The following is a 121,896-nucleotide window of genomic DNA, read 5'->3' as shown; positions in this document are numbered from 1 at the left end:
TTCTCGCGGAATAGCCAGGCTGATTCTTTGTGTAAAAAATGACCCTGTCCCTTCTGCAACCAAATGATCCCTCATTAGGTGGCAGAAGAATCAATCAAAATCAAAGATAAAGTAAACGCCTTAAGTAAATGACGACCGCATAGTGTTATGGCAGAATTGATATTACAAAATAACAGGCGCTCATACATTTCGATAGTATACCTAATATAAAACTGATTTCATAGTATAAAACTGATTATGCATGGATATACCGAAAGCGCAGGAGAGAAGCTTTTATAACTAAAAGCTTCTTCTAATAAATAACTGAACGAAACCGTTCTGTTCCACTATGACACTTCATTGGAATGTTTCTTAATACCTGTGTAAGCTCCTTTGTTAAGCGTGTTGCAAATCTAAATTTACCTTCTTTGCTATATGTAGAAATATAGTACTTAAAAAGCAGGCTATAGAAATGTACATGCTTGCTTGTAAATGTATTCGTATGTAGAAACTCTCTACTATGTAATAATAAGTTTTGTGCTTAACATAAGGTTTATTATTTGACACAAATGTGCTCAATAGTAAAATTATTCCGAGCATTAACTCAAAGGAAACATAGTTCAGTAAAATATAAAGCGGGATAGGCATAATTAAACTTCCATTTAAAGGTGACACAAATATTTGAATTTGAATTGTTTCTGTTCTCAGATAAATAGGTACAATTGTCGTTTATATTCCTTTGCTATAATTACTTCATCACGATAAGGTATTTGTTAATCTTTATATTATTACGTGAACCAAAAACCTTGTAACCATTTTTATGAAAATTGTGTGGACGGACCAGTATGAATTTTCACAAACTTACAGTTTATAAGAGAATGATGCAGAACACTAATGTTATTACCTATATATACCAAGTATTCGATACATATATATATATATATATATATATATATACTCTTTTTTAATCATTCTTTGGATTATAAATTATTTGAATAAAAATAGGCAAATTGCCAATAGTGTCTGTGTCATGTACGCACTGGTATGCAGATTATGTCCCTATCCCTATCGTACTAAAATTATGAATTTCAATGTAAGTTTGTTTGATACGCTTTCACGCAAAAACTATTTAATCGAGCCTGACTGTGGTTGGAGATACAGAACGGAACTCCTCAGCGGACAGCAGCAAACCCCTCATTTAAGGCTTAGCGACACTGAATACTTTAATTTTATTAGATCTACAACTAAATTTAATGCCACATCAAAAAACAAAATCCAAAGCAGACGAAGTCGCGGGTAACAGCTATTAAAATTATAAAAATCTTAGTACGAGTTATAAAAACTTAAGGATAGGCTTTGTAAGAGTTATAAAAAGCCTACTCTTACGTTTTTATAATCCGTACTGTATTAATATAACTCATTTTATATCATCTGCATACTTTGTGCATACCGCTGAGTCTTTCATAGTAGAAGTCTTTGACAATAGAGCCTTAATACTGTTTAAACTTATTATTTAAATTAATTATGGTCGAACTATGACTACTGCGGGACCATTAGTTATAATAATGGTTTGATTGAAAACCTCACAGTTACTATGTTTGTGGTATCTGTGAGGAAATACGCATAAGTAGATCCTTATAAGAACCACAACAACAACATAACAACAAGGAGTAGATCGTAGATAGGCTGATTATGATGGTGAAAACTTATATTAGTATCTATGTCTTTGGAATTATGGAAAAAAAAAGTAAAATATGTTTGAAAACATTTTATTAAAACACTTAAAATCACCATTTTTTTTAAGTACACTTGACAAAATACTCTACGCGGCGTACGGTGTACACCGTAAAATATATAATATGGCAATACTTTGTAAAACGATTACATAAATATCTATATTATGTACAGACTTACAACTAAATATCATATTATATACAATTTCGAAAATATAAAAAAATTATATCATATAATACATCCTCATCCTAGCTGTAAAGATTATATTTTACTCAATGACGAATAAAATAAAGTGACGATGCAAACTAACATCTAATAATTATCTGACGTAAGAATTTATAGTATTTTTTAAGAAAAGGTGACAAAGAACGCAACGCTGCGCGCTTTTCCAAGGTGACAAACGGTTTAATTTTACGACTTCATTCTCACATCTCACTTCATCTTTACACCTAGAATAGGTACGTAGGTGTACTCTCATATCCTTACTGGCACAAAAGGTAAAGCTCTATTAGAATTCTATAGTTTCTATAGAGTTCACTATTAGCAATACAACAGTCATTATACAGCTGTAATAGGAATTCCTACTGTTTACCCTTCCTGCCAGTAGTTTATGTAATATATTTTTTTATTTAAACGTACGTATTTAAGGCACCAGTTTAGCACCAAATTTCTTTCATTTTTAATTCGTTCTATTGTTCCCCGTATTACCTAACTTAGGTAACACTTATCAACTTGCGATAACAATATTTTTTTAGCTCTGTCTAAATAAATATACCTATGTATGAAACCGTAGAATAATAAAACAGAACAACTGAACACTACTACTGAGATATGGTGATAACAAAAAAAATTACCCCGCTAAGTTTGTTGTTGGGTCTTCTTAGAACAAGGCGCACTTGGAACCCTCGTAGCTTTAGGTTTAAGTTGGCGAACGAAGTTATCACCATCCCCTTACATGTAAAACTTATATGTATAAACGCTTTATAAGTGCCTGCGATAGGCCTACATGAATAAAGAATAATGACTTATTGTGCCTTAACGCAAAGTGCACCAAACCTTGGTGTTAGTTTTCATATAAACCAAAGTCACATTCACGTTAGCGTAAGTTAGTAAGTCATTCTTTATGCGGATCTAAATGTCATTGTTTGACAACTCTATACAGACAGACTTGACAGATTTATTTAACTCCAAAGTTAAGTCTGTTGATCTTGATAATGGTCGACGCAAACAATATCGACTCAACACCGACTCAGCTTAAATTGAATCATTGAAAAATGAGCTCTATGTAACGTGAAATTAAGTATTTCTTATATCGTATTAACTTTTCAATATTCTTCGCCAGTAGTATACGACGAATGAACCACGTTTTACAACGCATTTTGCAACGCAACGAATTTTAGTCGACTTTGTGTTGAGTCGATATGGTATGCGATGGCCATTTGGTACACTAGAGGACACTGGGCTATTAAATGTTATAAATCACTGATACGAAACGTCCGTGTTAGCGTTAACCTGTCATTTTGAATGGCAAAACATTTTGATTTTAATCTTAACTGTACTATAGAAAGATTAGCATTTGCACTGCACTGATTGTGTCCACTAATACAATCAGTATCAGAGTCAGATAATAAACATTCAAAGTTAGGTAATAGGGGGTAAAGTTTCAGGTTTTCGTTCCGATATTGCGAAAGCTTACATGGATAAAGTCGCCTTCGACCTCAAAATTATAGAGTATAAATACTAAAAATAAATTAAAAACTGACCCAACGAATTTATGCTTGTTTCAGTAAAGAAAATAGTCACGACTTAATTACTCAAGATTTTCTTTTTTACAAAATCTTTAGTAATTGGTTGCGAAATAAAAACAGCTAGGAAACCTCACAAAGTCTTTTGAAATCTTGTTTTTTTTTACAATTAACTGGAAACTAAAACCTTTCTGTTTTTCCTTTTGTTTCCGCCTTACAACCTTTGTACTATTAAAAAATATTTACGTCGGCATCGGAAGATTTTTTTGAAAAACGAATGACTTTGATTTTAACTTAACTCTTCTCTTGCTTCTATATTCTGTAGAATTGATACTACCTCTTTCTATATATCGAAAATTACATAGAGCTATCGTAATTAAACTTAGCTTCATAGGCAAGCTTTCACTATCGTGACGAGGACTAAAACGTCGTATGTACACTGGTGTAACAAATATATAAATATAATATTAGCTACATACAATTTGTTATTAAGTTTCACGTAATATCACAATACATTTTATTTAATACAATATCAATTTATATTTTATTATTAAGGAGAATGCTCACTGTCCGTACAAAATAAACACAGCCCCACCCGTAAGGGACATATCTCAGTTATGTTGCTATTTTAAGTAAATAAATAAATAAATAAATAAATATACTACGACAATACACACATCGCCATCTAGCCCCAAAGTAAGCGCAGCTTGTGTTATGGGTACTAAGATGACTGATGAATATTTTTATGAATTATATAAACATAAATACTTAGAAAATACATATAAACACCCAGACACTGAAAAACACTTAATGCTCATCACACAAACATTTTCCAGTTGTGGGAATCGAACCCACGGCCTTGGACTCAGAAAGCAGGGTCGCTGCCCACTGCGCCAGTCGGCCGACAAAGTGTAACACAAATAGCTTACCTATAAACAGATTGCTTTGTATTTTTCTTCATTTTATCCACTTCCATTAGAAAAACCATCCAATTGAGATTGTTTTAGTATCAGGTTCTGATGATGGCGCTGAAGGTGAAGTCTTAATTAGGTGCATACCTATTTTTATACTTTATGAGCTAAGGCTTATTAAAATAAGTCGAAGCAAAATTAAGTTTATTTTCTAATCATTGATATTAAACATAAAAATTGCATATTTTTGTTGTACTTAAATTAGCAAAAAAACTGACCTAGTTGAGATGACTCCCTGTCGTGTCGGGTCTGGGTCTCAAATGAACAGTCTCCTTTGAAAACCACATCGAAAACAATTTTGTCTATTCTTATCGGCAGATAAGTAAATATAATGCTTTCTACAATTTCCGTTAAATTAAAGTTTTTTTTTTATCGACTTTATTTGTAATATTAAGACTTTATTTAATCAAAAGTGTCATAGAATTGTAAACCCCTATTGCGTGTATACAAACAACGTTATATGACAACGCATTGATAAATTAAATGTAATTAAAAGTCTATAGTGTGAGTTATCAAATAACTATTTGAAACAGTTAGTAGATTAGACCGGAATAGAGTTAACTTTGACACTTTCCAACAGTCACTTACAAATAACTTAAAACTTTTAAGACTAGGTGCCTATCGGTTTTAAAAGTCGAAATAATGATATGATTAGAAAATTAATCATAAAGATGTTTATCTACCTTCATTTCGCGTATAAAGTTTTGATATAGAATAGATTGAATATATCAAACATTTTAAGGCGTCGCATGTAAGTTGATATAACAAGGAATAAGTTATCTGCCGATAATAATACATAAATACGTTTAAAAAACAACACTTATTAAATGTATCACACTAGATTAATAACGTTACATAATATTTTATCTATTATTTTCAATACTGTTAAAATATTCATCACATTTTATTAAATTGTTTGCGTCCGAAAAAATGCAAATGCATATAAAGTTTTGAAGTCATTAGGAAGAATTATTTTACTTAAAACAATACAAACTTAACTATATGTACAATATGTATTTATTTTTAATAATTACTTAGAATACGAACTGAAATATCAAAACATTATAATTTTTGTAGTTCGGCAAAAGATTTCATAGTGCAGTAAGAACATAAAAAAATTGCAGATCTTTTTCAACAGTACATACAAATTAATTGATTTCGATTTGATTTTCAGTTTAGAAATAAGCGTCGACAAAATGTTAAGGAACTTTAATCTAAATTACTTATATAGATAAAAAAGACATCTATAAAAACTTGTGATGTAATCGTTATTGGTACTATCTACAGAAACACGTAAGGCACTGATTAAAAATTCTTAAAGTAGATATTTATTCTAACGAATAATACTGGGTAAGGGCATCATTCTGGCTCAGCGTTTCCTTTCCACGCAACACCTCTCTTTTGTGCTCTTTCTTAATACACTTCTCTACTATCTACAAGGGAATTCAGTCTATATTTGCAACCACTTTTCACTCTACTTTAATACTATCGGTTTATACATAAGGATTCTACGTATTTTGGGTCCATTTCGTCTATTTCCCTCCCCTTTGTTTCAGGAACGAAAAGAACGACAAATAGGAGACAAAGAACAGAAATTCCAGCATATAACCAGAATAGACCATACAACCCAATGTGATCTTGAAAATCTGCAGCAGTTTTGACATTAACGAATCCACAGAGGTGACTAAAACTCGTTGCTAGTGCACTTCCAGTACTTCTGTACTCCAATGGAAATAGTTCTCCGATCAGCAGAGATGATATAGGACTGATACCAAGGGAAAAGGCTATCGTGAACGTCAAAACGCAAAGTAATGGTATCCAGTCATATGATCCTGGCTCAACGTGCGTTAAATCCGTAGAATTCCTGAAGACGTCCTCATAATATGCATAAGAACCGAAACCGGCTAAAGCTATTGACATCATCACACCACTTATCATGAGCAAAGGCAGCCTCCCAACATGATCTATTAACATTCCAGACAAACATGAGGCGAGCAGCTGGACCACGCTTGTAGCGATCGCTCCCCCATGCGGATTCATCATTCTAAAAGTTTTCTTGAACATTGGCACAGCGTAGAAGTTAAAAACGTGCGCTCCAGTAAATCTTTGGAAGAACATGAGCCCGCAAGTGATGAGCACTGGTCGAGTTAGCCTTTTGGAAAGAAGAGCTTTGAACTTTCCAGTTTGTCCATCGTTGTAATGTTTGCTTGCTAGAATATTCGTTCTAATCGTTGCCAGTTCTTGGCGGATGTCTGCGTCGGGACCTCGAAGCCATTGAAGGGAATCGGCAGCTTCTTCTTCTTTTCCGCGAAGCAGAAGAGAAGAAGGCGTTTCAGGGATAAATAGAAGAGCTAGGAACAGTAAGACGGGAGCGGCAGCGACCACTAATGCGAGCTGATGCCAGTTTAAGTAAGCTCCTAGTGAAAAAGAGATGAGGATACCAATTTGGCTTAAGATCTTCAATACGGAGCTGAGGCAACCTCGGATTTCTGGTACTGCTATTTCTGTGACGTAAACCTGTGAACAAGAGAAAATCCCAATTAATGATGGTTGAGTGTGCACGTTGTTACACAAATGTCATATAGCAAATGATAATTTGCAAGTAAACTAATTTAAACTCTGGTTGCAAGCCAAAATTCTATTAAAAGAAATACTACACTACTGCCAAAGAAGAAATTTGGTATTTTGGAGCAGTTTTTTAATTCGTCAAGATTTTTGCTTTAGGTTATCATTTTGTTTTTATGAATAAAAAATAAATAATTGAAGAGGCTGATACAGTTTGATACATAAATCTTTATTCACCATGTCGAACCCGAAACTAATTTTATCGTTAATTTAAAAATACCGAAATATTGTATCTCTAGCTAATACTAACTGGCCGGTATGGAGCTTCGTATCCCATGTTGATTTTGTTTTATGTAACTAATGGCCGTTTTTACTACTTTACTTACAATGAACAAGGCAATGCCTAAATAAGTAACGCCTAATGCAAGGTAGATACCTAGGCCTACACATCCACATACATATATCCACCATTAACCAATAGGTGATAACTATTGGTAAACGTATCTAAACGTAGCTATGTAACCCACTCCCAGTTTATTTTGACATTTAATTAAGGTTGTTTTTTTAATTTTATAATAATTTTGCAAATTTGAAATAAATCGGTCTCCATGAACCAAATTGACACACTTTTTACAATATTTAGGCATCACACAGAATGTGATGCCTAAACTGACTGTATTGTTAACTAACATCTTGATATTGTAAAAACATTCTTGCAAATAAATGATTTTTATTATTATATTATTATTATCAAAGGTTTTCAATATTAATATTAAGTAGAGGATTCAACGAGACATTACCGATTTGCTTCTCGTTTGGCTTTCATGAGCAATGGTATTTTGTAAGTAAATAGTTATTTAGTTAAGATTGTTCTTATATAAAAGAAAAATCACAAGCAAGTTCATAAGGGTTAATAATTTTCTATCGCCTTATAAGTGGAATAACTTTTGCAATGTTTAATGGAATTCAAAAGATGAATTTGAAATTTTTGTCATATTACCCATAGTGCCCACGACCAATTACTCCAAAATCCATATCATGCAACAGACTGCTACAACGGCACAGGTTACGAAAGCAGCTAAAGGGCGTTATAAGTCACGTGAAGTGAACAAAGCAACGTTAGAGTACTGAATATGTATGGAGTGAAAGCGAATGACTTCACCTATTCAATGTTATTGTTTTTTTGTTTAAAAACTCTCCACTTAGTTAGTTAGTTATCTACTTAATTATTTTGACTTGAAGGAATAAAGAGTTATTTGCTATACTGCGATGTACCCTTTATTTATTATAAAGTCAACATCTCCTGAGGATTTTAAACTAAGATTTTCGAGGCAAATCAACCACCCCGGTACGTACCCGTCGAACTATATTTAAGAAATCTCCTGAGGATGCTCCGGGTTCGGAGCGAAACGTGCGCAGAGGGAACATTGCCGAAGATTTGTTTGGTGTTCAATATAAAGATTGAAAAAGATAAATTACACTACACAGATTCTCCTTGGATTGGAGATCAAACTCGGGGCCCCCGAAAGAAAGGCCGAAGTGTTAACCTGTCGACACTGTCGATGTTCACAATAGTATGTACTTGTTTTCGTCTCGACTAAATAAAATAACTTTTAATATAATTCAAACGGTACCAGTGCCGCTAATACTTATGATAATTTATTCGTTTTGTTCTGTCATGTCGTATAAATCTTGTTTCACACATAGGTGTCCATAAATCGTCACATTACTTAATGCATAGTAAAGACGAGTGCAAGTTTCTTGCCGACTCCTTCATGTAGTTTATGACTGTAGATTTAAAAGGCTATTTACCTCCTACTCTATTTAGCGGTGCGGTACGATGCCGCGTACAAGTTGTGTGTGTGTGTGTTTGTATGTGAGTGTGTGTGTGTGTGTGTGTTTGTGAGTGCATGTGTTTGTGTGTGTGTGTCTAGTATTTGTTAATTAATTTAAGTTTATTTTTTAGTTTGTATATAACTGTCATATCCCTAAAAGGTTAGCCCGCTATCATCTTTGACTTCACCATCGCCTTACCAGGTGAGATTGCATATAAGGGTAACTTGTAGCGTAATAAAATAGATTGAAAAAAAACCGCTATATCAGACGAGTTTTGTATCCAAGAGTGAGAGATACTGGTGATTTTGATGATATGGCTTGAAATAAAATAAATATGAAACTGATCACAAAAAAATGGATATACCTTCCTACAAAAGTGAAAGCCTTCGTATTCAGTAGGTAATTATTTTATCTATTACTATAGCTGGTTGCGACCTGCAGTAATCTGCATTAAGCGATGAGTAGTGCACAACTGGGGCACCAGTTTGCCATTGCGATTGTGTTTTATTGGCCGATCAATGGCAAAAAATAATTTAAAAAAACGTTTAATGCAAAAAAGTTCATGTTCAACAACATAATAATTTGAAAATATTCAAAAGAATAAATGTACGGTCTTCCATATATTGTTTATTGTGAAAAAAACTAATCGTGCGAAAAGTGAACACGACTTTAATCGGAACTCACGATTCACATTTCTTGGGGAAATCTATTATAAAGTGGTTTTGCAGGTTTTTTTAATTAAATTTGTTTTCACTTATACTTTTTATGTTATTAACCGCCAAATTATTATTAAACCAGACTATATCTGAACCAAATTAACACTCAAACAAAATCACATCTAAATACACAAAATAGTCATAAATTAAGATTACCCAAGACTAGAACTAAGTATGGCAGTAAAACTATACAGGTTGAGGGAGCACTACTATACAATAGTCTACCTAAACAGATTTTTCTGCGAGAAATCTTTTAATCATTTAAAAATAAACTTTAAAAAGCATTGTTTAAGTTTTTTATAAACGCGCTATCTTTTTTTTTACTGCTAAAGTTTAAGCTGCTAGTTTTGTATCACACTAACTAGATAATATATTACCACTCCTTTATGTTAATTTTTAATTTCTCATTTAGTTGAAACTGTTTCGTTTGAGAATAAATGTCTTTAAGCCAAAATTAGAAATTTGCCTGATTTGAGACTGATGATACTTATTGAACCCCAAAAAAGTGGTGGATCCTTACTATAAGGAACGCAGTACCCGGCAAAGCCCTGAACTTAATTTCTTACAAGGGTTCTAAGAAAACAGTACGCCACGATGAAGTAATTTCTATCTGCCGCACGAATGTATGAATAGGCGAAATGGCGCAAAAACTCGCGAGATATGGTGTTACTGTTACGGCGCGAGGGTCTTACACTCTTAGTACGAGGTCACGAAGCTCGCAAGTATCGATAGTTATTAACTCAACCAAATCAGATCAGGATGAGAAAACCAGGAGGCCACGAACAAAGGCCAAAGTCAAGAAATTGTGATTAAGAAAATGTTACTGTAATGGAAAATGTTTGTGTGAAGAGCATGAATGTTTTAGTGTCTTGGTGTTTATTTGGTGTGTATCTCTATGTATTTATGTAAATTATTCATAAAAATATTCATCAGTCATCTTAGTACCCATAACACACTACTTTGGGGCTAGATGGCGATGTGTGTATTGTCGTAGTATATTTATTTATTTATTTAATGAGGAATCTTATCCGAGTGCAATGATTATTTCTTCGTTTGTGAGTTTTACCGTACCGGTTGACTATTTATGAGAATTTGATTAAGAAGCAGACAGAATTACTTTGTAAACAATATTCTTTTTAACCTGTTTAATAAACTATAATTGGCTGCTTCCGAAACACAAACAAGCTACAATAGACAGCTCGCAATCATTGAATTAACTATTAGTGGTTAGCACTACCATTTGTTATTATTTTTGAAATCCTGTAAGTTAGTATCTAAAGGCTATAACGTGTTTGTGTTGTTGTGAATGTTTTTAAAGTTGTCAACTTAATTTTTTTTTCGCAACGCTTCTGCTAGATGAATAAGCAACTTCTAGTTTTAAAGCATTAGGCATTAGGTTCGTTTTGGTCTGACATTCAAATGTTTTGATATAACAATAGTATCGACAACGATGAGAAGTTTAATCTCATACTAAGGTAACCGTTCTCTATATAATCCATGTGACACACGGGTGTAGCCATCCGTTCTATTTATCCCCACATGTAAAAAAAAACTGGGTTATGTGGAGAAATGCCACTGAGTGGACTACCTCCATGAAATGAAGCTACTGCTCAGGTTTAATTGATGGTGATCATAATCATGATTTTTATAATGCCAATCTCACGTCGTCTTTAAAGACGTACCAATTCTTTATTTGAAAAAATATGGTGTAAACTGTAAATATATCAATCCACTCGTCAAAATATCTGTATAAATCTTATTTACAATTTACTAGCCCGCGACTTCGTCTGCGTTCGATTTTGTTATTCGATGTGGCATTAAATTTAGTTATAGTTTTAAAAAAAATTAAACTATTCAGTATCGCTTAGCCCTAAATGAGGGGTTTGCTTCTGTCCGTTAAGGAGTTCTGTCCTTTATCTCCAACCACAGTTTGTGCAAAATTAAACACATATTATAACCTCTATAGTACAAAAATAATTATTTAAATCGGATATAATTTGTCGGAATTATGGTGTAAAATCGTCAAACACTTTCATCCCCTCTCCCAAAGGAACCGAGCATAATTTAGGGATAAAATTATTTATTACTTGTAACACTTCCAAGAATATGTCTACAAAGTTTCATGAGGATCGGTTAAGTAAAAATCTAAAATCTTATTTTCAATTTTGCCTTTAAAACATACATATAAAGTTATATAATTTTGTCCAAACTCTGCGACCGTGTATATGGATTTGTTTTTTAACGTTTTACCATGTTCATACAGTTTCTAATTACCATTCCCTGTCAATAGTAATGTATGTGTGAATGTGTTATTTCTCACATCTCCATAACGCCATAAAGCCAAGCTATTGACTGCTCTTCGATGTTTTTCCAGGATTCCCAAGATTATAGTGTTTTAATAGAGATAAAATAACATAGTAAAATAATATAGTTATATATTATGTTTATATATTGGTGTAATGTTTATATCTTATTTATTGCACAACCTACCTCTTTTCTATGTTTTCTTCTTTTACGCCTTTGGTTGGCTTGGAAAAATCGCTATGTAGCGATAAAGCAACCAAATTATACTCTCTTGCTCTATGTTTATATCACTGTCTTTTTTCTTTGGTGTACAATAAAAGTGTGTTCATTCATTCATTCATTCATATAAATAATTAATTTAAAAAAACCCCGATTCTCAATATAATGTACTAGTAGGATAATGTACCTAAAATTATCCTACTAGTCTAGCCCTTTCATTTGACACCCATATTGGAAATAGAGTTGTGAAAAAAATTATTTCGCCATTTTGTTGTAGACGCCATCTTGGATTTTCAATTTGTCAAAGTTTATGGAGCTCTACTAGAAGAGCACTATAAGTATTACAGTTCAATGTACCTAAGAAACCGATTAAAGGCATAAATCCCATAAACTGGAATACCCCTTCAAGATGTTTGCGCTACATTCATAAACAGCAACAAAACTGTACCGTGCACTTTTATACGTTCGTAAAAGCACTGCCTATCATTCTTTCTTTGACTAGTATTGGATTTTTGAAATATTACAACATATGCCTTATTTACGGTAATACTACACTTACTGGTAACATAAATACTCTCTAGGTACCCGGGTTTAAATATCCCTTCATTTTGGTAAAAGTCTTGTTCTCCATTAAACTAGAGTCTAGTTTAAATGAAGTATAATAATACACTAGTTGACCCGTGCAACTTTGTCTGCAACAAATCGGTTATTACCAGAAAACGTGAACAAAATGATAATTTCTAAAAATGAATACTAGCTAGATCGAGATATCACACCCTGTATACTAAATTTCATGAAAATCGTTGGAGCCGATTCCGAGATTCCAATTATGTATATATATACAAGAATTGCTCGTTTAAAAATATAAGATAAATCAAATAAATTAAAACGAAATGTCTTTCAAAAGGTGTTCAAAACACAAAAAACACGAGACAGTAATACACAGTATTGTAGAGCAAAAGAGTAGTATAAAGGTGTCTCACTCATTGTTCACTCAGATATTATACGACGTGTAAATGAAAACCGAAATAATACTTCACAGGCTTTAGAGGTACATTATGTACTGTCTCTAAGACTTATCTGTGAAACCGAAAAAATAATAGTTTTTGAGTAAACCACTTTTACTGATAGAAATCAGGTACATCTAACAAAAATCACATACAATTTTTATTTTATTTATTTGCTTCACGCCACTCCGGTCACTTTATTAAGTACGCGTCTCGTAGCGTAGGTACTTTGCGCGTGTCGGTCTTTTATGTTCAATCACTTAGAATATTTTGAATTCGTTTGTACGGATAGATATGCTTTTTTTGAATTATTATTTTTTCAGGGTAATTCCTTAAATAATAATAATAATACGCGAACGATATTAACAGAGTAAAATAAAAAAATCCCCGGATTAAGTAATTCTGTATTTTATTCCATCGGCGTAACAATATAATTACAATAAAATAAAAATTAAAAATAACTACAATATACTAACTAGATGCAAAAAAAAACCCGGTGTTTCGTAATTTTAACACAGCTATTGACGCAAGCGGGTCTAAAGGGAGTGAACATAAGTAAATTCAAAGTACAACCAGACCTGTCAAATGCCAATTTAAATGAACAATAATTTTCATAGTAACAACAAACTGGCTCATTTAATACCGGGTTGGTTAAAATAATGTTAAAGTACGACTAACCGGTAGGTATATGTCAAAACATAGACATGTGCAACAAACCAACAATTTAATTTGTATAAAATTGTAAAGGTACCTTAATGTAACGTAAATATTAACAAGCTAAAAAGGTCTCGAACACCTGTGACCTAATTTTAAGGCCAACTCTTAAAAACATAATTATTATTGTTTGGCACATTACCTACATCAGCCTTAAGCATATTTAACTCTCTCTCTGGCGCAGTTGTCAGCGCTGCGGTTTGAAAATTTATAATTGTTACTGGTTTGGTAGGATGGTCGTGCTTAGGCCGTGGCAAGTGACCCTACCGACAAGGACGTGTCGCTAAGCAATTCAGTATTACGGTGCGATGTCGCTTAGAAATCGATTAGGGGTATGACTCCAGTCCCTGGTTAGCCTGCTACCATCTTAGACTGCATGATCAACGACCATCAAGTGGAAATGATGATGATGATTTCCACTTGTACGCTAATGGTCGGGGAATAGATAGAGCTGTGGGAAACGATACAATGTTATCCCTTCCCGGGGAGAAAAATAAAACCATACCTGCGTGATCATGGTGATGCAGCAGACAAGCATCCCTCCACAGAATGAGGTGACGGAGATCATGTCGACGCTGGTGGACAGTGCGGTGGCCAGCCAAGCCAGCGTGTAGGGCAGGGCGGTCGCCAGCAGGATCGTTCGGCGTCCCAGACGCATCGCCAAGCCTCCGAGGATGCCGCCGATCAGAGCCCCTGCAAGCAATTGATATATTTGTTATAGTTATAACTGACCGGAAAATCCCACCTTGCACACATTTTTCATTCGACCGCCTTTTTGGTTTCGCGATTCATGAACGAACTATCTTCAACGTTGATCCAAAATGTAAATATTAAAAACATTAAGCGTAAACTCAAAGAACACTTTTTAGCGAAGTTAGTTGGCTGACTCTTTTGTATCTCGTATAGTTTATATTCATTTGTTTTGGTAGTTACTACTATTAAAATTTACAGGCTTACTTAGTTCCTATCGTTTTACAATGTAGCAGTATGTCTGTCTCACAGCTGGTTTTATTATTTTAATTAACACCTAAGGTAATCGTTGCAGATAGGCACCGAGGACAAACCTCTGCGGTTTTTTCGGTGCTTTTGTACAAATGTAATTGTTTTATTTGATAAATAAATAAAAAAAAAACAAAAACTTAGATGCCATGTCAATACCATCGCCTAGAAATTGAGCAACACTCGCAGGGCATGCAAGAAACATTGCAAAATGCTCCAAAAATAAATACTGCCCTGTGTCCATCAGACTGAGGCGTTAAGTTTCAGACCGGAATACAACTTTTCGTGAACTCATGATCGACACTCATATTAAATACTAGCTGATGTCCGCGACTTCGTCTCCGTTTGATTTTGTTTTTTGATGTGGCATTAACTTAGTTGTAGTCCTAAAAAATTAGGGGTTTGCTGCTGTCCGCTGAGGAGTTCTGTCCTCTATCTCCAACCACAGTTTGTTGGGTGTTCAAAGTTTCACGAGGATCGGTTAAGTAGTTTTTGCGTGAAAGCGTAACAAACAAACTTACATTGACATTTATAATATTAGTAGGGATTGTACTTAATAAATTCTTGTTTCATGTAAGTGACGTGTGTTTACGTCGGTAGTACTTCCTCGGACGAGCACTGTCACAAATAATTTACCTAACTTTACTTTACCTTTTATTAAAATTATAAATAAACGTGCCATAACGTCGGAATATTTAAACAGTATTATGCCACATATTAATAAGTCTCCTGAGAAAGTGGTTGTCCAAATATTAAATTCCTAGGTCCACCTGTTAAGCTGTAGTCTGTCAGGCAGGCAGTCATAAATAAATAAATAAATATACTACGACAATGCACACATCGCCATCGAGCCCCAAAGTAAGCGTAGCTTGTATTATGGGTACTAAGATGACTGTTGAATATTTTTATGAATAGTATACATAAATACTGACTCTGAAAAACATGCATGCTCATCACACAAACATTTTCCAGTTGCGGGAATCGAACCCACAGCTTTGGACTCCGAAAGCAGGGTCGCTGCCCACTGCGACAATCGGCCGTCATAGTTATAGTATTTTTTAGAGGTTTGAAAAGCAGAAAATCAACGAAATATTCGCTATTATTCCAATTATCTTACACCCAACCATTGGCTAAAATATTGAACGTAAATATTTACTAGATCACTCATTCGTATCATAATATTTGCAAACAAACAGACACCCGTGTTTACCCGATCGCAGCCAAATTTCTCGTATCGACACACAGGGCGCCACTGGTGGTTTATTACAGGAGTAAATAAAGTGGTGTGTTCGAATGAATGTTTATGTCGCAGGGTAACGGTAAAACCTGGATATAGATATTTCGAAATTCGACGATATTTCTGGAGAGAAAATTAATAATTATAAATTTTATCAGGTCTGGGCTTCGGCCGCGGCTAGTTACCACCTGGCCATAGAAAGTGTGAAATCAACGCCCATAAACAGAAAAAACTTCACAGGGAATGTACGGAACATTATCATCATACCAACCTATTACCGGCCCACTACAGGGTACGGGTCTCCTCCCACAGTGAGAAGGGCTTCACCACACTGGCCAAGCGCGGATTGGTGGAATCCATTCACCTTTGAGAACATTATGGAGAACTATTAAGCATGCAAGTTTCCACACAATGTTTCCCTTCCCCGTTGAAGCAAGTGATATTTCAATTGCTAAAAATACATAACTAAGAAAATTTAGAGGTGCGTTCGAACTCGCTCTCTCGGACGTGAAGTCATACTCCCACCCACTGGGTTATCACCGCTTATTGCACGCTTAATGCACGGATAATGTCATACAAAAATGCCGCCTCGTGTCTGTCAATCTGAGGCGTAGGTGCTATTAAACCTCAATTGCTGTTGTATACCAGCAACCACGCGCTTCAGATCGAAAGGCAGCATTGCTGCTTGACGGCAGAAATAAGCATGAAGGTAGATATGTTTTACTTCTCCGGACGAGGTATACCACAAAACGCTCTACTGTTATTGTGAAAGAGATTTAGCTACTTTTCAATACTGTGGCCAATATTTGCTATAGATTGTATACTGTGGCCAATATTTGGCATAGAATGTGCACTGCCCAATATATGTATCGGGGCCAAGTCTGGTGCCGGAGATTAAACTCGGTCTCATCAAAACGCAGGCCTGACTTTAGATTTAACCTCTCCACTATCACCGCGTTTGTCTAACTAAACCGTTGGTATATTTACTAAGTTTTGTAGCACAATTAAGTCAATTTATATTTTAATTAATAATAGCTGTTGCCCGCGATCTAGTGGTACTACCGCGTGCCACTACCGTGGTTATTATGGTTTTTAAAGAATCCCGTGGGAACCATTTGTCTTTAATGATGTACGAAGCCGAAAGCCTTGCTCATGTGTAAAAGGAAGATAGTACTCGCTTCTTTTTATTAAGACATTGTGTCACATCTTTAATTAGGTTAAAGCAAGCTAGAGAAGTAAAGCACCTTTTTCTAAAATCAAAACGTTCTTTGCATAAAATGTCATGTGTAGATATTAAATTTAAGATTCTTGATAGCATTGCTTTTTCAAATATTTAATCAAATACGGGACCTAATGTTACTGGTCTATAATTAGTTAGTAACTCTAATTATTCTCAATTTTGTCTCCTTTTTATAAAGAGGCCTTACTAATGAAATTATTTGTTTACTTGGAAAACAGCCGTGCACGTTCGGTACATTCGTGATATAGCTTAAGATGTCCGATATATATGGAGCTACTCTTTTAAGTTAAGGTCTAAATAAGGACAAAAAATAAACGCATTTTTGCTTTTATAATTAGTATGAATTACAATTCTAGCCTTTTAATTAATGTCCAAATTTTATCATATCCCAGCAACATTTGAAACGCCACTTCGCTTTTGAAACGGGACGCAGACAAAAATAAACGCACGACAGTGTATTTGTGTATATTCTCGTTTTATAGTTCGTGAACAATTTTTAGGCATGTATCGCGTCTTGAAGTAGTCTAGTCGGTGGAATGTGGGTAGATGAAAAGGATGTGCGTAAAACAGTAGCGAGTTTTATTTTGCATATTTGTGCGGATAATTTATGAGGGTTTCGTTGATTTCCCTTGCGAATTTTTGAGCGCTGTGGTCTTATACGTGGGAGGTTCACGGTTCGATCCTCGATATAGCCAATTAAGCATTTTTAAATGCTAAATTATCTCCAGTCTGGGCTCGTGTACGATTTCGACCGCTGCTGGTTACAACCGGACCGACAGAGACATTATCATATCAACTCATTACTGGCCTACTACAGGGCACGGGTCTCCTCCCACAACGAGAAGGGCCAAGGCCGTAGTCCATCGCGGTGGGCCAGTGCAGATTGGTGGGCAGAAACATGACATCAAGCAATTCAGCGTTCTGGTGTGATGCCGCTTAGCAACCGATTTTATTTGAACATAGCCACTGCCATATGCCTAACAGGTAACCCCCAGTACTGCATCGTCACTTATTTAAGATTGCAGTCGAGAACTAACCTGTAGCAGAATCTTATCTGCAATAATTTAAACATTAAAAGTAAGAATAAACTTACAGTGCAATATACTAGGTTACATGAAATTCATAATTCGTTTAAAGGAAATTGCATACAATTCTATAATAAACTACCAATTGACATCTTGGAGATGTCTCTTAAAAAGTTCAAAGTTCGTATTAAACGTAAGCTTATAGAAAAGTCCTATTATAGTATAAAGGACTACGTAATCGATAAAAAAGCTTGGTTGTAAATTATTGCTCTAACCAGGTTGCTCTTCTAATAATTTAAAATGACATTGTGAGATGGTGATAACAAAAAAAAAACACCCGGCTAAGTTTGTTGTGGGCTTCTTCTTAGACCAGGACGGGTTTGGAACCTGCTTTAGTTTTAAGTTTACGAATGTGGTTATCGCCATCATCTCACTACCGTGTAATTCTTATGTACGCATCAAAAGTGCCACCTATGGGCCTACTTGAATAAAGATATTTTTAACTTTGAATATAAAAACATACTAAATAAACAATATCAGTTTCTTTTTTGCATGCAATGAAACACGTCATACAAATTGCTGTCCTGTTAAACCTAATGAGCCTTATATTATACCGGTAACCACGCCCTACGCGCTATGGAGCTATGTTGGGAGTCTCTTTTCAGGATAAAATTCACAACGACGAAATCCGTAGCATAACCAAGGTCACCGACAAATCAAAGGATAAACTGCTGAAGTGGCAGTGGGTGGGTCATGTCTGTCGTAGTACCGATGGCCGTTGGGATAGACATGTTCTGGAGTGGAGACCGCGTATCGGTAAGCGCAGTGTGGGATGACCTCCAGGACAGATGACCTTAAAAATGTGGCTGGAAGCGGCCGGATGAGAAAACCGGAAGACCGTGTGTAGTGGCGCGCTTTTGGAAATGCCTATTTTTAGAAGTGGACGCTTGAGGGCTGTTGATGACGATGATGATAAAAACCACGCCCTTAAGGCCTAATTCACGGAATAAATAAGCTGCCCCGGACGAGCTCTGTCACAGAGAGCATTACTACTACTAAAAGACGTACCGGAAATCGATCATAAATAGACCAGATGCGAAAAGCTTCGCGAATGATTTCTGGATAATTGACTAAAATAGTGGATTCTAAATAAAAAATATATGTCTACTGATATCTACCACCTTATCTGTTATTTTTATCTGTCATCTAATGCCGGTTCAGTAAATGATCAAAGTATTTTCAATTTACTTTACGTTTTGTTCAAATCAAATTATTTCCTGCGTCTATTTACTGATTTAAAACTTCCCCAATTCAGCCTTGATTTCGGACAGAATATTTGAGCTACATATAGAACACACGTGAAGACCAAATACTCTTAGTAACGGCGCTAAAGTCTTAAATTATTAACAGAATGCGTTCATCCGTTGTATTTTATTTTTCAATTTGTTTTCAAAGATGTTTATTTAAAGAAAATACTCCAGTTACCGAAGTATCTCAGAACTGACTCATTGCCCACAACAGTTATATCGGAATGCGATCGATCAGGGTAACAGATTGGATTCCAAATTTAAACGATCGTAAATCGCTTCATTTATATTTATTTGGATCTTTATGGATTCTCACTGGCCGCAGCGTTACTATGGATTTACTGAGTACCGTTTGTATTCAATTAGTCAAATCAGCGGTGATTAACGCCCGAAGTTCAATCTAATCCAAAATCTTCAGGTAACAAATTGAATTAAGTTGTATTTCTACAGGGAAGAGTAGGTTATGGATCAAATAGCCTATGACAATCCACTGCTGTACTAAATGCCATTCCGCACTGGAAGCTTTGCCTATAATCACCACGCTGGGTAGACGGGATGGTGATCACAGTAGATGGTAGTATCATACATGCTCTCCGTTTTTGGTGGTAACAAGGTGGGGTGTTGAAAACTTTATTCTGATCTGCCGTCACCACACGGCACAGACGGATAGCAGTACGAATTTCAATCTGCTATGTAAAGATTTAGAATTATTTAGATTGATTATTAATTTCGTAACGAGATCTTGGATACGATGGCAAAATATTGTTAAGGATTCGTGTTTTCTGACAAAAAGTTCTCAGTTTCAGCCCGGAGTTATGGAATTTTTAATTTCCAGCCCCGCGGTTTGTATAGCATGTCAAACAGTCCGCGGCATTCCTGGTTGTTGCTACAAATATGTAAAAATTGGTTAAACTCGCCAACCCATAGTGGAGAAGCGTGAAGGGTCGGTGCCCTAAATCTCTCTTTCCTATGAAATAGTTGATATCCCAAGAAGTGGTACGAGTACATTAATATATACAACACACTTAGTCGTTCTTTATCTGTGAAGCTTAGGTTAGTTTCGGTGGTATTCAAAGTGTGATTCTATTGTATCTAAACTCAAAAAGGTATAGTAACGTAATTTCCGCACCGACTATAACTCAAACAACATCTTTAAAGTGACTATCGTTGTCGCCCAATCTATCGCACTATCGGTCGTGCTAACCTATAAAAAAGGACTGCTGTTCTAAGGCATATCGTTCAAGCGACTATAGTTTTGGCGACTATCGAGCAAGTTGTACGGCTAGCATAAATCTCAGTTTCAATCGTACTTTTTTTGTTTTGTTACGCCGGTGGTTACGAAAATAAGGCGGGTCGGTAGTACTGATTTATACGTTTCGCGAATCCCCCGAGAGGGGAAATGAAGGATTTAAAACAAAGGTTTGGGTTATTTATACGGGACCACCTTGAAATTGTTTAAAATCTTAAATTCTTGTTAAAACTTAACGCGTAAGTTTAAGGTGTGATTTTGTTTTATTTATTTATTTGCACACTACAAGTCAAAAAATACAGATAGGAGCAGTATACGAAAGGCGGTTTTATGGCTTAGTAGCGAACCCTGACTGGCAACTTTAGGATCAGGAAAGCATGAGGACAACATACTGCAGATTGTGCATAGATAAATTAATACATACATAGTACGAATAACTACATACGTACCACCACCACACAACCACTTAGAGAGTTGATGTTCGGATGGACAGTAGCTGTTAAAGAGATTTAAAGGGTCTAAAGGGAACAGTGAACAGTTGGGGGCGATCGCGTAGCTTGCCAACACGTTTAGCATGGATATTAAATATTAACAAGAGATTCTTTCTCCACGGCGAAAGGACAAAATGAAAAATCTTCTGTTACAGTTATATCCACTCTCCGAATATGGACGCAAATACATACACGTGTATTATTATTTGCCGTCCATCAGTATGCTAGCAAATAGTTATAATATATATGTTTTATAAAACTCGAGTTTCAACTCGAAAAGCGATTGGTGGTATTTGAAATAAAGGGAAGGAAAGGAAAGAATATACCCAATAATTCTTAGATACCGCTCACTATTGCGTTGTTCTGAAAGCGGTTTTTTTAGACATTTTTATGAAAAGGTAATGCGATGAGGATATTCCAATTTATATTAAGAGAGCAACCAGTTTTTTCTTTCGGTTCTACATGTTTTAAGAAGAAAGTTTCGCAGTACGATAAGTATTTTATGTCAATCATATGAGCAGTGCGGTCTGATCCCGTGTACACACCACATTATATGTATACATCTCATTTCGGACGGCATTCCTAAACAAAACACTCTACACATTTCGTAAGTTTTTGTGTAAATGTTAGAATTTCATTTGAAGCAATTACCGCCGCTACAAAGGGTCATGTACTCACGTAATGGACACGTCTATATAACGTTCAATGTTTAGCGTGTTTTTATTTAGATAGCAGAGAAAGTTGACATTTTGAATTTTTATAATTTTGTAGCGGCCGCGTTATCAATGAATATTTTGGCCTTCCCGTCCGCCATTTCTTTTATACAGGGTAACTTTCGAACCTTAGCACATAGGCTTCCCCGATCCTGTAATAATGTACGGTTCGCATGGGATAGATTTGATTTGTTTTGCACAGAGTAAGAGATCGACATGTTTTGCGTAGTGATTGTTCAGAATATCACAGGCATTAACATCTAAATTTCCACGTTAAAGAAGTCGTGAGTAGCATTGAAATTAAACTCTTTTCCATTTTCGATTTCCGCCACGGTATAATATACTGAGAGAAAGTGCACTCTTTTCCCTCACTTTCATAGTCTTATTGGGACAATACAAGACCGGAATGAGATAAGACGCAGGACCAAAAAATACCTGAAACCTAAAATTATAAACGTAAAAGTTTGTGAGGATTTATGGATAAAAGAATGCTAGTCATCCCGCCAAAAATATTTTATATCTTAAACTAATAATCATAATATTATCTTTGTGTGACAAAAATAAAAAAGGTAGGTAGGTATATTAAAAATGTTTAAATAAAAAGCAGGCGTTACTTTGCGGAATTCCATGATATATATTGAAAATTAAGCTTAATTTGCTATACTCTGCGAAAAGCAGGAAAATATGTAGGGTGTAATTTATAATTTCCTCAATCTTTATACTTCATATCCAATAGATTTTCGGCAATGTACCCTCTACGCACGTTCGCTCAAAAACCGGAGCATCCTAAGGAGATGTTGACTTTAAATGAATAAGGGGCTGGGCAGCTTTTGGTAAACTGCGTCAAGTCTTCGATTCGCCGATACCCGAATGCCTAATGACGAAAGTGTTTAACGAGTGTGCCCTGCCTGTAATGAATGTGGAGCCGAGACGTGAACACTGACAGTCGACCTGATCCACAAATTTATAGTCGCGCAACGCGCTATGGAGCGAGCTATGTTGGGAGTCTCTCTTCGGGATAGAATTTGCAACAACGAAGTCCGTTGAAGAACCAAGGTCACCGACATAGCTCAAAGGATCAGCAAGTTAACAGATGCCGCTGGACAGATGACCTTAAAAAGGTGGCTGGAAGCGGCTGGATGAGAGAGGCGGAGGACCGTGTGTGGTGGCGCGCTCTTGGAAAGGCCTATGTTCAGCAGTGGACACTTGTAGGCTGTTGATGTTGATGATGACATGAATTACAGGCAGATGTGGCTTAACACCCACGTTTAAGGTTGATGGACACAGGGCACGTCACGTTGCAGGACGTGTTCCTTGCATGCCCTGCGAAATGTTGCCCTATTTATGATTTCCCACTTGGCATCGATAAACATATCACAGAGTAAGTAAGGATATCATTTTGTACACATAAACACATAAATTTAAACATATTTGAGATATAATATTACTAAGTTAATGCTCAGTAAGTTCGTATCAAACTTAATTTACATAATTGTTAAAGACTTAGATACTGTCACTGCAACTTTGTATGCTAATATCTTTATAGCCGTTCAGCATCGTTGCTAATAAAGCGTACAATATAATACCTTCTTGATTACTAACGGGAGAGTACACGTTCGATCTTTATTTTTTATTAAAATTAAAGAAAATTCAAACTTCGTTTATTTTAAGTGGCCCTAGTTTATAAGCACTTTTGACACGTCAAGTCAGTATGTATGTAGTGACTCTACTTTATAACTAGTTTTTTGCGATCAAGATTAAAATACTAGCTGTTCCCCGCAGTTTTACTCGCATTTACTATGGATCGTAACGCAATATTAGGGTCACGTGATAGCTTAATCATAGACGTAAAGTCTCTTTCTGTACGTATTTCATTTTATCACTGTCTCCCAAGCTCATACAAATAACATTATGTAAAAAGCACGGCATAATTGCGTAATAATTGTTTTCATTTTTATTCTACGAACTGCGCCCGGCGTGGTTAACAAGTCGTATGCTAGCTTTGCTAGGACGGACGTTAAACGTTAAACGGTAAACAAACCTTTCCAAACAATTACAAAAAGTATTCCGTGTAACTTTCCGTCCTTTCAACTAACTCTATACCAAAAATTAAGTCAATTGATTACTTAGTTAGGTCGTGAAGGAAGGACAAACAAACAAACTCAATTTTCCTTTTTTCGTTGTATGCCTGACAATGACGATTGCAAATCACCTTTAATTTGTTCGTCATAAATGCTCATTTGAAATTTGTAAGTTATGGGTATATATATATATATATCCACGATTTTTTTAAGATTCATTTCATCGATCATTTAGTCATCTTAGCTCTTAGGCCGGAATAGGATAAAAAGTATTAAAATATAACATTCATAAAAAAAAATTATCCGCGGTATGAAGTTCGCCGGGACAGCTAGTTATAGATATAAGAGTTTTCTAATGGTGAATACTCTATGGTTGTCATAGATTGCCCAATGTATCAGGCCCTTAAGATAGTCACGCTAAATAAAAGGGGATCGCAAACATGCGAGTTTACAGTCAATTCCGCTGAACTAACATGTGGGAATATGTAATGCTAATATCGTAAAGTTCACTATTTGTTGCCAGCTTCTGAGAAACCCATAAATCTTGTATAAGGTTGAACGGTATAAGTTATTATTCAGTATCCTATAACTCAGTAAATTATGGAGAACTCTCAGGCATGCAGGTTTCCTCAAGATATTTTTCATCCCCTCTATCGGAATTTGCTACCGGGGATCGAAATTGGTCCCCTTGAAACTGAATCCGACGCGACGTCGTAACCTCTAGGCTATCTATGACCGGTGCTTTCACTCTATACTTATAATGTGGCAGGTCTGGTAGCGGATGGTAGCCTAAACCAACCAGACCTGAGAAAATTATGAAATTATAAAATTTCCTTGCTCGTGCGGCAAGGGAAATTTTAGCTAGCATGTGCTGGAGATAATTATATCCCCGGGGAAAGAATAAAAAATTATCTTCTCCCTCAGCTTTATCAACTTTCCGGGCATTGGCGCACAAGTGGAAATAATATCCAAATAATATATGTTTCATAACAAACGGGGGTAAACTTCTCCTATTCCATGTTCCCGTGGACACGTTAATTATATCCCCCGTAAGGGGATATCATTTTTGTCTCCCGCCAGTGCTATCCCTCCTGGGGATAGAACCCGGGATCTCCCCCATAAGGAATTCAGCGCTGCCAAATGGAAGTCAACACAGACTCACAAAGAGTTAAGAAAAGTACACACTATTAATTCCTGTAGTTTAATACCTACTTGATCGCTCGACCTTAGATAGACGCGCAGAGAGGGAATGCAAACGGGCGAGTTTACAGGCAATGCCGCGTAACTACAGTATGAGAATATGTAGTCAATGTGAAATTATCGTAAAATTCACTATTTACTGCCGCTTCCAAGGAACACATAAATCTTGTATAGGGTTGAACGCGCTGCGAATCAATAAGAAGCTAAACAGAACAGACATCCATTTTTTTCTTGTTTTCTGAAATCTACTGTTTAAACTGAGCTATTTAAAAATAATAATTTTGATTGGTATATATCATATACTCTACGCTTCATGACTTATACGCCAGCTAGTGGCAAGTAGTAGCTAGTGGCAAACTGTTTAATATTTATTCACTTTTCTATTCACAACGGATCAATTGTGAATATAAAAGTGAATAAATATACAACAGTTTTAAAAAAAATATTTTAAATTGTATCCTAAGTACACACTGGTGCACAGTATAAATCACCATCTCTATGAAATACGTACTATTTTGAACGTAAAATATGTGTTACGAATTGGACAAAATTACATTCAATCCGAAAACTTAGAAAGACCTTAACCCAGATTTAACGAGCTACAAGTCAGCAGAGCATCTATGAGATAAGCCAGTTTTAAAAAAAATCGACAAATCTAAAAGCATTCATTTATTAATAGAGAGTGACAACCCTACTTTACAGCACTCGGTTAATCTTAATCCTTATTTATAAGGAATCCGTATTGCTTAGGCAATAAAGACCATTACTGTTTTAACTACTTAAACACAGCCCTTTTATCTTGTGTCAAAAGCATAGAGTTCATTATCGCATAATTATAAAGCAATATTAATGGCCCTTTCAAGTATATTCTGGATACATAATACATTTAAAATATTGAACAATTTAGCTTTTATTAACATTACTTAGTCCTTATGTCGTTATATGAATTTTATGTTTTAAGATAAATTATAGCATCAACGACGACCGTTGACTGCAGCTGTCGTTGGCTCTGCAGTTTGTATTAGCATGCTAAATCAGAGCTTAATACCGGCATTTTTAAAGTCTGAGCATTGAAATTAATAATTTTTAAACAACTTCTATTCCGAGGTGGTTTTATATAGGCCAGGGATGTTTTCGAGTATTATATCTTATTCGATAAACCAATTTGATTGATTTATTTGTATCTAAGCTATCAAATAAAAAGAGTTAGAGAAAATTGTATATAGATAAATAAGAAACGTAAAAAAAAACGTGTGCTTACTTATCTACAGGTGTAGAAGTTATACTTTGGCGTAGCAATAAAAAAATCTTTAAAAAAAATTTACCTATCGCCTTATTCTACGTTTGTGGAAAAAACAACACTAACAATAAAAAAAAATATATTTCATAACTTGAAAGTTTATTATAACGCACAATCTAGTTAAATAAAGTTTATTTAAATTTCACAAAAAAAATATTTCTACATATTTAAAGAAATGGACATAAAAAAACATAATTAAATTTCGAACACTAATAGACAGTTAGTTTTATAGTTATCGTTAAACCAAGTTTCACTCAACATTAAAATTTGAGATTTTTTTACAATTGAATCTATTATATCACCGTAATGAGTCCGCAGACTGAAGTGTACACTGTCAAACCTTATAGCTAACCTCAGGGTGTCGCTTTTTTGTGACGGTGTGCGCGCACATCTAAAAAAATTACCCTCATAATTTTTCCCTAACGCGCCAAAAGAAGTATAACTTCAAGAACCATTTTCTGACAAGTGTCGGATAGGCTTAATGAAATCATTTGCCACCTTCTTAGTCAAGTGACAAAATATGTGAATACGCTATCTAAGTATTGGATAGAAGCAAGCGTTACTTTGCGGACATCCATAATATATTATGAAAATTAAGCTAAATTTGCTATACTCCGCGAACAGCAGGATAATCTGTATAGTGTAATTTATAATTTCTTCAATCGGTATAGTCCACACCAAACAGACCCATGTTAAACTTAACAATTATTCATTGTAAAGTCAACATCTCCTGAGGATGCTCCGGTTTCGGAGGGAAACGTGCGTAGAAGGTACATTGCCGAGGATCTGTTATCAATTAAGCTTAATTTTCATAAGCTATCTTAAGCTATAAGATGCTAAAACAGGCCCTAGTAGCCTTCTATACCTACCATATAATTAAGAACATAATACTTACCTACGTATAGATGTGGTATAGGCGCTTAAAAATTATAGCTAAGCTTTTATAAGAAAGTGATTGATAGTAATTATACCTACTGTAGGTACATGAGTAGGTAGTGAGGTTTTCAATAGAATAAATATCATAATTGGCGCCTCGAGCTCGCAATTTGTCATGCTGTGAGCGTACCGGCGCAGGTAGAGCCGGCGTTCCAACCCAGCATAGAGCGATTAAATGCTTTATTTTAACATTGAGTTAAGTTTTGAAGTAAAACTTCGCTAAGCGCGACTAGGGAGTAACTCAGATTTTTTTCTGACGGAAGTAACGCTTACGTCAGACGTTTTTGTAGTTTCCGCTATTTAAAAATAATAATTTGGATTGGTTTTGGGATTATAGAATCTCGCGATTCTATAATATTCAATGACAAGGTTATATTGTACATGTGCTGACCTAACCTTAAATTTTCTACTCTCAATTATTCTATTTAACAAATGAAAATATTTATAAAATGTGATAGTAATGAATTTTAAATAGAATATGAAATGAAATAGTTAATATTAATAGAAAGAAATTTGGCATAACCGAAATCTAGTGTTTGATTATCCACGTGATCCGGGAATTTATATTTTAAACTAAAATTAATCTCAAACTAAAATTAAGGATTTAAATACTGATTTAGGTTTTGCATTCTGAATCTAACGTACCAGGAGCTCCCGCCCGCAGGGGATTAAATAATATCTCTATAACTATGCTGAGAATTTTACGTTGAAATAGCTTACACCCTGAATGGGATATTCTTTATCCCGCTTGTCGCTGGTTTATTTAAAAATCCGAATATAGTAAAGAAGATAGATATGTATCGTATGCCAAGTGTAAGCTTTATTTACTCGGTGGAAATTGCTAGTAACAGTTAGTTAGGACACTCATATATTTTTACGAGAATAAATAATTGTAAAACCCTTCATATTAATCCTACTAATATTATAAATGCGAAATTTTGTATGGATGGATGGATGGATGACTCTTTCACGCAAAATCTACTGAACCAATTTGACTGAATTTTGGAATGGAAATAGATTACACCCTAGATTAACACATAGGCTGCTTTTTATCCCGAAAAATTTACGGTTCCCGCAGGATTCAGGAAAAACCAAAAAACCGCGTACGAAGCCGCGAGCAACAGCTGGTACGTCATGTAAATTTCGTAAAGCTATAGGCAGTTTGTCATGAAATATCCTACCAATGGATGGATGGATGGATGTTTGTTACTTTTTCAGGAAAAAGCTAGAATTTGACAGAATTTTGGAATTGAGATAGATATGGGTTACAACATAGGCTGCTTTTTACGAAACCGCGTACGAAGCCGCGGGCAACAGCTGGTAAGCAATATTTCTTGGGTAAGTATAGCTTTCAGTGGATAGCGCGGTTTGTATTTCTGCAGTGCAGTGGTACGTAAACACAGTGTGCAAGCTTTGCGTGTGCAAGAACAAACAGATCTCTACATTTAAATGTACGGACAAACACTGCAGCGGAAGTTTACTCTCTTTTTGGTTTTTTATTTTGATCGCAAAGCAGGAAATTTGTTATTGTGCACTGTGTAGTTGCACTAATAAGAAACTACTGAATATGAACTTTGGATACATAAGTATTGGAAGCGGTGATAGCCTAGCGGGTATATCTTCAGCTTCGATTTCGGAGGGAGCGAGTTCGAAGCCCGGCAAGTACCTCTACCTTTTCGCAGTTATTTGCGTTCCGAGTAATTAACTATAACATGCTTCAACGGTGCAGGAAAACATCGTGAGGAAACCAACGTGTCTTTTTTTTTACATGATGGAAAAGCTTTATTGCCAGCTTGGGCAGGAGGTCGTGGGGGACTCCCCCCTCTAAAGGGGGTAATCCCAAACTAAAAACCATCACGGCCTGTCCCTCTTGTTGGCTTTGTTAATCCAGCATGCCTGGAAGTTCTCTATAATGTTCTCAAGGGCGTGTGAAGTCCACCAATTCGCACTTGGTCAGCATGGTGGACTTCGGCCTAAACCTAGCAGTAATGTATTTAATAAACTAGAAGTATGGGTTGATGAAGATTATGATGATACATTATTCACATATTCAGTCCCATGGAGTTCTCTTTCGTAGAAGATACATATTAAAAGCTAAGGCCAGGGCTAGGCCAATTAAAGGTACCCGGAAAATTTTGATCGGGGGATGCTTTATGTCTGTCTTTCTGGGCTTCACGTGAAAACTATTGAACGGATTTAAATAAAGTTTAAATAAAATTTTAATAAAATTTTTATCCCGATCCCGTTTCTCAGAGGATACTTATTGTTTATAAGTATCCTCTGGGAAATGGGATGAAAATTTATTTATCACTTTTACTCCAAAGCTACATAAAATTTGAGCCCAATGTCTGGTAATACATTGCGAAACAACTTTTCCATCAATTTTTCTTTTAGCATATACTTATGATGATGGTCGTTAAAGCCCACTAATCCTGATTGGAGCAGTGTGGTGGGTCTATAATCTAAAACCATAATTCCAAAGAGAGAAGCCTATGCCCAGTCGTTAATAGACTGCGTATAGTCATGATGATATTTTACTCTCTACTGTACTGTACGTATACGTAACGTAAATTAAATAATAAATAAATATACTACGACAATACACACATCGCCATCAAGCCCCAAAGTAAGCGTAGCTTGTGTTATGGGTACTACTGATGAATATTTTTATAAGTAATATACATAAAATACTTATAATATACAGATGAACACCCAGACACTGAAAAATATTCATGTTCATCACACAAACATTTTCCAGTCGTGGGAATCGAACCCACGGCCTTTGACTCAGAAAGCAGGGTCGCTGCAAACTACGCCAATGGGCCGTCAAATTGTAACATTTATCATTTAACTCCACCTAACTTATGTGGGTTATGGTATCGGCGCGGTAATAATATAATGTTCTTGCTTTCACTATAATTTATCTTTGGTATAGTTTAAGCGATACAAGGCTGTAACAAAACGATGCTATTGTACAGAGCTGTCACGCCGGGTTCTACAAATAATGTGCTCCAAACACGCAACCTATCCGAGGACCAGTATTTGGTCTGTTAATCTGATAATGACAAGCCTATCTAACCATTCTTATATTATTAATGTGGAAGTTTATCGGTTGGTTTGTTTTTTTTTTATTTCCAACTCTGCACCGATCTTTATGAAATTCGACATAAGGATTGCTGGCATCCCGATGACGAATAGAATACTTTAAAATAGACATATTTAAAAAAAAAAAACTTTTACAAGGTGTTAAGGTCGTGGTCCAGGAGGCTGGCCCAGTGCGGATTGGTGAACTTCGCCGGTGGATTATACGCGTCTGAACTAGAATAATGATAAGGCAGAATATGATACAGATTGAATCGGTGATAGCGCATTGGATAGGAGTTTTCACTTTCGAGGGCCCGAGTTCGAATCCCAGTACCTCTAACTTTTCTATGTGCGTTTAAAATAATTAAAATATCACTTGCTTCAACGGTGAAGGAAAACATCGTAAGAAAAACTGCATGCCTAAAAGTTCTCCATTACGTTCTCAAAGGTTTGTGAAGTCTACTAATCTGTACTTGGCCAACTACCGCCTGAAATCCTAGTCATTCTGAGAAGAGACCCGTGCCGTGCAGCGGGTCGGTAATGGGTTGATACTATGATGATAGTATTTTCTAAGCGCACGCTATTGTAACGGGGAGTGATCAATAACATTCAACGTGTAATCCATCGAGCCTCTACAATTATAAAGTACTGGTTACCACGTTTTACTTAAGCACACAATAGTCACAAGCTATCTTCTCCCACGTTCTCACAGACACAGACACACAGACGTGCGGACAAGTTTATTGTTAGCTTATTAATGTATTTGCCTTCACTGTTTGTGTCTCGGCTGTTTGGAACGCTTGCTGGACACAACTAGACAAGACAACAAGACTAATGGTGCTTTAGTCAGCTTCCGGACGAAAGTTACACAGTTTTAGTATGTTTGTGTACGTAGATATAGTTTAACTACCACTTCACTTGAGAGCGGTACCCATTTAACTAGATTAGAGAAAATGTAAGGCAATGTTGTCTAGTTATGATAGCAAAGTTGATTGCCAAGCGTTGACCCAAGTCGCTGACGGAATGATTGACCGACGTATGTCTTTGATTGTTACGTTCTCTACGTGCTTCGGAACCATCTGTCCCGGGTATTAAAATCTTTACCAAATCTACATCTAGTATTTATTATCCGATATCGCGCTCACAACAAGTCGCTCAGGAACTTGAACTATGTATGTAGCGATAAGGCCGCCAAATTGTTGTGTTATGCTGTTTTTCTATTTTTCTCTGTGCTTTTGTTCTGTGTGCTTAAAAGTGTATTCATTTATTTATTCATACCTTACTACGTTACGAGATACAGCTAATAAGTGAGTGAGGTCGAAGCTACGTTTACGAGAGTATGTGACTTAAGTATTAAGTAAGGTAAGATGTGTTCACAAACTTTACACCCTTCTGTATTTCCCATCCATAGTACATTTATCTATAATAAACACAGCTTCGTTGAACGAGTTTCCGCTAGTACTTAGCTAAGCGAAGCTATGAAAAAAAGGACCGTTATTGATGGACAGCATACAGATATTTAGCAACACAGCTTATCACGTATCTGGTGAGAAGCATAGATTGATTGTAGTAGGAAAATAAAGATAACGAAAGGTATTCAACACCTCAACTTTCGTGGACGTCCCATGCAAGTTTATTGCATGATGTTGGATAAGAATTTACGTTACAGTAACGGTAAGTACGTTATTATACAACTGCTCAAGACAATTCGCTGTTCTGTGGTACAATGGTAATAAGGTTCAAGATTGTGAAGTTCCTGAGCACACTCAAAAAGCAACTAAAATCTTTCTAAATGTAGTATTTATCATCCTTTCAAATTATAGAAAGAATTGAAAGATTCATGAAAATGATATATAGATACCTTCTATTTATATACTATATCACATTTTTAATTGAATCAATTATTTATTTATTAAAACTAACATGTCACTATAAATCTAAAGTTGTCTACACGCATGTGGCATAAATGAATACATAGATAGACCAAAGTATGTAACTGCGAAGGTAGAATAATGTATATTATAAGCAAATAAAAATAAAGTTCATTTAATTGCGCGTCAGACTAAAAACGTTAGTGTCAGCAAGCACTGTCGTAATCCTAGCTAACAGAAGTCCACTAGTGGACACAGTTTTCATGCACATATTTCCACACTGCGCCGATTATAAATCATACTCTCTTGATCTCTGATCTAAAGATGAGTCTCCACTGCTTTTCCGTTATAGGGTCATACTTAATTTCCACGGAATCATTATTACTCAGGTTTACACTCAAAACTGACGAGTTCGAGTCCACCACGCTGGTTAAGTGCGGACTTGTAGACTTCACACGCACGCAGGTTCCCTCAAAATGTTTGATTCACCGTAAAACAAGTGGTTTCTTAAAACGCACATAGCTCCGAAAAGTAAGAGATGCGAGCCAGGGGTCGAACTTGTTCTCCCCGAGTGGGAGAGTGAAATCCTGACCATATCACAGACATCCCGCCCAATGCCACTCTAGAATTTGTCACGCCTTGACCTAATGATTCTATCGTTTAAAATTATTTTTTGCACACTGAATTTGCTTCTTAATGAAGCTTATAACTAAAAAATTAAGTTCAAAGACACAATCCTCCAGCAACTGAGGGATATTGAAAGAAAAAAGTTTTGAGATCCAACTTTTTTTTAAAGAATTTTATATAAAAATTGTGACGTTTCGACGTTTCATGCTTGATTGCAATTTATATTCTATAAATGACTAAATAAAAATCATTGTTATTGAAAGTTTGTCCGGTAGCCTAGTTTTCAATAAAATCATTAGGTATCATAGCTACACATACAGTTACACTCCACTTAGTACCTTTAAACTTATTTTATTCATATTTATTTATTAATAAAAAAGAAAATTTATAAGGACTAGAGGCTTCAATTATAGTATTCATTAATATATAATTAATATATAAACACGGTTAGAAGCGGTGATAGCCCAGTGGATAGGAGCTCCACTTCACTTTCGGGGGGCCGATTTCGAATCCAGCAAGCACCTCTAAGTTGCGTTTTAAGTAATTAAAATATGACTTCCTTAAACGGTGAAGGAAAACATCCTAAGAAAACCTGCATGCCTGAGATTTCTACATACTATTCTCAAAGTTTCGGTGCTCGTGGTGGACTATTCCTCAACCCCTTATAACTGTGAGTGAAGACCCGTGCCCTATAGTCGGCCGGTAATGGGTTGATATGATGATTGGACCCACACAGCTGCAAGCCGGGTTTGTTTTCTTCCGGCAAACTTACATCGAAATTTGGCAAAAATATCAACGCGAAGGCAGGGACGAGTTTTCCACCAGGAGTTTCGTGGAAGCCCCAACATAGTGTATGTTTACGTATGTAAATATTGTCCAACATATTGTGGCTTACATTTTTTTTGTAGCTTCAGGCTGCACTAGGTAGATTATTTTATATCTTGAAATTAAATAACATTTCCGTACAGTGTATTTCTTTCAATAAAACCTTAATCACATGTTTTAACTGTGCTGACGTAACCTTCGGATTTACTAAGAGTGGGTTACTGTAAAATTTATTGACAAGGGACGTAGTGTATTTAATTACTCTGTACGTGTTTTTGCCACTTTACTCCTATTCAACGTCTGGACCGATTCTTATTAGGTTGCGGTTATTATAATTGTATCGAGCATTTTTTTACCTTTTACTTGAACTATCCTTTTACATTCCACCATGAGAACCTGTAAATCATCATTTGCCTTTTCTCCTAACTTTCAAGAAAACGTGTCTGAAGAAAGAATTTAGAGAAGTTTAGTACAGCGTTCCCAAATCAATTTGTTGGAATAAAACACGAATGACAGAACCGGTTTAACCTAAATAAATATCAAATAGCAAGCATTACATTACATTCAGTATAAGTCAATGCAATTGAATTAAATCGAAACACATAATTAATTAAGACGGCTGTCTTGTCGGTTTGTTTACGTACAAATTGCTTGGCCAACCAGATGTACAAGTGGAATAAATCAGTACGAAGCAGTTGTTTAATGTTTTATTGAAGCCACCGCGGCGATGCGTATAGCATTAAATGTTGCAACAATAGCGATAGGTTGTAGGACATAGGATAGCTTTGATCAGAGTCGTTTGACGATTACGAAATAAAAGATTAATACCCAAAAGCTTGCCTATTGAAGGTCGTTTGGCGCAGTGGGCAGTGACGTGCTTTTTGCGTCCAAGGCCGTGGGTTCGATTCCCACAACCAGAAAATGTTTGTGTTATGACCATGAAAGTTTTTCAGTGTCTGGGTGTTTATCTGTATTTTATAATGATGTATTTATGTATATTATTCATAAAATTATACATCAGTCATCTAACTAGGTACCCGTAACACAAGCTACGCTTACTTTGGGACTAGATGGCGATGTGTGTATTGTCGTAGTAGATTTATTTATTTGTTTTTTTAGAATAAGGATTATCGGACCTACCAAATAAACAAATGACTGTTATAGTAAGTGAAAAAATGCAATAAACACGTCCTACAAAAGCCTCACGTGAGACTTAGCACTTACGCCTCAGGTTGACGGTCACGGTCACTGGCAACCACGCCCCTAAAACCGAAACACAGCAATGCTAATTAGCGTCAGAAATAAGCTTGGCGGTAGTACTTCCCCCGATTAGCTCTCTCACAAAAAGCTTTACTACTACTGTGCATAAAAAGATTTTTAACGAAGAGGTTCTACTATTAGTATAGTACAACACTATACTAATAGTAGAACCTCTTCGTCAGTATATAGTGCTGATAGTATATGGTGCTGAGTGCTGTGATCTTGTAAGTTCCCACCTATAAGATCCCGGGTACCTTCGCAGAAGCGATTTGGGAATTTATAATTGATAATTTATAATATCGGAGTTAGGTACGTTATAAGATATTACAATCTTTAACGCCAAAGGAAAATATCGTGTGGAAACCTGCATGTCTGAGGATTTCCCTAAAATTGCTCTTTTGTTTTAGTTTTTTCTTAATTTTATTTTTATTAGAGCAAATTAATCGGTATCCAATTCACCATAAAATTTATTAATATTAGAGAAATCTGCTAAATATAATGGTTGAAAATAAAAAATTATTTATTATATAAAAATTATATAATTTAACAAAAATCTTATTTTGCAATTTGGAAAATGGAATAATCTTATTAAATTAGTGTATTGTCATCGGTCCTCGATATATCTACAAAGTTTTAACGATATTTGACCGTTTCATGAGAAAATACATCTTCTTTTCACCAGTATGTTTGTTTGTATAACATACTGGTGAAGGTAGTGAAAACCGTGTAAAAACAACAGGAAGTGAAGTAAAGAATTCGTTTTATAGGTTAACAATCTCAATATCGTCGTATAATATATAGGTTGTATGTTTTATGTTAATTATTTAGTCATTGGCTAAGAATGTAGGATATTCTAATTCTAATATAATACTGTAAGCTGCTCGTGAAACCTGAACGCTCGTTAATAAATCTAGTTCATCACAATAATAGCTCAGACGCTGAAATGTGGGGCGTTACAAATGTACCGAGCTTGTAATATGCCAATAATATTACAGTATTCAAAATTATCAATATTATAAATACATACCTTATAACTTACTCATACAACTTTTAAACTTCAAGGAGTACTAACGTATAATAATATATTAAATCATCATCGTCATCACCTCAACCAATTGACGTCCACTGCTGGACATAGGTCTTTTGTAGAGAGTTCCAAAATACACGGTCCTGGGTCGCTTGACTCCAGTGGCTCTCAGCGACTAGCCTAATGTCATCTGTCCACCTCGTTGGGGGCCGACCTACGCTGGGTTTACCGGGGCGGGGTCGCCATTCCAGCACCTTAAGACCCCAACGTCCATCGGTTCTCCGAGCTGTGTGCCCCGCCCATTGCCACTTCAGCTTCGCGATATTTTAGTTGTTGGTTGGTTTTTAGTTTTCAAAGTTAAGATGGTAGCGGGCTAACCTGTTGGTAAAAGGGGCATGGCAGTTTGTATTTAACCCATACACCTAATTAGTTTCTGCACGATATCGTGCCGGAACGTAGGATGGTATCTAGCCACAGCCGAAGCCTCCTACCAGGCTAGACCAGAGAAAATTCACGAATTGAATGTATTCCCAAATTGCCCCTGTCGGGAATCGAACACGGGCCTCCAACTTAGAACCGTAGCGCTCACCGCTGCGCCAGGGAGGTCGTAGATTTGAATCTTTCTTTTTTACGTAGTCTCACTAAAGTCCAGTTAGAATCACTTATAGTAAGTTTATGTCTAGCAGTCTAACTAAACAATGTTTACTTAACTAGATATATGTATATGTACGAAGTTACCTACCTATTTTATTTTAGTGCCCTGAATCGTGATTTGATTAAACTCGTGTAGATATTGTCTCGCTTTACGAATTTACGATCTAATAGAGTAACAACTTTGAAATGTCGCTTTATTCTAGACTTACTCGTACCAGCATTTGTTTAGGGCAACAATTTAATGTCTTATGCCCGTTAACACTAACAACGGACAAGGCGTATGTATATAATACCTACTCTAAGAGGATTCCTAGGCATACATTTACCTTTCACCAACTTGTCCATAGTTCTTGCAACAAGGTGTAGTATTTTGTGTTTGTATTATCATATTTTTCATTTTTCGTATGTATTTCAGATTATTAAAAAAAAAAACTAATTTATATTTTTTTCATCTGTCAATAATTGTCAGTTTACGAGTCCCCTTAACTTAACGATCCACAGACTCAGTGCCATAACTTAAGACTGCGCCTATTGTCGTTAGATATCACATAAAATCCCTTACACTATCTCGTGTAAGGGATTTTTCTATAGGAATCACCTTAATCACTAGGTATCCGACTGAGGCAATTCCTAGGTTTGGTGAAAACAGGCATTAGTTTGCAATCAATAACTCTACCTAAGTACTATTACCTCCACGCCTTTGTAAAGAAGGTTCTCTTTTAAAAACATTTATTAGTACAAATAAAAACTAAATTTACACAAAACTTTTATCTTAAAAGCTTACTTGCTTTTGTTTTATGTTTTATTGTATTCTGTAATAACAATTAATTGTTGCGAGTATTTTTTTAATGAGAAATAAGTAAAACGGTCTAAAGACCAAAAGTAGTTATCTCATATACGAGTACCTACGAGTACTTTTGGTCTTTTGGCCGTGGGAAAACTCACGTTAAGTTTATTTTTTATAAGATTTTCCTAATTTAAAAAAGAAAGAATATATCACTCTTTAACTTTTCTTGTTGTTAGGTTCAGGGTGACTCTACATATGCCTACACAGCAAAGAGTAGTAAAGTGATGGGTAATTACCACGGTATGAGTAGACCCACTACACTGCTCCACCGCGGTTTGGTGGGCTTTAACGACTATTATCACAATTAGCAATAGTAGTAATAGTAATAGCACTATATAAACAATTTATTATTTTCTATGTGTAAATTAAATAACACTTTTCTATTTGTGCATCTCTGTGTGTTCATTTATCTGTGCAACACAATGGTGATTATTCCGCGTAGGTATGTAAGTACGACGTGGAAATTCGTTCGATTCTCGGTTGGGGCAATATCGCTGCGCGAGGAATGGAGTACAATGTACATGATTAAATGCGTTAACTGCGGCTACGAGCTCAACAATAAGTAGCTTTCTTTTGTTTGAAGACAAATCGCTATCGAGAACCATTGGTTTTTTAAGGGATTTCAGATGCCCGTTGGGCTATTGGTTCAACTATGGATCACAAGGTTCTGGGTGATTCTCGGGTAGGGTCTTTTTAAACCCACCAACCCGCACGCAAACCTTTATGGGGCGTCAATAGGCTTGATGATGATGAGACGACAAAGGTTTTTTTATAGTAATAATTGACGGACCAAGCTCATGGCACACCAGATGAAAGACCATCGCCTAGAAAAAAACAGAGCAAAACTTCACAGGGCACGCAAGGAGCCAGTTCTGCAACCGCCCTGTGTCCATCAATTTGAGGTGTAGGTGTTAAGCTACGAGTGCCTGTAATCACACAATCATTAATTTATTATACATAAAACATGTATAATAAATTAATATACCCAGATACTTTAAGATTTGCATGACGTAGACTGCGGCTTAACATGTATAAATTTTGTCATGTTTTAAAACAAATAATTTGAATTTGAAGAGAAAATACGAATTATCGCATCCATACAATGTTGCAACTTCATTAAATTAGCTAAATGCTAATAGACTTTTCGCATGCTTAGAATAAATGCCGACGTGAATGCCAATTAATCTAACATTCAGTTAATTTGTTTGTATATAACTGATCAGCAGACTCCACCTACCTACTCAAGACTAACTAAATTATAGAAACCCACAATTTACCTAAATGCCTATATAAAATTTTACATCTTTGTGAAAGCTTAAAAACCACGTAAATCAACATTGCGGTAGATACCTTTATACCTACTCATTATACTTTCTCTTGCGACTTTCTTATAATTAAAATTATAAATTACGATCTTCCTAAACGATTTTAAAGCCTATACATTGCTAATCAACTGAGCGTTTATATCTATGCATTTTGTTGAATAGGTATGTTTTTTTGAAGTAAAACTTATTTAGGCGCGACTAGGGAGTAACTTAGATTTGTTTCTGACGGAAGTAACGCTTACGTTAGACGTCTGTGTAATTTCCGCTATTTATAATTCGGATTGGTCGAAAGTATATGCCACATACTCCACGCTTCTTGACTTATACGCCAGCTATTGGCAAATATCATAATCAATTAGGATTATTTATTTCCAATATTTTCAAACGGATCAATTGTGAATAAAAATTCAAGTTTTAAAAAAAATATTTTATGCAAAGTTTTTTGAAAATCTCTAAAATACTTGTTTATTGTTTACTTTTGTAAAAAAAATTGTTAATAAATTTTCTGACCATTGTGACTTTCCATAATATTGACAATGACAAGGTGCTGATCGGTTAGATCAGTTCAATTTTTTAATCTCAATTATTTAACAAATCAAAATATTTATTAAGTGATATTAATGAATTTTAAATAGAATATAAAATAAAATAGTGAATATTAAAATGGCATAAAATGACAAAATCCTACTCTATTACCAGTTATATGAAAATGTAGGCATGGTAGGCAGCGCTCGTTCCCAGGGCGTCTAACAAAGCCAACGAGAGGGATATGCCGCGGTAGTTCTTTAGAGGGAGGAGTCCCGCATAACCTCTGTCCTGCCCAAGGGTCGGAGGTAGCCATAAAGCTTTTCCACCACGCCAAAAAAGGGTAGGCAGCGCTTTTGTGCATGTATGAAGTGCACGCCGCTGGGCACAAAGCTTCCTTTCTTATAGGAAATAGGGTTTCAGAGCAAAGATCCATCTCGCTATTCATTTTGATAGAGAGAATCACGAGCTAACTTTTAGGGGAAAAACATTTTTATTTATATTATTGTACTATTATTCGATATTTGTCATAGTGCTCTTTAATTTGATATCCAGATTGCCGGAGTTATGAAAAAAAATAACATCCGCCATTTTATGGCGGCGGACATTTTGGACCGATTTTTATCAAACAGCTAGCCTAGCATAGGACAATTCTGATTACTTCATCTTTCAAACAAAAAAAAATTAATAACAGTTCATCCATTCGGGAAATACGAAGCCACAGACAAACACACAAACAAACGCGCGTCGAGGGATATAAATAATATTTTTATTATTTCCAGAACAGATATAACAAAAATATTTTCTCCCTAACTTACTTAATACGTACAATAGTTATCACATCCAAAATATTCAATTAGCTAAGGTGAACTCCCACCTACCGCGCTCCGCCACCATTGTCACCATTGATACCTTAAGTTGATAACTGTTGAGAACACACCCTTACAAAAAATAGGAGTGCTTCGACACTTGCCCGGTTAGCATGTGTTAAAAAAGGAAGGAAAAGTTAGAATAAAAGCTTTGATTATGAACTTAGTTTATTATAATTTAGATATTTTTCAGTTATCCAAAACACAATTTAAAAAAAATAATAATACTTTTACATAGAACGTCATGACTCAGGCGCTTACATGGAGTATCGCACTATAAAGTACACACACCCAGGCATGAATACATACACACACACATACACACACAGACAGAAATACACATACACACGCACGTATTAATTTATGTAATCTTTGTGGCCTTAGATTTAAGTGAAACTGTTTATAAATATATTTTTATTGTAACGCTGTTGATTACGAATAAATAAATAAATAAACTTACCTAATAAGCTCAAGCTGGCAATCCAGCTAGCTTGTTGGTCGCTAACGGTGAAGGACCAGTCATGCTTGGACTCTTGCATGGACGCGATCGCTGGCGACATGTAGCCCTTCGAGAGACCCGCTGCGAAAGGGCCCAGGGACACCGCGAGGGCGGCCAGGATCTGTGAATGAAGTCAGTCTTTAACTTTGTGCTTCTCTTTGCATGAGCTTTTATTATGAATGGGTCAAGTGTAACTGAAGTAAAAACCAGTTACTTTAACCGACTGAATTGAAATTATGCATTACGTTTGACTTGGATAACAATGCATGGTGATTAACTGAGTGATATCTTTCTAAATCCAATATGGCGGATTCCCAAAGATGGCGGACTAAATATTATATTATATGCGTCCCCAGGATATGGTTATAGCAGATTCAAATATCAAATCAAGACTTTATTTAATTAAAATTTCCTTTTAAAAAGCCTACAGAATTCACTTTTGATACGTGACAATATTTTTGCATTGTAGTGATGATTATAACTATATTCGTCAACTTAAACTAAAGCTATGTCAGTTCCAACACAGGGTAGACCGGGGCGGTCTGAGAAGAGTTCGCAACTAGCTTAGCCGGGTTTTCTGGGGAGAGTATGAAAAGTTGTATTAATGTTTTAGATAGAAGTAGGCGTAACATGGCAGAATTTTATGATATTCGAATATCCATGACACCAGACCAAAATTCCTTGGGACCTCCCAATTGTACCACAGTCGTCGAATTCCAAATAAGCTCTACCTGCGAGATGTAGCCTTAAAGAGCGGCATCTTTTATTGAGATGTCCCTCGCATTACATAATCTATCAATTAAGTGGGAAATGACGATAACATGTCACGCAGCGTACGAGACACATCCCTAGCGCAATGTACCGATATAAGCCTAGCCTGGAGGGAATCGATCAATGTTTCGAGCTCTCGTGAGTGTTATAATGGACGTTATGGTTGTCCTTTTTATCGATAAATTACTGAGAATCCATATTTTAAACCAGATACTTATGTTTCAAAATCAGCACATCAACAACAAGAGTATATAGTAAATAAATAAATAGAGTATATAGTAATAAGCCGGTAAAATTTGATAATAAAAAATACCGATTTATTAGACAGTAGGTACCAACGAAAAACAGCAAAATAATATTCCTTGAATTTGTAAACAATTCTTTTAATGTCAGCAATAATTTACAAATATACATTTATTGGCCAATAAATTATTTATTTTTGAGAGACAAGGATACAACGGCGTTTGATTGTCTTAATTAGGCAGTTTCAGTTAGGGGGTTTAGAAAACCCGCTTGATATCGTTGCCATGACAACACCTCGCCCTTATGTCAATGAGCTACTTAATAACTCGTTGCTTCCACTCGCACCCTCGTTTACCTTTTTGTAAGTAAATATATATTTTATCCCACAAGTATAGAAAGTGTATTAAGAAATGATGCAAGAAATTCTTTACTTTAAAATAAAATAAATAAACAACTCATAACTCATTTTGAGGTGTTACTATCACGAAGATTAAACAAATTTACCTTTAATTACAACCGATCTTATTACTTTATGTCTAATTGATATATAAAAATATAAACCCAGTATTAAAACAATGTGTCTAAAGAAATAATTTAATGCGTTTCGTTATTTCAATCAACGGTATTAACACGAGCTTAATGATGATCCAATTAAAACTAGAAAAACACAAGAGCGGAAGACATCAAAAAGGCATTAAGTCGTAAAAGACTTTCCTATAAACTGCACCAATCAATCTTCATGGAATGATAGTAAAAACTTATTTTGTTTACGATGCATAATAACTTTTGCCTGGCGACTTCCCGTTTTTTTTGCTTAGAATGTGTAATTTTTAATTTATTGGTATTGGTATTAAGCGTAAGGATCGTCTTTTTCGGAAACCTGGTATACATTCGAACCGATTTTGGAATCTAGTTTTTGATTCACAGGGAGTTAATAAGAAATCATCCAAAATTTCCATAGTTACTACACAGGGAGTTAATAAGAAATCATCCAAAATTTCCAAGTAAGTTTTATCCTTAAGTACGTGTAAGTAAAACCAAACTATTTTTTTTAATTTGTAATGGTTGAGTACATACAACTTATGTACATATTTCATAACCATAAATACTATCTAACAAAATTACCAAATATGAATGAGAATGTTTGGTAACATATCCAATTATCAATGCAAAGTTGATTAATAAAATTAGATAGGTACATATACAGTGACAGACTTCAATATAATTTCGTCATTTGTTACTGTAACGTAATTCCAGTTAGTTCGTAACTGAAGTTGCCTAATTGAATACATATCAATTAATCAAAGCAATCGTTTATAAGCCGCTAACGCAACAACTACACTCTTTAAAACCAACATTCATCAATAAAGAAACACTAATCAATCTAATGCTGTAACTCGTAAATTGTAACCGAGTGTTTACGATGTATAATATCGATAATTCGATATGCAATCCCGGAAACGATGTCACGTCCCTAATTGCCCTCGCTGATGCCGGAGCATTTGGGATAGGGTCAATGATCGACATACTGACTTATATTTGTTATACCATATAGGGTTACCATTTTATTATAACCCATTTAAACCGAACCATGACCGAATTTAAATCTAAAATTGGAGTTGTAAGCCCTATCTCAAGAATAGGGGGACCTATCATACTTAGGGTAACATAAGGTGAAAGGACCTAACGATGGAGTATTGGGGCCTAATTACAATTTCAAATTCAAGTCTGTTCCAAATCCCAATGACTGGATGGGTTATTGACTTTAAAGCTGATTTTAGCCTTGACAGTTCCATCGTGCCATTACCTTAAGCCATCACTTAAGAACGTTACTTAAGTAAGACCAGCGTTTACACACAATGATGCAACCTAAAGTACAGCGCTAGGAAGAGACGTCGACGAGACTTTTGATCAGGCAGCGGAGAATTCAAGATTTTTGAGGTGGTTTTGAGATATACGAAGGAATATCTAAGCAATGATGTTATGAGGGTTGAAATGAAATCTAAAGATCAATCTAAATTAATCACCATCATCAAGGTAGGTAACCAGGTAAAGGTAATCAGGTTAAAGTAAAAATTGTGCTCTGAAATTAGTAACCTGCCTAGTTGCATAGGAATGGCATGGTCTTAACCCAGCATTAATGATAACTGTTTTGTATCGAACGTTTGCTCCTTGCTAGCTGGTTGCCTGCCAAATCTCGATTACAATAATAAACAGACCCTGGTTAAACACCGGAAACTGTGAAGCAATCAGCCAGAATAACAATGTAGCTATAAATTAGTTATTTATCTAAATTTACATATTAACGCATAGTAGAAGAATCACTGGTACCCATAATACTCAACGAGGAAGAGGAAGTGACGTTATGCGGGATAAATGGCTTCGAGGGACGATAGATGCTATCACTGGAATGGCGACTACGCTTGAAGAAACGTGGCATTGGTAAAATCTTACTAGGTATTCCGTCGGCATCAAGCGAGTTTCAGGGAACGCTTGATGAAAGTAACATTGGACCATGGAATGTGGACATCCCCACAAAATACCTACATCCAGCAGTTGACGTCTATCAGTAAAAACGGCGATATTACAAACTTTTCAATCATCAACAGATTCCTTGGTCTCGCACTTCGTCGGACAAAATCGCGAGCAAACAAATACAGTACGAATCTTGAGATTTTTTTTGGATACCTATAAATGAAGGGATGTTAACCTTTGAATTAAATACCAGTTTAGCTCTATTGAACATGTTATTATATACAATAATCTTGTATGTGAAATATAAGTACCTACTGTCGAAGTGGTCGTAAAAAATTTAATATATCTTCCTCGGTACGGTAATATTTTACTGCTTCAGCTAATGAAATGGGAAAGCCGCGTGAATGCAATTTGATTGAATTGAAAACGACAGAAGCCGTACAAAGCAAATTACGTAATACTTTTGCAGCATCACCGTGGATTAGCGATATTGGTTTTCTTTAATAAGACAGATTCTCAGTTTATTAATAACCCAATTCTGCGCACAGGCCTTCACTTATCCATAAGAAAGTTTGAAGTGTACCCTTGCTTGAGTACATTGGACTTGCTTGGTGAACCTCAGCTTTAAATCTTTGTCCCTATGACGGAGAAGGCCGGCACATAGCGTAGGCCTGCAGGGTAGGTTATATTTAAGCACCAAATGTCCAAATTCTTAAATAGGTGAACAATAAAACGGCATTCATGTGGATACTTGAAATCAGCAATTAAAAATAGACTCCTAGATTAATCTAGAAAGGAAAGTTTTGGATGATTCCTTTAACTAAAGCTGCTAATAATGAAAAAGCTTTTCACATACCGATGATGATTAGTATCTTTATATTTTTATGTTATCTAGAAACCTTTTTCATGACAGAATAAAATATAATAACACCTCCATAAATCTTGATCTCCATTAGTCTATATACTATTGATACGAATAATAATTTAGGGACCCCCAAAACATCATCATCATATTTTTCTTTATTTAAATGGGTACACTACCAAGAAAAGAAGTCATCAAAATCAACTCATAATTGGCAGGGTTTGCGTAGCATACATACAAAAAAAACACAGGTCAAATAGAGAACATCCTCATTCTAATTTGCAGTCGGTTTAAAAAACACTTTCTCTTATAAAATTACCTTTTGAAATTAATGAAGCGATTTCATTAATATCAAATAATTACAATTGATTGAAAAAATTTTCGTTGTCGTTTGAAAAAAATTAAGTAAACACTTACTTGTCGCCTGTAGCCCTGCCTTCCATCTTCCCCCCTCATCATCATGATCCTGGTCTCCGGAGAGATGTTCGTCATCTTATCCAAACACGCCTTCTCACTCATATACACGAATTTATTATTCACTTCACCAACAAAATAAATATAATTCGAATATTGTGTTAACTATTAAGAAAAAAAAGTCCACTGTTTTCGTTCTTTTATGTCATTTTTTGAACTCCACTTTTATCTGTAACAAAGATAAAACATCTGTTTAAACTTACATTCAAAGCATAACTTTATTTTAAGTAGAATGTTTTTTTAATTGTTAACTAGGCGAATTTATTACTTGCTATACTTTTAAAGTAAGTATAGCAAGTAATTGGCTGAACCGCTGATACCGAGCCGATGATATAATTGAAACATATAATAAGTACTTATTCATAAAACAATTTAAATTGAATAATAAGGAAAAACTTCTCATGTCCATTTAAGGAAAGTATAAGAAATAACGAAAATAAACCAAACAATTGAAACTGAAACCTATATTACCAAAGTTGAAAATATTTGTGTATGTAATATATGAGTCCATAAAAATAAAGAATAACGTAAATACACCCAAAAAATTTGTTTTTAACACAACCTACACTGCTAACCAAGCATAGTAAAATATGGATATAACTGTTAATCATAGCACCTCCGGATACTAAGCAGATTTAAAAATAACTGATCACTTTAACTTTCCCATAAACTGACAATACTAGTAGTAAAATAAAATAAAATTATCTGCAGTTTAAAACAAAACACATTCATAAAAGCAACCGTCGAATGTAGAACCTCCTATTTTTAAATAACCACGCACACAACGAAATACATTTTACGACACAGTAGCATTATAATATCATATTAGGGTATATAGTCGTACCTACTGCTTGAAAAAATTACATACCAACACCATAACAAGCGTTAAATCTAGAGCCTGCTATTGTTTTTAGCAGTCTGTTAAGCACTTTAAAGCTTTCACAATGATAATATTATAACGGTCTTGATAGTCGTGTCGTATAAAAACACGAGAATCTATCATTGGTGCGCCGCGTATGACCGATAGGGTACCACTAAGATGCATTGCAAGATCATAACAAGCGCTACAATCATATACAATGACTGAAAGACAAAAGCATACGACGGTTGTGACGTCACCGTCCATCGTTATTATATCATAATAGACCGGTCAATCCAAACAAATGGAACTGTTTGTTTTTTATTCCAATAGCAGACTCATAATATTCGCTATTGACATGGGTTTTCATGTATTTCATCAATAATGTACGGTGAATACGACCAAAAACTTAGCAGTTAAACGCGTTAAAATATTATTGCTAATTAAACGAAGATGGCAACACAAATTAGCGTGTCTTCATGTTATAGAAACTCTCTCACGAAACATTTGTACACGGAACACAAAAACATTAGAGACAAAATCTGTAAGCGCCCTTTTTAAAATTAATATTATTTATTTAGTTTTTCCATAATTTCATTTATTTTTAAAATTATTTTCAAGAATAGTTTGTTTAATTAACATTTTATTCGTAGGGTTGCTATACTCATTGATGATTTTTTTAAAGACGGCAGCACATTTACAAAAATAACGGGATGTCATATTATTTTACCAAATTACGTTTATGCAAGTAGTAAGTAAGTAAAAGTTGATTCTGTACATAAACCTAAGAGGCTTTGATCTGAGGGTTTTCCATCTCATTTGATCTCTACCGTAAAAAAAGTTTTTCATATGTAACTCGTACCTTCGCAAAATTTTCTTTAGACAGTTGAAAGGTAAACAAATCGCAGATGTTATCTCGCAGAAACGTAAACGTGCTATGCTTACCGCGAACCAAGAATAGAAACGTCTTTCTAGTGAAAATTCATGAAGAACTTTTTTTACTATTTTGTATGTATGCCTAGTATTGATGATGGATTTTGTATTTTTATCCTATGTTTTTTTACACGTATACTGCCCTGTACAAATAGTGACAGCTGAAGATCGCTTATTTAGATACGGTCATACTCATTCCTTTTAAATGTTCATCTTAAGTTACGACACCAATTCAGCGGTGCACAATATTTAGGGAACTCTTTAACTGATACTTGACATTTGAAAATATATTAATTAGGTTTTTTTTACTAACCTTAAATCCATACGAAAAATGAAAAATATGATAATACAAACACAAAATACTTATACCTCGTGGCAAGAATCATAGACAAGTTAGGTTATTTGAGTTGACTAGGAATCTACTTTTATTATGCGCTACTTACTTCGGCATGGCATTGTTCGTCATTAGGGAATACAGGCATAAGTTAACTTGAATAATATTTAATTTATTTCGTATCTTCTGCGTAGCAACTGAATGCACTAAGCCTACCTACTGTGTGAGAACATCGTTCTAACTAATTAGTTTCGTACTAATCTTTTTATCAACATTGGAGACCATCTAATTACTTTCTACGAAGTGAACAAAAGATGCCTAAGATAGTATTACACTATCTTTATTTAGCAAAATTTTTTGAAAACTAAATGACTTTATTTTTATTCCTCTAATTTATATAAAATACCAAAGTAAAATAATAATAAATTTTTGTACTTTCCTAACTAAAGAACGGAAATATTCAAATTAATCTCAGGACAAAATTTATTTTTGAGTATATACCATATTTCTTTATACAAACATTTTATTGTTATCAGGTGCAAAAAAAACTGTGGCATTCCAAAAACTTTGTAAAATTGAACTGGAAAAAGCTAGGCAACCTACGCTAAAGGATGTTTTATTCAACTGTCATTGATGCTAATTCTGTTGTACGTAAATCCCTAAGCTAAACTAAATTGACATGTCTAAAGTTAGGCTTCTATCCAACCGCCAAAATGGCCTCCAACAGAAGCCGATGGAGACAGTTTACCAACGTGAAGTTAAGATCTCACCAGGACCACGATCTTCAGTGCTGAACGACCAGAGAGAGAGAAAATTAGTGCTATCCCTTTCCACGTTAATAATAGTGAGAAGGAAAGCATTACCTACTTTTAGAGCTGTCAATATTGTAGCGATACTCTAATCTTTTTGTATACTACAAAATTGACACTGTTATGTTGTAAAGATACCAAAAATTCCAGAATCATTGTTGAGTTAGTTTATATTTTACACAATTAATTATTGGAATAGCATGCTAATGCTTCGTGTATTTGTGCATTTCCCGTACAAGCAATAATAAATAAAGTTTAGGAGGTGCGTCAAAGCGATCGGATAGGAAATAACAAGCAAACATACAAATGTAAAACGTCTAGGTTTCGTATTTAATTATAAACAAATAACTATTTTCAGCTCATAGACCAGTATTGACGCATTTTGTAAGGTTTGCTTACCAGTGGATAATATAAGAGAGAAATATTTTTCGCTTATTCCAGAAATTTTGATCAGCTAGTATTTTTTCTTTGGATAGAAAAATAATATTTTATTTTGAAGAACGCTCACGTACTATTTTTCATTCAATAATAGACGAATGTGCGCAGTGGGCAGCGACTCTGCTTTCTAAGTTCAAGGCCGTGGGTTCGATTCTCACCACTGTAAAATGTTTGTGTGATGAACATGATTGTTTTTCAATTATTATGTAATTATAAAGTATTTATGTAATTATAAAAAATTAAACTCAGAAGACAAGCTGTGTGGGCGATTTATGTATAGTCGTAGTATATTTATTTTTATTATATTTATTTATTTTTATTATTTACAATAATTTGACGGCAATTTATTTCGACTTTAGTACCGATTTCTCAGAATCTCTTATTTACACTAATTTATATATTTAAGTTATATCAAATTGTGTTTTTATAAATGGTTAGATTAGCTTAGGCGATAGCTATGATATTGCATTGGTATATTTCTCATTATTTTTCTTTGCCGCGACTTGATAGTTACAGTGTACAGAAGCTATATATCTTTCAGAGGATCACAAGTACGCTGAACAAAGACCTCAGGCATAACCGGGTCAATGGTACGTGATTATTTTAAATGTACACTGCAACATCTGGCTAAACTCACGTTTATTCAAGCGAATTTAACCATTATTTGCTATGCCTTTGGGAATACAATCGTATACAAAGTTTTATGCGCCCAAGAATTGTGGTGAGGTGTCATAATTTTCAAGGTTCTTTGGCCGGATATACTGTAATTAAAGCTTAAAATTTAGACATTAAGCTGTTTCATATGGCTTTGAATTAAGCTAAATAGTGATTTATATGAATTTCGTTATATTTAAGATGGGATATAAACAAACTAAACCCACTTTTATCTGTTATAACTTATAGTTATGGTCTCCGCAACACATGCCACCTAGCATGGAACTGATGGCAAAGAAAAACCAGGTTGTCATTTTTTTATTCGGTTAAATGGATGGAAAATATTCCGTTTATAAACTAAAGCAACGAATACCATGAGTAATTACTAAATTCATGTTTAAAATTAATTTATTGAAAAGTAATACTTCTTTTGGCGCGTTGGGGAAAAATTATGAGAGCAAATTTTTAAGATGCGCGCGCACATCGTCACAATAAAACGATTATTAATATTCCTTGAATTATATTTATTATGTCCATTTCTTTAATTATTTAGAAATATTTTTTGTGTTATTTGACGATATAAAAAACTTTATTTGACTAGATAATGCGTTATAATACAACTTTAAATGTAACATATACCATTTTTTCTATAGTTATAGTCGTTTTGTCAACAAACATAGAATAAGGCGAAAGATACAATTTTTGAAACGATTTTGATCTTGTTACGCCAAAGACGAATAACTTCTAACGCGTCTACATAAGTACACACAACTTTTTTTAAGTAGGCTTACTATATATGAACCTTTGAAACGTCAAGTCAGTCTATTAATAGTGACTCTACCACCGGTTCGGACGGCAGATACCGCGAAGAAGCCGGCAAGAAACTCAGCCGTTACTCGTTTCCAACATCATTTTACAGTTACACTAGCCTTAATAAAGTCAAAGTCAAAAATATCTTTATTCAAGTAGGCCCACAGGTGGCACTTTTGATGTGTACATAAGAATTACACGGTAGAGAGATGATGGCGATAACCACATTCGTAAACTTAAAACTAAAGCTACGAGGGTTCCAAACGCGTCCCGGTCTAAGAAGAAGCCCACAACAAACTTAGCCGGGTGTTTTTTTTTTTTTTTTGTTATCGCCATCTCACAATGTCATTAAATCCAACAGTGATTTTTTATTAAACCATCCTCATCTATTTTAACCCACGATATTTGGAGCACTTCAATAATAATTTTCAATCAGTTCATCGCACTTGGCAGGTGTTGCCATTGTGAGTAGCTCGTAGTGACGAATTCTACAACCGGGAACGTATATAATGCTCTGATTGTAGGCCAAAGACCCCTTGCATATCGTGAATCGTGATGCCAAGAATACACTTTCTAAACTATTCTTTAAATAATACACTGCACTTCACTTAACACATCCATCGGTGTAACTAACGTCAACGTTAACCTACTACGACGGTTGATTGAAAACTCTCTCATAACCCCTTCACCAGTATAAAGTGGTCTTTACCTATGTTTTTACTCAAATATGAGGTCCGTTTTAATATCATTGTCCAAGATATTGAGTCTAAAGATTTGTGAATGCAGTGATAAATAATTTTATGAATAATATACATAAATACTTATAATAAACATGTAAACACCCAGACACTGAAACACATTCATGTTCATCACACAAACATTTTCCAGTTGTGCGAAAGCGATTTAGTGTTCCGGTGTGATTTCGCGTAGAAACCTATAACGGGTATGACTACCATACTCCCTAACAGATTAATCCGCTACCAGCTTAGACTGCATCATCACTTACTACCAGATGAAATTACAGTCAAGGCTAACTTGGAGTTGAATAAAAAAAAACATGTTGGTACATGTCCGCTGCTAGACTTGATTCTTGTCTCTTGTATGTAATTCCATACTAGTGCATGATCTGCTTCTTTTGTTCATTCTTACAACCTAAGACCACGCAGGGCAGGTGGATTCGATATCAAGATAGACTGATTGCACCTTAAGCTCCATTATCATATATCCTGCACCATTTGATCTTCCTAAAACACCTACGAAATATCGTGCTCGGACTTACACCTTGTACTCCTTTGTATACGTAGAAACATTATCGACGTTTGACTCTTACTTAACATTGTTAGAGAGTCAATAGATGGTCCAGAATTACTCAATAAGTCACATTCTATTGTACTTTCACGTTTACCTAGGCATAAAAAGATTCTGCACATATACCTTTAACTAAAACTAAGAACAGATTTAATTGTTTTGTAATCCGTGTTTCTCGCCTTCTTAGTTCTGTTTATAATGACCCAGAAATTGATTTATTTTATATGTAATATGAATAGTGTACGTCGCAACCTATTAGATAAACTGTTGCATGTTAGATAAACTTAATTTTTAGTTAATATTTACTGCATTTTTGCTGGGTTCTACCCCTTGTTTATATATAACTTATCTGTGGAAACCTGTTTTTAGTTTAAGTCAACCAATTTTTTAACTATTTAGTAATACATCTATTGGTTATCCAATTGATGTATCATCATAGCCTAGATTATTAATGAGAAGGGGCTCCACGATCATGTAATGGTAACTAAATAATAGAATTCACCTTTCCTACCTTCCCATACCATTTGGTATCTACACAAATAATAACTCGTTGTAATACATTTTCTTTAGTGGAAAAGCACGTGACGACATTTCCCAAGCGTCGAAAGCGAGCGCAAATCTTAAAATAGAGCCACCTGACTGCTATCGCTTATTTCCAAACAGTTACTTCAAAGAGTTTAAATCACAGTATTAAAATGTGAGTAGGTCAGTATGACTAATCATCCCATCAGATGAACGTCCATTGGTGGGACTTAAGATTCTTGTAGGAATTCCTACTCCATGGATATTAAAATCGTAGATATACAACTTCTTCTTTTGCGTCCAGAAACTAGCATGGTATCGTAACTATTGTTACAAAATTTGACCATAATTAATTTAAATTATAAGTTTGAACATCTTCTAATGTCAAAGACTATACTTCTATTATCACAGATTTTACCAAGGCAGTGACGATTTCAAACGATTCCTATTCATCCTTAATATTAGAAATTTGCAAAAATCAAAAAAAAAAAGAAAAGGCAAAATTTAGTTTCTTTGTTGGTTTGTCCTCCCTTAACGCCCTATCCAAGCATCCTATCAATTCATTTATGTCATAGAATTAGTTTAAAGGACAGAAATAACATAAGCTACTTTTAAAAGTTCTTATATTTACACCAAATATATTCCTGCCTTCACTACGAAGTAAACAAACGACTTATTTACCGCGGGTAACACTGTAGGGCGCAGTTAGTTGAAGAGGCCAAGAGGCAATGTATTATCAATTCTGAAGAAGGTTTGTATCTTTGTCTATCTGAGTTTGAGACTGCCGCGCATGCTCCGCAATATTTTCGTAGTTTTTATACAAAGATATAATATTATCCGTGATACATCTAAAGCGGGTGTAATTTTGCAAAAGAAAAACAAAATTGTTTCTCCGAACGCGATTTTAACGCCTCGGGCATCCATTAAATATGCGATGCATGGGCAAATTACTCGCATATCGACGCTTTACATCTTCATGACGTAGTTTTACAACCTACGATAATTTTATTTGAACTTAGTAAGTTTATTGATTCGATGACAAATATGATATTAAGGTCCTAATTCGCAAGGCCGGACGTAAAATAGACCCATCTGCTATGTGTTTGTTGATACCTAAGAGACCCGTTATATCATGATAAGCGATAAGGCCGCCTTTTAAATTCTTCTTCCATCATTGTATTTGTATTTTTATTTTATTTCCCTAACTTCATAGTGGTATACAAATAAAGAGTATTAATAAAATAAATAAATCATGGTTCATTCAAACACCCGGAGCCTTTGTACCGGATCCATCAAAATGCGCTAAATAGTAGTAAATGCACTGGTAACTTCAATGTAATCTTACCAGATTACCAACGACACCCAGATTGACTTCTCGGCAACCCAAGATAAGAATAACTTGGCGAAATATGGTTACGAGAGCCGACCCCAATCAATACGCTGATTATGATTGTAGCATATTAGCTTAAGGAAGGCTGTGAAAAGGTTTCCCAAAAAGACCATGGCAGTAACCACATCAAAAACCTTTCCATTGCAATATCATCACCGTGCATCGATACGCAAAAGACATTTTAAACAGCAAGCTCACAAGATTAGTTGGTTTTTCCTGTGAAAATGCTGAAGACGTTACGACAAATCGTAAAGTATAAAAGCTCTATATTTTAATCGAACTCTCATTACCGGCCGATCGGGAACTCCATAGTAATGAGGCGCGACGCGCTGTCAAACGAGTGATGTCGATTAATGGACATAAAACCGATGGCTTCTCTAATCATAGAGTTATCGCTCTTAAGATAATTGCTGTAGGGGCTATATTTGTAATAACTATAATATTTAAAGGTGACGTTTACGGCATTATAATTTCTAGTGATAGTAATTTAGATTGTGGCATTATAGATTTAAATTTAATAGAAATAGCAGACGAAATTAATCATAAGAAATTATACGAAATAGACGTGCATAATTATACAGTTGGAAAACAATTATAAATAATCAAGCTATTAAATATCTTAAAGAAGAAAAAAGTGACTTTATAATTCATTAAAATGAAAACTTGTAATGTATACATGTTACGCCAACGTACAAAAAGATGATTGCCTGTAATGACATTATAATTATCTCAATTTTGTGATCATTGAAAAAGCATGTTTAATTATGAGAGGTATAAATTCCGATGATGTGCACACGTTTTATAAGTGGGTGTATAGAACCATAAAATACACTTATGAAATATGAATATGATATGATATGGATAAAGTAAACTTCAAACATTAAATTTGAAACAGTATTATTACAGATGTTTTATACCGATAAAAACTCTTTTGAAAAAATGTTTTTATAGGCAAATAAAATGTTATTAAATAGACCAGAAGGTTTGGTATGCTCTTCCGGCGTCGGTGTTTCCTACCACATAAAATCTGAATGCTTTCAAGGCAAAAGTGAATTTGAAGTGAGGCATTTTCTAGGCAAGTGCACCCCAACTTAGAATGCACCATTGCCTATCTGGCATGATAGTCACTAAGCGCTAACTTATCTGGTATAAAAAAAATAGATAACCTTTTATTTGGGATCAAGAGATCCAACATAAAAATATGTAACGTAATTATTAATTTTAGCACCATGCAACTTAACTTGATTAGTATGATTCTTTCTACCAGCGTAAATTCTATAACTATTGCAATATAGAAAACTATTTCAGTTAGTGCTATTTTCATTATAACCCAAACATTAATTAATAAAAAAAAAATTACCATTAAAATTTTAAAATCACTTTGTAACACTGATATTTTAAATCAAATATTTCTCCGTCATAAAGAACTTTGTGGAGGAATCTCTGAGAAAGTAAATAAATGTAATCTGAATAATAAATTAAAAAACAAAATACTTCACGCGAAACTACAGCACTGCATTATTCCAATCTAAATTAACAACATAAAATTTATGTACGACGTTTGCAACAATGAACAATTACTAAACAATTGTAGGTACATTCCAATAAAACTTTTATTGCCAATAAATTCACCGCAAGACGTCACATCAGCAAATTGTACTGCTCATGCTGAGAAAGACGATATCCAATTGAAAAGAGTTTCACATTTATGACTTGGCATTCACTATCAATAAGTTGCTAAGTAAGGAAATATCATTACTTAGGTTCAGCATCTAATAGCATCCAAACAAAACAAAACAAAGAGGTAACGACGAGTTTGTTTTTAAATTATGAATTCTCGAGCACTAGAGTGAGCAGCCATTACTATTTATGGATGTAAGCATCATATATGCCTCGTATTTAGGCCTATTTTAATAAAGAACTAGGATGATCAAGCTTTTCCCGATTTTTTTTTGATAAATCATAAATAGGGAGCAAAAAATACGGGGACAAAATAATCATATGGACTTGAACCACGGTCTCGTTTATTTTTTTTAAAAGGGATAAATAATAATTTGGGCTCGAACCGGGGTCTTCTTTATTCAAGATCGCCCGAATTTACACCTGAGCTGAAATTTATCTTGTTATATAATTATATAATAATATAATGCTATTGCATTGTAGCAGTTTTTCGCATAGCAACGCATCGCTGCGCCCCGCACCGCACGGCCGCGGGTCGCATTCGTTAGAGCCGTTTTTTCAGATTATGCACACAGATAAATATATATATAAAATAATTGCTCGAGTATATCTATTATATATTAGATGATCTAATGTGTAGATGTGCGTGCCGTCTATCGAACTGGAATTGTTTTGAGCACCTCAGGAGATGTTGACTTAACAATGAAGAATTGGGAATCTATCTAGGAATCCAGCATGCCTGAGAGTTCTCCATAATGTTCTCAAACGCAAGCGTGGTTGGTAATAGAAGTACTAGCTTATTATTAGGCTAATACTCGGCTTGGCTGATTCCATAAATTAATTAGTTTAAGTTACGTGAAAATTAAACTCTAGCGTAACATTTTCAAACTTTGCAAGTACTAATATACCTACATCATAAGTTTCCAAGAAAGTTGAACAACATTTAGACTTATTTTCTTTTGCTGAGTAAAAAGTTAGTGGCTACTATTAATGCCACCAAGTTTCCAATAAGAGCCCAAAGTAGTGAATAATTTCTCAGATACAAGAATATTAGAGAGAGTCCTGTTCTCCTCTCCTTTCGTGTCGTACCAGGTGTTCATTGTATGCCCAGTGGGCTAACATTGTTATTTGCATCCACGTGTCCACACTTCTCCATAAGCTATTTTTAAATTAACTATTCGAAGCATTATATTAACGCCGTCTAGGAAAATCAATGTATGGAATATAAAAAGTAGTTCAATATTATATAAAAAAAATCCCAAACTGTAGTCAAAAGACCTAAGTTTTATTTATATTATAATTACTTAAAAAAAACAATAATACTTGATTGGATGTAAATAACTAAACTCGAAGGATCTTTAAGTAAACGAATCACAGATTATCTGACGTAGCTCAATGAAATGCAAAACTAAAGATGCAATGTGTACAGCTAACTTCAAGCAAGACGCCAGGTGTCATTCTAAAAATTAGAGTCTCGTAAATATTGGATAGAAGCAGGCGTTACTTTGCGGAAATCCATGATATATTATGGAAATTAAGCTTGATTTGCTATACTGCGCGAAAACCAAGAGAGTCTATTTGGTGTAATTTAAAGTTTAAAGGTTTTAATTACACCACACAGATTCTCCTGCTTCTCGGAGTATAACAAATTAAGCTTAATTTTCATAATAGTGACTCGTAACTTGCATAAAGCATTTACACATAAGATTATTTGTAAATGCTTTATGCAAGTTACGAAGTTTTATAAACATAAGATTTATCAGACGTAGTTTTACGATAATCGTCTTACGATTAGCGTTCCAATTGCGAGGTAATAAACTCCTATGATGAATTATGGTCTCCATTGATTATCATTCCGCATTCCTCACTTGTGAGATTTATTAGTTGATTGAATTTTGTCAGTCATAGGCCGAGACCTAGAGCCAGACACCAGAATACTCCACTGCTATGTCTGGCCGGTAGGTTTTTATGGTAGCGGGGCTTGAACTCTCAAAGCTTGTACTCAGAATCTTCTCGAAGCATTTCAGATATGGTGCTACGGTAGAATGCTCCGCATTAGCTGGACACAGAAAGTTACCAACGTGAGAGTACTCCAGCGCGTCGCCAGAAGCCAGTAGTTACTGCAAATCATAAAAAGGGAAAAGTGGAATATCGGGGCCACGTCCTTAGAAATGAGCGATACCAACTGCTCTAGCTCATAATGATGCGCAAGGTAGAGGGCAAAAGAGGCGTTGGAAGAAGAAAGAACTTTTAGAAGAAGAAGATTACGCAACTTCCGTGAATGGACGTATATCGTTAGCGTGGAAACATTGTTTCGACTGGCGCAAGACCGCGAGAAGTTGGCTAAGCTGACGGCAAACCTCCAGTAGTGGAGAGGCACAAAAAGACAAAGAGTCATAGACTAACAAAACATTACGGGTTGTGTAGTTAGGCCCGGGATATGTAGAGTAAATTGAGCCTTAGCTAGGATAGCCTTCCCACTAGCACTGGAGTAGCGTCGACAAGCTATACTCCTCTTTCTCTTTCCTAAGAGAGAAGAGGTTTGGACCCAGTAGTCATACATTAAAAGGCTGGGAATTAAGCGAGAATACGAGTAATAATAAAGAAGTTTGGAAACGATTAAAATTAGTACAAAAATAATGTTACGATATATTATGTTCACAAAATAAGGGTTTATTGACACGGATAAGGCAGAGCTTCGTATTCACGTCAATAAAGAAAACTTTCTACCGCAAACCGAAGTCACGAAATGTTAGAAGTAAAGTTATTCTTGCGGTTCACATTTCTCTCTCTCTATAGAGTTTGTATGTAGAATCCGGGAAAAACGATAGTTATTCATCTGTATCATATATCAACCCTTTAACGACCGATAGGGCACGGGTCTCCTCCAATAATGACAAGGGTCTCCTCCACCCACGTAGACCAAGTGTGAATTGGTACACTTCACACGCTCTTGAGACTTGAGAACATTATGGAGAGCTCTCAGGCATGCAGATTTCCTCACGATATTTTCCGTCACCGTTAAAGCAACCGATATATAATTGCTTATATATAAAACCATATAACTTCGAAAAGTAAGAGTGGTGCTGTAAATCTAGTGATGTGACTAAACTCGGTCCCCCGAAAGGGAAGCGTTACCCACTACTTTTTTGTTTTTATTTTTTAATAAATATATTGTTGGAGAAATCGTCAAAACACGTTATCGTGGAGGGGACAACGCGTAGTGGTGGTGTTAGAGACTATAAAAGGCGGTGCGCGCTTCATTCGAGAGAATCTTCGGGTACCGTCAACTAATTTAAGGGGGACCCCTGTCCGTTTGGAAAGTCAACCAGCTCATTTTTGTTTTTGTTGTAAATTAGATTTATGAATTGAATTTCTTTAAATTAGTAATCTGTTGAGTGTTTTATTAGTTCTGTGTAAACTCTTGCTTCTATTAAACATATATGTGTGTGTAGTCACGATTGTTTTTTTTAATTAAGATTTTACCTCTGGTTCCTTAAAATATTAATTACGACATTACCCATTGTATTTAAGTAAGCGTAGCTGTTAGTTAGTATGTTATTGGTATAAAGATAACTGATGAATTACTTTTAGGAATAATATACATCACCATATAAACCCATTACCGGCCCACTACAGGACACGGGTCTCTTCCCCCAATGAGAAGGGGTTAAGGCCGTAGTCCACCACGCTGACCCAGTGCGGATTGGCCCAAACACCTTTGAAAACATTATGGAGAACTCTCAGGTTTTCTCACGATGTTTTCCTTCACCGTTGAAGCAAGTGATATTGCACGACTCATGATGCGAAGCATCAGAGAGTGCTTTACGATCGAAAAATTTTTTTCGCCTCATTTCGGCGGCTATTTTTATTATTATAGCCTTGTTAGTTCACGGAATCAAGATATTGTGCATACTATTGTCGAGATAATTTAATACAGATTAATTCCATACTTTTAAAAAATTGATTTACTGCAATAGAATTGGAAAAAATCACCAAAATAGGTCAAAAAAATTTTTTTTTCAATATTTGATAATTAAATGAGTCGTGCACTTTTTTTTAATAACTAAAAACGCACAAAACTTTGAAAAGTTAAAGGTTCTGGGATTCGAACTCGGCCCCCGAAAGTTAAATTGTGTTCCTACCCAATGGGTTTCAAGTATATAGTGCATTCATCACACAAACATTTTTCTAGTTGTGGGAATCGAAACCAAAGCCTTGGTCTTCGCCCACTAAACCAATCGGCAGTTCGATTATTATATAATATCAGGTCATTGCAATGATGCAACGACCTTCATCAGTAGTGGCATCTCAAGAACAAGTGGTTATACAACATTTGAAGAAGTAATAGAACGATCTTCCACCTCTAACGACCACCCAGGCTAGTGACAGTACTAGGAGTGTAGACCAATCATCTCATCAGGCCCCATCACGTTCAGTCACGCACGTGTCCTATGCAATGCATCCGGAAGGCATAACTTTGTGCAATGGGACAATTGTATTCCTTGAAGTAGGGATGCCATCTGACTAACCGCTGAATCAGGACTACGCATTTATAAGGTCTTAATATTACATGAACACAGACACATTAATTTAATCCCGATGAAGTTTGTCGTGGCTTCTTTGACCAGGGCGCCTGGTCGAACAGATTTAGTTTTAAGTTAACGAATGTAGTTTTTACCATCGCCTTACAATAATGGTAACATATATGTATGAACGCTTCATAAGTGCTTGTGCCCCTGCATGAATATTAATTTCAATGACTTGTATATTATAAATAAAATAAATAAATATACGAGTACTACGACAATACACGCATTGCCATCTAGCCCTAAAGTAATAAGATGACATATGAATACTTTTATGAATACACATACACAGAAAAACATTTATGTTCATCACACACACATTTTTCAGTTGTGGGAATCGAACCCACGGACTTGGACTCAGAAAGCAGGGTCGCTGCCAACTGCGCCAGTCGGCCGTCAAATAAAATTGTAAATCGGTTCAGACTTTATATTCCTTTGGTATTAAATGTACGATATTAGTATTTCTTATTTCAGAATTCTGGATAGCTTTTCACTAAAGCTAGTGTTACTATGAGGCTATAACAGATCAGAGAAAGCGTTTAAAATTTCATAAATGGATATTTTTCAATTGCTTATTTCTTTTTTTAGTTTAGTCATTTCCCGCTTTGAGTCGTGGATTTACATAAAATTGGTCACTAAAAAGTAATTTTCGCCGTTTAAGTTTATAACCTTGGTTGGAATTTCATCTGGTGGTAAGTATGGTGTAGTCTAAGGTAACGGACTGACCAGCAAGGGCTATGGCAGTTATGCTATATACATACCCCAAATCCTTTTTACGTGGCATTGTACCAGAACACATTATTTGGCGACACGCTTTTGGGGTAGAGATAATTTTAATAATATAAATTAAAACGAACATCTTAATATATATAAATCTCCTGTCACGATGTTTGTCCGCGATGGACTCCTAAACTACTTAACTGATTTTTAATTAAATTGGCACAACGTGAGCAGTCTGGTCCAACTTAAGAGATAGGATAGCTTAGGTCTTTAATTATAAAATTCAAAATTCATTTATTTCAAGTAGGCCTAATATAAGCACTTTATAGTCGCAATTTTATTTTATTGCAAAATATTTGTCTATGATTAATTGACAGTCACAACTCACATGTTATATATAAATACTACTATACTCATTTAAGGCTTAGCGATACTGAATATTTTAAAAACAAAATCAAACGCAGACGAAGTCGCGGGAAACAGCTAGTAACTTATAAAAATTAAAGGTGCCTGCCAGGATTCAAACTCGGCCCTCCGAAAGTGAAGTCGAAGTTCTACAAACTGGGCTATCATCGCTTCTCAAGCAATATAATAAGAAATAAGAGACGATTAATCACAACCAATTCTAAATTATGAATTGATGGAAGTAATCTTTAAGGAAATAATTTAGCGAAACAATACAGCATGGCATTTACAGTAGGTATTCGGAATAACGAGCGGCTGCCTACTGGATTTAATTAAAACACTTGAAGCATTAACAATAAAATAAATACGAGGCTCCTTAATAAAACAGTTAAACCTCTACTCGTGAAACTGTAGCCTTTCTTTGGGGTCAAATTTGAAGTCAGGGCAATCACAAATTATATTTCCCATTCCACTTCATATTGTTTTATGTGAACGCATTGCGCAGATTGAAAGCGTCTTCATCATCGTAATAACGTCCCACTGCTACTCACAGGTCTCCTCTCTAATAGGAGAATTTTCTTGGGCTTTTTATTATTATCATCACCTGTTAGTGATGACACATGGGACTCACAAAAAACTTGCTCTCTGAGGTGCGGAGAAAACGAAAGTTTCCAAACTCCAGAAGGGGAAAAAGAAAATGCGGAACTTAAACATTCCTAAAATTTACCACTACGTCAACAAGACCGTTGTTGTCACTAAACACAAGTGACACAAGAGCGTAACGTGTTGAAGTAAATACAATAGTTTTAGCTTTAGTAGTAGTAGCAGTAGCGCTTTTGTGACGGAGACCGGGGAAGTACTACCAGTATGCTTCTTACTGCCGCTAAGCAGCATTGTTCCGGTCTGAAGGGCTGGTTGTCGGTATTATTACATTATGAAAATTAAGCTTAATTTGCTATACTCCGCGAACAGCAGCAGAATCTTTATGGTGTAATTTATAATTACTTCAATCCGTATACTCCACACCAAACCTCGGCAATGTACCCTCTACGCACGTTTCGCTCCGAAACCGGAGCATCCTCAGGGGATGTTGACTTTACAATGAATAATTATTGTTAAGACTTACCGTACTTAGTACTTAACCTGTGCTTCACTTTATTTATTTATTTCATTATTTTTATTTATATATTTAGTTTGCCGTATCGTGACTCGGGTCTCAGCTGAACATCAGCGGCATGCATGATCTTAGGTACAATGCATGGCAAATGCTGAGCTGTACACCCTGTCTGGTGTTATACACAGACAGAATAATTAAGCTACATCATATTATAGCGTGAAAAGTAATAGGCTTCTATTCCTCAAAATACTGAAGCCTATAAAAAAAACAACTGAACTATTTCGCTCTTTATCGTGACCACAAGATACGGGATCCGCACATACAGACACACGGACGTCCAAGACTATCTAAATAATAAAAAGAGATTTAAAAATATCATGAGTGTTAAAAATAGTGTTTTTTCGCAACATTTGTCTATTTATATTCACTTATAAAAGCAATAAAGAATAAAAAAGTGACATTTTAAGTTGGAGAATCACTCGGTGTGCGTAAACTGACAGTAATACCCACCTCAACCCTTCGCTTATGAGGCGTGCAATACTTAAGGGTGGGCTTTTTAGAACTCTTACAATACCTATCCTTAATTTTTTAAGAACTCCATGTGCGCCAAAATTTACAACAAAATCCCGGAACATATAAAAGAAAAAGAAAGTATAAACTTGTTTAAAAAATCCTTAAAACATTACTTGCTGGAGAAAGCTTATTATAAAATAAATGACTTCCTAAATGAGAATATTTAATATTGACAATAAAAAGTCCGCCTCTCAATCTGGTTACAGCGCCCTCACGGGGTTCCATTTCAAATGTAAACATTAGGCTGACATTCTTTTTGAAAAATATAACAATTATGTAATCTTTATGACATTGTAATGGACTTGTAATTGAATAAATAAATAAACTCGCACGCCACTGTTAACACCAATTCCTTAGGTTGATGGACATTTTGCAGAATGTGTTCCTTGCATTTCCTGCGAAGTGTTTCTCTGTTATAGGCGATAGTTTTCCACCTGCCATCCGGTTGATCATCTGTTTGGTCCGTCAAATATTACTTTTAAAAAAAAGTAGAAAAAACCTGATACCCAGCATTTGCTTCCCCGATTGAATTAATAAGGATGATCATCACAATAACCCATTACCGTCCCACAAAAGAGAACGGGTCTCCTCCCATAACAAGAAAGGGTTAAAGCCGTAGTCCACCACGCTGGCCCAGTGCGGATTAGTGGATTATAAGGCTATGACTAACCTAAAATGGACGAAATAGAAAAATAGAACAGGAAAATCCTGACGGATGGAAACCCTGTGAAAGGGTAACGTGACTTACCGCTCACGTGTTCGACAGGTCCCAGGAAACGTGAGGATCGTTTCTGGAACGTTTTTCCTTGTGCGAGAGCGGCACCGCGACCCTACCACGCGACCATGATCCACACGACCCCGATGTGCCACGCGACTTTATCCCACGAGACCTTGTGCAAAGTACGTTTATTGAAACCAATAAAATCGTAGTACTCAGGTTTAAAGAATTATTTTGATCGGTTACTCGAATACTATACAATAAATAATTGATTAACTGAACAGTTACAAATTATGAAATGGATTTTTAAATTTTTTCTTTAATACAATAATTAAATACTTTTGGGGAAATTTTATAAAGAAGAAGGTTTTAATTTCTTACTACTTACATTACGTCGAATAGATAAAATTAAATCTAGATATTTGAGTTCAAAATTTAACTTGTCCTCCATCATTGCAAATAATAAAGAAGCTACGACTAAAACGAACTTTTATGCAATTCTTTAGTAGTCTTTACAATTATGTCCATTTCACCATGCATGCTATCCAAGTTTCCAAAAAATCATCAGTGGTCAAAAACAAAATCAGTCAAAAATATATTTATTCAAGTAGGCCCATAGGTGGCACTTTTGATGCGTACATAAGAATTACACGGTAGTGAGATGATGGCGATAACCACATTCGTTAACTTAAAACTAAAGCTACGAGGGTTCCAAACGCGTCCTGGTCTAAGAAGAAGCCACAACAAACTTAGCCGGGTGTTTTTCTTTTTTTTTTTTATCACCATCTCACAATGTCATTTAAAATTATTAGAAGAGCAACCTGGTTAGAGCAATAATTCACACCCAAGCTTTTTTATCGATTACGTAGTCCTTTATACTATAATAGGACTTTACTATAAGCTTACGTTTAATACAAACTTTGAACTTTTTAAGAGACATCTCCAAGATGTCAATGGGTAGTTTATTGTAGAATTGTATGCAATTACCTTTAAACGAATTATGTTAGACATTATACCATGAAAATATAACACATCTCCAGCGTTAGGGTTTAAAACAAGCTGCCATCAGGAAGAGTGGACCTCAAATACCAGGAACCCAGACCACAGGGTGTAGGTTTACTGACATTGACATTGGCTTGGCATAGCAGTACGTACCGTGTCAACCATATTGGCCCTTCGGTGTTATATGACAACCGCAAGTCTGCAACACGGGTAAACATTTCACCGGTCGTTGACTTTAATGCGGAAATTAATCTACTTTAACTCCCAATTACCAATTAGTTTATAGTACTTACTTTATTTATCGACTTACATTTATAGACTCGTCTTGCCCAAGAACGTATTTGAAAACACAAAATAAACTTTCTATCTTTCCCGCAATTTTTGTCTATTTATTTTCCAGCATATATATCAGAGCTATAAGCCACGCTAACTTTGTGAAATATTTTCTGTGAATCTCGCGGGAATCTTTTCCGACTTCTTTTGTAGGACTAGCTTGGCGGAACGTCTTTATCGTTAGGATAACTAGCCACGACGGAAGCCCTCCGGACCAGACCAGAGAAAATGCAGGTATTATAAATTCTCCAATTGCCCCTGCCCCGGGTCAAACTTGGGATCCCATTTATAAAACCAAGCGCCAAGGAGGTCGTCTACAAACAAAGAAAAAGAATAGATGTTTTACAATCCTTTGCGTACTCAGCCTATGTCTTCAGCACCGTCACAATTGACGCAAGCCTTTACGGAATGATGAACAGATTTGACGGGCACATTCACTGTCTCCCGCGCGTAAGGTCATCGCTCCGTCATTAAAATGATATAATTAGCTGCATTGATATAATCAGCTTGGAGTACATCCAGAGATCACTTGACGAGATGCGTATGCTTCGCAGCGTTTGAATAATGTTTATTATAATAAGGGTTACTGCTTTGTCTATGAAAATTTTAGCAAAAACTATATTTTTTTTTTTTTGAAGTTATACTTCTTTTGGCGCCATGGAGAAAAATGATGAGAGTGAATTTTTACGATGCGCGCGCACTCCGACACCTAAATTTTACATCGTAAAGTTAGTTTTAGGTGACATGAAAATCGATAACTATGTTCAAGTTGTATATTCTAGTATTGTTATATTTAGAAAACGTGTTTCGTAACAGAACAAACAGTGTGAATAAATAAATATTATTACGTTAATAAAACCTTTTTTATTTAAATAGCTTTTTGATTAATTTTAATATTTAGCGTTTATCACTACTGCATTTTAGTTATTTTTTTTCCATACGCCAAAGAAGTTTAACTTCTAACGCGTGTACATAAGTACACACACTCTTTTTTTTACCTTTAAATATATGAATATATTACTCGTATAAATATTTATCAGTTATCTTAGTACCCATCACTCAAGCTACGCTTACTTTGGAGCCAGGTGTGTATTATATATATTTATGTATATGTATTGAATAGCAAACAAAAATAAAAACCATCTTTATGCGAGTCACAGTTAAGAGAACGAGGGTAACGATAAAAAAACGATGTGCTTTTGGTCACGTACCTATACGAACCTCTAACACGGTTTCGCTTAATTCTTTTATTGATGGTTGTGAAACGTCAAAATTTATTACGGGATAGCGCGTGAATTCGTCTAAATAACAAGGAATTGTATATTACTCAAGTTAAGCAACTCAAAATAAACAACAGAGAAAAACAAAATTTTCACTTATTATTTATGGCCTATTGGATAACAAAATATTACGATTATGTAAGTATGTGAAATTCAAAACGATTGGCAATAAAACCGCCAGGTGTGCGGGACACGGTTACGTATCTCAATAAAAAAATAAATAAAATTATTTTCACCCATTCTTATTTGTTTCGCAATAAATCTATTTTTACGGCATACCCCTTATGAACTGCAATATGCTATAAAATTTCCACTATAAACTGCCGAGTGTGTGATATTCCAAAATGAAATAACTTCGGTACAGATATTGAAGGCAAATATTTATGGAAAACGTATATCCCTCCGCGCATGATTTTCATAACTTACAAATGTCTCAATTTTATCTGCTACAAGATGCCGTCTATGATGACTTCTTGTAGCAGATATACGAGTATCTAAGGTTTCAGGCAAACGCCCGTTGAAATCATATTACTATATTACTTTATATTTACTTTATTCATATTGAAATGAAAAAAATTGTGTTTGACGATTTATCATTCTTTCATGCAGCATCGGATCGACTTAATTGTTATATAGATTATTACATATATTAGATAGTTAGAGAGCGATTTTTATTCTGGGAAATATCACGGACCCGAGTTCCATTTGTTTTTATACCTCTACAAGTAAGCTCTTGCCAGCAATCTCAACTGGTAGTAAGTGATGATGCAGTCTAACATGGTGACGGGCTAACCTAAAGGAGTTGTCAAAGTCAAATATTTCTTTATTCAAATAGGCACATAGATGGCACTTTTGTTGTGTACATAACATGTAAAATATGACATGGAAGTGAGTTAATGGCGATAACTAAATTCGTTAACTTAAAACTTAAGCTACGAGGGTTCCAAACGCGACCTGGTCTAAGAAGAAGCCCACAACAAACTTAGCCGGTTGTTTCTTTTTTGTTATCACCATCTCGCAATAAATTACACCCAAGCTATAGCTAAGTATGGTAGTCATACCCCTGTTCCGTTTCTACGCGACATCGCACCGGAACACTAACTCGCTTAGCGGCACATCTTTGTCAGTAGGGTGGTAACTAGCCACCGCCAAAGCCTCCGACCAGGCCAGACCGGAGAAAATTCTGAAATTATATATTCCCAAATAGCCTCTGCCGGGAATCGAACCCGGACCTCGTACTTAAACTCACAGCGCTCACCGTTAGGACAGGCAAGTCGCCATTTGATGGAAAGACAACTATTATCACCATCATCATATCTGCATACCGTATGAGAAAAGAACTAAAATCCTTTGTGGGGTTGGGTATATGCTCTTATAACATGATACCGAAGGTAATATTAGATCTAACTTAACCTAGGTTTAAACAATATATTCAAACACATTTAACAAATCGTGGTTACTACACGATTGATGAATACCTTAACGACAAGGCTGCTTGGAAGCAGGCCACTCCGCTCTCATCTCTTAAAAAACAGAAAAATTCTAAAAATTGTTAAATTTTAAAATGTTGTTGGAAAAGAGCTATCTGCTGAGTTTTTTGTCGGCTCTTCTCAGTGGAATCTGCCTTCCGAACCGTTAGTAGAGTCACTACAAACAGACTGACTTGATGTTTCAAAAGTGCTTATAAATTCGGCCTACTTGAAATAAATGAATTTTGAACTTGAATTTGGACCACCCACCCTATCCTACCACCACCATCACCCTATCCTACCACAAACACCCTATCCTACCACCCCACCACCCTCCCTGTCAACAAAGACGTGAAGCTTACCAAAAGATCGGATTTTAGTCAAGGGCTATTTATTATCCAATTGCAACGCTAAACTTCTTGGCCATTTTTGTCCAGCCTAAGCCCGGAGCCCGAGCACACCGGAGAAAATTCCGTGTTTACCTTTTTAAAATACCTGGTAATATAAATGTTATTTTGGATCTAATAAGATAGGAAAGTTTAAATAAATAGTAAATAGTATTCTTAGATTCTGTCACCGAATGTCGTACGAATGTTTAAACGTTATCCTTTTTTTATCTACAAAGATAAAAGATAAACGCGTAACCGATGACTTTTTATCTTGAAGCAAACGCAAATAAAGTCGTAAAAGCTTTCTGGTTTCTTGTTACTTTAGAATAACTTAGTTATATTTTAGAAACCATGCTCACGGTGTTATTTTTATTAGTTTTCAGTAAAGTCGACGCTTGTTTCGTAAATTATACAATAATGGCATAACCATCGCAATAGACGTGATAAAAATAAAATAGAATCGCTAAAATATTGTACTTATCTATTGTTTTCCTTTCAACATAGTGACTTTAAATAATTGCTAAGTAACTTCACAATTATTCGTAAACGTACACGTGCGTAGATGGTAGAGGGTACATTGCCGAAGATCTGTTTGGTGTGGAGTATGAGGATTGAAGAAATTACAAATTACACCATACAGATTCTCCCGCTTTTCGCGGATTATAGCAAATTAAACTTAATTTTCATAATAGTGACTTTAAACTTAAAAAAAAATCGCTATTTTGCAGTTATTCCAGTCTGAAATTTTAGCGGACGAAGACAGCAGCTAGTATTAGATATAGAAGTATTGATTAAAATGAATGTGGGGCGTTATATTTCCATGCATCTATGTCATGAAATTAATTGACTGTTATTTGACCTCAACCCATTATTTAAACTTATGTAATGGCGGCTCTAAAATTTCTATGGGGATCATGTTATAGGCGGGCGTACTAAATCCAAAGCATATGTCATAAAAACAATAATTAAGTGAAAGAACCGCTATGGACATTTAACAGTATTAGATTTCCCGTGATAAGTTGCTTTAAAAAAATATTATAAATTGATTGACCACATTGATATTGGTAGACGTTATACTTGTAGTACGGTAAATGCAATTATAACGTCTACCAATATTGGGATGTTGTCGATCAGTTTATAACATTTTTCTATTGGAAACTAAATATCTTTCTTATAATAATCAGTCTATTAATGCCCCAATAAAGTGCAAAAATAAATGAGAGCATAGACCCGCTACGTCAAAACTTGTTGGCGGGTTTTCACGGTTAGACTACATGCTAACCACTAGTCCAAAGGGGGAGTCGATATGAAAATAAATATGAATTTATTATTATATTTCAATTAGATATGAAGTTATTGAATGGAAGCTGTATCAAAATAAATATTATGTACCTACATTATATTACCCTGCTTTCCGTGGGTTCCCACAACTGGAAAATTTTTGTGCGATGAACATGATTGTTTTTCAGAGCTGGGTGTTTATCAGTACATTATAAGTTTTTATGTGTATTATATTCATAAAAATCTGCTTTCTAAGTACCCATAACACTTTGGGGCTAGATGGCGATGTGTGTATTGTCGTAGTATATTTATAATATTACTAGCTGTTACCCGCGACTTCGTCTGCGTTAGTTTTTTGATGTGGCATTAAATTTAGTTGTAGATCTAAAAATGTTAAAGTATTCAGTATCGCTAAGCCTTAAATGAGGGGATTGCTGCTGTCCTCTGAGGAGTTCTGTATTCTATCTCCAACCACAGTTTGGGCAAACTTCAACGCATATTATAACCTCTAAAGTACAAAAATAGTTATTTAAATCGGTTATAATTTGTCGGAAATGAACCGAACAACCCCTCTCCCAAAGGAACCGAGCTTAATGAATGAGGATAAAAAGTATCCTATATTACTTCTAATACTTTCAAGAATATGTGTACAAAGTTTCATGAGGATCGGTTAAGTAGTTTTTGCGTGAAAGCGTAAAAAACAAACTTACATTCACATTTATAATATTAGGGAGGGATAGGGATTTGTAAGGTGCAAGGAAATCGGTACTTTAGGAAAAGGTTAAAGATTTTGCTAACTATATCTTTACTAGGAAAACTCTTTTACAAAAATTTATTATCTTAAGCCTTTTGTGTGCAGAAGAATATCTGCGAAAACGGATTTAAGCAAGGATTTGAGGAAACTCTTTTGATCCGTATCCATAAATCATTACTTATTGCATTACTCAAAGTGACACACTATATAAACACATAGACACATTAATTAACTAATAAATAATAAAGATATCGTAAAACCGCCTTAACACCGCTCTTGCTAATTAGCGCACCTTAGTGTAAGGTTCTGAGTTCAATTCTCGTGAAGTTTACTTTAATTATTTGATAAATAAATAAATAAATATAGTACGACAATACACACATCGCCATCTAGTCCCAAAGTAAGCGTAGCTTGTGTTATGGGTACTAAGTTAACTGATGAATAATATACATAAATACTTATAATACATAGATAAACACCCATGCACTGAAAAACATTCATGTTCATAACACAAATATGAGGAATTATGGGAATCGAACCCACGGCCTCGGACTCAGAAAGCAGGGTCGCTGCCCGCTGCGCCAATCGGCGGTCAAAATCGTGTGTAGTATTTTGAACTCCCTACAAAAGACCTAGGTCTCAGAACTGGGCGTCCATTTGTTGACACTTAGATGATGGTGGTTAAACTCAACTCGCATCGCTCAGGTCGCGTGACGTTTTATTAGTGCGTTGCTTCCCTAATCCGTCTTACATTATCTCTGGCTATCTGAGTAAATATTTGAATTATTCATTGATATTAGGATTAACCAAGACACTTTCGTTAGCTATCTTAATCAATTGAGGAATTTATAATGTACGATTAAGCGAAACAAAAACTAAGCCCGTTGGATTTATTAAGAACCAGACTTATTCCAGCACGGCTAGCAGTGGCAGGAGACAACTATCTCCACGAGGAAAGGATAAGAATATATCTTCTCTTACAGCGTTCCCAACTCTAAGAGCACTGGCGCAAAAGTGGAAATTATATCCAAATAAAATATGTGTAATAATAAACGGGGGTAAACTTCTCCTATTCCATGTTCCCGTACTTTAGCAGGTGGACGCGTTAATTATATTCCTTGTCAGGGGATATAATCTGGGGATATATATTTGGTCTAGCCCAGCAAGTAGCATTTCTGTTGCCCTGTTAGGCTCAAGGCCCCTTATTAATAGCTGTACCCGTCGACATTATAAAAATCTATTGGTAAAAGGTAAACGTAGTCTTAGAAATCTCCTTAGATTAGGTGTTCCCTACTTGGGCATTGCCTTGTTTGTTAATAGGTATTAATACCGTTGGAGAAGTTACGCAGTGTTTTGACACGCTCGGGGATTTGAAAGGTGCTATTCTTGCACTGTGACAAAAATCTGCGTAATTATTCTGACGTTACGCCAAGCTTATTAATAATGGGGTAAGAGTTTAAAGCGGAGAATTCGTTTGTCATAAACGGCCAACTATAGGGCACCCATAATAAGTCCACCACGCTGGCGACGTGCAGATTTGTGGACTCCACACAGAAAACTATGGAGATCTCTCGGGTATGCAAGTTTAGTCACGATGTTTTTCTTCACCGTTGAAGCAGGTGATATTTAATTTCTGAACGCCCATTGCTTAGAAAAGCTATGAGATGCGAGCACTGGCGTTCACAGGAATTTGGACCAGGGTAAGCATAAAGAAGTCAAATGGTATAAAATAACAAGCACTCCTCCTTCGCCAGCTATACGAAACTGTTAGGGTAGGCAGCGCTTTTGTATTAGTATGAAATGCACGCCACTGGGCGAGCCAGGGTTTGAACTTGTGACCCTCCAAAAGTGGAGCCGAAATTCAAACCACTAGCCTACCACGGCTTAAAAAGAAAAATAACTTTTTATTTTTTATACAGTAGACTTTACATTGAATTTTCAGTGTAAAATTTTAGAAAAATCCTGCTGATATGTGTATGCAAGCATTATTTATGCAAGCGGTGCAGGTCTAGTTAACTAGTTAAGGTCGAATCTGCCGACGTTGCCGCGAGTATAAGGAGTTATTTTAATGGGAGGCTGTGGTGTAGGTATGTTCTTAATACCGTTACGAGATCTCCACTGAACTACCTCGCTGCCACTTGAAATTACGCAGGTTTCCATTGTGCTACGTTTGTTTAGCGTATAACGTCTTATCAACTTGGCACGTCATTAATTTCCATAACTTTATTATCATCTTTATATATGAAAGGTAAAGGAGACCAAGTGACTGACTGACTGACTGGTCTATCAACGCACAGCTCTAACCACTTGACGGATCGGGCTGAAATTTTGCACACAGTTATTACAACGAAGGCATACGCTAAGAAACCACTAGATGACGCTACAGTCGCTATAAGACTGATGTGAAAGGCATATACTAATTTCAGCATCGACGGTAGGAGAGCCGTAGCTTAAATGGATAAAGCGCTCATGCCGCGATTGCCAGTGAGTCGCAGGTTCAAATCCTGTCGGTTCCGAAATTTTTATATGCATTTTAAATTTATGAAATTGTGTAAAATCCTTCATTTATCAATTTATTTTTCAGTAACATCCATGAAACTATGATTTTAGGTTTTCGATTAAAAATAAAGAACTACGTTATTCACAAATTTTAAAAATTCCAACTCCAGAGGCATCTAATAGGGGATGAAAATTCATATGAAAGTTTCTGATTTTTTAAGTAATTTACGTTCATTTTTTTCTATAAGCAGCAAGACTTTTTTTTAAACCATTGTAAATAAAATTTACCAAATCAAAAATTTTACTTAACGCGAGCGAAGCCGCGGGCAAAAGCTAGTCATACATAAATTTAAAACTAAGATTTTTGTGGTGAATCAACATTTCGACCCATTTGCATGGATCGAGGTCCCGTCGTGACCACGATGCATGAAATATCGATTTATCCCATAATATTATCGTTATACCCGTCGTTATCGTTGGCACCCGTAGAACTATATTTAAGAAATGATACATTATCATCCCTTGCATGTGTGTACCAGACTATCTGCAAACAGGAAAGTGGCGAATGATCGTCGAGTAACAACTGCCATAAACAGCGTCCCACCGTGATGACCACGACCACTCTGGCAAGAGTGTTACGACAAAGAAGAAGTAGAAGAACATCATCATTCTACAGTAATAGGTACTAGAGTTATTTGTGGCAGAGCGAAAATTTTAATTTTATTTGTTTGATAGATATTATCGTTGCTATAAACAATTGACACCATATTCACTGTTCACTGCACTTCATCCTTGCCGAAAACATGTAAATGTATTATTGTATAGAAGCTGTCCACGCGGACGCATCGCTCACTCAAGTAGGAGAGAGACAGATGTCGAACGCGGAGGCCGTCTGTGCCTCTTTGTCGCTCGTTCCGCGCTCTCGCTTGCACTTCAAGCCTTGGATGGAACGCCTCAGAGCGAGGTAACGCCGCATACGTAATGTTTTTTCGTGCGTACAGCCGGCTCCACCGAATTATAAGACGTTGTCACGTCAAAAACCAGTCTATTTGATTTTCTATTGCGGAACACAGGTAGTCCACTAATTCGCACTGGGCCAGCGTCGTGGACTACAGCCTTGCAGAACTCAAGCTCTAACAATGATTTTCTGATATTTGTTATTATAACTGGGAGGAAACGGTAAACTTGGCAACATTGCTAACTACAAATAATTTAGAAATCGGTATAATATAAAATAGCAAACATACATAGTAAAAGGGCAAACTTGCCCATCGTCTTGGTCTTTGAAAGCTTACATTATTTCAATTTTAAACCGATTTAATTTAATTTGCGACTAAGATGTAGAGCGTCTCAAGGATAATTTACATAATATTATCCCTACTAATATTATAAATGTCAATGTAAGTTTGTTTGTTACGCTTTCACGCAAAAACTACTTAACCGATCATGAACCTTTGTACACATATTCTTGGAAGTGTTAGAAGTAATATAGGATACTTTTATCCCGACATTCAGCTTGGTTCCTTTGGGAGAGTCCTCCGACAAATTGTAACCGATTTAAATAATTATTTTTGTACTGTACTGTAAAACTTTGAAAAGACATCGGTGCATAAGTAACAATGGAAACGAACGCCGTGTCAAGTGTCAGTAACAAGGCTGGCTTTCTTCTGAACAGACTGCATTATACCATGAACTTTAACACGACACTATGAACCATATGCCTTCGTAATAAGAACCATTAACACGAACCTCGGTAACCACTCGTAAGCGCTTCAGATTTGTGCGTTATTTTTAAACTTTATTATATTATGGATGCATAAAGTATGAGTGGGTTGTAGATTACAGGAAAAGTTGTAGTAAAATACGCCTTGTGGGTTCACCTTTCCGTTACGCATTCTCGTAATATCAACCAAAAAATCAAAAATCTAAATTCATTTATTTCAAGTAGGCCTACTTTTGAAATGTCAAGTATGTACGTTGTGACTCTACCGATTCACTACCGATAGATATACCAATAGACATCCATTGCTAGACATGTACCTACTCTTTGTAGAAATCTTTAACAACCAAAAATATTGTGTGACTGTTTAAGTGTGTGGTGTGTGTGTGTATGTGAAAATGCGGAGTGGCAAAGGGGGCATGATGGCATCAGAGCGCGTCATGCCATTTGCCGTGACGGCATACGAATTGATTTTACTTTCAAGGTGCGCCAGTAGGTTTCAATCAAAACTACATTCTTAACTCAAAAAAATAGAAACGAAAATGAATAGTTTGGTTCATTCTTGCATCACTTATACATAATAGATAGGAAGGTATGTAGGTACTACAGCTCACGCAGAGAATTCGAAATGTAGTTTTTTGTGACCGAGTGGCCTATATCGGGGAGTAAAAGTTCATTGAATAGGCAGTTTTAACAAAAAATAAAAAAGTGCCTATTGAAAAGAGTCGAACGCTGTAACTGGACCGCTGCGATATGTCAGTGACGTTTCACAGAACCCGTTCGCAATTCTAGTTAGTTTTATATACATAACTACACATAACATGAAACTATATTGTTCAGATCAAGAGTAGCTTTAGAGATTTAAAAAAATATATATTTTTAAAACCAATTTCAATAGTCTCTTATTATATATATATATATATATATAGATAGATAGATAAACACTTTATTCCACACAAAAAAACAACAACACAAATTACAACTTCTATTGTGCAAATATTTTTATGCAAAGGCGGTCGAATTCAAATTCAAAATTTCTTTATTCATGAAGGCCTATCACAGGCACTTTTGAAGCGTTAATATATATATCATTGTAAGGGGATGGTGATAACTTCGTTCACCAACTTAAAACTAAAGCTAAGAGCGTTCCAAACGCACCCTGGTCTAAGAAGAACCCACAACAAACTTAGCAGGGTAATTTTGTTATTGTTATCACTATCTCACAGTAAATTAATATTAAGCTTTCAAGTTAGAGCATTTCACATCCAAGCTTTTTATCGTTTAAGTAATCCTCTTATTAGGTATGGGAGTAATTTAAGATTATACTAAATATATACTCAATTAATGTCCCACAACAGGGCAGAGAGCAAGTTTCTCCCACGAGGACGTTCCTAAAGATTTATTTTTTAATGACAATACACAAAGCCCTAAAGTAAGCATAGCTCGTGTTATGCGTACTAAGATAGCTTAGACCCTTTTACTTATGCCTAACTTATTTATAAATAGTGAATCAGGTGAATTCCTATAAATGATATCTTGTAGCATAAGAGTCAAGAGGCTAAGAGTGCAAGTAAGTACGTAGAGGATGAGCTAATTCTGTAATTTTTATTAATTGTTAGATAAGCGATAAAAAATGTTTGCTTTAAAAATTCCTTGACCAGCGACCTTGTTCAATTATGTACTCTAAGCGTCGCGCAAGCTTTAAGAAAAGCGACACATAAAGTTTTATAGTTACAGCACTTTATAATCTACCAGGTTTCACGTTCGATTTCCGGTTGGGTCAATATATTTTATTACATAGTTCTATAAAAGTGAGTTTTATACCTGTGGGATATTAAAAAGCTGATAATGATGCAGAAGCGAGCAATTTAAAGAGCTATATACTCGGAATATCTTTACGTGATGAAATACTAAACGAGGAGTTACTGAAGCTGAAGTGGCAATTTGCAGGCATATAGCTCGAAGAACAGGTGGACGCACTGGTAAGCACAGCTTTGGTAGAGCCCAAACAAACTTGACAGACGACGTTCAAAGAGTCGAAGGGACCCGCGACCCTAGACCCTAGGCAAATCTCCTAAAATATCTACATTGGGGATGGGGATAAAGATAGATAAACTTTAAAGATAAAAATAAAAAATAAATACATACTGACAGTACACACATCGATTCCTAGCCCCAAAGTAAGCGTAGCTTGTATTATGGGTACTAGGATAACTGTTAAATATTGTTTATGAATAATATACCTACTTACTTATAGTAGATAAGCAGTAGACCCAACTGGGAATCAAACATACAACCTCCCACTTAAAAGAGCACTGCGCACGTAGCTGCACAGTAAGATCGTCAAATCTAATAATATATACAAATAAAAACCTTGTTATAACACCATCATATTATGCTTATAAGTGACAGCACCTCGTTATGTTTGAACTGTGGCGGCTGTATAATAGCTGTATAGGTGCATACGCTTTCGGCACGTTTGTAAGAGCCTGATACAACACGTCTAAACGCTTGTTACCTTAAACCTGTTTCAGCACTCGCTCGGGTTACTATGCACTGTAGGGCTGCCAGTGACGAGCATTCAAACTTTCAATCGCATCACAGAACAAGGCACTAACGTTTAATTTGTCCACGCCAATTGGACTTTACCGATGACCGTTCCATATCCTCTTATACACTCCATGATACCCTGTACCAGTAGAGCTACCTATGTACACCACGAGATTTTAATTATCTCCACCCGTTCCTCGTTGTTTTTCTATAGACGAGATAATGGGTAGACATAACTCTCAAAGTAAATATTTAATTTAATTAATTCGTAAAGTACAAATTTAATTAATTATAATTATAAAAAAGGGTTGTTTTGAACATCCTATTTAAGTTAAAATCCATCAATATATCAACTTATTAATGTGAAGTGTATAGGCCTCAGTCCACTGATTTAGGTCCACTAGATTGGTGGACCGCTGGTTTAGTGCGTTGGTGGAAAACATCCGTACTAATTTATAAATGCGAAAGTGTGGTTGTTTGTTTGTCCTTACTTTCCACCTCAAATAAGCGACCATTCGAATTGATTTTCTCATCGAGTTACTTGGAAGGACGGATGTAACAAGCTACTTTTTATTCCAGAAAACCCGTTAAAAATGCGTACGAAAGACACGGGCAAAAGCTAGTCCTAAACAAAAGTTCAAAAGTGCCAACCCTGTGCACTCTACTTGTCGGTATTGTTTATCAGCGAAGACCGTAATTTCTAAAGAGCTAAGAGTCCTAGAAGAGTCAGTTTCACTGGACTTCTCGCCATACCTGACCATTATTATTTAAATTCGCGATTTCTCTTTCATTTTACTTACATTTATTCCCTTTCACAGTTGTAGCTACTTAATGGTAACTTAATGGTAATATAAGTACAACGTCTTTTACTTAACAGCCACTATAAAAAATCATAGAACGTCTCGGACACATTATTTCTATTATAAATTTAGATTTCATAGGAATGAAATTGTACGCTTTCTCTTTCATATAGCTTACTCTTTCGTAATGCTGTACCTTAATCCCTTTTTATAAATATTGGAAAGAAGCAGGCGTTACTTATATCCCTTTGTCCCTTTTTTTATATTAAATGAATATATTTAATTTTAATGTACTATGGTCTGTTAAAATGTTGTATTTATTAGAATCATCATCATATCAACCCATTACCGGTTCACTACAGGGCACCGGTCTCCTCCCACAGTGAGAAGGGGTTAAGGCTGTAGTCCACCACATTGGTCCAGTGAACCAGTGAACCAAGATGTTTTCCTTCACCGTTGAAGCAAGTGGTATTTTAATTGCTGTTAACACATATAAGTTAGAAAAGTAAGAGGTGCGTGCCGGGATTCGAACTCGCTCCCCCGAAAGTGAAGTCTAAGTACTACCCACTGGGTTATTAGAATATGTTCACGAAAATGGACGCAAAAATAGGTTTATACTGGATCGTCATAATCATATCATGACGTATTATTTAAGACGGCCGAGTGGCGCAGTGGGCAGGGACTATGCATTCTGAGTCCAAGGTCGTGGGTTCGATTCCCACAACTGGAAAATGTTTGTGTGATGAACATTAATGTTTTTCAGTGTCTGTTTATCTGTATATCATAAGTATTTATGTGTATTATATTCATAAAAAATATTATAATATTAAAATAATATTTTTTTATGAATAATATTAATATATCAGCTAACTTAGTTCCCATAACACAAGCTACGTTTACTTCAGGGCTAGATGGCGATGTGTGTATTGTCGTAGTATATTTATTATTATTATTTATATCAACCCATAATTGCGGGCCCCCTAAAGAGCACGGGTTTCCTCCCACAATGAAAAAAGTTTAGACCGCAGTCCACCAAGCTGGCCCAGTGCGGATTTTCGATCTGTGTCCTGGATAAATACTTATTATCCCGGCGAATAAAGGATTGCTTACAGAAAACATTAGAATTGTTTGCTCAATCACTGCACCAATTTAGACGAAATTTGAATTAATGAATACACTTTTATTGTACACCGAGAAAATTAACAGAGATACAAATACAACAGCACAATAAGGTAGAACATACAATTTGGCGGCCTTATCGCTAAATAGCGATCCCTTCCAGGCAACCAAAGGCATACAAGAAAATGCTATACGAAATTAGTAGGTGGTACAACAAACAATATTGAAATTATTAGGATTTTAAACTAATTTAACATAAAATAAAAAATAAATAGTTTTTTCATCCTGGAACACAACAAATATTAATTGTATTAACAAATATAATAATATTATTACTAATACTATATTTACAAAAACAAAAAATAATTTAATTATAAACGCTTCTAGTATGGTTTTATTATGTTTATAGCTTTATAGAAAGTGCGTGGGAATTCGACTAGTTATAGATAACATTGGAAGTTCGCTGCGAAACAATGCAGCTATTATAAGTATCGTTTACGATCACTTTACAGCTTCTAAATCGATGTCTACATATAAAAACATTGGCTTAAATAATAAAAAGGCATCTTTTAATGTAACTGGTCCGTATGGTGACGGTAGATCAAACTATAGTTGTCAGAATGTTGTTGAGGAGGGGGTCATCGTCCCGCGGGTGTCGTACGAGGCGATTAAGGGAATATATTTTACTACTACCATCAACTGCTATCACCAAGCTGTCCACTAAGCGGAGTGTTTTTGTGACGACCTCCCCGGCACTACGGTAAGCGCTGTGAATTTAAGTACGAGGTCCCACGGGCGGGAATAATTTGGGAAATTATAATTTCGGAATTTTCTCTCGTCTGGTCTTGTGGGCTTTGGTCGTGGCTAGCAGTGGCGTGCATGGAGGGTATGCACAGCGTATGCAGATGATATAAAATAAAGAAAATACCCAGTACGTACTGGAGATTTTCTTCATTTTTTACCATCTGCATACACTATTTACGCCATTGTTGGCTAATTACCGTTCTATCGACGGTTAGGGGTACCATACACCCAAACAGGTTAGCCCGCTACCATTTTACACTGCATCATCATTCACCAGATAAGATTCAAGAAGACAGTCAAGAGCTAACTTACAACGGACGGTTCAGGCCAACCAAGTTCGGAGACAGGCCCAGGAAAAGGAAGAAGAAGGGCTAACTTGTAGTGCTATAAAAAAAACATTCTTAGCCTATTGACATTCTACTGATTGATTATTTGACAACCGAATGGTGGCGCGGTGTATATAATAGTGCAGCATTGTAATAAGTACACTTTTTTAATGTACCTAAAGTTTCGCCTGTTATTTTTTTTACAACAATGTTCAATCGTCTCGTGACATTGACATAAGCATAACTTAACTTAAAATTGATGACAAACGTAATTTTTGGTATTAAACGCGGCCTTTGCTTTCATCAGAAACCCGAAAAGTTGGGTTTCCCCCACAATCAAGACTGCATCTACGAATATGTCGGTGTCGAAAACAAGGCTGGTTAGACGTAGGTACATTTTTCATAAGTGACTAGGCCTCTGAATATAAAACGTCTGTGCTGTGATTATCTGCTACTATTAAGTAATGTTACAATTACTTATTATATAATATTTTGTAAATGCAGGATACCTATGTCAACCATTACACTGCGTCCTGTAAAGTACGCGAGCGAAGCCGCAGGAAACAGCTAGTTAATAAGTGAAAAATCAAAAATCAAAACAAAAATCGAGCGAAACGAAAATCTGTCGAAACGATTACAACTCGTATTTATTTCGTTTTTGTTTTTTCATTAATTACAATTTTTTTCAATTAATTTTGTATCTCATTTAGTAGACATTTATGTAGTCTACATTTTATACCTATATTCTATTTATGTTAAGCAGGTTATGTTTAGTATAAAAAAGGTCCCCTTTTACATCACTTAATATGACGATGCAGTGGTTCAATCGATTAAAGGTAACAAACAAATAAAACAAAACAAATTTACACACTTTCAACGTAAAAAGCTTGTAGGAAACAAAAATAGCAAAATGGTACCTTTCGTAGGTAGAGTCTTATCAAAATATATTTTCTCAGTAAAAGTTACCTAACTAAAACTTATGTACCTGTCTACCGATTTACGATATTGTTTTCGACATAAACAAAACGCCGCTATTGTATTCAAATGAGCCGTTTAGTCAAAATTCAGTTTTAACTTGAGCCTAAACCATTTCCGATATTCCTGTACTTTCTGAGCGCCTAATGATTTCCGTGAACGTACCCTAGTGCGATTTCCAAATTATTATCATGCAACCTTTACTCTTATGTCAAGCAGTTATGTTTCAAAATTGCGTAAACTTATATGTTAAAGTTTGCTTTACTGTTTTGGAACGAAATGGTCTGTTTTGATGGTTGTCTGACACGTAGGTATACTGTACAATTACAGGTATTTCTGTTTTACATTAAAAACACTTTTTTCTTTTGTTGTTGACAGGTGGCTGACAACTATTTTGTAAGGATTTTAAGCTGATTAAAAGTGGAAGGTATGTAGGTATTTCTAGAAACCGTTTTATCCATTATATGGCGCAAATACAGTTTTTTATAGATTAGGATTATTCGCTTTAGTTTTATTTCGGTACCCGCAATAGTGTTACCACTATAGATTAAGGAAAAAAAATAACTAACTCAACAACAACAACTCAATAAAATAACAATCCGCCTTTGAGAAGGCATGCAAATTTAATACCTTAAAATCAATTAACAAATAAGTAAGTAGGTAATAATAATAATTAAATTACAATCAATTTACAAAATAGAAACAGAGGTATTTCAAACTAAATTCTTAACTAAATATATCAAGTCTATTATAATATGTCACATAAGTTTTTTTCTTATTGTATAATATCTCTTTATTAACAAGGATATTTAATTCATCGCTTAAAACACATAACATTTGTTTTTCTGTCGGCTGGTAACTTACTATAGATTTTAGGTGTCATATTAAAGATGCTATTGCCAAAAACGAAGAGTGCAGTCGAATGGTGTGTATAGCATATTTTATTCCTTCTGCGTTCATTGTTAGAGAGTTTAAACAAAGTTGGTTTTAACAAATACTAGGACTTCATGAATGGATAAGCATGGATAGTAAAGTATTTAGAATTTATCAAAGTATGGTTTACATGAATCAGTGATCATGAGCTATGTAGAGTCTGCAGAGTCAAAAGGTTTCTCCGGGTGCAGTGTCACCCCGCCCCGCACTGCACTATGCAATAACACAATATTGTTGGTTCACGGGAGAGTGTCGCGGCCGCTGCGCTTAGTTACCCAAACCATTTTGTAATTGGTTCCTTTGTACCGCACAACCGTCGCAGCGTTGCGTAATCCTTTTTCCAACGCTATTTGTTAAGCCTACCTACTTTTAAATTATCGCACAATTTTGTTTTGTTATTTCCTGATTTCCTAGTCTTTAGAAATAACGAAATAAATGTGTGTAAAATGTGTGTAAGTGAAAATAACAATATAATAATAATGATGACCATGCTAGTGCTACATGTAGTTTAAAATAATAACTTCGAAGTTTTGCAAAATAACTCTGCTTGTATTATGTTTGACGTAAAGTTGTCAAAAACTTGTACTAAATACGGTACATATAAGTGATTGCAGTTTGAGCTAAGTCGATGAGTATGGCGACGTCAGCGGAAGCAACGGGGCTTAGCATTAGTCATATCGTGGAATATTATGGTGACTTTAACCCTAACATACATAACTGCATATCACTCGCCTCTTCCGTGCCTATTAAAATAAATCGAATTGTTTCAAATATTTTTAAATAACTTCGAGTAAAAATGCATGTAAAAACCGCGTAACAGTGTGGTTACTTCCATAGGTATAAACTAATACTGAAATACTGAAAGACTGCTAGAAATTGTAGCTTAACGTACATAATACTAACGTAAGATACTTACTTTCACACATACAGAGAATGTTTCACACATACACACTCTCAAACACATGTACAAACACACAAACACACATAATCAACATTCTGCCGACTAAAAAGCACGGGTCTCCTTCCACAATGAGAAAGGGTTAAGGCCGCCGTCCGCCACGCTGGCTCTGTGCGGAGTGGCGGACTCCACACACCTTTAGAGAACATTATGAAGAACTCTTAGGCCTGCAGGTTTTATTACGATGTTTTCCTTTGCCGTTGAAGCAAGTGCTATTTAAATTGCTTTAAAAGCACATAACTTAAAAAAGTAAGAGGGAGTACTGGGATTCGAACTCGGCTCCCGAAAGTGAAGTCGAAGTCCTACCCACTGAGCTATCACCGCTTTACATAATATACATACACAAGATATCAGCAAATCACACATAATATATCAGAATTAATATAAATTTTTGGTGATTTTTTCGTTTATCGATATTTACTTATTATAAAACAAAGTCTCCGACGCGCTTCTCAGACTATCTGGGAGCGAAAGATTACTTTTTGCAGGGGTTAAAGTACCTACATTAAAAATAAGAAGTAGTATATGTTTCAAACATGATATGGTTCGTAAAAAACAATCGCCTATTATCACGGAAACCTTTCACAAGGCATGAGTAGTCAACGTCATACAAAGTGTCATGAGTCCATCGACCTTAGGCGCAGACTGTAACCACATGAGCCTGCAATGAAACCGGCAACCACGCCCTGCCCAAACCAGCCCAAAACACAACATGTTGCTTGGCGGCAGAAATGGGAATAGCTGGTACTTTCCCGAACGAGCTATGTCACAAAAAGTTTTACTACTACCACTCTTCTGACGTATAATTGAGATAAATAGAAGTGTCATATATTCTTTCTTTTATTATTTAGTTAACTATATAATGTTTCTTTTTTACTATTGTGCATTCAAATTCAAATTCAAAAATGTTTTATTCATGTAGTAGGCCTGCATAGGCACTTATGAAGCGTTCATACATATATGTTTACATAATTGTAAGGGAATGGTGATAACTTCGTTCGCCGACTCAAACCTAAAGCTACGAGGGTTCCAAACGCGCCTTGGTCTAAGTCTTCTTAGACCAGGGCGCGTTTGGAACCCTCGTGACTTTATGTTACTTCTATTATTAGCCTATTTAGGCCCACACCAAACTTAGCCTGGCATTCTTTTGTTATCACCATCTCACATATAATTAATATTAAGCTACGAAGTTAGAGCAATTCACACCCAAGCTTTTTTATCGTTTAAGGTAATTCCTAGGTTTCCTTTACGTACCGACTAATTCTAGTATGCATGGGTAAGTACTAAGACCCACAATTCATCTGAACGCAGATGGTTCTGGTATATTAACCGCTGTCAAAGTTCGGTGCCAACACATATACTAGGCTTGGACTATTTAAAGACGAGAGAGAGATGAAATGATGCGTCTTGTCATCGTTCAATAATCTGATCGGGTGAGGAACTGGCACAGACTGGCAGTTTATATACTTAATTTATAAATTAATGTTTAATTCTAGTAATCCTATTGAAACTTCCATATATTGTGGTAGGAAATCAAGGGTAAGGCTATTTTACTGCATCGGCATGGAGAGGTGAGATCTCAGGAAAGTTTCCTTTGTCATTCGTACATTTCTCATCTTACGTAGCAAAAGCAACGCAACGGGTTGGCGACGTCAATGGTGTGTGTGCAGACTCCATCCTCCTTGCCAATCAATATCCGTCCATCCCACGATTATAGCCCATGTCAAGGGATGATATTTTCGTATCTACCTGCCAAATCACGGCATCATGGAATAGAAGATTACATGTATATTATTTCCAAACGTGCGCCAAAGCTCGGAGAGTTAATAAAACTGTGAGAGAATTTAAAATATCCTTTCCCCGGAGAAAAATGCCATGCCAGCGATGCTTGCTAAAACCGTCACGGCTTGTGATTCTTCGTATACAATAATAATATTGTTTAATTCAGGTAAAACCCATCTCACCCATATACACGTTAAAAAGTAGTATTTTAAAAGATCTCAAAAAAAAAGAAATGATGTATTCATTTCTTTTTTTCTCTCTTCATCAATATCAAACTCTTCATCAATCTTTCATTAATAAATACAATTGAAATATAATAAATTACCCTAAAAGAAGGTTCGTACACGTATAACTTACTATTTACGGTTTCCATCGGAATGCTCGGAAAGCCAGCTCTTTACGATAGGATTCTCCGGGTACTCGAAGCATACCCCAAGGATTCCGGTCTCAGAATTGCGTGTACGGAACCAGAAGGTAAAGCACATAACCACGGATGTATGTTGAACGCCTTGGTTTCGCTTATCTTAATGCGAATAATGACTATTTAATTAACAGTCTAAGCAGGTCAAGGCCGCACGTGAGGTATTTGTCCAGTCAGTTCCGACTGGACACGCGCCCTTCTTCATTTTCCTCATAAATCATATGACCCTTGATCAAAGGTATTGATATGGTCTTTGTGATTTAATGGGCATTGCATGAGGTAAACTGGGTATATAGAAGAAACGGTCTATCGGTTTTCCAAGCTATAATTTGGTCAGTGTCGCATTTCGTTTAATCAAATACAACGTACCTACATTCTTAAAGGTATACAATTCAAAAAATGGAAAAACAGCGGTGATGATTGTCATATCATACGTCGATCTTTACCAGGAAAGGTTGTGTTCTATCGGTAGGTCTGGTTGTTTAGTAATCATATCAAGTCACTAGACGAATTAGCCTAGTAATGCACGACTGAAAAGAGGCATTTGAAAGCATATGCTTAAAATGCCTCACTTCTATGAAATAGGCCCACCACGCAGTGGCGTGCACAGAGGGTATGCACAGGGTATGCAGATGAAACAAAATTGACAAAATCTCACAGTAAGATTTTTAAAAAACTTAGATAGGCATTGTAAGAGCCTACCCTTGAGTATTTATAACTCGTACTGACGATTTTCTTCATTTTATATCATCTGCATACCCTGTGCATACCCTCTATGCACGCTGCCACCACGCAGGTTTGGTGGCCTCTAACGAATATTATTACATCTAGCTATAATATTCGCGACTGACAGTTCAACGTGCTCTTTGAGGTATGGTATACTGCAAAAACCCAACACTAAATTTTTACCCAAAGCAGAAGTAGAGCCCAGGACTTAGAGATCTGTAGTTAAACATGACGTTAAGTTACTGTTTGTACCAATCCATTGCCAGATGACTGACTGAACCTTTGAACTTATGCCGCATTTAAGTAATTTTGAGAAGAGCTTTTTATGGCACTTTGCAGGACGTGCTCTTTGAAATGACCTGCGAAGTGTTGCTCTGATTACAGGCGATGTTTTTTTCCGCTACAAGTATGCCCTTACCTGGTGGGAAGTGATGATGCTGTCTAAGATGGTAGCGGGCTAACCTGTTAGGGAGTATGGTAGACATACCCCTAATTGATTTCTACGGGACTTTTTGTCGATGGGGTGGTAACTAGCCACGGCCAAAGCCTCCCACCATACCAGACCGGAGAAAATAAATTAATAATACAGAAATAATAAATTCCCAAATTGCCCCTGCGCGGAAATAGAACCCGGGGCCGCCTACTTAAATTCATAGCGCTCAGCGTTGCGCCACGAAGGTCGTTAAAAACGTTCTTCACTTACTATCAGCCAGGGCATCGGTTTGGTACGTCAAATAGGACTATGAATAAAGATTTTCATCGGCATAACGCTCTATTCGAATTTTGGTCCTAAGAAAGTGAATAAGGCCATGTTTAGGCCACAGACAAAACGCACAGAGATTTCAAAGTCAAATTCAAAAATATCTTATGATGCAGATGCACTTTTGATGCGTACATTACATGTACTCGTAAACTTAAACCTAAAGCTACGAGGGTTCCAAACGCATCCTGGTCTAAGAAGAAGCCCACAACAAACTTAACCGGGTATTTTTTTTGAACGGCATTTCACAAATTTCCCGGGCATGAATATCAGATATATACATAGACACGGATTTGCTTTATAATACCATCTGCTAATATCGCACTCGTCAGTAAGATCAAAGAGTTTAGAAAAAGTTTACAACTATTTATCTATTTATTATCTTAACATTCCGATAGCGATGGTCCGATGGTGATGGAACGGGTTCGGCCAAAATTAGCCGAACCAGATGCGTGTTGTGTAACCCGACGGGCAACGATAGCTTTAATAGCTTTTAAGCTATTTAATACCTTTTATTTCAAGCGGCCATCTGAAGCTGAAGCCTGAAGAATCCACTAAAGCTATTTATATGATGGGACTTTTTAAAAAGCAGAACCAACATCAGTGTTACGTTGTTTACATTGCCTCTTTTCATTACCAGAGCTACCACCATTTACAGGATTTGTTTTTGGTTGAAAATCGGTCAACTGTGAGTGGGATTTGCATGCTTGGGATATACACAATGCACAAACTACCTGTGCATTAGGTACGAAGGCGGATTTTTTTTTCCACTTTATTCCAATTTTTAAATATTCTATGATACTTTAACTTTATTTTTCAACTTAATATACGCGTAAAACACAAAATTTTAGTGTTTAGATGTCACTTAATGTTTAGAACCTACCATATTTTTTCCAAATAAAGAATTTGAATTTGCTTTTCTCATTATTTATAATATCACTGACAATTTGTTTGTATAGAGAGTGGGTAAATATTCACTTCTTAGAGCCGCTACACCTTATACCGCCATTATAGATGGCTACAAACCCACAAATATAGAAAAGACATTACCCCCCTTTCGTGTTCTTTTTAAATCGTACGAAAATAGCCAGCCTATCTGGCAAACGATTGTAACTATTAATACTTCTACACTCGCTGATTCGATCGGCTTAACGAATGAACAGAAATAAATAACATCCAAGCTCTTCCTAGCTATAAATCTCTGGTAGACATTTTTGATTCCAACATGTCGCATAGCGTAGGATTAGAGGTAAACCCGACAAACTGCACTTGTTTCTAAAATCATATATGTGACCTATTAGAAATATGGGTGTAGGACCATAAATTATTTATTTACAAACCTCAACCGATGGACTATTGGTTTAGGCTGTGGGTATTTAGATTCGACACAAAGTATTCCATATAGAGTTTTGGCTATTGTACTAAGTATTAGATATATGTATAGGCATACATATACAGTGGTCTTAGAATTAGATGGAGAAGTTTATATGGAGGTTCTGTTATTTTAACCTTGAAACTAACTGCTAGTTAGGTTAAGCTAAAAATTATTAATATCCTTATGAGGTAAAATAAGGGTCAAATCTTTTTAGATATATGAGTAGAAAAGTTTAGCTCGTGAAAATATCTTAGTTACTTACCATTAGCGAGTTTGTCAGTAATTTAAATATACTACTGCGATAATACACAAATTGCCATATAGCCCCAAAGTGAGCGTAGCTTGTGTCATGCGTACTAAGGTGGCTGATGAATATTTTTATGAATAATATACATAAATACTTATAATATACAGATAAACACCCACACACTCAAAAACATTCATATTCATCACACAAACATTTTCCAGTTGTGGTAGTCGAACTCACAGCCTTCGAATCAGAAAGCAGGATCGCTGCCCACTGCGCCAACCGGCCATCACATATCAGTCAATATTAATAAAGAAGTTGATGTGTTTACTGTTTAATTATTTACCAAAAGATTTAATGAGTTATTTAATGTTAAAGCGTTGAAGCTATAAATAATTATTTTTAATCATTTAACATAATGTAATACTAAGTATATCTATAATTATTTATGTTATTGTAAGCAACATAGATAAATATTGTTTTAAATAAATCTATCCTATTGAATGGACTCATAGACTTAACGCATTAAAATTCATTAACAGCGATAGTGGGTTGGAAATACCTCTATTAACCGATTTTACGATCTGCCCACCCCAAATGAAGTTATGAAATAAACAGGTCAGTTTCTTTTAGGCATTCAATATTGATCTTTGTAATTTTAACCTCAGACGCAAAAAGGAAATGTTGTTTGACTGATTTGTATGTGATAAATATTACATGTCTTAAAAACCATATCTTTCAGTTTTTATTTAACTTTTTAACTATGACACTCAACACAAAACAGATCTTCCGCAATGTACCCTCTACGCACGTTTTGACTTTAAAATGAACAATTGCTAAGAAGTAATAATAAATAACACCGTACAGATTCTCCTGCTAATAGGGGACTAATATGCTAAAATGGAAAATAAGGCTTAATATTCATTGTCTGCCAAAAACTTTTGCTTAAATTTATGTATGAACGCATACAAAAATCATATTAGTATAGTCGGAGGCGATATTTGTTTTTAAAGAATACAACAATGAAATGTAACCGACATTAAAAGTTATGCGTGAAAGACGCCGAAATATTCCCTACGGATTAAATTGAATAACTTCTCCTTAGAAGTCGACTGAGAAACTTTTTAATCCATTAAACATCTTTTAGAAACGAGCTTCTTTGTCTTAAAACTGTCTCAACCATCATCGGCATAGACAAGTTTGTTTCCTAAAGGCCATTTTTTATTTCCTAATGACATAATATTTTTTTTTACAAAACGGACCACCATGGTTGGCTGGATTTTATTGATATCTGTTACCACTTTTACGTTTCTTAAAACTAGACTGAATAGGCATTTCAATAAGGTGAATTTTGGACTACATATATTTTTAAGGGCGCGTATACACTATTAAGAGATGTTAAGTCATTTCTGTGAATAGCTCTCTAATTTCATATACACGAATATAACAAACTTACATTTATCGACTTGAAACCAACGGTCTCAATTATTTGACCTTTATAAAAGAAGGAATAAGGTCTAATCTTATTCTTATCAGAGTTTTAGAAATGTGAAAAAATCGTTAATCGCTTTTGATGATGTGTGGTCTGATGCTTTGGTAGATAATCGAGTTTTTTGGTTAGAGAGAAATGGAATTGTGGACAAATTAGTGTGGTCCTTTTTTTTATTGTTCTTAGTCCTAATTTACATCAAATGTTATTTATACGGTAGCTAAAATAAATGAACATGTATAATTAATCCATTTTTTGGATTGGTTTAATTCGTTTGAATCCTCGTCGAATCATTATCATTGTTTGAGCTAAGGCCTTCTTTCTCAAAGAAGAGAGGTATGTAGAACTAAGAGACCTCGCTGCTGTAGTGCAGATTAGTGGGGTAACAAGCTCTGACGCTTATGTTGTTATTATTATCTAAGTGCAATTAGTGTTGCCCAAATGCAAGAACAAGACGAGACTTAGCCAGTCTTGGTCTTGGTCTTGCGCCAATACACCTGGTCTTGGTCTTGGTCTTGGTCTTGCGCTCCCAGTCTTGGTCTTGGTCTTGGTCTTGCAGCAAGAGTCTTGCAAGTCTTGCAATTACCTATTAGTCTATTACTATTTATTAAAGTTTACTTTAAATCTTAGAAAAACGTATTAGAATTGGAACATTGTGAGCTTGAATTAACATAGCCATAGTAAAGATCAAGCAGATTAATAAATAACTGAAGATTTGATAAGAAATTCGAAAAATCAACTGACCTATATGTCGTTTTCCATGGAAGTAACTGTTTCTTAATAAACATTTATGATTTATAAGCTTACATTTGCTAAAACATGTAAAAAAACAAATTAATTACAATAACTTGACTGTATTTTAAAGAACAATACTTATCTGTCTAGAAAGAGATTGAACCCTCAACTTATAAGAAATTTAATAAAAGAGTTTTACGATTTATCATTTATTTGAATAAAAAATAAAATACAACACAAATCAACAGCTTTATCATTAGGTTATGATACTTTATATCAATTCTTTTGACCAAGAATTAATACAAAGTAACCATCTGGCTGACTCATCACTTAACCTATTTCTATGTTTTCTAATTACTAATGATGCTTTAGAAAATAACCTCTCAGCAGGTACTGAAGTTGCAGGTATTGAGAGAAAATCACGGGCCATTTTCGATAAAATCGGATACTCTGTCTCATGCGTCCTCCACCAATCTAAAATCACCAATCTGAAACTTATTTATTCTTTGGAACACCTGTAGGTACTCTTAAAATTCGAAATTATTTTGCATGAATAGTGTCAAATGTTATGATTTCGGCGCGGCGGCAACGATTGTTTCAGATTTCAAAAGAAGCCGCCGGCGCGTGTATCATAACCATGTACTTCCGAAAAGCGGCAAATTTCTTTGAGAAGTAAGTACAAAACCTTTGATGCCGCATTATCAAAGTGCCGATGGTTAAAACATAACTATGCATGCACTCAGTTTGATTTTAATAGATATTTTTTTATTCGCTATGTTTATGGTATTAGTCGTAATGCGCATAGGTCCAGTTTTTCATATTCTTTGATATAGTTTTTTGCGTCTCATAGAATTCCTAAGCGTACCTACCTACCTATACACCGAACTGTTACACCTAACTACTCCGTGAAATAGCGCTAAGTCCTAGCTGCAAGACGCAAGAGTCTTGCAGGCTATGTCTTGTTCTTGCTCAAGTCTTGCACGGTCAGTCTTGGTCTTGGTCTTGCTAAAAATACGCGGTCTTGTTCTTGGTCTTGGTCTTGCAAAAACGCAAGAACAAGACCAAGACTGCAAGACCAAGACTGAATTTGGGCAACACTAAGTGCAATAAACAAGCCTGTCAGTTCTACGTGCTCTCTTAGGCACGGACTTATCTTCAAACTTAGTCACCCACCCAATTACCGACTATGGCCAAAAAAACTGAATTGCATGAGCGCAAATATACCACACGACTCTCCTCAATATTTTTGCAATCCCTCCCCAATTTTCCCTGTTAATCCTAATTACATAAATTAAACTTTATTAGTCTTAGTTGAAAAACTCGTTAACTTGCTCGAGTTTTCTCATAAACTTCTGTAATTATAATTTCTAATAATAAAATATGAACGGATCAGTTTTTCACTAGTTATAATTATTGTCATATTTTCGTAATTTGTTCTTATATTTTTTTATGGCTTTAACTTTATATCAATGGCTATAACTTCTAGTGTTCACTTTGTTAATATATATATAAAATGAATGAAAGAATACATTTTATTTGCACACCACACACAAATACATTTTTTACAAGGTGTATAAAATTTGGAAGCGCAGTAGGTAGAAGCTCGACTTCACTTTCGGGGGCCCGAGTTCGAATCCCAGCACGCACCTCCAACTTTTCTAAGTTATGTGCGTTTTAAGTAATTAAAAATATCATCTGCTTCAACGGTGAAGGAAAACATCGTGAGAAAACCTGCATGCCTGAGAGTTCTACATAATGGTCTCAAACGTATGTGGAGTCCACCAATCCGCACTCAGTCGTAGTGCTGAACTACGGCCTTAACCACTTCTCATACTGGGAGTCCCTTCTCATAGTGGGAGGCCCTTCTCATAGTGGGAGGCCCTTCTCATAGTGGGAGGCCCTTGTCATAGTGGGAGGTCCTTCACATAGTGGGAGGCACTTCTCATAGTGGGAGGCCGTTCTCATAGTGGGAGGCCCTTCTCATAGTGGGAGGCCCTTCTCATAGTGGGAGGCCCTTCTCATAGTGGGAGGCCCTTCTCATAGTGGGAGGCCCTTCTCATAGTGGGAGGCCCTTCTCATAGTGGGAGGCCCTTCTCATAGTGGGAGGCCCTTCTCATAGTGGGAGACCCGTGCCCTATAGTGGGCCGATATTGGGTCGATATGATGATGATCATTAAAATTGGCGTTACATAAATAAATATCGCTCTCTATGAAAGTAGATGTACATTTTGGCTTTACACACGTACGTATTGTAAATAACACAAACAGTTATAATTCAACAATTGTTTTTTGGGCGAATTACAATATGGTTTTCCACTCCTTTAAAAAAACGTTTTTTTTTTTTTAAATTAAAGTACCGTCATTTTTTCTTACTTGTGTTGTAAAGTATACAATCTTTTTGTTACTTACTCTTTATTACTCTATAACCGGCATGAGCATAATAAAAACACACGTGTTTTTTCTTTATTTTTTTTAAAACAAACTTGACACTACAGAGTAATGAAAAGTTTATTTCAATTACTAAAGGCAAGTTAAAAAAATGGAGAGTAGATATTTTATCTACTGTCCAAAAAATGCAAAAAATATATATATTCAGTTGTTCTATTATGCATTAAACGTATATACATATTAGACATTTATTTTATCTTTCAGTCAGTTTCAGTTTTGGTCATTTGAGAGATATATTATTTTAGAGATTTAGATATATATTTAGAGATTAAAGTAGAATAGTGCTCCTTAGATACTAGAATAGATAATGGCTTTATTTGTTGAATCTTAGTTGCTTAATACACCTGTATACAAATATACTAACTTGGAGTGCACTTACCTAAACTTAATCGTACATTCGACGGGGCGGAAACTTTCTAATTATAAACCGAGTCCATCGCAATTCATTTATATATAAACCCGACATCTTATTTGCCTTATATCTTCATTTCTTGCCGTCTGTCGCACGTTTCCAGCCTGTCAGTTGTAAGCGATCCGGGGCATGACAGATTGTTCACTTTTTTTACTTTTTTGTTGCGAGTTAGGTTTATTTCTGATCTGTGTTTGAATAATGATTATACCTGCTAGACAGTTATTTTTGTGCAATCTAAGACGAATCTTGCAAAATGATACAAGCGATCCGGCAAGTAAAGTAAATATGAAATTTTATAAATAAATAAATAAAATGACGTCACAGAACAATGCACTTCTCGCTCTATTATTTATTTTATTAACGTTAACGCTCTGAATATTAGTTATTTTCAAATAACATATTATCAACATGCTTTGGGGACAATATGGAGCACTCTTTTGACGACCTCTCATGAGCAACGGTGAGCGCTGTGAATTGAAGTACGAGATCCTGGATTCGATTCCCGGCAGGCGCAGTATAGGGTTATTTCTGAATTTTCTCTAGTCTGGTGGGAGGCTTTGGCCGTGGCTAGTTACCACCCACAAAGACGTACCGCTAACCGATTTAGTGTCCCGGTGCAATGTCGTGTAGAAACCAACAGGTTAGCCCGCTACCATCTAAGACTGTATCGTCACTTACCACCAGGTGAGATTGCAGTTAAGGGCTAAAATTAAAAAAACTCGCTACGATGTTTACCTTAAACCTGCTTTTAGTTGTAAAAAATGCTCATAGCTCCGAAAAACAAAACATAGATTTGCGTGCCAGCGGTTTTTTTTTATTGAACGCGAATTTTTTTTTATTCATTGCTTGACGACAATCACGCACGTTAGATAGAAATGATGAGGTTCAGGTTGGAACACGCTTAGCTCGAAAAATATGTTTAAGTATCTCTCTATGCGAACGTGATGAGGCATTCATATTCAAGATTTCATGCATTCCAATACCTATGTTAGTCACTAAGCTATTAATTATCAGTGTAATAACATACTTATACTTTAACAGTAAAATAAAACATTAGAAAACTTGCATGCCTGAGAGCTCTCCATATGAGAGACGATGAAAAATGATGAACAATTATTCATTGTAAAGTCAACATCTCCTGAGGATGCTCCGGTTTCGAAGCGAAACGTGCGAAGAGGGTACATTGCCAAAGATCTGTTTGTTGTGGAGTATACGGATTGAAGAAATTATAAATTACACCATACAGATTCTCCTGCTTTTCGCGGATTATAGCAAATTAAGCTTAATTTTCATAGCTCACCATAACGTTCTCACAGGCGTGGAAAGTCTACCAATGGCCATTATGGTAAACTATGGCCCACACCCAGTAGCTTGAACTTCGTACATGCTCAAAGGTACTGCCTACCTTATTTTTTTTTCATATAACTCGGTTGTTTTTTTTTGTTTTTATTTTTGTTGCGACGGCCGCGGGGCGCAGTGGGCAGCGACCCTGCTTTCTGAGTCCAAGGTCGTGGGTTCGATTCCCACAACTGGAAAATGTTTGTGTGATGAACATGAATGTTTTTCAGTGTCTGGGTGCTTATCTGTATACTATAAGTATTTATGTATTATATTCATAAAAAAATATTCATCAGCTATTACAGTACCCATAACACAAGCTACGCTTACTTTGGGGCTAGATGGCGATGTGTGTATTGTCGTAGTATATTTATTTATTTATTTTAAATCCATCTTTCTACTTTATGGTCACACACCCTGACCACGTCGTTTCCCACACCCTTATCGTTTTGACAGGAGAGTCTTATGGTGAGCCGGTATTGTGTGTTAATGATGAATAACATACTAATAACTTCAATGAAATACGTAAGTAGGTACGCTAATTGTTAGCTTCAATAACAATATAATACCTAATGTGCTTGTCGTCTGTATAACGTAAAATAAACATTGCTTGTTTTAAATGAAAACAAGTGAGCATGGAAACTTAATTAGCTAATGCTTTTGCAAACAATCGCGGTACGATTCTTAGGATCATCCCACAAGATAATAAATAATAATAGATACGACCCGGCGTCAGTTCTTGAAAATAGCAGTGCATTGCTCTACTGGGATCGAACGATTATCACTGACAGGTATATTACAGCTAATAGACCTGATATAGTGCTAGTCGATCGATCACTGCGCCGTGCAATAATTGTTGACATAACTATTCCACATGACGATAATCTGGTGAAAGCTGAAAAGGAAAAAGTATCTGAATACTTGGACCTTGCTCACGAGATTACCGCCATGTGGAGTGTTGAGTCGACCGTTGTTGTTCCGATCGTCGTTTCAGTCAATGGTCTTCTCGCGAAAAGCTTCGACCAACATCTCAAGAAGCTTTCGCTTGGTTGTTGGATCAAGGGTCGGATACAGAAGGCAGTAGTCCTTGAAACGGCGCGTATTGTGAGGAGGTTCCTCACTCTGAAGCCCTGACCACCGGTTGCTTGGGCATTCAAAAGCCCCGCAAACGGAGGGTGGAAGTTTTTTTTTTATAAATTTTTAATAGTGTTTTTTAATTTATTCTTAAGCATTGTTAATAATTTAAAAAAAAAAGAAAAATAATAAATGATAGTATAAATATACTTTAATTAATAACTAGCGTACCCAGCTCGCTTCGCCGGGCTAGATATTGCTTTATTTTATTTAAACAATAAACTTACATCATTAAATTTTTAATTTAAGTCTCATGATATATTAAATCATTTATTTCTCTACGTATTCATTCTCTTCTCGAGCGGGTGAAGATCATTATCTACACCCATGTACACCCAACAATAGAATATCATCATAGTAAATAAATGCTGTATTTGACAGTTTGGCAGTTCAATAATAGGAGTGCTCGTCACCAAACTTTACAGGATTACTTGCCAGGTCAATCCGAAGATTCCCTGAAAGTTTCATTGAAATCGGTCGAGCCGTTTCGAAACCTATACGGAACATACCCACACACTTTCTCTTTTATATATAAAGATGATATACTTAAATACTTATAATATGCAGATAAATACCTGTACGCTGAAAAATATTCATGTTTATCATACAAACTTTTTCCATTAGTGGGAATCGAACCCACGGCTTTGGACTCAGAAAGCAGGGTCGCTGCCCACTGCGCCAATCGCCCGTCAATATATATTGTATTGATGAAATTTAATGATAGTGAGTGTAAACAGATTACGCTGAGTCAGCAATGTTGACCCAGTCGGTAATTGAATGGGTGCACAATTTTGAAGGTCCGAGTTTGTCCTTATTGCAAATTTGACAATGCTCTGATTCCCTTATTTGAGAGGAGGCCGGTGATCGATAAGTTTTATTTTAAAGTTTGAGAACATCCTGTTTTCACAACATAAAAATAAAGCTACTTTGATCTCCAATGACACGTCATCATTTCAACTTCTTATCGGCGCACTACAGGGCATGGGGTACAATGAGAGAGGTTTAAGGCCGTAGTCCACCACGCTGGCCCAGTGCGGATTGGTGGACTTCACACCTTTGAGAACATTATGTGGAACTCTCAGGCATGCAGGTTTTTCCACTGAGTGACTCTGAGCCTCCTTTGAGACCCATAGTAAGCGATCATTGCGATTTAATGTTTTAAATTGTGTTAAATAGCAAAAAGATTTATGCTCAAGCGTCTGTATGAAGGAAGTCAGTAAATATATTATCGAGTAGGTATTGTATTCGTTTTGTGATTAAACTGGAGTCGGCCAGGAATGCAACAAGATGAATAATTTGCCCGACGACCGACTAATTGCGGTTAGTTGGTGCGAACCGTTTAGTACAACTTCTGTATTTTATTGTTCTAATGCTCTATATTCTATTCATTTTATACGGCATCATTATCAGGTCAACAATTGGATGTCCACTACTAGAAATAGGTTACCTATTAGGATGTATTTTTATTACGAAATGCGAGAGATTTTAAATGGTTTTAATCAGTGAAGTTAGGTAAAGCAAAGCAACACATTCAGTGAAAGTAGCGTGTTATTTTTCCTATTTCCTATGGCCTGATATATTAGAGTGCAGTGAATACGCAAGTAAATCCCGTGCTCTCACTTATAAGTCTATCGAGGGACACACATAGTTTTTAGTGGTTGCAAGTCCCACATAACTATTCCGTTTCCCAACGGAGTGGTATGCGTCAGGCATTTTCTCTGTATAAAACAAATGGCTTTATATATTAAGTTACCAATAAACATATTTTGAACACTTATCAATGATCCCGTGATTAGTTATATTGTACAGATAACGCGCTTCCCGTGTAAACAGGAATTGGGTGCGTCCGGTACCATTAGAAAACTATTTAAAATGCATTACCCACCTCTACGAGGAAAAAACTTACGATTTGTCAGTTTTTCATTCATTACGTATTATTTATTTATTTATAGAAACTGAAGTTTCGAACGGTATATAATTCCACTGAGGAGTAGACTTCATATATTTAATATGCAAAAACTGTCAAACCGTCTTTATTCCGTAAAAATCAGACCCAACAGAATATTTAATTCCACTACAAATAAGCCCTTGACTTCTCATCTCTCCTGGTGGTAAGTGATGATGCAGTATAAGATGGTAGCCGGCTACACCTAATCGGTTTCCACGCGACATCGCACCGGAACACTAAATCGCGTAGTGGCACGTCTTTGTCGGTAGGGTGGTAACTAGCCACGGCCAAAGCCTCCCACCAGACAAAAACACTAGTCAGAATATTTTACGTTATAATACATTACTATATTACGTGGTCCGATAAGGTTTATCTGTAGGTAAGTCATGTAACGAATCTTACAAGCTAAATAACAAATATATAGTACATAATGTTTTATGAATATTGGATTTTATAATTTTATTTCTGTACCGTGTATAACTTAACACCATTGATTAAATATTTAACAAAAAATTGTAATAAAGATTTTAACCAATATTCTCGCACTCTAAATGACTTTCGCACACCGAGTGCATTCGATATTCGATTTTCGTTATCAATTCGATATTTAAATCTCACTTCTGAAGGAGATTAGAGCAATGCAGTCACTCTCTACTGTAGTATTTGGAACTCACTCGATTGATGTGGTTTTTTTTTTATTTCTTTCCATTAGACATTACGGTACTTAGTCAAGTATTAAAAAATTTCTTCCCTTCAAAAAAGCCTCTACGCAAGTCATTACTAAGAATAATTTGATAGAAGCCGGCGTTGTTTTGCGGAATTCCATGATATATTATGAAAATTAAGCTTAATTTGCTAAACACAGCGAAAAGCGAAGTCTGTATGGCGTAACTTATAATCTTTATACTCCACACCAAACAGATCTTCGGCAATGTACCCTCTACGCACGTTTCGCTCCGAAACCGGAAGAACAAGAATCTTCGGGAGAACAATTATTATAAGTATAGCAAATTAAGCTTAATTTTCATAGTGAATAATTGCTAAATCTTTACATTTATTCCTAGTAAGGTATAAATTTGTATAAATTGTAAAGTAGGTACTAAGATTGACGAAATTGTAAACTGCACGGTGCAGTTTTCCTGCTTTTAGCGGATTATAGCAAATTTAGCTTAAAGTTCATGGAAGGTATAGCTTTGAACTCCGCCTGCTTCTCTACAGTGTTTTTTTAAAATTTGATATTAAACCAATTATTCTATTTTTATATATATATATATATATATACTACGACAATACACACACCGCCATCTAGCCCCAAAGAAAGCGTAGCTTTGGTTATGGGTACTGAGATGACTGATGAATATTTTTATGAATAATATACATAAATACTTATAATATATATATAAACACCCAGGCACTGAAAAACATTTATGCTCATCACACAAACTTTTTCAACGGCCATGGACTCAGAAAGCAGGGTCGCTGCCTACTGCGCCAGTCGCCTGCGCAGTTTCCTATATTAAGATCGAGTTAAAGTAAAGCGATTACCCAATTCGTCCATAAGATAGTTTCGTGCAGTCAATTTCCTTTAATCGCTACAATGGCCGGCGCCATCTTAATAGATGTCCTGTAGTTATCTAAATGGGTGCTTACTGCTTGTAGTGCATTATAAGTCGCGTCACGTGAAAAGAGCGCTGATGATCTCACAATGTGTCGATTTGTAATATCACACTCAAAATGTATGTGTATCACACGCAAGCATGTCTGAGCTCTTGCTTATAAATATTATTCTTCTGCGCGGAATTTATGTGTTTACTTTATAAAAGTTAGGCCTTAACTGCAGTTTCACCTGGTGGTAAGTAACGGACTAATCTGTTAAGGTTACGACAGATATATTAAATCCTAATACATCGAATCGGAATGTGAAAAAAAGTCGTGGCACGTCTTCGCCTTTAGAGTAACTGCCCTCGGCCGAAGCCTATCACATGAAACATAAACTGTATAATAAGGCCTATGATATAAACTAGAATATAAATGCAAATCTATGGCAAAAAGCAGAGCTTATACTAGTTCGGTTGGCCGGATAGAAAGCAAGACACAGTGAGACAGTGGATTCATGAAGGAGAAACAGTGAAGTGTCGAAATCACGACAAAGAGACCTCTAACCAGCGATAGACGTGCATTGGTTGCAGCCAGCACCCAAGCACGCTAATTGGTGGAGACAGACGACAGTTATTAACAAGCAATCCGGACTGCACTTTGGATTATAATTTTAGTTATTTTTTTTTTTGTTTGCCTAATTATACTTTTGTTCAACTTTTTTTTGTATTTTCATTATAGCTTGCAGTGTTAATATCGGTAATTTTGTAGTAAATGCTGTGCACACCTTTGAGTGGCTAGTCACACTGATTAGAAAGTGTAACAGAAAGGAAAAAATATTTGTAACTTTCCTCTAATATGTATTGTGAACAAACTGTTCGTGTTCATTTAATAAATAAATGAATAATCATAATTGCACGTGTCACTCACTTTACGTGACCCAACTTATAAAGTTACTTGACTATGAGCACATGTCTAGGGTCTACTTTGCGTCATTTTGGCATATTTTCGTTGGTTTCTATAATTACCAATATTAAAACCGATATTACCGATAGTTTTGAGGTTAAACGTGGTTTTGTTTGTAAATAACTGTACCTATTTTCCTGTGCTAGATAAACGTTAAAGGCGATTTCTTTAGTGTAGAGGTAAGCGCTATTAAAGCAGTGTAAATGTAAAGTGTTGTATTCCTGGCTTGTTAATTTAGGGATCTATTATATCTACTCTATGCACACCATTCCGCATTGTAGCAGAGAGGTGGGTCGAGTCCCTATCTTCCAAAAGAGAGAAAACCTGTGTACGGGACGTGTTCCTAAGCGCCGTCACTTAAACCTACTTACTAATAATATTAGTCCTAAACGAATAAAAAGGATTTCTAGTAGGTCGCATATACATACTATATTTTATTTAAAAAAAAAACTACAAAATTAACATGTCATAGGACAGAAACTAAGACTTTTTACGCTTAACTGTATCGCTGTCTACATGCACCAATTACGAGCTCAAAGGACCGTTTACAAGCACCATTATGATTTTTTTTAAGATTTGAGTATCATTGCTATGGCAACCTAAGCACCTTAACGCCTCACCGATGGTAAACAGCTTCCGCTTGCTCGTTTCACTTTTTGCAACGAGCATCACATGTCGTAGTATGTAAAGAAAATGTGAGTAAAGAAACTTTGCTTCTTCAATTTCAATTTATTCAGCACAATACATAATGTTACATTTGTAACACAAGATTTAAAATAAATCTAATCAACTAATGTAACGTATGTACACCCAGATTGTTATCAAACAATTTCAAAGCATTTGTAGACCATAATATGTTACGCATATATGTTCTGTTATAACATAGAGATAATATGATGGTTTTTATTAAGCCCAATGTACCATACCATAATGAAAAGTAAACAACGAGTAAATAAACGGTTTCTATCTTTAATGGCAATACAAGATAATTGTAGCTGTATTTCTGGTATTGCTTAGCAGTCTTGAAGTCGTATTAGCAAATAGTTCGAATATTTTAGTTACTAGAATATTTGTTATAGAAATTTTTGTTGGAGTGGAAAACCTCCCTGGCGAAGCGATGAACGATGGGAATTTCAGGAGAAGGTCTCGGGTTCGAATTCGAATTTGGGAATTTATAATTTCTTAATTTTCTCTGGTCTATTGGCCGTGGCAGTTACCCTACCGACAAAGACTTGCCGCTAAGCGATTTAGTGTCGCGTAGAAACCGATTAGGGGTACGGCTACCTTACTCCCTAGAAGGTTAGCCCGCTACCATTTTAGACTGCATCATCACTTACCACCAGGTGAGATTGCAGTCAAGGGCTAACTTGTAAAGGAATAAAAACAAACTAAAGCCTATAAACAGAGATATATTTCGTAGGCAATGCAAGGAACACGTCCTGCAACATGCCACCATTTTTCTATAAACCTGAGACGTAGGTGTTAAGCCTCAATATATTTATAATAATATAGTATTTGTAAGACAACATATTAGTCTATATAAACAAATAGTTGATATAAACAGCCGACTTCCGAGAAATGGTCATAAAATAGTTTTTTTTTATATGAAGAGCGTAATAGTCACTTAAAAAATTCAAATTCATTTATTTCAAGTAGGCCTAGTTTATAAGCAATTTTTAAACGTCAAATCTGTTTGTTTGTAATGACTCTAACATCGGTTCAGATGCCAGATTCTATCGAGAAGAGCCGGCAAGAAACAAAGCAGAATGCTCTTTTCAAATTCATTTCTTTTGAATTTTTCTATCTGGTGCGAACATTCTATAGCGGATGATGTTGGTGATGAAGAAAGATAATGATATACTATCATTTCTTTGTTCCACATAAGAGTGAATGACATAGAAAAATTAACTAGAAACAGTAATAGTGATTATCATCATATAAACCCATTCTCGGCCCACTACAGACCTCGGGTCCCTGCCACAATGAGAAGGGGTTCAGGCCGTAGTCACGCTGGCCCAGTGCGGATTTGTGGACTTCACCTACCTTTGAGAACATAATGTAGAACTCTCAGGCATGCAGGTTTCCTAACGATGTTCCCACTTACCGTTGAAGCAAGTGACATTTGAATTGCTCATAACGCACATAACTTAGAAAAGTTAGAGGCTGGGATTCGAACTCGGCCCCCCGAAAGTGACGACGAGCTCCTACCCACTGCGTTATAATAACATATAGTGACATACTCAATATTAAATGCGTTCTGAGATAGCTTCATATCATAACATAGACAATTTAATATTACCACAGTCTAAACAAATTGCAAGTAAGTTTTACTGCCTACTGCACTTATCCGAAAGCTTCTAAAACCTAAAGTGGATAACTTTAACACACTTATAAACAAGGAAGTTATCCGAGCAGTTGGGTGCCTACTTTATATTAAGCAACTGCGTAAACACGTAGTTCTTTACGACTTTGCAGAACACTTTATAGTCGATAGTGAAAGTGAATTTTCTTATACGCCCGTTAAAAGTGTTAGTGATACGGTAAACTCGTGAAGTATCATTTGGGATACACATAACATTTACAAATATTTGTGTAAGCCGTCCGTTAGTGTCTAAAGCGCTAGTTCACTGTGAACTAAAGATTTTGTATTAACCACTAGATGACACTGTCTGTTTGTTTGTTGAAGTATTTAAACCTTGCCTATGGGCATATTATAAAGGAGACATTAAACGTCTTTTTTTATCTCTTAGACAAATGTCGACAAAGTCTAGATAGAGATGAATCTCGAAAGTTTAATACTTAAAATAACGCCCGGTTAACAACGAACAAAGAAATGTCTAAATAAATAACGCCTAATCTAAGGAAATTTTTGGCAGACCTCTACCTTTGACAAAAAGTTATCACCTAAGAGTTGGTGAAACGATCATTTACTATACCTAGACATGGCCTAAATCATTAGGCATTCGATTTAGGTGATTCCTAGGTAAGTGGAAACGGGCAAAGGGAAGACCCCTTTGCCCGTTTCCACTCTACTTCTCTTCTTCTCCCCCCACTAACGATTGTTCTTCGTAGACAGCTTCATCGGACCTGTCAATATACCATCTACGTCATCTTCAACCCATTAAAGGCCCAGTACCTGGCACGGATGCCCTCATAATCGAAGGAAATCGGGTTAAATATAACTGCCATACTTCCTAACAGGTTAGCCCGCCACCATCTTAGACTGCATCATCATTTACCGCCAGGTGAGATTGCAGTCAAGGGCTAACTCGTAGTGGTATACAAAACTCTTTTTCTTTTATATTAAATCAAGTTATATTTAATTGCATATAACGCACAAAACTACTTAAAGTTGTAGGCGTGCCAGATCGAACTCGGTCCCATCGAAAGGGAGGCCGAGTTGTTATCAGCTAGGCTGCCACCGCTTAATATTTGCATATCGTATATTAATAAAATATTGTATACTAGTCACAGAATTAAGAATATACAGAAACCGTGAACACTACTTATATTGAAACATCAAAAAGCACTCCACTTGAATAGTGTTTCTCGAACAACCGGTTAGCGACTTTTGTACATTTAGGAGTCGACAGTAGTTATGTTCTAAACGTTAACCATAAATGAGAAAAATGGGAAAAGTTTGTGAGCTAGCAATATTACGCAGGTGTGACGTGACGCGCGGGGCGTTTTACTGTTTTATAAATAGCGCACTGCATGCAATATTTGCTGAATTGAGGTTCTGAATGTTCTTAATTCTGTGGCACTAGTAATATTATGTAAGTCAACTCAGTCGTAAAGCCTAATTTCATTATAAATCATAATGACTTCATAAGGAAGGCGCGTAATGAAGCTGGATGCGACATGAAGTGGTTTTAGATAAGTTACCGAGTGTCCAGATAATTGTCGGCAGTGTCTAGATAAGTGTCGGCTGTGTCTGTATAAGTGTCGCAGTGTCCAGAGCTAATGAAACTCGGGCATCGATCATCGAGACAGCGCTGATTAGAACTAATGCTTTTGACACAGAAAAGTGGGAATTAAGTCATTATGATTTGATAGTTTTTAACCGATGTCCAAAAATGGTTCTCATGGCGTGACACAGAGGCCGAAACGGAGTTTTATTTTGATAGGAGTTTCTTCTGTGAATGTGATTCATCATCGTTGTAGAATTTAATTGCTCGTGGTAGAGTAGACACAATAAAAACACTATTTAGAGAGACATTATTTTACTCGGAAAGTATTAAAGTAACATGGTTGCAAAAAGACAAGTTGACAGTAGGATGAACAAGCACACAAGAGAGAGCAGATTACGGAAGGAAGAAATGTCTGTGCCATAGACAAAGCACCATAGATGGGTTGCGTTCAATTACAACTATCGTTTTCATTATTAAAACATAACCGGCCCCCTACAGGGCACGTGTCTCCTCCCACAATGAGGAGGGTTAAGTCCATGTAGTAATATAATAGTAATTCATTTAAAGGAAATTGGATACAATTTTACAATAAATTACCAGTTGATATATTGGAGATGTCTCTGAAAAAGTTCAAAGTTTGTATTAAACGTAAGCTTATAGAAAAGTCCTATTATAGTATTAAGGACTACGTCAACGATAAAAATGCTTGGGTGTAAATTATTGCTCTAACCAGGTTGCTTCTTTAATTAGTTTTTAAAGGACACTGGTGATAACAAAAAAAAATAACAACCGGCTAAGTTTGTTGTGGGCTTCTTCTTAGACCAGGGCGCGTTAGGAACCCTCGTAACTTTAGTTTTAAGTTGACGAATTTATTTATCGCCATCAACTCACTCCTATGTCATATTTTACATGTAATGTACGCATCAAAAGCGCCATCTATGTGCCTATTTGAATAAAGAAATATTTGACTTTTTTTTGACATGGTCTACCACACTACCAGTGGCGTACACTTCATACATGCACAAAAGCACTGCTTACCCTAAAATTGGTATATAACTCTTGTAGGAGGAGGTTTTTTGTTATCACCATCTCACAGTAAATTTATATTAAGCTATGAAGCTTGATCATTTTTTTTTGTTTGGTACGTTGTACATTGTAAAGATGGTCTCATTTTAATTTGGTAAAGATTAATTAGAGAGATCCTGGGGAAATCGGGGGAGCTGCTCAAAAAAATATTGACCACCTAATCGCAGTCTGAGTATTTTGGAAAAGAAGCATCTTCTTATACTGAACCTTCCATTCATGCATATTTTCTAGGCAAATGAGCATTTCATATTAGCCTTGTTTCAAAGTTTAAAGCGACTTTCCGATATTTAATCCCTATTGCATGACTTTGCAATTGTTTAGAAGATGTTTTTATTTGTGCTATGTATTCGAATGGTTAGCGTTACATAATTTAAAATGTTTGTGTGTTTGAATGTTACGTAATTTCTCTCCAATTTATTTTAAGGCATATTTCACGTAAGTCTGAACCGCGTATTATTGAACTTTTAAGACACAGATTGGACATGACACCTCGTTTTTGCCTACGACTTCGTTCGGGCCTGTAAGTTTCACTCGAGCCTTCACTTTTATCTGTAATTTATGCACGACTGCTACTAAATACCTCAGATGTTTGTCGGTTCGTTACACAATTTCTACGCAACGACACCTTTGATATCGCTCTCTACAAATTGATTCAAGGCTCTCGTTGCACAAGGGCCTAGGAGTTTCGTAGAAAACATATTTAGGAATAAATTACAATCACATTATTTAAAACATAAGTAATATGGAAAGCTACTTGTTCAATGATAGTTTGATCGACATGACATGCAACTTAATTATAATAAAAATAAATAGTAAAGATTTATTTTATTAAAACTATCTATAATCGTAGACTCGTTGTGTTTGTACATTAAAGATAAATGGGATTAGAAATAAGCAACAGAACGTAAAAATGCTTTTTTTAAGTTGTTGTCTGTTTTGTATATGTGTCTTCTTGTCTGTATGTCCGTCGGTTTTTGCGCGCATCACTCAAAAAGTACTGAACGGAATTGAATGAAATTAGCTACATTTATAGCTGATCCTTCGGATTAAAATAAAAAATAATTTTCATCTCGAAAAACAGTAAGGTTACTTTGTTGATGTAGACCAACATGAATAAAACATTTTTGAATTAGAATTTTTTACGCTTAACTTGAATATTCATACCTATCATATAAAATCAAGGCACTGTTCACCTTCAATATCAATGAACGAGTTCTAATATGTCACCTTTCTTACCACACCCACAGTTATGACCCGAAACTCCGGTGTTACAGTTAATTTAACACGTTAATGGACTTTTCATTAACATTACGAGTGACGGCTAATATTGTTTAACTCCATATTAACACAACTAAAATGACTATCACTTTGGCGACCTGCTGTGGTTTTAAGTAGGACGACCCAGGTCCGGCAGGTTTAATTTGGATATTAAAATTGCTGAATTTTCTCTGTCGATGAGAGGCCATGGCTAGTTACTACCCTCCCGACAAGTGATGATTATGAGCAAACCGTCCTATTCCGAGAGGCCTTTAATCCACCAGTGGACTGTTATAGGCTATAGAACATCTCGTGGTACATGCCTACAAAGTCTGGGCAGCGTCGTGATCAGAGGAAATGTAGCTTTTATACAACGTGTAACAGAATAAAACATTTTTTTTTTTACTTTTTTTTTTATTTCTCATAAGTTATTAAGTAAAAAATTAACGGAAAATATATTTTTGTAGGGAAATAATAATTACAAACTAAAATTAATATTTACAATAAATATAAGTCGTCTAACTGTTCACTTATGGGCATTGTACCCAAAATGCTGGCGCTATTGCCCCTTTGTATAGCTACACTTAGCCGTTGGGCTTAATAAGCGCGAGCTCTTGGGTCACCAAACGTAAGGACCAATTTTTGTGACACTATGACCATGGCCCCAGAGTCTCAAACGCAAGCGCCGCAAAAACGTAGTAATTAAAAATAACGGAGTATTTACGGCGCTTAAGCATTTGAGCAGGTTCGGCAGCTGCTGCTGCTTTTTGGGACGTACTCGGCAAGTGAGAAGCTGCCAAAGTATCACCGCAGGTCGCATCTTACCTATCACCACTTTATATTGATCCTTAGCGCAGTTGTGTGGTCATAATTGGAAGGCTTCGGATTGGATCCACGGCAAGCGTTACTTAGGATTTTTTTAATTTTCTCAAGATCTGCAAACTCACCTGGTGTAAATTGTTGTTGAGATAATAAATGACGCGATAGGAAATGGGACATATTATAAATTTAAAGTTTAATCACCGTTCGAGAATCTAGATAAGTTGAGAAAGTTAGACCTATTATTGACTTGTTATTATTGTTTTTTATTTATTTATTTTGGATTTAAATTATTTCGACTTACTTAATTTGACAAACGCTTGTGTACGAACAATGATGGATTCCTAAATATTTTATTTTACTTTATTCTTGTTTCAAACTCTTAAGTGATGACTGGTTAAAGAATCCTTAATAAAAAAGTGCTTTTGAAAGTCTTGTTAAATATTCATTGACTATTTTTATCTTTGCCTCGTTTAAGCTCCTATTTACTTAATATTACTGTTATATCAATAGAGTCACTCAACAAAAAAAAAAAAAAAAATAATGATTGAGAATCATAAAAAATTACCTACAAGATTTATATCTCAACGTCACAAAGGCGAACACAATATTATGTACGTACATCATGTTAAATAGCCTAATGAAGGCATTCAGGTAAAAGGTTGTTTTGTGTGCTTCTTGACAGACCAGGGTGCGTTTGGAAGCTATGAGCTTTATTGAAGTTATACTTCTTAAGCGGCGTTAGGAATAACTCATGGGAGTGAAATTATACGATGCAACGAAATGCGCGCGCACATGGTTACACGATCTTAAAAGGATGAAGGTAGTTGCGAAACCGAGGGAGAGAGAATACATCGTCCGCCAGCTCACTTTTTACGATGCGCCACGTCCACCGACCACGACACCATCACAAAAAACCGGCGCGGCACCCTGAAGTTAGCTATAAGGTTTGACAGTGTACACTTTAAATTGTCAAAGTATGCGGGCTCATTCCGGTGAATTGATTCAATTTTACAAAAATCTCAAATTTTAATGTTCAGTGAAACTTGGTGGTTCGAAAATGAGATAACTGAGATAATGCTTTATAATGAAACTTTCAATAAAATATCTCTTTTCTATTGTTAGTGTCGTTTCCTCTACAAACGTAGAATAAGGCGTAAGATAAAATTTTTGAAAAGATTTTTATCGCCATATCGATTCGCCAAAGAAGTATAACTTCTAACGCGTGTAGATAAAGTACACACACGTTTTTTTAAGTGTACTAATTTAGTTATCGTCATCACCTCACTACTATATACAATTTTTTTGTCAAAAGTGCCTATTTTAATAAAGAAATATTTGGCTTTGATTTCGAAAGTTTCGACAGTGAAATTTAAAATCTGTTTCGGATTGATACTGATCCAGTAGTACAACAATAAAAAAATTCTAAAAATCCTTGTAGATAACCCATTTTACGGTTTTTGCATTTCTTTGTTCAAGGTGAAACAATCGTCTGCTTTTTACGACCTGTGTGTCCCTTTTCCATACTTTTTACTCTTTTTGCTTTTATGTGTCTAAAGTGTGCCAAGTGTTTCTTTCCGGGTTCACTCACAGTCTGTCAATTGATTCGTTATTGTTTATTACGGAATACCTACTAACAATGCAAGTTACAACTGTCGATTGTTTTTTAGGAAACTTTCCTAATATAAAGAGTTATGGCCACCAGATGTAAGGAAGATTTTTCTAATGTAACGCGATTTTTTTATTTTTAGACTACTCAAATAATAGTTAAACTTTCTAATAAATGGTACGAATACGTAAAATACTTGCATTCATATCTTATAAGGATTATCTTATGTGGAATATTAAAATGCCTTTTAAAAGGGAGATTTCCAAATATAATTGCACGAAGATACATATGGTAATTTTAAGTCATGGGTGCCTGGTAGGTATCCAGGAGTCAAAACATTTAAAATTTTATGGAATCTATTGTTTATGAGTCTTTGACTTTTTAAATTTTATAATTTTATTTTACTTGGAGTAAATATAAATTTTATAAATTGAAAATGCATATAAAAAATTTCGGAACCGACAGGATTTGAACCTGCGACTCTCCGCTTTTACCACTAAGCTACACCAAGTCCACAAGTCTCCAACTGCCGAACCGAATCTTTGACTTTTCTTTTTTCGTGTATATTTAATAAGAAGTAATTTAAGTTAAGCTTGTATTGGATAAAAGCAGGCGCTACTTTGCGGAATTCCGTGATATACTATGATAATCAAGCTTACTTTGCTATACTCCGCGAAAACCAGGAGAATCTGTTTGGTTTAATTTATAACTTTTTCAATCTTTATCCTCCACGCCAAACAGGTCTTTGAATAGAATAGCAGAACGTGCGTAGAGAGTATATTGCCGAATACATAACATTGAAGAAAATATAAATTACACCAATTTGAGTCTCCTGCTTTTCGGCGTATAATATCATATTAAGCTTGATTTTCATACACACATGATTCTTGTACACTTTTATTAAGAATACATTATTACTGTTTATCTCGGGGTCACAAAATCAGTTGTCTTTCCATGTATGTGTTTGATACACTCTTTTTACTCTAAAATTAAATTATGTAATTAATACGGTAGGTACTCGTACTGCTGTTTAATATTAAAGTTCTAATTGAATTCTTGCATAGAATATTTTGGTGCCAAAAGTACTTCCCACCGGCTGATTATCAAAACCTTATAGATGCTTATATCCAGTCAAATGGAACTACATTCTACCATAAAAGAAGTAGGTGTGTTGTGCAATCAAAACTCGATATTATTTTATAGTGTGTATAGTAACAACAAAAAACGGTGAAACGGTGGGTAGAACTTTAACTTCAATTTCGGGGGGCCGAGTTCAAATATCAACACATATCAACCCATTACCGGGCCATCACAGGGCACGCGTCTCCCCCCATAGTATTATAAACTTTAGTAGGATAGCGATGAGGCCACGAAAAGATGCAAATAAACATACCATACAAATATCACTTTATTAATTTACTTTATAAACTATGACAATATGAACTTATCGTTTTACAACCTCGCAATTCACTTCATAACTCTCTCAAAGAACGATCCAACCCGCCAAGACAAAATCCAATTTCCCGCCAAAACTCCTAGCGTCCAGGTAGAATCCAAGCAATTTGATTGGTTCCCGCCGTTATGCGTCTACCGGCGTTAACCAATCGGAGAATGACAACCGATCGTCTCGTTCAAAAATAAGATTAAATTAAAAAAATAACAAAGAAGTGGAAATTATAATGCTATTTAAATTTAAATCCTAACAATCGACCGTCCTGACAACGTGTGCGCCCTCGCACATGTCGCCAGGAGGCATCCTAACAATCGGAACTTGGCCAGTTGTTTCAATCTTGACATAATTTTAACAATTGAGTACCAAAATATGTTATAAACATCCATTATCATCTTACTATATATTTACATATACATTGGAGTTTAATATAACTAACAAAACAACCACAACCATCAATATTTTAGTAAATAATATAGGTAAAGATTATTTTCTAGACCTATTATACCTTTATAATTATATAAATATAATATTATTCATACTACTTCATAAACATTATATAAATCGACTTGATAAGAAAAACAACGATCGATAAATGTTTTTCATCATAAATGTATTCATTATATTTGGGATCCGAACGATCAATTAATCGAATAACCCATTACGACTCATCCCCTGAACGATCGATTTATCAGGGGAAACCCTACAGACATGCCAACAAGACGATCGATTTACTTGTGGCAGTCAGTGGGCATCATACTCTCTCTCTCTATTTAAGTTCCAGGACACGATCCGATCGATTCTCGTGCCTGGCTCTAGTGTTTTTGCTGTATCAGTGCACGATCCGATCGATTCTCGTCCCTGATTCCAGCTACATCAAGACACGATCCGATCGATTCTCGTGTCTAATCTGCAACAATAGAAAAATGGTTGTCTGTAGTTTTATGCATCAAGCGCTTATAAAACACACAAAACAAAACTTGAACATAAAACATTGTAAACTAAAACCAAATAGAACCAACTTTTATCCAATTTTTTTTTTTTTTTTTTTTTTTGCTATATTTTAATCAATCCTCATTATAAGTTACTACTGGTAACCGATCCATTCACCTCAAGGCATAAGCAATATGTATCCATAGCATTATACACGATTGAGTTATCTTAATAAGTTAACCCTTTTGCATAAAGTCGTTTGTTCTTTCATCATCATTTCATCAGCGCCTTTGGAAACAGCATTGAGACAGTACCTCTGATGGTGTCCTACCGGCCGGCGCGGGCGGTCGTTATCTGGATGGTGTTATTCAGTCCCCACTGAATATTTCCAGAATGTTAATCCTAATAATTTGCCAATTCTTTCCACCATATTTCGCCGTCATTGCCTCTAAGGAGTCGAGAATGGTAAGATTGTACCCCTGTACCTACTTTGCCATTCAACCTAGAACTTCCTACTGCGATAAGGGTATGCTTTGTGCCCCTATTCAAGCAAAATAGAGTTAATGTGTGAGAAGTGAAATGGTTACCTTCGTCACTCATAATACTGCCTTAGAGCTCTTATCCCATTTAAGAGGTTGGTATTGCTATCGGGCTTAGTAAAACAAAACTTTGTGCAACCCTCTACAAAAACGAGCATGTGCTAATTGACTTTACGAAGGGTACATGAATGGTAAGAAATGGCATATCTGCTTTAGCAATAGGGTAGGGAAGACCTTCATAACGCTTTGAACGCTTTTAACACATGCTTATTTCTTTTATCTGACTTAAGGTAACGAAACAACTTATTATCTTTTATTAATAAGTTATCTTTTAAGCCCTGTTAAGGTCCTACAAAGCTCTGTAGTCTGTACAAAGCTGCAGTGTATGCAGCCAATCCTCACTATTAATTAACCTAACCGAAACAATCTGACCCTAAGATTATATTTATCATTCACTGAAAGACAGCCGGTGCTAGTCAAATGGTATCATGATTGTATTGACCATATGAAAGACAAACGAAGTTAGGTGTATACTAAGCACTGAAGTAGGGACTTGGTAGTAGACCCTGAAGTCAAATCGAGTGAAAACAAACAAGCTTAGCCTATGAGTCGAGCTATCACATCGTCTAGGATGGGCATAGAATAGTTCCCTTTAACTCTAATTAATTTTAGCAATATAATCATAGTGGTATTCGACGCACATTCTCAATAAGCTATCCTTTTAACGTAGACTCAATCATACTAGAATACTCTACAAGCTATTCCAGCATTAAAACATTTATTTTACCTTGACACGTACTTCTTCTCTCTCACGGTGTGACAACCTATCTTATTTACATGTTCTTAAGTATTCTTAGTTTGTTAGTTATAGTTCTTAGTTATGTACGATTGAGTAGATATTAGTTTAATATATATATATTTTTTTATTATATCATTCTTACTTGTGCAATTTTGTTTATGTATTTGTATTTAGCTAATTGAATGTAGGTTTATAATAACTTTACACCACCACCAGATTTTTTTTTTTTTCTTTATTGCTTTTATAAGTGAATATAAACAGACAAATATTGAGAAAAAGAAAATTTTCTAAAATCGAAAAGGTGACGCAGATGTATTCAGTAGATATATCGAGGTTTGCCTACATTTTCAACTATAAAGTTAGTTTTATGTTTGTTGGAAGCTTTTTGTTGCACTTAGTCAAACTCGATTTATACAAAAATTTATTTTGGTATAATATTTATTTCAAAAGTTGGTTAAAATAGCTTATATCTTGTGTAGTGTCGTTGAAGTCTCTCTTTATTAAAAAACAAAATACTATTGGCTAAGTAATCACGGAATCAAAGAAACTATTAAGTCTACGAAACTTGGAAAGGAAGCCGCCAGAACCAGTGGCGGTACTACCATACAAGCCGAAAAGATATTAATATTTTTAAATAACACTCGTAATATTTTAAAATCTCTTTTTGTTTTTTTTTTTTAAACTAATTAAAACATTATTAAAAAAAAAAAAAAAAAGTTCTGTCTTGGACGTCCGTGTGTCTGTATGTGCGGATCCCGTATCTTGTGGTCACGATAACTAGCGAAATACTTCACTTATCGAGTTGGTTTTTTTTTTTCATAGGCTTTAGTATTTGAGGAATAAAAGCCTATTACTGTTTACGGTATAATTAGATGTAGTTTAATTATTATTTTCAAATAATCTCAATTTTATTGTAATGAATAAGATTATGAGGCGTGGACTTTTGGATTTTCCAACTATTGTATTCTACTTCCGTCTTTGTATTTCTATTGTTCCTAGATAAATAAACCTTTAAGGTCGATAGAAGAGAGTACATTGGCTGTTTAACTCAATATCAACTCTATATCCATCGTGGTCGCGTTAGTACAACCTAGATCTTTACGTCTACAAATAAAGTTAAAAAAAATACTTCAAATTATTGTACAAAAATCTCAATGACCACTAGTAAATAAAAAAATTAATAAATAAATAACAAATTATTACTAAAAGGTGTGAAGCGCCTTTTACCTACCTACTTTTATATAATTTTTCCTTTATGCACACTAAAGACACTCACATTACATTTGACTTTACATTTGATTATAGATTTTAGTTTTTCATGTTTATTAGTGTCATACTTTTTGATTTTGTTTATGATTTACCTCTTAGATGATTTTGTATTTCATGATGTCCTTCAGGGGTTAATAAAGCTTATGTTAATGTAAAAATATCTTTCGTTTGTTTATATATTATATTCTATGTTATTGTCCTTTTTTTTTTTGATTATTTTGTTATTGTTTAGTCGTGAGGATTCAGTGACGACGAAGACAACGGGGCTGGCTGAAAACCAGTGCTGCGCTTTTTAGTATGCAGTTATACTGAGCCAGCTCCTTTGTCACACACTTTTTTTTTTTTTTTGTTCTTTAACAAATTTATGTAACATTTTTCTTCTTTCTTTCTTTAATTGAAGACGCAAAAGAATGTTTGTAACGATCGAGCAACTCTTACATTCTCTGCTTATCTATTTCTGGTATTTATAACTGACAGGCTTCTATTTTAAATCAAAATTATCTTAAATAACCATAATCATAAGTGGTTTGATGTTTTTACTTCAACGTCTACTCGTTTTGCCCTGCACAAAAATGAACTACCTGAAATCCAGCAAGGTTCGCAACAAGGGAACTGTTATACTGACATGTCAACTTTCAGAGCGATAGAGACCACCACAAATGAAATATTGCATGGTCGGCTTACCCTCAAGACTTTTTCTTACGATGCCGTTTCCCTTAAAATTATGTTCAAGTCTTGCCTTACCGATACTGCGCCATGGATCTCTACCACTCATGCCGTACTAATTCCAATCAAAGATTCTTGTATCAAAAGTGACATCTTCCTGCCGATATCCATGAACTGGAGCTTAGTTGCAACTTTAGAAACGATAATATGGGGCTGTTTCGGGTATGGCTGATCTTTGAGGATAGATATAGATCTTTTAGCAAATTGCCAAATATAACTTTACATAGAACACGAGCGTATACTCCATTAACACTAATTCTATAATCATTTTACATTGCCGAATCCCCGTAATAAAGACGGTATATACTCGTAGTCATGAGCCACACCTAACTCCTTAACTAAGGATTCCTTCACCAGCCTAATCTCACTGCCGAAAACGACAAATGTTTGACGTGACGTGCCGTTTATTTGCCCATTTTTCATTAATTTTCAAATAAAAAGAGAGAGGGAATTCTTTTCCTGAGACAAATAGTTTTGGTACGAGTTCTTGCTGCTTATCAAAAATTGCAATAACTAATCAGGAACGAAATACTAGAGCACCGGATTTTAAACTCCTTTCACTGATATCATGAATAACTGCACGCCTATCAACTATATCGCTTTTCATAAAATTAAATTTCTATAGGTATTATACCTGCTCTTCCTTTTAAGTATATCCCTTAAAGCCTGGCCCTAATTTTGCTCGCAAGGAAAAACATTTACTAATTTCTCTTGCCATTTCGGCCCGGTAACAAAACTGAATTTAGGTCTTCCTACCATATTTTGTCAAGGCCTTGGAGTTTCTTTATAGCAAAATGAGTGACAGTTTTATTTATTTTTTTCCAACCGTATACATAAGCAAAATCATTGTTTTCTTTTTAGCCAAACATCTATCCTTTGGTTTGGTGGAGGGAGTCGAAATTGAAACTATATTTGGGTTCAACTGTTTGGAAAGAACTTCAGTACCTACACGGTTGAGACGTCAAACTGTCCTTAAGACATTTCAAAACATTTCTTAGAATCGGAAAGACGACGTGACCTTTTATCATATCTCGCGACGCCACGACGCGCCGCCCGGCAGCATGCACTGCACCGGCCCCAGGCTCTGCCCGCCGCGCCGCCCGCTGATCTCAGGACACGTGGTCGCTGCGTTGACTGCGACTTGAATGTTGCCGCGGAGTAGCCCGGTGCGAAGTCATAGCTGGCGCGGTGTAGCGGCTGCGACTTCTATTGTTGCTCTCGCAGTTGCAGTAACAGCCTCTCCTAAATCTTCACCCGCTCACGGCTTGGCTCTAGCTCCCGACTCAGGACCCGAGAAGATCTGCGTGCACATAGCCAGCTACGGCTCCGCTCCCTCAGTCGGCTCCGGCTTCGATATTCCACGGGTAGGGTCAGATACAAGAAAACAAAGTTTAAGTTTGAATTTTTTTTTTTTTAAATAAACTTAACAAGGGGTGTAGACATCTGCGCGTAACAAATAAATACAAATGAAAAATAAAGAATTCGATTCCATTGTTTTTGTTTTTTTTTTGTAAGATTTAGAAACATGTCACAAATTCTCAAATCACCGTTACGTAGAAAGTGACTGTTAATATTAAATTTTTATCATATTTGCGATAGCCTGAATGCCATAATAAGTTAAACCTACGTTTGGTACATTTGAAAATAATGTCTATCGGAAAAATAATATCAGATCCAGAGCTCGGTAATTTATGGGATCTTATTTTTATATAACCTACAATATGAGTATGTAAATATACTGTTACAAATGAAATTAAAACTCACTGAAAAAATATTGCAAAATAGGCACTGAGTCCGTGCACACTCAATTAGGTTAACAACATAAATATTAATCGTACATGTTATTATGACATAACCATAATGATTGTTAGTAACATTTCGCGTAGCTAAATATTATTATAAATTAATTAAACAGCTAATAAAATTATATAATTGGGCGTGTACTTACGCGTTGAAAAGGTAACGCTGTCTTGTCACTTCTGAATTATTATAAACTTTAGTAGGATAGCGATGAGGCCACGAAAAGATGCAAATAAACATACCATACAAATATCACTTTATTAATTTACTTTATAAACTATGACAATATGAACTTATCGTTTTACAACCTCGCAATTCACTTCATAACTCTCTCAAAGAACGATCCAACCCGCCAAGACAAAATCCAATTTCCCGCCAAAACTCCTAGCGTCCAGGTAGAATCCAAGCAATTTGATTGGTTCCCGCCGTTATGCGTCTACCGGCGTTAACCAATCGGAGAATGACAACCGATCGTCTCGTTCAAAAATAAGATTAAATTAAAAAAATAACAAAGAAGTGGAAATTATAATGCTATTTAAATTTAAATCCTAACAATAGTAAGAAGTGGTTAAGGCCGTAGTCCACCACGCTGGCCCAGTGCGGTTTGGTGGACTTCACACACCTTTAAGAACATTATGGTGAACTCTCAGGTATGTAGGTTTCCTCACGATATTTCCCTTCATCGTTGAAGCAAGTGATATTTTAATTGCTTAATACGCGTATAAATTAGAATAGTTAGGGGTCGGGATTCGAACTGACTCCCGACTTCGACTCCACGAACACCCGTTAGTGGAGTCGAAGTCCTACCAACTCGGCTATCATCGCTTCCAAATGCAAATAACATATTATAATCAATGTTAAAAAAAAAACAAAGCATCGATGTCTGCATAGACTTCTGCTATTAGCAAATTGTCAGCAATATGGATGTTATAAATTGAAACGTGTGTGTAGGCGTCTAATTCATAATGCATATTGCTCAGAGCGGCCACAAGAGAAGCATTATGCGATCTGCACTTCCTCCCGAGGGATTAAGAGCAAATCCACTACTGCAGTTGCGATATCCATACTAGGTATCTCTATCTACACTCAATTAGTGGGATCTGTCCGAGGATTAATTCCAATTCTTAGTAATTGAGATTAATACATACCTACGACTTTAATTTATAATCATTACTAGCTGATGCCCGACTTCGTTCGTGTTTAGTTCGGTTTTTCTCAAATGCAATGGTAACCGTTAGTTTTTCTGGTATAAAACGTGCATATGTTACTCTCCGTTCTTTTAACTAACTCTATGAAAAAAAAACAAATTGATTGGCTGCTTAGTTAGAGCGTGAAGGATGGACAAACGAACAAACATATTTTCGTTTTATAATATAAGTAACTAAGTATTTTGCATTTAATTGAAAGAAAGTTTAGTTTCTCTGCTAAACTGCAAATCGTTTTATATCTAGTACTTCGCATTTTCGAAATATAAATATCGACGTCTCGAATTCGATTCCTGGTTGAGGCAATAATGGTTGGGCTATAGTTTTACTGATACCAGACTTAGTATGTCATTATTAGCTCTACCATCATAATCATGTTTAGAGCAAGAGGTAAAGACTTCCGAGGACTATATTAATTATTTGTAGCTAGGTACAATACACAAAACAAAACAATTATTTGACACCTAGGTATAATATTTTTGAAAGATTTTTTAGGCATGATTATTCCTTACATGATTGTCTATATTACGAATAACAGATTTATAATACCTAACTAATAAGAGCCTTTTAGGTACGGAAAGACGAATTTTGTGAAACCATGTTAATCACCGAACCCTAAAAAATATCGCGACATAAATCAAATGGACGGAATTAGATTCTCAATTAAGGTCTTTATCTTAATTGGAAGATAAAAGTGTTTACATCGATAAGATAGAAATTTGCGAGCCTCACTCTAATCACAAGGTCTTGGCAATGAACGCATAAAATCCAAAACAAAATAGGTATCACAGTTTATTTATATTTCTCTGATATAGAAAATGTGCAAAGAAAAATTCTAATGCCAAGGTAGATAGATATGCAGAGTCATTAAATAATTCTGAGGTATATCTTATAAACTGAGCTAGAACTATTTTTGTTACGAAAATTCTTATTCATTATACAATAATAGAGCTTATGAAAATTACTAAATTATAATATCACTTAATGACTTACCTACCAACTTATTTATTAACTTTCAATTACTATTACCTATGTAGGCACTTTAAATGTTTTACTTCTGCTAGATAGAGAAAAGACAACAAAAGAATTTGATGCGTATATTTTGTTAAAATTAAATTAATTTAATCCCTTAATATACCAAAATTATCCATCATCCTCCATAACTGTTTATTTAACCAGATAATATCTGTTTGTTACTAAGTAAACAAACAAAACTATGTAAATCCATTGAAGTTCAAGTACAAGCCAACAAACGTCTACAGTTTATCGTCGTCAGCTACAATTTATATTTCCAGCTAAACTCGTAAAACTTTACTACCGGCATTACAACCTTAACAGCCCTTTAATTAGAACTTGATAAACTTGTAAATAAAACGAACAGACACGAAAGTGTTATGGATCGTAATGCTTTACTTAAAACAAAAAAGACTTTGGGTGAACAATGGTGTCATTCAAAGGAAGAAAACGTTTCAAAATCACTCACCATGCATCACAGCATCTGCATAAACTGGATCACAAAAAACAAAAACGAAATCACTGCACGACACAAATTATGGTGTTAACGTATGAATTGAAAATCACAGTACCCAGAGTGCACCCTTGTGGTATTCCCGATTTTTTTTTTATTCGTATTTCGTCGCGTGCGCACGTCGCCCGGCGCGTGGCATTCAATAGCCTGCTTTCGACTGAACTATCAGTGACTGACTGGCTTTAACTGACGGTGCGCCGGCGTCTCTCTCACTGTTTACTATACCCCATGTGCGAGACTTTCGACCGCTTAAACAAAAACCAACCCTAAACACGATTGAGTAAAGTCTGTTTCAATTTGTAACCATGTTTATTCTTATCTGTGTTAGTAAGTCGGACACTTGTATTTGTCGCTTAGAATGAATGAAAAATAAACTGTACGCATAGAGCTTTCTGATGGTCGCCGGCCATTTATATTGTAACCTTAATTAATGTTTTCAACCACTTTATATGTTAGCGTTGGTCCTTGCGCTAAACGTTCATCTTGTTTAACAAACTATGATTCATTGTTATTTGTGTTTCGAACTACTACTGATATTGTTTTTGCTATAATTATACGAACTTTTTTTTCTATTGTAGTGCCGTGATTAAATGTTATTATCACCTCGTTACAATGAAAACTATTATTTGATAGTGCAAGTTTCAAAAAGTCTCTTTGAATTAAATTATGTAAATAAATCAAACTAGGTATTTGTAACCGATCTGTTTTTTTTACTTCGTAGAATCATTGACGTAAAAGAGACCATGCTCAGAGAATTATGATTGTTTACTAAACTGATTCAAGATGTGAAATGTATCGTATGAGTAGATGCTAATTTAATAAGCTTCGGGTTTTCCTCTTTGCAAAGAGGTGATCGGCTGTAAAGATTGCTCGGAAAAATGAGTAACAAACAAAAATAACTTTCGGCATAAATACTTTTTGTTTCAAAGTTCATTAGCTGACAAAATTAGGTTACAAATCTAATAAACATTTTTTGAGGAACAGAAACTACTCGTAAGATTCGTTCTACTGCGGCTATGTTGTTTAACAGAATTATATATTCTAGATTGGATAAATTGTGCGCTATACCTGTTATTTAACTGTTTAAGGAAAGCTAATAGGTAATAAAATTCAGGGTCATTTAGCTATAAAACTGTATTGGATTTAGATTACATTGATGATCTAATCGTTTACGACATACAAGGTTACCTAGGTATAAAGATAATAATAGCCTGGATTTGTTCTCATGTCACGTCATCAGCCTACCTACCCAATAGTCCCACCAGTGGGAACGGGTCTCCACACTATATAAGAGAGAAGGACAGTGAGCATAAAGGCCCCCGATCTTTGCTCCAATCATCATTGTTCTCCTCACAGAATGAGAAGGCTTTAGTATTCCAATAATAAGCTCCTTAGAGTCGTCGCTCAGTCATCCCCTGACAGCGTATTTATTAAACATTGGCGAAAAGTGCACCAGATTCCAAACAAGAAATAATATAAAAGTTAGATTTTAATTTTAATTGAAATTTTATTTATTTTTTAATAGAAATTAAATTTATTCTAATTTTTAATTCTAGATTTTAATTAATTACTGTTTTTTTTTATTCTTTATTTATTTATTTTTAAAATCTGTCTTTTATATTTATTTAGTGTTAAATTTTGTATATGGGTCCCCGGCCTGAAATAAAATGTTTTTTTTTTAGTCCACCACGCTGGCCAAGTGTAGATCGGTATTTCGCACACCTTTCAGAGCACAATGAAGAACTCCGAAATGATAGAGGTGGCTCAAACTCGGGATAAGAGACCGAAGGCAATATACCACTAGGCAATCGCCGCTTCACACGAAATGCCTTTCGTAAACTTCTGGTTTAGGTAATAATTAAAGTCCACCAGAGTGTTGGTGGCCATGACCAATGGCGCTAAAAGTCAAAGGACTTCAAATTCGGTCACCTATCCAGTTAATAACATCCTCTGTTGAAACTAAACCGCACCATCCTAAACTCAAAGAGCACCAATAAATACTATATTTTCTAATATTGTGAGGTGATACTTTCTATTTTAAACATTATCTCACACACATACTCCTATTAACTATCTCAATAATTTATGTATTAATAAAATAAAATACATAATACTTACAACACAGATACTTCGTATTTACCGCATTGATATATTTTCCTTGTTCATGGTTATCGTAAAATGTCATGGTCTACGGTTTTGGGGGTCACTGATCTTTGGTCACTACTAAACTACAATTACGTTTGGTTCCGTTACATAATAACTGCTATTCGCTCGTCGGCATGCCCATCAAAAGCATTTTGTTTTTTTTCCGGAACCAGGACTTGATCTACTTTTCATTAATTATTCCCATTTAATATCTCTTAACCTAGTGGGTGGGACGCACCTCTAACATTTATAAGTTATGTACGTTTTAAGCTATTAAAATATCACATGTGTCAACGGTGAAGGAAAACATCGTGAGGAATCCTACATTCCTGAGAGTTACCAATAACGTTCTCGAAGGTGTGTGATGTCTACCAATCCGCACTGGGAAAGCGTGGTGGACGGCCTTAACCTCTTCTCATTCGTGCCCTGTAGTAGACCGGTAATGTGTCGATATGATGATGGTGAGGAATAACTCTTTAGTTTGTCAAGCAGAAAGGGCACCGGTTAATGTGTTAAAATCCATCGCCTTAAAACAGAGCAACTCTTCAAATTCAAATTCAAAATTTCTTTATTCATGTAGGCCTAT

General features: G+C 35.5%; 1 protein-coding gene across 2 annotated transcripts; it reads right to left on the bottom strand.

Annotated features, from left to right (window-relative positions):
* Positions 1-5,558: 5,558 nt before the first annotated feature.
* On the bottom strand, positions 5,559-119,381 carry LOC120626513 (facilitated trehalose transporter Tret1-like). Of its 2 annotated transcripts, none has more exons than XM_039894043.1 (5): positions 119,121-119,381; positions 45,750-45,975; positions 40,943-41,102; positions 14,296-14,483; positions 5,559-6,946 (listed from the first exon to the last, which is right to left on the bottom strand). In XM_039894043.1, the coding sequence occupies exons 2-5, from the start codon at positions 45,849-45,851 to the stop codon at positions 5,915-5,917; spliced, it is 1,482 nt and encodes a 493-aa protein (XP_039749977.1). In that variant the 5' UTR covers positions 45,852-45,975; positions 119,121-119,381; the 3' UTR covers positions 5,559-5,914. The 2 variants fall into 2 exon arrangements, with proteins under 2 accessions (XP_039749977.1, XP_039749987.1); XM_039894053.1 differs by lacking the exon at positions 119,121-119,381 and adding an exon at positions 46,675-46,760.
* Between the last annotated feature and the right edge of the window lie 2,515 nt (positions 119,382-121,896).

The sequence above is a fragment of the Pararge aegeria genome, chromosome 1, assembly GCF_905163445.1.
Source record: "Pararge aegeria chromosome 1, ilParAegt1.1, whole genome shotgun sequence".
NCBI classification, from domain to species: Eukaryota; Metazoa; Arthropoda; class Insecta; order Lepidoptera; family Nymphalidae; genus Pararge; species Pararge aegeria.
Note: the sequence above shows the minus strand (reverse complement) of the source record. Positions and strands in the feature narration are given on the sequence as shown.

Excerpts from the sequence above, each read along its gene's own strand:
- LOC120626513 (XM_039894043.1), bottom strand. The coding sequence starts at position 45,851 with ATGAGTGAGAAGGCGTGTTTGGATAAGATGACGAACATCTCTCCGGAG. Across the intron at positions 41,103-45,749 it reads GGCAGGGCTACAGGCGACAA|ATCCTGGCCGCCCTCGCGGT; the intron begins GTAAGTGTTTAC and ends CTTCATTCACAG. Across the intron at positions 6,947-14,295 it reads GCATCACCATGATCACGCAG|GTTTACGTCACAGAAATAGC; the intron begins GTATGGTTTTAT and ends TCTTGTTCACAG.